Source organism: Strix uralensis, chromosome 11 (assembly GCF_047716275.1).
Source record: "Strix uralensis isolate ZFMK-TIS-50842 chromosome 11, bStrUra1, whole genome shotgun sequence".
Lineage (NCBI taxonomy): Eukaryota > Metazoa > Chordata > Aves > Strigiformes > Strigidae > Strix > Strix uralensis.
The window spans coordinates 19915904-20060082 of record NC_133982.1 but is presented as its reverse complement, the minus strand read 5'-3'; the positions used below and the strand labels follow the sequence as shown (position 1 = coordinate 20060082).

At 38.8% G+C, this 144179-nt stretch overlaps 3 protein-coding genes and 2 long non-coding RNA genes across 5 annotated transcripts; 4 read left to right on the top strand and 1 right to left on the bottom strand.

The window, feature by feature from the left end:
• The first annotated feature begins 70841 nt into the window (after positions 1 to 70841).
• Positions 70842 to 95786, top strand: TMC3 (transmembrane channel like 3). Its single transcript, XM_074880661.1, has 23 exons — positions 70842 to 71856; positions 73795 to 73944; positions 75166 to 75309; positions 76627 to 76702; positions 79658 to 79739; positions 80432 to 80538; positions 81369 to 81467; positions 81560 to 81702; positions 83173 to 83320; positions 84244 to 84287; positions 84459 to 84606; positions 85395 to 85504; positions 85660 to 85738; positions 86233 to 86478; positions 88074 to 88202; positions 88867 to 88934; positions 89173 to 89301; positions 90136 to 90246; positions 90781 to 90906; positions 92276 to 92354; positions 92552 to 92594; positions 93609 to 93906; positions 94633 to 95786. Exons 1-23 carry the CDS (start codon positions 71747 to 71749, stop codon positions 95471 to 95473), a joined length of 3510 nt encoding a protein of 1169 aa, XP_074736762.1. The 5' UTR covers positions 70842 to 71746; the 3' UTR covers positions 95474 to 95786.
• Positions 95787 to 96445: 659 nt separating this feature from the next.
• STARD5 (StAR related lipid transfer domain containing 5) lies at positions 96446 to 101755 on the top strand. Its single transcript, XM_074880108.1, has 6 exons — positions 96446 to 96765; positions 96841 to 96890; positions 97016 to 97148; positions 98510 to 98627; positions 99643 to 99736; positions 100279 to 101755. The coding sequence occupies exons 1-6, from the start codon at positions 96676 to 96678 to the stop codon at positions 100424 to 100426; spliced, it is 633 nt and encodes a 210-aa protein (XP_074736209.1). The 5' UTR covers positions 96446 to 96675; the 3' UTR covers positions 100427 to 101755.
• Positions 101756 to 104222: 2467 nt separating this feature from the next.
• IL16 (interleukin 16) lies at positions 104223 to 141287 on the bottom strand. Its single transcript, XM_074880107.1, has 21 exons — positions 141238 to 141287; positions 136302 to 136713; positions 126523 to 126659; positions 125721 to 125829; positions 123272 to 123365; positions 122676 to 122818; positions 120512 to 120622; positions 119146 to 119260; positions 118876 to 118949; positions 118569 to 118782; positions 117352 to 117469; positions 116017 to 116149; positions 115072 to 115159; positions 113853 to 114328; positions 111587 to 111725; positions 109316 to 110402; positions 108627 to 108810; positions 106930 to 107031; positions 105966 to 106218; positions 104947 to 105072; positions 104223 to 104690 (listed from the first exon to the last, which is right to left on the bottom strand). Exons 1-21 carry the CDS (start codon positions 141285 to 141287, stop codon positions 104497 to 104499), a joined length of 4359 nt encoding a protein of 1452 aa, XP_074736208.1. The 3' UTR covers positions 104223 to 104496.
• LOC141948086 (uncharacterized) lies at positions 104491 to 109473 on the top strand. The gene is made up of 6 exons (XR_012630359.1): positions 104491 to 104573; positions 105233 to 105351; positions 106686 to 106862; positions 106951 to 107096; positions 108587 to 108733; positions 109359 to 109473. It is a non-coding gene; the product is annotated as an uncharacterized LOC141948086 (long non-coding RNA).
• On the top strand, positions 121052 to 128616 carry LOC141948087 (uncharacterized). Its single transcript, XR_012630360.1, has 4 exons — positions 121052 to 121101; positions 122693 to 122889; positions 128138 to 128215; positions 128505 to 128616. It is a non-coding gene; the product is annotated as an uncharacterized LOC141948087 (long non-coding RNA).
• Positions 141288 to 144179: the final 2892 nt, after the last annotated feature.

Below are 144179 nucleotides of genomic sequence, written 5' to 3'. Positions count from 1 at the left end.
CTGGAAAGCATGAGTATCCTTGAGGAATCAAGGTAATAGTCCACCGTTCGGCATGAGTAAATTCTGTATTGAGGTGAAACTCCCATAGCACCCATCTTCCTGCTGTTTGGCCCAAAAGCTATAGAATCTGTAAGCATTAGTGCTATTTGCAGAATAAGGCAATCCCAGAGATTAAGGCCGTGGAAACCCAAGCTTTTGCAGAACTTGGAGATGTAGCCTGACAGGAAATCAGGCACCCTTCATTGTGTCTGCTTGTTGCTCAGTAGAGATTTCTTGAAATAGATATTTCTATGACATAGTCTTATTTCAACAAATTGGCATTTACCAACAAAAACATATCCTGTTAGAATTCCCTAACCAGCTCTAATTCAGACATGGAAGAGGGTTGAATAGATGTTTCTTTGTTCTGGGATTATTACCATTGCATTCCCTTGTCCCTTTCCCTCTATTTCCTTTTTAACTTATTTCCTCTGAAAGTAGATGCTGTGAACTGATGCTACAGGAGGGTACTGGTTCTGATGTCTTTTGTGTGCTTCTTTGATCTGTGTTGCTACAGAAGAAATTGTAGTGATTCAAGGCATTCAGTTTTTAAAAGGTAACTCAGATGATTACTAAGGCTAATTACTCTTGTTACATAGTTTCATGAGTGACTGCAGGAGCTGCCTGTACTTGGCTTTCTCTCTTACTGCTTTCATTCTGTTATTGTGGGGACAGTCACTTGTACAAGCCCATTTTGCAGGACCAAGGTTGTGATTTAAGTGTGAAAATTGGTATTTTCTGCATTTTTTTTTTTTTGTTTTGGGGTATGTGTTGCCCTCCCCCCATCACCTCTGGAAGTGTTGGAAGGGTCTTGCCTAGATATTATTTAATACCAACATTTAGCATTCCCTTTTGAAAATCTTGGAAGGCTGCCAAGCCAAAGCAAACACTTCTTGCACAATCTCTTCTGAACATGTAGGGAAACCTCACAGTCTTTAAAACTGCAAAATGTCAGAAAAATCAGGGACATTCGTAATATTTGTATAATGCTGCAAATATGGTGGTATGTGAAAAACTGAGATATGAAAAAAAACCCAACCCCCCTCTTCATTTACCCTGTTCTAGAGATAAGGCCTGTGAAAAACACAGAGAGCAACTGCTGCCCAGAGAACGGAAGTGGATTTCAGCTCAGAGAAGGCTATTTGCAGGGGACAGAGAACATGAGGTTTGATCAAATGCCAAATTAATTTGTTGCAAGTTAGCTTGTGTAGACATCATCTGAGACCACCTAGTGTGTCATTAAAAGGGTAATATCAGTCATGTCTTACAGATGGGAAAACTGAAGAACAGAAAGATTAAGTGACTTTCCTATGGTGTAAAAACAGGGCACTGACAGAGCTAAGAGAACTGAAGCTTCTGGAATCCCTTTTTTTTTCTTCTGTTGGACCATGTTCTCACAGGGGTGAGAATGCTAAGAAAACCAAGCCTGGGGTTCTTGACTCTGACCTCATTGCATGCTATTTCTCTAAGAGAACTACTTCAAGGATTACAGCAAAAGAATGTGCTTCTAAAAGCCATTTTGATGAAATCCCTAAACTAGCAACAGCAAGCAACCTTTTCTCACTTTCCAGCTTGATAACAAGCCTCACCAGTTGACAGTTTATTTTCTTTCCAACAATCAAGTCTTGACTGAAAGAGCACTTGATTCTTGAGTAGGCAATAACAAGCGTAGGCATGGAGTTGTTGCCACTTGTGCTTTCATTTCAACAGAAAAGTAGAAAACCAGATTTGCTGAAAATGAATTGAAATGTTTTACTTCGCCTTCTTCTCCATGTACATCTATTTTCTGTTTGGTTTTCTTAAATGGCATTCACAGAAGTTGACAAAGATTCCCACTTAGTTTTTACATCTCTTTCTTTTGGCTTTTCACTTTAGGCTTATATAACAAGGTAAAAGACTTATTTTTCTTTCCAGCTTTTATAATGAGGTAAAAGTCTTGACTTTCTGTCCAGCTATGGAGGTCGTGGACAGAGGAGATGAATCTGAAACAAAAGTGTTAAATCTAACAGTGAAGTTCACAAACCCTTACTATATGCAGTGCACTTAAATGAAGAGGGAGGTCAGTGAGCACCACATAAAACCATGCCCTTAGGAAGCCTGGTTAAATCAGGGAATGCATTGCCTTGCTGGTGTCTGTAGCATCTAGAGGACAAAAACCACATAAATTAAAGACTTGACTGAGGTATCTGCTCTGAAGGTAAAATAGGACTTCTGTGCAGCATTTGTCTATTCCTATTTCATGCAGTCCTTGCCCATTCCCAGAGCTAAACTGGAAACAAGACTAACATATACGTACACTTGCAAGTTTGGCATTCTGAGGGCAGGAATTGCCATTGTTCTGTACAGAGCCTGGGGCACTGAAGTATTGGCCTTGATTTGAATCCTGAGGGGGTATTTTACAGAAGTATTGTTTGCATAAAGGAGTAAGATTATGGAATTACTACTAAATGTTCCTAGGGAGTGTCGTGCCCGTGACACATCTGGTATATTCCCTTTCATTGGAGTAAAATACGGTTGTTAGCAGCTACCTCACAAAGCTTCCTTTCTTAAAACTACCTATCATGTTTCATAGGTTAATTATTTTCAAAATGTTTTGAGGAAACTTCATTCTAGGTTAGTTTAAATCACCATGGCTTCATAAATTTCTTAATAAGTTCATTTGCATCAGATGTTGCTACCATCCCAGATCCCAGAATTTCCATACTGTTTGAATAGAGAACCTTTAAATCCCATCCTTCATTAGAATAAAGCTCCTTTTTCCCTTGTTATCCTGTATAACAGGTGTTAATATGAAAAAGTGATCTGCCATCCCCACAAATTCTTTGAATTCTGCTTCTAAAACTCTTCTTTGAATAGAATAGAATGGTTTGGGTTGTAAGGGATGATCATATTTTCTAGCATCTCTCAGGGTTTTGTGCAAAAAATCATTCTCTTCAGCATTACGCAGACATTGACTGGGAAATCTCTTTATCAGTGGTTTGAATCAAAAGTAATTTTTTTTCCTAGAATCCATTTTAGTCTCCTGTACTGCTGGTTCTCAGTGTGAAAGAATCTATTTAACTGCCTGCTTTTTGGATGGCTTTTAATGTTGTTTTTAGATTTATACAAGGAGTATTTTGCCAATGAGCCTCTTCATCTTCACCACTAGAATGATTTTTAATGGACATCCAGTAGTTTAATACTAAGTAGTTTCTTTCAGCTTTATTCTCCCTAGGGAGGAATGCACTGAATGGCTGGAAATGTCAGCAGCTGCATTAGCCGAAGAGTTTAGCTGCTGCCACCTCCTAGATAAATCTTGCCCTTTTTCATTTCTGTGTTTCTTACTGTTTCCCTCAAAGTAAGAGAGCCAAAGAAACTTCCTGTCTGGCATAATACAGATTAGGAACTAAATTAGCAGCTATTATAGATGGGCATTTTTCTATTGATTTCAGGGTGAAATCCATTAAAACTGGCAGAAAAGTTGGCTCCATTTCCATAGAGTCAACAAAATCAAATAGAAATATGAAGCTGTGAAAAAGGAAGGGATGTGTGCAGCTGCGTGGAGTACAGTCCAGCTCAGCCTTTGGAAAGGGTAATGAGGACCCAGGCTGCCTGACAGGGAAGGTGTGTATGGTGTGGGCACTGCCACTCCTCTTGGCTATTACTTGAGAGGCAGGTGAAATTTAGCATGAAAGTAAATTAGCCAGGATACTCATCCTTTCCTCCAGAGCATCTGATCATGGGACTAGTTGGAGGTGGAAATTAATTAGGTGAACTTTGTATTATTCAGCCTGGTAGTTCCTGTCTTGCCCTCATAAGCTGATCGAGTTTGGCATTACAGGCATATATTTGGTCTGAAAATGCATAAGGCAAAGTCTTCTCCCAGGCATAAGCATTGCTGATGTTAAATCTTATACTTGTCTTCATTCATATGCATGTTGTGGTGATTAGAAATAACAACTAGATGGTTGGAGAAATTCTATATGTAGTGAAACGCACCTGCTAGCATGCTTTGCTAATTAGTTGACGTCTCAGGAAAAGTCCATGACCTTAAATATGCTTGCTTTTTTCATGTTATGTGATCAATAAATTCAGAATTCTGGTTGTATCATTCATCATATTACACAGAAGTATCACGGGTTGTTCCTTAGAATATAGCTCTGGATCTGTCCTTTGTCCAAGTTCCTCAAAGAAAGGATTGTGCTTTAGAGCGATAGAATTACATTAAACATACATAGTGACTTGATTAGAACTGAGATCTTGTGTTCGAAGTTCTTGATATTTAATACTAGAGTCAGCATATCCCACAGCTGTGCAGTTATTTCCAGTGCCAGAAATCAGGTTTTTAGGAAAGAGATTGTATGTCTTGAGTCATCAGCATGGATTATCCCCCAGAAATGTTATTTAGTGTAACAGATTATCAAACTTTATGGTTACTTTCAGAATGGGTGTTGTTACAGCTTCCTGATAAAACTCTAATTTAGAATTTTATTTTTCGAACTGCTAAAACACAATGACCACTTAATTGCCAGGGTGCATATGTTGTTAATGAGAATACTGTAAGGCTTTTCAAAAATACATTGTAACCATTTTTGAGTTAGTCAAGCATTCAGTCTCATAAATTCATTCCAGTTAGAAGGAGAATTCGATGTTGAAGACAAATGTCTTTCATGTAATCCTGTTTATTTAAAAATATGTGCCAAGTACCTTTTCCTTGAGCATAGGAGGATCAAACAACAGGAGATTGTTTTCAGCTGGTACTCAGACTAAAAAGCTCTGTCTAGGATTTTCTCAGTGCCGCATCCCACATTTGCCCAGCCTGCATCTGGATATTCTTTCTAAAATTCTGCCTGTCTGTGGCATTTCTGTTGTCCTTTTTGTCACACCCACACACCACTTAAACAAATAATCTTTTACATAATTCAAATTCCTGACTGTTCTTTTATATTCCTGTTTTGGCCTGTGACAAGCTGTGTATTAGGATCAAGGGTCTTTTTTTTTAATAAAATAAACATAGATATAAAGGAGTTTGACTCTTGTGTTTTAAAAGATAGATATTGGTTACAATGGCACCTCTACTAGTCTATTCTGTACTGTTATTCCTTTTCTTTAACAGTGATAAAAGTTTGATATTATGTGGACAAGCCATAAGAAAATAGATCTCTTGGGCAGAAAAGTTTTGTAAGCAGGACATTCCGCATGCCCATGGTTTTTGCGAGTGCAAGGAAAATTGCAATGGGAATTGTTTGTTTGGTAATCTTTGAGTTTAACATCTGTATTCATCATTGTCTGAGAGTGAGTGGGTGTTTCTTAGCTTTGAGAAAACACTCCACTATTAATCCCATCAGAGGGTGAAATAATAAACACAAAGGGGGAGGCAATGACTTTAGGTCAAGGTCCAGATATAGCCAGAGAAATATCTCTGACAAAAGTCTTCTCCTCCTTCAACCTTGCTCATGGGAGTAGTAATTGATTGCTGACGGGTACCAGCAAGTGTGTCTGGGCTGCAAGGAGAGACGGGGAGTTGAGGCTTGCCCACCTCCTCGTGCATCAGGGAGTTGCCAGGGGGTGTGGATGTTACTCCCAGGAAGGGTTCACTTGGCCACAGGTTGCATCTAAATCCAGGTCATTTACTGTCATTCCTCTATTTATTCAAATATAGCTTCTACATATCTTCTAAGTCAATTTGGCTTTTGTTAGTACTATTATTGTTAAATAGTATTCCTCTGGTTTGTACCACCTGTGAGCATGTCTTGTCAATCTCCTTCTTGGAGGATAAAGCAGCTCTGTGGACAAGAGAAAGCTGTATGCAGCATAAAGCAAAACTAAGGTGAGGGTTGTCTGCCAAGTCATTGTAGAGGACCAGGAATATATAATTTGTATAAATTGTCTTGAATACTCAATTCAGAGATAAATTTGTTATACTTTCTCTTTTACCACTCAAGTTACAAAATAATTGAGACAGAATTTTAAAAAGGGAGATGATGATGTAAATAATAATAATAATAAAAGGTTGTACTTAGAAACTAACTGGTTCAGGTTGTGCTTCACTATTTACAAATCCCAAGCATAATTTAACATAATTTGTCCAAGCAGCATAGTGCTCTTTTATCAAGTTCCTTCCCCAGACCATCTTTCCTTCTTATCTAAATGTCCCCAGATTCTTTCATCTCTCTGTGGGAAACTGTGAGATGGTTATGTAAATCCAGCAGGCAGGCCAAGTTTTCAGTGGCACTCATGACTCTGAAGGCAGGATCTTGCTTAGAGCAACCCTTGGGCAAACTAAAAGGCCACCCATTTGCAGCACCAGAATTGAAGTTTCAAATTGCTTTTCCTTGGCACTCGTAAGCAGAAATAGACAAACGTGGCACAGGGCTGAGTTTGCTACTTCTGTACGTAGTTATGGATAACTTACTTTGGGGATATCAGATTTGCAATAACCTAAAGCCATTAGGAATGGTTCATGAACATCCAGGCATGCATACATAATTCATGTTAACTGAATACGTTTATGTGCACACTCATAAAACGGAAACAGGTTGCAACTTATTAGTGGAATAAATGGAATTGCTTCTTTATAGCATGTGTTTTATGCTTCTCTCTAATTTAAAGCTAGATCATTAAAATATAAAATTGGCTGATAATTACAATAAATATTCCTAGAATGTTTCTACTTTCCAGGCTGTATGTAATTTTCCTTTGTTTTTCTTTAAAAACATTTATTGTATTTCAGATTGTTCAATATATACTGAGGATTTCAAATCTGTGTACATGTGGGTGGGTAACTTCTAAGTGAAGGCTTGAGGTAAAATGTCAAGTTTTACCTGAGTTAAATTATTTTTAGTGGAGATTCAATGAAAGGATTAAGTCCACTGTTGCTCTTAGCTAAATTCCTCCTATATTATTAGACAGCTTTACCAATGTTATGGGAGTCTAGAGGGAGAAAAAACAAAAACAAAACATCACACTCTGATGCTGTGTTGAATGAGAAAAAAAGAAGTGGAAACAGCGTTGTTTTTGCATAAAAATATCTATATTTTATAATCTAAATCCTGAAATGGAATAAATCCCAACCATACTTTTTGATCTACATGAAATGATGAAGGACCAGATCATGTGCAACACGTCATTAGACTCATAAGGCCATTTGGTGTTGGGAAATACAATACATGCCTCAGCATTGCTAAGGAACACATAAAGACTTTCTTAATATTGTTTTTTCACAGTGCTTAAAAATAAAAAATCCTTGCATAGTTACATTTCTGAGCTTCACCGGAGTCAAAAATAGTCTTCCCTATACTCAAGAATTAATATAGATCTCAGGGCTTGAATTTTTAGCAGACTAATAAGCAGGCATGTAAGTTTAAATCTTATTACAGTCCATGCAGGAAAAGGTGTACTGCGAAACTGAACATTCACAAAGGCCTTAGTATCTGAGACTCTTCTATGTCCACAATCTAAAATCTGATCAATTTTAAAATTTTGTTATTTAATTAAAAAAATAAAAGCCACAATAGCCATTTCAGATCTAATTTTGATTAGATGGATTCAGATTGTAATGATTTATATATTTGTAATTTTAAAAACCCCCAATTTGTTCATTGTTTATTCTTCATATCAGTTTAGTGCTACTTTATTTTTGTGTCTAAAGACCACATGGAGGAATGCAGTTTCAAAGCTACAGCTTTTGCACAGAGAGAGCTAACTAAAGTTAGAGCAATTGGAATGACTTCTATTGATACTATGATGTATTCTTTTATTGCTTTGCCTCAAAGTGAAACAATTTTAAATCTGTTAACATTGATATGGAATGTAATATTTTCTGTTCTTCTAATGTTCAAGTAATCATATTTACAGGATTTGATGCATGAGGTTTCTGATATCTCTGTCCTCCCTATTTTAAGCAAGTTGAAATACTAATGGAAAACAAGCAGAAGATAAAATTCTGTGGATTTTTTTAAGACCCACACAGTCAGATGGAGGCTTCCCTTTTCCTTATGTCAAATTACCTCTTCAGTATTTCCACCTTTCCTGGTTGTCCTTAGAATGAAAATTTTAACTAACAGTTTCTCCCTTACTCAGTCGAGCTTTATCAAAGCTGACACCCAAAGCTCCATATTACATAGCTTTCTTGTTTAGAAAAATGCTCTAAAACATCCTGTTGTGGTGATGTTATTTTGGGGTGTGTGTGTGTGTTCTTTTGTTCTTATTTTTTTGTCTGACAAATCTGTAAGTTTACGAATGCTTTCTCATGTTGTATTAATGAAGGCAGCGGAGACAGCTGCCTCGATGCTACCTGGATATGCTGGACAGAAGACAGAAACCTTTACAGAAATGTTGAACTTTGAAGGTTGGCTCTGGCATACGGTGTACGTAGTAATCACTGTAATAATCAGCCCAGTTTTTCTTTGTCAGGTGGTTAATAACAACCCGGGATTACATGACCATGAGTCTAATGTCTAGGTCAGACTACCCAGAATGGTTAGAACTTTAACTCCCTTGCATTAATCCTTTTGATGTATGTCATGAAAGTATAGCCTGTAGCTGTCAAATTACATATGCACTGTGAGTGTAGTCTGTTTAAGTTCAAGACTTAGCATCATGTATTCCGATTCAATTTATTTTTATATCTCATCTTTCACACAGAGGGTCTGAAAATGCTCAACAGTGAGAGACAGAATAATGAGATAATGCTTTACAGAACTGTGTAAAGTGACTTGCATATAGATAACAAGCAAGGCAGAGGTTGGACTTGAGAGAGAGAAGACAGCTGTAAATTAAGAGTAGTAGTATAAATAGTAATTCTGATAGAAGAGACTTGAAGGGTGTATGGAAAAGGTTTGTGTTAATGTTAACATCTAGTAAGAGTCAACAGTAGAAGAGTAAAGCTTCCTATATATACAGTGATGAAACTTTGTGCTAAATAGTATTTTGCGTTACAGGAATTTGTATTATCAGGATTGGACAGCATGCTTCTAAATTTGTTACTTATGGGAGTAATAATATAAGGATGGAAAGGAAAAAATCTTATGATAGCGTATGCCTGATGACAGAGTTCCTACTGAAGGGATAGCACGATTAAACTGTGTGAAGGAGGAAAAAAAAAATCAAGAAAGGGAGTTTTAAGGGTCATTTTAGATATAATTAATCCTGGTGTAAGCAAGTGTCATAGTGACAAATACGAAAATAGTGGCAAACCTTCTGGCATGGAAAGTGGGGTCAAGGGGAATAATAATATAGGACTCTGGTGATATGACTAGATATCTTGGATTGGGTGTTTACTCCCAGATTATTTTGCATGTCTTTCATCCAGTACATGAGACTTTGCCCATTTCTCCCAACCTGCAGTATCCAGCACTGCAAAAGGAAAGCAGAATTCCCCATCATGGGATTTTTATCCTGGTTTTTCTTTGTTAAAATGTGGTCTTTCCGGGTAAGGTCCGAGTCTTGTGATCTTTAGTGAAGAGGTAAACCTGAGTTCTTATTTGAAGAGAGTAGTAGCAGAAACAGGGAGAATATTCTACCTTTGAACTGCACTATAGTAAAAGACAATATACTCTAGCTTCACTTCCCCCCACATTCCTGAACTACTTTAGTTGCATGTACACAGCTTATAATGGAGACCAGATTTGAGTTGAAGACTACAAATACATTTACATTAATTGCATAGAATTGATGGGCCAGGCTGAAACAAGCATAAGAATTCAGGAGAAAAATGTAGTTGAAAGCACAGAGCCTTAAGCGATGAAGAATGGACAAGATATAAAGCCTGAAAGAAGTAGAAAAAAGCTTCAAATATAGAGTTTGCTCTTTGAGGACAGCATCAAAGGCTGATTGTTGGAAAGGTTTGGGAAGGACAGACTAAATAATCAGTGCTGCCATGAAGATGGTTTAGGAGAAGCTCAGTATCAAAAAATAATCATTAAAAAAAAATTAGAAGTGGCTCAAAGCTGTGGGGGAAGGATTTGGGAAAAGAATATAGCCTCCCTTGAATTTTCAGAGAAATAATCATTGAGAAATGAAATGGTGATTATCTAGTCAAGAAGTGCATATTGTGAGGAGAAAGAACAAGTAAAGGAAATGGAGAAAGAAATTAGTGATGGAGAAAACGGGATGAGCAGGATGGTGTAATAGAGATCTGCAATAGCAGATGGGATGGAAAAGAAATATGTTCAAAATTAATTTAATAGTATCTCCACTTCATGTTTTTTGGGCACGGTTGTGCTCATTCTAGATGAAAAAAAATAAAGTCTTCCCTCTCCAGTCAACAGTTTTTAGAAGTGGACCAAGACTTCTGACAAGAAACAATCCATCTGTTGTGAGCGATTCTAACAGTTCAATATTTAAGTGAGAATAATGTGCTATGTCTTCAAAAGTTGATAGTGAATTTTAGGATTCTGCCATTTTTTTGGATTTGCTGTACGCACCACCTTAAAAAATTGGTTCGGACGAGAGAAGTGCAAATATAGTATAACTACATTAAGGGAGTGAGCATTTTTGCTTTTATGGAAAAGTGGATTGTCTCATTTTTATTTCCTCTGTCTCTATCAGCTGAAAATATGAAGACTCATCACAGCATCAGTATTATTTTTTCTGGATCTGCACAAAGCTGCAAGCCAAAATTTGACAAGTCTTGCACCAATCCTGTCAAACCGTTGTGTGACATCAGGCATGCTCCTGGTGATGCTCTGTTGGTGGCCCTTCTGGTTTACTAACCTCTATTGACTACACACGTATGTTGCGGTCCGAGGTGTTTCTGTTGCTTGTGTTCCGTGAGACTGAGTCAATAACTGATTTTAGATAAAAAGCAGATGTCAAACAATGTATTATCATGTGGTTCATCATCAGAAGTACTTGGAAAAAAAGGCATGACAGAAAAGATGACATTATCACAGTGGGAGTATACATAATAAGGAAGGTATCAGAAAAGAGTAAATGGATCTCTTTGTTGAAGAGAGGAGTTGTGCTCCAAAAATTGCCAGCTGCTTGGTTGATCTTTACTGGCCTTCACTCAGCTTCTGAAAAGACTTGGTTTTAGAAGGTAACTTCATTCTGATTTACTGAGACATGGGCATCTGTGTACAGCTTTCTTCAAATTTTTGATATACACCTTAATATGCAATGTAGTATGCTATAAAATTGAATTACCACTGAAGTTGTTTTATTCCCAAAGTACCTTTTATATAAATGAGTTGGCTGGAAATCTCAGACAATTGTGGGTTTTTTTTTTCCAGTGATGAATTTGTCATAGGACTACAATATAACTAGTTATTAAATATCCCTAATATATTATCTACTAATAAAAAAGTCAAACTGTTTAACATCATTATGCTAAGAAACCACAATGACCCTTAACATAAGTCCTGACATAAATTATTATTGTTTACACAGACCTCCCAGCAGTCTACTAAGTGTAGTTTGCCACTCAAAATTTTATAGCTGTGTTGCCAGAGACAGACTATTTTTTTACATACAGTACTGGGCTCTAACACAGATTATCAGTGTAACAGTGCATAAATAAGTCCTGCTTTCTGCTTCTTTTCATGATGCCACATATGTTATGAAAGCAGACAATATATTTGAAATAGTATCCTCTCAGATTACCTGGGAAGTCTTGCATCTTCCCGCTAACCTCTTTATCAATAACTTTCCTGTAGTTGGTGTAAAACTGTAGCATGCTGAGAAAGGTTTTAGATCTGAAAGATTTCATCACCTTTAAATGACATTAAATGGTTGAGCTTAGCTGAACACATGCACTTTCTGCTCTATGGGGTAGTTAATAAAATATGAACTTAGCACACAGTCTAATATTGATTTCTCTGGGAAAGACTGAATTGATATTAGATAATTATGTTGCATATGGACAGCAAATGACTTAACAGACCTCCTCAGCTTTTTGATATTCACATTGCACTTTCAGCATGTTCTGCAAATATATCTGAACGTTTCCTATCTAACCAGAATTGACTGCACCTGATGCTTGTCAGAGAGTTGGTCAGCTTTATTTCAGTGAAAGGCTTTATGTCAGTGTTTGCAACTCAGGGGCTTGGTTAGAGAAAGTGGTGATATACCCTCTGATATTCAAACAAGGAAGCCCTCTAATGTACTCAAAATAACAGTCTTGACTTTGTTATCTTCCAGAAAGAAAGTTAAAGAATGCTCGGGCCATCATCTGGGGAAAGCTGAACCTTGACTTTCTGTTCCCATGTGTTGCTAGCCCAGAACCTGAGCTGTACCTCTACAAAAACATGAACATAGTCAGGAAAGTGTCAGGTAAGGCCAAAGCTTTGGTTAATGTTAGTGTTGGCAAAGGGAGGTCAGGAGAGCTATGTCACCTACCAGTGTGGTGGGTCAGTCCTTCAGTATCCATTGATACTGAACTTAAGTTCTTTTGTATATTAAACCACAGATCTAGTCAAAGGACCAACTATAAACAATTTATCTTTGTTAATACTATCTCTTTATTGAGACTTTAAGTATGCTATATGGAATGAAGGTCTATATAACTGAGAAGCGTATAGTTTCTCCTATTTTTGGAGCCTCGCAGTTTTGCAGCAAGACTCAGCCAGCATTAGGGTAAAGAGGACATATAAGAGAAATGATTTACTAGTGGATAACAAAAGCCTAGCAGTAGTAACAGGATGGAAATGGAAGCAAGAGGTTGGAAGTTTGCTCTGTGGCATGTAGGATATAGAGGGCTATAGTTAAGACTGGATAAACATTGGTGTCAGGGGTAGCAATAGAATTTGGTAAATAGCGGGCTGAATAACTTCCCTCAGAAAAGCCTGAGCATCCTTATGAAGAAGCTACCATAGCTCAGTCTAAAATTATGGGCCTGATCCAGAAATATTTGAAAGAGGATACTTGGCTTGTGCTATATAGCAGTTAGACTAGATGATAGGAATTGTCCCTTCTGGCTTCAAAAATATGACTATTCATTTCTCAAAGGATCTGCTTCATAAACTGAAGAACTCTGGCAATTTTTTTCTTTGTTTTATACATAGCAATGTTTGAAGTCTTCTCACATCAAATTCTTTAAAAACTGAAAAAGATTTGCAAAATGCCATATCAAAACACCTAAAAATGAAATAAAACAAAAATCTAGGCTTTTTATCATGGTTGGGAAGCCACTGTGAAAAAAAATAAGTAAATAAGGTACATTTCTCATCCAGAAAATTATTCTAGTGAAACCACAGTTTTTCTTTCTAATATTCTGGTAGTAACCTCATCTGACCTTTTTTTTCCACTGTAGTTGCATTGACTGTATATTTATCACAGATCAGCAGCACAAAGTAATCTGGAGTTTCCTGGTACAAACTTGGATGTAGTAGAGCCTTCAGACAATGTTTACATGTATTGGAGCTTTGCTGAACCTTACTTGCAAGAAGTAGGAGATACTTGCTTACCTTCAAGTTAGCTAGCACAAAGAAAACTTGATTATTTTTCCTCCAAATTTAATTAGGTACATATACTATATATTATTTTTTACTAACTTTTCCTTAAAGACTCAAGGCTTAGATGACTGTTCATTAAGTTTGTTGCTTTATACATGAAGACTGAGGTTTTCTGAATATAAGTCTATAGATCAAAAAGCTGCCATATTGAAATTGATTTAAAGATTGGCAGAAGCCTATGGGTGGTGACTTGGTCCATGGTGTATAACTTTTTGAATGCGTAAGACCACCTTGTACATTAGGATAAACAACGACATGCGTTTCCAATTGCATGCTTCTATCTTCTACCTCTACGTGTGACAGAAGTTTGAATATTTTCATATTTATTTCTGAAAAGTGAGTTATTTACTTACTACATCTTTAAAATAATCTGGACTGTCTTTTCAGAGGCTTTTTGTGTGGTGGGGTTTTTTTGAAAAGTATACATTGATTTTACTTTCTTTTCATAATTAAAAAATTATATAAGTCATGCCATAAGGGGTAAGTTAAAGAATCCACTCAGGGATGTATTGACTCATAAGGAATAGTTGCGACAAAGCTTTCTTTTCACTAAAGGTTTCATCTAGTAAGCCTTGAAGCTTTGGCCGTGGTTGCATACTCCAGGAGGCATGTGATAGTATTGTCCTGGTTTGAACAACCTGAACTGCAGGTGTCTCCTGCTCAGGAAACTGAACCCTTTTGTTATTTGCAGCATTGAGCTGCACAAACCACATGATTCCTTGCCCTACTGAAGCATCAAGAGGATGTCTGATGGGCTGCGACTACCAAAAGGGAAGCTTGAACAGGACGCTATGATTACCACCAATATTCTAGAAAAGATACTTCGGAATCTTTGACCTTGTGCGATTAAAGGTCTCCCTTTAGTATCTATTTCATCATATAATGTCCCTGGTGCTTAATATCATGCTGGTGCTTTGGTTCAGAACCAACTTCAAGGGAAGAGTGCCACCTACTGAACTACCGATTTTGTTTCTTGCAACACCTGTGTTCTCACCCAAAATAGTGACCAAATCCTGTCTTGGTGCTTGTAAAAAATGTATGAGGATCAAGGCCTTTACAAGACATGGGCGTATATAATGTTGCAAATCTGGATGAGATTACTGCAGCATGGCCCTTGCTAACAGATTTATCTTTTTTTTTTTTCATTGTGGGCATTGGAACTTGTATTTTAACACGCTACTTATAAGAGACTGCCATAAAAGTGAAGTTAACAACAGCCTACATAGCATTATTATTATCTGACCCTGATTTGAACTCTTCACTGCTATAAGTGCTAAAATATACTGCTAATTATTTCTTTGGAAATATGCTAATAATTGATGCAGTGTTTCAGTCTTAGTCTCATAAAAATTAGAAATTCTTTAAAAAGAATTAAACCAATAAGATTCCTCATGCTTCCCACTAGACACTCTCAAGTACATTTCATCAAAGTCTCTCATGCAAAAAATTCCGGTTATCCTTCCATAAATATGGATGAAATAAAGTATATATTTATCTCATAAACTCTTCTATTCATTCCAGCATGACTGAAATTGCAGATCTCTCTATGGTTTTTCCTTCTAAAATCTTTCTTTTGGCAAAGCAGAGGGAAAAAAATCTGTCTTTGGACATGTGCATGTTCATTTCAAAAGGAAAACAGGACAACTTCTGTTTTGTACAAAAACTGAATCTCACAAAATGAGTATTTTGGATGCCTTTCAGATAGGACTTCAAACTTTTGTTCAGAGTTGGTAATTTAGCTTCTTATGGATCATTTGGATTAGAGGATGACGATAGTAATTTCATGGAACTAACCCAAGTAACTCCAAAATATAAGGCTTTATGCCTACCTGCCTCTGTTAGAAAAAAGAGACACCGAAATAAAGATTAAAGCAGGAGCAATGGGGGTCTTTCTGATCAGAAAAAAAATACTTTGAGGATTCTTTAAAAGTATCTGCTTATATTTGCATCACAGTCCTTTTGTGACCTTGTATAAACAAACCTGCATCTGACAGCTTGAGGTCTTTCCTTTAGGCAGCTGCTGGACCATTTGTAAAATTAAGATTGTTCATAGTTCCTGTCACACTTCAGCAAAATCTTCTGCAGACACTCCCTCAAAATTTGGCAGAAAATAAGATAATGGTCATGAAAGGGGGTGAGGAAAGAACATGTAGAAAATATAATTGCGTAAGCAACAAATCTATATATATTTTTTTACATTGTCAGGATTTAACTGTCACTGTGCAAAGTAGGCAGTGCTGCTCTATGCATGCAGCCCAACAGAAAATTATCTCCAAGCAAAATCAGTAAGATCTTGTGTCACAATTTAGTTACCTCTGTGGTCTAGCAATACTGGGAACTCCTATACAGAAAATTTTCATTCCTTCAGTAGCTATAGGTTCCTTTTTATTGTGCAGTGTATTTTTTAAGAGCCATCACATTTTGTGATTGGTATACTTGAAAAGTAGAGTTAAAGTTATTCTAGGTAGCAGGTGGTTCTAGATATTCCACGTGTTGGATAAAGCAGGTTATGACACAACCATAACAGAATCTACCCATATTTCTTCATCTTATTTTTGCATTCATTTAAGGGAATTATCTCATGGATCCACTCTTGCTCTTCACAGGCGATCTGAGCCACTGCTCTAGGTCTGTACTTTGAGGAGAGTGCAGAGGAGACCATGGTGCAAATGAGCCAGAATACTCACCCTGAGTTTGGGGGTCCTGGGTATATAGGGATTTAGGTTCTAATCCAGCTGTTTCTAGCTTAACTACATCAGCACTGCTTCAGGCATCCTGAACCGGTTATTTTGCTTTGGGAAAAAAAGCAGCTGACATAACCATTTTTACTTTGAGAAGAAGCAGAAAATTCAGTAGAAACAAGCTGTTATAATGTGGTTTCTATGCCTTTTTCTTTGCCCTCCTCCATAGTTTCCATTCTTGGGTTCTCTTCAGGTGAGCTCTCCCACTCATGAAAGCTGACAGGTTTCAAAGGATGCTCAAATAGCTGGTTCTGATGAGACGCTTTTCCGGCAAGCATTAGCTTGAAATGCGCCAAATCTTAGTTATCTTCCATAGAGATCAAGGGCTCCATTCTAGAAAACATTAAGGCATCCAAACACTTGTGACTGCAGTGAGATTACTCATGGGCTTAATGTGCTTAGTACCTGGCTGACTCATGCTTTAATAGGAGGCTCTCTGTGCTGTAGAGGAAATTAATAAGAGGCTGGACTCTATCGCTGGTTAGGTGAAGTTCACTAGTAACGCTCTTATCTCCAAACAGCCAGTACTTAGGGAATTCTATTTATAGAAGAAATTCAGTGATTATGGGAGAAATTTTTGTCCACACTTTCTTTGTTTTATTTCCTTGTATTGCATATTTGGAGATTTTTCTTTTCTGATTATCATAAATATGTAGGTTGCTAGAAGTGCTTTTATATGTCATGCTTCGTACTCTGTGCAAGAACAAACTGATGCTTTATTCTTTTTGCAGCAAATTGTTGCTGAGTATAGATGGTGCAGAGCACAGAGTTTCATGTGTTTTCTTTGTTTCTTTGCAGAAAAATGAAGTGACAGGTGCTTAGCCTCATTTTTCATGCTAGCTTTGCCATGCCATTTTCACCAATAATGAAGGCAGCTGCCAGAGCTTGAGGAAATCAGGCGAAAAATTCAGCTGGCAGGTAGACACAGTCACTTTAAGAAATGTAATCTTATGTTAGCAGATGGTAATTAAAAGGCAGAAAAAATAAAATTTTGTCTCAGTTTTCTGCACTGTTACATCAATTAAATCTGCAACAGAAATGCAAGCAGAAAATATAATTTATTTTCATGTGGCTACACAGTATGATTGTATGCAAATCTAATGATTTGTTTTGCAAAGACAATTGCAATTTTTTAAACCTAAGTAGAATAACTGATCGTTTCCAGAGTATGTGTATGCAGTAAATCTTCTAATGCAACGAAAAACATCTCCTCCTTGTTTTCTATTCATTGTTAAGCCTCGAATTGGGTTCCACTGTCTATCCACTTCCAGCTTTCAGTAACACCAGTTTTAATCCTAACAGTTCAGTAAAACTTAGTGTGAAGAACTAATCTAGCTCAGGCCTCAACAGGGATGCATCCTGTTAAAAAAGAATGTCCAGAAGTGCAAGGTTGAACCTGGTAACAGTTGTTATGATCTTGCAGGAAAATTATGTTTTAACTCTGACAAGATTCCTAAAGTTCTTCTGTTGTTCCTCCTACTTGCAGACATCTAGCATTGAGGACAGAGCCTTATCATTCCTCATATGTTACTTCTTATGGCTGCTAGGATCATGAACAACATGTGCAAATCAGCTGAAGTGTGAACTAATTACATAATTAAAGCTCATTATGGTAGTGGCAAAACTGAAATGCTCGTGTAGCTATGTCACTGTTTCCATAGCTAGTTTTGATTTGCAGGGGTTTTGTGAGTCATGCATAAATATTCACCCAATTTTGTAAAAACTCACCCAATTTGGAATGTTACAGCATAGCCAAAATTGAATAATATTTTACTAAATGCAGTTAGTAATTTTTAAAAGACGTGGGGTTGTTTAGTTTAAAATTGGATGACTAGATGTTTGTTTTGTATTTCTGTAACTCCAAGCCAGGTTTGTCTGTGATGCTGAAACCACATCCTTTCTTACCTCTCTTGCACAAAGTCTGCATAGAAGACAATGAGAAATACCTAAGATATGTTGCTTAAAAATGCAGTTCCTAGTTCTTCTGTCCTGTTGACTGATTGCTGATGCCTCTAAGCATAATGGAAATTTTATCGCTGTAGCTCCCATTCTAGTGAGACTGGTATAACAAGCAACATTTTTAAAAATAGTTTTTCTTAAGTGTTCAGTTCAGCAGAAATGCAAACATACTCCTTAAAGCTACAGTGATCAAAAGCATCACTTCAACTAGTTATCTCTAGTTGTGTCTGGTGACATTCCTGCTCATGTAAATTTATAAAAATAGATGATCATATAAAGATGTGGGATTTTTTTTAAGTTCTTATGAGTAGTAATGAAAATTAGGTTTGAATCTGAGTTCACATTTATTTCACGTTTGCCCATGCAGTATCTCCAAACGTTTGCGTTTAAGAAAATATGTAGTATTTGAGTGAGGGATTTCACCAGTCATAAGTGGATGGGCACCAGACTCTTCATTAATGCAGCATAGCACAGAGAAACCTGCTGGAACAGGGATGGCGTAGAGAGCAAATGTGGGGTCACAGTTTCTGATCCAGATTAGACTGCTGGTGACTGGAAACACTTTTATCTCCTAGCGTGGTCTCTGAAGTTGAGTTTTGCTCTACTTTTTATTCCAGGTCACAAAATTTGCCTCATGGTCACTGGTGGTGAGCACTGCTGTCCACAGGTTCAGCCTGGAGGTAGTGGCAGAGGGGGAGAAGAGACTGCAGTTCCTGTTAACCCCCCAGGGGACTAAACAGGCAGGGTGAGACAGGAGTGAACTTCATCTTCTCTGGGGCCCAGGTATTGGCTTTTATAGCCACATCAGCTAACAAATCACTTGGTACATCACTGAAGGAGTTGCAGTTGTGGGCAAACAGAAAGCAGAGTGGTGGAGTTTGACTGTACTAGAAAAGTCTCCATTTGTGGTGTCTGGGCAGTAGCAGCTAGCTGAGCCTGTGGCTGGGGGTGTCCTCTACAACTCTCAACATGTTTTCTTTGCTGTTGCCACCATCCTGACCCATGATGCTCTTGATACTCCATTCCTTGAGCTCTTGTTCCCCCAAAACTATTGCCAGGTGGTGTGGTATTCTGAAACATGGGTTTGTATCCACAGAAAACACACATATGTTTTCCCTAGAGACCTAGGCCAGAACTGATTCTTGGACTTAGTTGAAAGGTTAAGGCATTTAACCCTTCCTCCCAAATATCAGCTTTTAACTTCCTAGTTTTTGTCATGTTTGTCTCACCACATTATTGAGTCTTAAACATTTTTGAGTACCAGAGATTAAAAAGGAACAAATAAATGAAAGATTTAGAAAGGTAAAAGTGTGAGAAACTTTCTCTGCCTGCTCTTTGTTAAAGGGGGTGCACATGATAATGTTGCTTAGTATTTCTCCTTTTTTCAACAGCCTTATCATTGTACTTTGGCATCGATTAAGGTACTCCACCACTGTTAAGCCTTTTGTTTTCTCTAGAGACTGACATTTAACCTCTAAGTTGTTTGGCCACAGGTTTTAGATCTAGAAGCTGTGTTTGTGCTTGGCTTTGCCACACACAGCAAGTCTGTAGCAGTCTATGAATTCCTGGGGTACTTGGGGATGTTCATTACTGTCTGAGAAGCCAATGCTTCTGCTTTTGAAATTTTATCTGTATCCTCTGAGAAAAGATCTTTTTATATACCCAAAAGGATAAAAACGTTTCAGCTAAGGCCTTCCAAAAATGAATGCTGTATTCCTCCTGCTGGGACTTTGTGTTGAAGAAGGAAACAGATGCTTCATTTGGTTTCTCCCTGCACACAGAAATCAATGAAGAAGGTAATATAAAGTCAAGATTTTGAAAATGTGCAAAGCAAACTCAATGCACTTACAGTAGGCATTCTTTAAAATACTTAAATGCCATTAGGAATTTTGTGGCCTTAAAGTGCACCATAATCTTAAAATGCTGAATGGCCTTTCTTGACAAACTAGGGTTTCTGGGTGTGTCATATCCTTCACAGAAATCACAGATAATAAATAAATAAAAATTAAATAGATATTGGCTTCAGTATTTATGCCCTGCCCCTTACGAATCTTCTAAGCAGTTTCCTCCTCTGTTTTCAGAGTTAAGACAGAAATGTTGGGAGTGGTGTGGAAAATGGTAGGGGTGTTGGGGCTAGGAAATGCTGTGGTCTGAAAATAAAGAGGGGTTAGGTAAACTCTTAAAGAGGGAGGTGAAGTGGGAGAATAAGAAAATATTTTGGAATCAGTTTGACATTTTCTTTTATAATACTTGCCCTCAGTCAGCTCGTGCAGCAATAGTAATTTCTCAGCACAATGTCAGGTACATAAAGAAATGTGACAGCCTTCCCTGCTAACCCAGGCTGCCTGCTAGAAATTATCATTCATTATCATTATTATTATAACTAACCAATTCCAAGTCTGATCCCACTTCAGTGGCACTGAAATGGCAAAAATCCCAGTCACATCAACAGTATAGGCTCAGGTCTGAAACTCTATTATTTAAAGAAATCTAGTGGTGATTAGTGACCGTAGTTCTGTTATTGTACCTGGGATTTATGTTCTGGTTTTTAATGGAGTGTGTTAAATGAGGAGCTGTGAAATTGTAGCTACTATGAGAAAAATAGTTTAATGTGATTTTAGAGTTTTGATGTGTTACCAGATGTAGCCACTCAATCAATAAAACAGCTTTTCTTGGACAGCATTCTGCTCCACTGGATAAACTTCCATAATTACTCTGCCACCACAATTAAAAAATCTCTAGACTCCTTCTTTCTAGTTTGTTCAAGCTGATGAGAAACTGGTAAGATGGAGTTTCAGTGCCTGTGACATGTTGTTATCACTTGGCAATGTTCAAATGCAGAATATTTCAAAATCAAATCTGTAAGTCTGCACATTACTTTGAGGAAATGTGTCAACAAAATGCTGTCAGCTCCTTGCCTCTTGACAAGCTGTACAGATTTCAGACTACTCTGAACCGTAGCTTGTCCATCAAATCAGCAGATGTCCTTTTTGGCACTACTGGTACTGCAGTTAGGTTGGTTGGTGGCTTTTTTAAAAGGCAGGAAAGAGATTTTGATTGTAACTGAGGCCTAAGATCTGGTCTTAATGGAGTGGAGATGAGCAAGTGAAGCTTCTTTCTGATGTATCTGGCAATGAGAAGAGGGAAGCCCTGAAGACTTTCACGCTTTGCTCATTTGATTTCAGATAGGGATGGGGTATCCTGAATGACAAGAATGGCTAATTGGAAGCTGCTTCCCTCAGCCCTAGAAAAGGAAACAAATGCTTAGAGCGCTTGTTCAGACTGCAAAGTGTCACGTCTTGATGATTCTTACTGCTGTCATTGTACTATGTAATTTTCTACTGTTTCAAGAGGGACAGCACAGAAATAGCACCCATTTTCCAGTCTGAGAAAATCCTCTGCTTGTGAGGTACTTCTGGTTGCTATTATCTCCACTTCTTGTGAATTGGCTTGGCTGAAGAGGTTCAGCTGTTTCTAGTTTTCATTGAAAGGGACTATAATACATAGATTCAGCAGGTTTAATGTTTTACATGCCAGCTTAATAGATTGATAGACTGAAGCATCTTGTCGTGACTTGAGAGAGGGCAGAATGCATTTCTCGGTTAACTCTGCAGATTTACATGTCTTGGGTGCATCCTCGTGCTGTACTTACCTAGTGGCTTTTTGGGCCCATAAGCTGCTTTTATTCCCTAAGGCATATTCCCTAAGTGCATATGCTTCTCAAGTAACACAAAACTAAAGGCTATTTGTAGCCTCCCAACTAAAGGTTTGTAGAAAAGAAAGTTGATATTTTCCATCACATGGATTCTTAAGTTTTGCAAAATTTAAACTGGTTGAAACGCCTTTGAACAGTCACACTTTCAAGTATACTTATTTAAAATGTATGCACTTTGACTCTATCTTTTGTTTGTAAATTAAATCTGATTTCCTTGCATTCTGTAATAGCTTGCAGTTTTATTTTTCCTGGCATAAAAGCTCTTTCCGTCTGTCCTTTAGTTAGTCAAAGGTAGAATTCTCTCCCTGAGAGAGAGATTAGGTTTTCTCACTGGAATTTCATACTGCAGGATGACAGTCTTCTCTGGCACACAGTAAGCTCACCACCATCCACAGTATACATGAAATCATAATCAAAGACAGATGCCTTTGACTGTTATAAATAATCAGTGCTGCTTGCATAGACCAGGAAAAATCCTTGTTTAGACTGGTCTTACTTTCTCTCTTGGACCTCTGTATTTCCCTTGGCCTTCCCTTTTTTCATCTTTTCTCTGTCTCTAATTCTAGATATTTGCCTAAGGAAATAAAAGGAATGGGGAAAGTAGATCTTGGCACTCTCTGAATTCTCAGTGGATTACCCTATGGAGTGAAATTAAATACACATGACATATAAAAGGGAATGGCCTTTTAATTTATAGCAAAAATCCCAGTTCACAATAAATCCGTTCTTTCCTGTTTGTTCGTGTGCATGATTAGAACATGTCATATGCTTCTGTGAAGCTGATATAAAAGCTCTTTGTTCTGTGTAGCATTAATTTTTTTGAATTGGTGTAAGCTTCTATGTAAATATCAAATAGCAATTGTGGATATGCTTTTAAATTGTTTATCAAATTTACTTGTTTTTCAGCAAAACCCAGTTGAGTACTGTCTATTTTAATAGCTTCTGCAAATTGTCCTCAAGTAGTGGTAAGATTCCGAGATGTTAGGACTCAGAGAGCCTTTTTTAGGGATAGTATTTTCAGATCTCTTTGTGGAAAAATTCTGCTCTAGAGGTAGGTGCTGTTATGAATTTTCAGCCCTGGGCAGTGCATAAAACCCTTCTTTGCTGAGTTTTAAATAAGGTTTTCAGCTGCAGTCACCACCCTACCAAAATGCCTATTTAAATTTTCTGCGCTGTTCCTCCCTAAACAGCGTGTGTGAATGTTTTGCTGTAGTGTTTTGTATTCTAGGCTCTCAAATTTTTGTGCTGTTTTCTTTTTTTTAGGAATGTATAGTGTGATGAGGCAGGGATTGCAAAAAGAGCATTGTATGACTAACAGGTTGCTGCTACACAACCTACATTGAAAGTTCTAATCCTTTAAAAATCTAAGCACTTCTGGGTTCAAGTTCTTGCCATGTCCTGCATTCTTAAAGGAGTTTGGCAAAGGCCTGACATTAAGAAATGAGAACATCATTTTGCTTTGCAAGGAGAGTCAAACAATGTGCTTGGGGGTATCAATTTTACTCCATTAGATTATTTTGCTGCAGAAATATGTCTGCAAATTGCAGTGGTCTGATCCCAATAAGACTGAATTTGGTAGCACAGTCATGATCATTCTTACACCATTCATCAGCAAGGCCATCTAATGTGGAAAGTAATTTTAAAAACTTCTGACTAAGAAGGGTCATTGTGATGGAACATCAGGATTTTGTTTTGAAAATCCCAATGGTTTACCATAAAAACCACCACTGTCAATGGTTTGATAAATTCTGGGCTGGTCCCCTTCTAAGAGAACCAGCATTTTCTCCCCAAAGGTCAGCTTTGCTCGTGATAAAGAGGGGGTTGAGAAGATTTATTTTTTTTTTTTTTCTCCCTTCTTGTTTTTTCATTCTTTTAAAGAATATGGGCCAATTCCAGTATTAACTGCTAAAAGTCTTATTTTACCATGGTAAAAAAGAAATTGCTACAGTTCCTTGCCCTTTAGTATTTATAGTTTTCTGCTTTACTGAATGTTTTCCTCCTTGGCACAAGACCATAAATACATTATGGGGCAAAGGAAAGTATGATCAGGTTGCCTTTGACACATAAACTCTCAAGCTTGTTGACATTAGTCACATTAATTAATCATTTTATAGACTACAGATTTTCTTAACAGAAGCATCATCCGATTCAAGCAATTAATCCACTCATCTGAAAAAAAACACCCACTCCTGACATTAAGGTGACTTATTGATATGTGTTGCCACAAAAAAACCATGTCAGATAGGTCAGATGCAGTTAAACTGGCTCTTAGATTTCTATGCATGGCAGTCAGGCTTTGCCTGTCATAATTTTGCCCTGTTTTCCAGTTCTCTTGGAATCATTTAAGAATATAATAATACAAATCTAATGAACTGAAATCCCTCAGCTTCAGCTGCCTTGGTAATATTTTTTTCTCTTCTGCAGTGAGAAGGGTCTGACTACATTCAGCCACTTATATTTTCCTCTCATTGAATATACAGATGGTTAGCCATGCAGGGCATGTGCAAGGAAAAGCACAAATCAGTCTATGTTCACAGACTAGCTCTATCTCTCATAGCATGTTCAACTCTGACACTGTTCTCTGATGATATGGTTCTAGAGAATGAAAACACTATGGAGAAAGCTACATGCTCAAACTATCACTGAAATTTCTGCTCTATCTGGAATGCCATAGAGTCTTTTTGAAACCTTTGCGTTAGAAAGCGGCATGTTTCCTGATAGCTGATACTCTGTGTTTTGGATAAAGTCATGACAGAAATGTCGCACTGAAGAATTGCCCAATGGATATTTACACCCATTTAATCATCCATTGGAGAAGTGAGGCACATATCACTGGTGATATGAACGCTGTGTGTTGACTTCCCAGCTCTACTGGATGTAGCTTAATCGTATGTATAGGGTAATAAAACCAAAACATAAACTGTGCTCCGTTCTTTGGAAGAGGTTTCCTTTCCCCCCCCTCCTTCCCCTTTTCTTTCTTTCCACCCTGTTGTTTGATTTCTCTGCCTCTGATAAAATGACAAATTAGAATGGAAGCCAGTTAAATCACTTTGTTAGGGAATGCTGAATCATACTGTCTTTGGGTCATGGTTGCAAACAGAAGCATCTTGTCCAGAAGCATGAATTGCACTAAAAATTTACATAAAATCCATTCAGTTAAACCGATGTAACCTGTTTAAATGCTTGTTCTTGTAGATGCAGCAAACCCAGCTGATAAATATTTTAGGCCAAGTCATACAGTTGGTAGGTTAAGGTAGATTGCTATAGGAAGTTTTACTATAGTTTATGCTTTTGTGATCAATCAGCACAAGCTACATCGCTGTAAGCCCTCTGTAAACACAATCTGCACCTCCAGCCTTTTTTGAAGCTCTCTTCCATCAAAACCAGGCAATATAACAGTATCCTTTGTGGTGCACTCTGTGCATAAGTAAGACTGTTGCCGCTGAAGCAGTCCATTAGACTGATTTTGTGAGCACACAAAAGGTATAAGCACTTACTTTCTAGCAAGTAATTGTATATTTGACCTAATGCACTATGTTTGCAATCCTTTCAATTAATGTCACTTGAAACTAAGTCTAATTCTTCCTTCCCCTCACCCAATGCTGGATAATTGTAAACCGAAACCCCTGCAACTGTGATTTCATCTTAATAAATGTTACACCACTGAGAAGCCTGGTTTAATGTTGCTAATGGGTAGCCAGCTTGTCTGCATAGAAACAGTAAGTGAAGAAAAATAATTCGCTGTTTGTGCACAGGAGTGCAACATTGAGGATTTCAGTAGGGATACTGTAAATAAAAAGCTCATTACAAAAAAAAAAAAAACATTTATGAGGTATCTAAGGACATTCCATTCTCAAGCATGAGTTGAGTTAGCCTCTAGTAATTAATCAAAGCTAGGATGTCTTGGACTATGTAAGCCTGATTTGGTTTCTGTGATGTGCACAAGTCCACATCACAAAGTCAATTTGAAGGAAGTGGGTTTGGGGACAAGCAAGAGTCAATAGATCAGAGCAAGGTGGGTGGTTGGCAGTGCAGAGGAGACCTTCAGCTCTATTTTCTGAGAGGTGTTTGTGTGTATACATATGAATGTATCTGTGCTTCAGGGGAAGGCGTGGCTAAATGGGAATGGCAAAAATCAGGGACAGCGACAATACCAGATTGGTGAGGAACAGAGATGGTAAGGCCACACAGGATGGATCAGAAGAAAAAAGACTCAGAGCTGGATCTGGACCAGCCTTCTTCTGTAGTTTACTGGGGGAATTAACTCTCTCCAGTACATTGTATTTTACATCATCTCTATCTTAGTTTTAGGAAGTCTGTCTCTGTCATCCACTTTAGGTATTAAAATAGCATTTCTTAGTTGTTTCTCATCTTGACAGTTTTCAGTGGGGCTTCCAGGAAAGCTAAAACTCTCTTCCTGAGTCTTTGAAAGCATAATCGGGGAGATAAGAGGCCAGGATTAGTCTTGCTAATAAATGCGTACAAGAGAACTTCTTTGGGGATTTCTGTTTTTCTAACTATTTGCTTTAAAGGATTATGAGTTTCTACCCTCCCCCAGTGAGACAGCTGGAGTTTGCCTCGTCCTCCAGTATGCTGTAGAGGGGAAGATAAATTACCCAACCAGTCTGCTCTTTGGCTTTCTGAAAAACCTTTTTTCACTGTTTTGGCAGTTACGATTTTTTGTTTTCCAAGGGCACTACTGAGACTCTCACCATCCTCTGAGAAACTGGTCAGTATTATCTGTTTTCTCCAGGGAATAGCAGCAGTGATGGTAGCTCTGTCACATTAATGTGGGTAAGGTCACCATCCATTGTGCTAGCTAGTGGACTTACCTTGGAGAAAGGCGTGACGTTCTCTAGGTAAACAAAAATCCCTGTGTGATAGTGAGCTGACATTCACACGTATTCAGAGTCCTTATTTTAAGTTTCTTTAGACTGTGTGGGAACACGTCTCGACGTATCTTTGTCTGATCTCAGCTAGTACACTGGAAAATGAGCAGATACTTGAGCAGGTCTGTAATTTCCACCAGGGGAGGGAGAAGCTGCACACCAGCCCATCACGCAGCACGTTAGCCTCTGTCAAAACCAGGCAAATGGATTCAGGCTGATCAATGACTTTGTGCTGGCTGCAGTCAGTGATTACTCTGAGACCTTTCATAAATTATGGTTTAAACAGTAACCTTTTTCAAGAGCTTGAAACAATTAGGCGCATAGATTAAAATAATGCACTGCCATGGTAGTTTTACATTGCATGTCTTGAGTATGTGATATTTAGTCTTTGCTGGTGGAAGCCTTCATCTGTGCAAACATTATAGCTGATACCATTCTGAAAGAAATTTGATGAGTGACAGAAGAGAAATAAGTTATTTAATTAATGATTTAGTTGCACATATGGACATGTAATCCCTGGCCAGATGCATTCAGACAGTTTTTTTATATAAGCAGCATGGTAGGTCTTTAGATACCCACTTACAGGCCTCCCCAATAAATTTAATATTGCCAAGGCTGACCCCATTTTGAAGGGAGTTTTTTGATGTTTTGGGTTTTTGTGTGTGTGTACAGCATCCCTCTTCTCCTCTTGTGTCTCCGTTCTTGTCTTTTCAGTTCAGAGACCCTTTGGATTGCTTTGATAAAAGCATTCAAAAAGATCAAAGAGAAAGTAAGACTCAGCTGGTGGCCTTTCCCTTTAAAGCAGTGACTTTTAGGCCATGTCTATGCTACAGATGTTTGCTGGTAGGGCTATGTCAAGCCAGGTTTGATAAGGACTTTGATCCCTGTCAGGCAGATTTGTGTAAAGAGAAGCCCTCAGAGCAGATGTAATTTTTCTGGCTATGCTATATGCGCTTGTTTGGCAGGAGCAAGCAATAAATGGACCTGAATATGCTCCGTGGTGCAAGTGCAGTTTTGTCAGTTTAAAAGGCATTTGCACATAGGAGACCTTGACTCTCCCACTGCAGTGGCATTGACCTGCCTGCAGTGCATTGCGAGCATGACCTAAGCCCATGCTTAAAAGTTTTCACCAATGTAGCTGTGCTGCACAGGAAGCAAAACAACTCAGCCTAAAACTGATACAGCTCTAGTGGCGAAGACACTGAGGGAGATGTGGTAAAACAACTTTCTGGTGTTGAACTATCTTCTGTTTTAGCAACTGGTTTAGCCTATACTGGCCCAAAAAATCTTGCTGAGGCAGGCTTTTTTTTTCAGCTGACATGGGTTTATCGTCTATGGTTTAATTCTGCCTTGTTTGCTAGAAATTGCTTTAAAGGAAAACCTTTAAAAGCACAACATCAGTTTCTCCCCCATAGTTGGGTTTTTAGTGAGTAGAAATCCTGCTGTGAAGATCAAGAGAGAGGAGATGGACCACCTCTAAAATGTGACTGCCTTCGGAGGCCTTTTCATTTTTGGTGGAAATGTAGCACTTCAGTGTTTGCGAGAATGGATCGTAATTCCCTTGTTATAAGTAACGTTTCCTCTCAGTAATGACTTGAGCACGTCAGTAATTTAGGCACTTAAGAAAGAAAAGAATTCCTTTCGTTTTCAGGAATTTGTGTTTGTAGTGCCAAGGAGATGCATTTTGGGGAACGCTGCCTCCCGCTTAAACCCTAAAACACTGAAATGGAATTATGGGCTGCTGAGACTGTATTTGACAGTGGTACTGGTCAGGATGCACATCTGTGGCTAGAACTGATACTCAGAACCGCACCTTCTGGAACAGAAAAAGAAATGTCTGTAATTTTGCAAGGAGAGCTGCTCTAGGCTTGCTTATTTTAAATGAAATGTAGGGCGTGACATTGTTCTCTTCTGCCACAATCTAGACTAAATTAGTTGTCATTTAAATTCATTTCTTACTGTGTTTGTTTTATCTTGTATAGGCACTAAAGATGGTCCAGAATGTTGATTACATGCTAACTTTAATGCATATTACTGAACCCCACAATTGTGAAATCAGGTAAGTGCTCTTTAAGCACAGGGGTTTTTTTTGTTTGTTTGTTTGGGATTTTTAATAAGAGAACTTATCTTTACTGAAAAAAAAGCATTTATGAATGCAGTTGCTTCATGCCTGCATCAGTTTGACTGAATCTGGAATCTACCCCTTTCCTGGACTTTTTTGATTTATTTTACCTAAGGTTTTAAGGTTTACAATGTTGCTAGGTTTACTGGGCTTCCAGTAAAGGATATTTTTTTAAATAATTATTTGAAGGTGTGGGTTTTTTTTTTTCTCATGTTATAGTTTTAGTTATTTTTTTAAAAGTATGATTTTCAAGCCTGCTTTTGCAACAACCTACTCAGTTGGGAGACTGATCCAAAGCTCTCTGAAATCAGTGGAAAACCTCCAGCAGGTTTCATGAGCTTTGGCTAAGACCTTTTTTGAGAGCATGAGAATTAAGGCTTTTTTGGTTTTCACTGTTGCATTCTTAAATCTGAATAAGTAGAAAATTGGATTTATTACTCATAGAAGTGGATCTACAATAACAAAGGACCTGTAGTTCTCTACTGTAAGGGATATAGTTTGGCAAGATGTACAGCAGGTAACTCTTACAATGTGAAAAATGTAGACAAGCGGAATTAACTGCAACCAAATGTACCCTGAAACCAAGGCTGTAATTTATAATACAATCAAGAATGCATTGCAGACTCCTTAATCGATAAGCTAATGAGAAAAAGGTCTGCAATTAATTACAAATCATCTGGGTCAATATCCTGTAAATGAAAGATATGAAATTACTAACATTTGGACGAAACTTCTTTGCCAAGTATATTTATAAACCTCATATAAAATATATTTATAAAAAGAATAAAAGCTGCTTTCACTGTTCAAAGGCAGCACTGTGAATGCTTGATTTCCTTTTGCTCTGAAAATTCAACTGAACTGACTTTATTTCAACAAGTTTTCTTCTGTGTATAAAAGAACTGAAGCAATCCTTTGCCTTTAATTTGAGTCCTGACAATGAAGCATAAGAGCTATAAATAGGACTCCCAGGGTGATGCTACCCATGACTTAATGGTCAAAACATCTAAAATGATGAAAGTTTGTGGCTAAGTGATTCTCCTAGTAGATGGCAGGACCCGAAGTGTTCTAATCGGTGATCTTGGCAGTCTAACATCTTGTCACATTTATAGAAATAGTCCCAAAAAGGGCAGCCAGGGAGTGAGGAGATGGGCTAATGCTGGCACTTGAAAGCAGCTATCGTCTGCGTGGGTCTCCAACTTCAAACAGCTCTGTGCCTTTATAACTTGCAAAACTGGGAGTGCTACTTACCATGAATCCTTTTCATCTGGCAGTGATGACTTTTTTCATATATATTTTATAAGATTTCTGGTTTTTATTAAAAAGGCAGAGGACAGTCATTTCCAAGGAGGAAATAATAGTATTAAACATGTGAATCTCTACTTTTTTTGTGAGATAAATTTGTTTTATTACCTTTCTCCATACTTTTTATTCTCCTTTTTGTGGGGGCTATGGAAATCAGAGGATTGTATTGTAATTATATGCAACATTAATGAGAATTTAACTGAAAAATAACCATTCTTGAACTGCAACACATTCATTGATACTGGAGAATTTTTTTCAAGCAGGTGGACAAAATGCCCTATAACACATTGACAATAAAGGAAAAGCTTAGGGCTTTATTACTTAGTTTCGCCCCTGTATCTTCACTATAGAAGGTCCTGGATCTAATTTTTATCATCATAGGATTTCACAGGGGTGTTATTAGGCTTCCCAGGTTGTCTGAGGTTCCTAGAATTGCTTGTTCACATTAAAAATATACCAGTCCTCTTTGTTGTTGCAGAGAAGAGCTTTTTTTTCAATATACAAACAAAAAAATCAAACTCTGCCCAATGTTCCTGGTTTCACCATGGAAGTCCAAACCACAGTAGCCATGGGAGTTGGTGAGACATGATGCATGAACAGGGTCCCATTGTTTTCTTCATCTTTCAGGGTAGACTGAGGTTGCACTTTTCAAGTTAGTGAAAGAAAATATGAAAATGTGGAAAGAGAAAGAGAATCTGGAAGAGCATGTGGAAGTCAGTGACCACTGAAGGAGGGCCTTTGCTCTACAAAGGACAAATGTCTGCAGCAACCCTTAGCAAAAAGTACAGGAATAAGTGTCTTTACTAACTTCTTAGACTTTCCAAATTGAGAAGTGCATTGATGCTCAATTTTTCTTTGACAGTGCTTTTTTACTTTTTTTTTTTTTTTTAGGAAAGCCTCTGGAGCACCTTTTTATTTAATGGTAAAATACTAATAAGTCTCAAGGTCTTTTCATTTATGTTAAAATGATAGTACTCATCATGTTAGACTATTGATGGCAGGTTTAAAACACCAGAATGTTTGATACAAATATATACTACGCCTTGAGTCTTTTCTTATATATTGGGAAGGATACGTAGTAAAAAACATAGCTAAGGTATGTAGTATTGCATGATTTAGAGAAAAATGTGTCTGTCTGAGAGCTTACATCATAAGAAATGACAGGGGTGATATTTGACTACTATCATTGTAGCTTCAATGCAACTCTACCTTAGTGCTTTCTCTGTCTTACTTCAATGCAGTTATCATCACACCTGAAGTCAAGAATTTTGTGCTAATGTTTGAGGAACATTGAGTTGCTGCTTTTCCACCTCATGAATCTTGATGTCTAGGATATCTTTCGTTTTTCCCCTCCTTCCCAGATTGTAATGGTTAAGCTGCAGTGTCCCCATCTACCCAAGCCTTCAAACCCACATGAGTAGTCCCACAAAGATGGTAGTGAAGGAAGCCTTCTTGGAGTTGGCTGCTGTGTGGGTTTCATGACACTTCCATGAAACCACTTCAATCTGGGCTCTGGTTGTCTTTTCCAGCAGCACATTGCTGAGCTAGACTAGCTCTGCCGAGGCTAGAAGTATTAAATCACCACCAACATTGGAAGTTTTTAGGTGAGAGAAGCATGGTCTGTCTCCATGTGAATGATGTCCTCGGCTCACAAAACACTTTTGTTACTTGGAGCAAGAGTAGGATCTTTTTCCAGTCCCCTTTGTTCTTTCTTGTGCCACATCTTTTCTCAGCCTCTTCCAACAAAATCTTGGGGTTTTTATAGTGTATAATAAAATGTAGCTATGTCAGTGTATTGTAATATGCCCATTAGTTTAAAGGTATAAAGTAAGAAAACCATAACGACTGTTCATTATTTCATCAAAGAAAACTCTTTTCGGAGTGGCAAATATATGTCATGATTATTGCTGTGTTATCACAGCAATGAGGATTTCCTATATCATTTAACTCTTTCAGTAGATTTTGTATACAGCCGAGAAGTTGTCCTGCCACACATTTTTCACCTCTAGACTTTTAGTACTTCTGTCTTGGTCATTTCATCTTTCTAGAGACTCAGTTCTGATTTGAGTTGCTATTTCTCACTTGCAGTGACAGTGAGAAATATTAGTCAGCCTCACTTGAAAGAGGAATTTATTATATAAGTGTCCAAGCATAGGCTGTTTTTAAAAAAATAAAAATACAGAAAATTAAAAGGAACAATCCTAAATGAACAATGAAGGAAATAAATGAATGATTCTATTTTAATAAAAGATAATATTAACACAACACTGACAAATATATTATTGTTTTAGCCAAAATATTAGTGGTGTCACTGGTAGTGATAGACACCTGCAAATTACCAGAGAAAATGCCTACATTCCACCTTTATGAAATTAGCACTGCAATGGGAGGACTGCTCCTATTTCAAACACATTCCACCTGCTCAGGAAGTTGCAGATAGATTAGAAATGTCTACAAGATGTGCTCAGAAAGAAAATCTGTTACAGTAACATTACTTGATTTCCATTCAACCTGGAGAAGCACATTTTTTTGTCTGCATTTTCTTCATTAGATATTCAAATGAAATTTAAACACATGAAATCTGCATTACTATGACTATATTTTGCATTAAGCTACAGAAACTAATTGGCACTGGTTAGATTTCACATATAATTCATGAAGTTGTCTTTTGAAAAACCAAAAACATGTAACACAAAAAACCCCAGTCAAACAAAACCTGCTAGCAGTTTTACATAGAGATATCTGCATTTTTAAGCAACTAAAGAATGCTGCCTCTGCAACTCCATTGCAGGCCACACTTCCTTTCTTTTGACTTTCTCTTTAGTTAAGCATTGGTTTTCCAAAGTACAAATGCATTATGACAATAATCAGGTTTTAATTTAAATGCATTCCTTAGTGTATCAAGTCAAGCAGTCTTTCTTCTTTCCTTCTGATGTGGCTTTTTTGGGGAAAGTGAGGGTAGCATCAGAGAATTTTCTTTTGTCTTTGTCATTGTTTATTCTATTAGGGACCAACTGTGAACATTTTACAGTCATAAGCATGATAAGTTTACTGGCATTGATTGGTCTCATGGTGTGAGTAAGTGGGAGAACAAAAGGGTCTCAGTATCACCTTTATAAAGAATTTGTAAATGATGCACTCACAGATGAGTGAGCTAGGATAGGGACACATCTTGAAATATGAAGCTAGAGGTAACTTCTTGTCTTATGTTATATTGCTATTGCAAGAGTTAACAGTGGTGAGTTATTTAAAAAAAAAAAAAAAGGAAAGAAAATACTTATCCTAGTATTACAGGCTTCTTGTACTTTTTTGTTTTGAGGACTAAAATTCTGAGATATACTAGAGTATGGCTATTTAATAGCTGAACAGATGATAAAACAGCAAAACAGTCAAAGCAGTCTTTTTGGTAGGGCTATCTCTCACCAGACAGGCATGCTCTTCCATCTGAATTTCAAAGGTAATGAAACATTTCCTTCTTTAAAAATATGGGGGATGGGGTGAGGGGGGAAGTCTATAGTATATATGGCCCCTCTTCTGTTGCATATTCATCATTTCCACCAAGGAAGCTGGATTTTATGTGGCAGTTGACATTAAGCAACAAGTACTGCTCTGGACAGCAATGAGCCTCTCTCTGGAAGAAACATCTGCTGCATGGGGGAGGCATGCAGTGGAGAGTGTGTCATATGTGTGTGGCTTATATCCGGTGGGCTTAGTTAAAATAAATAGCGAGATAAGATTTCTTGCTTTGATTTCCAAGTCTGCTGTTACTTTGTTCTATCACCTTGGCCAGTTCAGTTCAGTTTACCTAGCTGTAAAATGTGTTCCATAATATTTACTTGATTTACTGTGATTAAATCTTCTGTTATTAGTTTAGATCCCCTTTGTTCTAGTTATTGTATACATTTATAAGAAATCAAAGTCTCTGCTTCAAGGAAGGTATTACCTTCATAAATAATATAGGCAGAGGTAGCAAGAAATTCTAGGATGAATTAGGGGAAGTTGAGCAGCTGGGGACACAGCTAAATAACATGGCCATTTTTACAAAGAAACTTGGGAGGTGTTGGGTATTGAACCAATGTCTAGTAATTCATGAATAGGTATATTATCTGTTCTTTCTTCTAAAGGAGCTAAGTTAAATTTTTTTATAATTTGTTAAAGAATTTTCTGAAATCCTTGAAAGCTTCCAAAAATAATTATATAAACCATATATGTGTTTTATGTGAACTATACAAAGTAAGCCATATAAAACCAATATCTGGTAGGAGTGGGCTTTTTAAAACATATTTTATCGAATTTACAAATGGAGAACTTAATATTTTTAAAATTAAAACGACAGCCAATTTGTCACGATGCTTAATGTAAACTAACTTTTGCACTTTCCTCCTTGCATGTCCTCACATAAGTTCTGGAATTGGTTTTAGCAGCTAGGCTGGTTTACTTAAATGTTGTATCTGGAGTCAAATACTCTTTCTGATTTAGCTTTTAAGTTAAAAATACACATATTCATGACTCATACTCAAGTCAGCCTATAACAAAGCTCAGCTTTGTTGCTCAGTTCTTAGGAGACAGCAGTGTAACAATGTTAACACGGGTTGCTTGAAACTAAGTACAAAATGTATGCTAGAGCACTCTCTTTTAGTGTCCTGACACAGTGTCTCCTTTGTATAAACTGCTGCCAACAGTAAATACAAATTAAGTGTGTCCCTAGCCTGTTTCATGAAATTATGGCACAATATTTTGAAATTTTGCCAGTTTAAGATACAAGCAAAAGAGCCAGTGGCTCTGGCTTGCTACTGTAAATGTAAAACATTAAAATGGTGATTAATGAGAAATGGATGGAATTCAATCCTGCCCAGGAAATTCAAACACCTAACAGGGAAAGGAGTCAGAAATATGTATCGTGGCTCTGGAGCCTGATTCATTTTCTTGAAACTTTATTCTCCTCTGCCTGAAATCTGCTAGAAGTTAGGGAAGATCAATAGCATTTGATTGTGTGCCCTAGGAAGGAAGAGATTTCTCTAGGTGGTGCTAATGAGTGATAATTTGGGTTTGGCGCTGTTTTTCCTCCCCTCTCTTTTCCCATCTGTCAAATTAACTTTACGTGGGCACTGCTTGATCTGTGACCTTTTCATCCAACTTGCTTCTGGGGTTTCTTAGTTATTTTCCTTCATTACCCTCATCATCTAACCTGAGTGCTTGCCACTGATTACACATCCTTCTCCAAAGGTAGGGATCATCAACAAAATCCAGGAGAAAATGCCTGGCCAGCATTAAAAGCTGAATATCAGCTAGTGGGTTAAAAGTAAGTAGACTGAGGAGTTGGTCAACACCAGCTTTTTTTCCAGTTTTTGAACATGGTTAAGTGGCAGCTTGGAGAGCCCTCATGTCACAAGGAGATAGAAAAAAGAAGGACAAGAAGCCTGTTGAGAGTTACACTTTACTGTCTGAAAAACTGTGCTTACTCTTATTCTTTCTTCCAAATGTTCCTGTTGCTGCCCCTTACCTTCCTCAGCTGTAAAATAGCAATAGCATGTCAGCCTAGCTGCTGCTCTGGTGAGTGATTCATATTTTCAAATTCCATTCAACACATAAAGTATGAGGTATTATTACTTATCTGTTATTACTTGTCTATTATTATCCTAGCAAGATTCCACTCTAGGCATTCATTTTAATTGCTCAGTATATTTATTCTTCAGAAAGTCTCTCTCCTCTGTAGTTTGGAAATTGTGATGGATCTGAATGACATACAAGCAATATCTGACTTGGGATATACTGATATGGATAGAAGATACATTGATCTGTTCCTTTAATGCTATATTTATATGACAGGTGAAGTCAAGAGAAGAGAACAGTTATGTCACTTATGCAGAAGACCCTTCAAATAAGTCTTCACTGACACTGCTAGAAATACCCACAACTTAATTCTGGTCACATTTAGGTAACTTAATACTTCTGTAGCAGGTACTTTTTGTTTTGTGATTGTGTTATAGTTGTGCAACAAAATTGAAAAGAACTAAGTAACATATTTGGGGTGGATTTCACATCATTAAGTTGAAGTGTATCATTTTCTTAAAAAAGTTAACATGGCAAGAGATTTAAAATGTGTGTTAATTAATAGATACAAATTACTGTAATCACATAGAGATACAAATTACTGTAATCATGTCCGCTTAAATCTTTCCGTGATTGTAATGCCATCATTTCAGTGTCATGTTTCTAACGAGATATTAATTTCTTGTTGCGAGCAGTTTTTGAATTGGTATAACTGTGTATCTTAAAGCTCTTGGGGGAGACAAATATCACTTTCAGTGGCAAAAGAGATTTGTAAAGGCAAGAGAAGTTACTGTAGGTGGATGTGCAAACCGGGTAGCTGTGAGTCCATAGTGATGTAACTACTGGTGTGCCATGCCATCACTGCTCCTTTTTTGAAAACAGTTGTGGTGATTGCACAGAGGAACTAGAATCCAAGGAGGCATCCAATGCTAACATTGACTTCTCCCAACTTAAATGAAAAGGGGTGGGGAGAAGTGAAAAGTTTTCAAAAGAGGAGATCTGATGTGTATAATACATAGAGAGCCCTGAGGCAGTGTGATTACAAGGATTTTAAATCACCATTTTCTTCGCTGTTATATGAGAGTACCGGAATTTACCAGGGCACTGCACACATGCAACACAGAGGTCCTGTGCAGAGAAACATATGCCCACACTACCGTGGATATTTACAGTGACGAGAAAATTGTTACAACAGTGAAAAGTGCTGCTATTTTCTACAAATTTAAGTGTGAACTGCTATACTATTTAGCTCCTGCTTTCATCAAAATTAATGTGGACTTTTGTAAGCCAAAACAAGGGAGAGGAGTCTATTTTGTAACATTTTTCTGAGCATCACTTTTCCCAGTGTGGCTAAGGGAGAAGGAACTGTTTTGCACTGGAAGCTTCTGCGCTGTAGTCAAAGGAGGGCGTTCACAAGTTACAGATGTTTACTGTGTCAGGGATTTTTTTTTTTTCCTCTCTCTTTAGGGGCAATTTTTCAAAAAATAAGTGTTTAAATAAAAAAAACGTGTTTCCTAAGTATAAACTGTTTTCCAAACTTCTGATTTGCTTTTAGTCTACTCCTTGCTTGAGAGCATATTTGACCATCTATAATTTAAATAATGTACTTCTGAGAAATGTATTGTCCAGTGAAATATTTTCCTTATTTCCTCTTAATGACTGCCCCTGTTCATTGAGAAGAAATATGTAAATAATGTTATTACCAGGGAGGAGAGTTAATAGCTTTTAACGGCTTAAATTCTGTGAACAGTCATGCCCATGAGGAACTCCTTACATGAATAGCCCTGGTAAACTCAACAGAACTCTTCATGTGGTAAAATTACTCATACAAGTAAGGGAGAGCAAAATGTCAGTGTTCCTCTCCCACATTCCTCCTGTTTCTCCATGAAAGAAAGCCAGCACATGAACATAAAAAGGCATTTTTTGTCTAATATGTCTCAAATAAGGATTTAATCTAGACTAAACAACTGTTTTGAATATTTGCTCTAACTATTAATTATTAAAAATGTTTTGTATTTTTTTTCATTTCCTAGCTTTTAGTTCTTGATTTAAATCATCTGTAATGTTCCTACTTAGTGTGTTCACTTGGTATTTAACATTTATAATATTTGTTTATTACAATTTAACAACCTCTACAGTTAGCTGCATTTTACTTAAATTTATTACTCTAAAAAGGTTCTGGAATGAGTGACTTATCAAAGAAACAAAAATAGCTCAAACTTGTGTCCTACTAACAAGACAATGCATATTTGTGTGTCCTTGGTACAGCTGTTTCATGGATACATGTTTTAATTAATTGATAAACCAGCCATTTTTCTGACCCAGTTAGTGAAACTATCACAATAGACCTATGATTTTTTGGAAGCAAGTATGCAAAATTTCCCATAGTGTGTTTTGGTGGTTTAGTTTTCTTTGGTATACTGTATTATCCTTGATCATAATTGTAAAATAAAACTAACTGCATTTAATTTAGGCTGATTGTGAGTCAACTCTCTATCTGATCTACAGCTGCTGAGAAAGTTAACTGATTCATCCTATAATTAGGTCTCTGCAGCACCTTCCTCTTACATAAATGGGCAGATGGATTCCTGGTTGTTTTCCTGTGGCCACCAATGCAACTGAGGGACCCATCTGAGTGACAGGTACTTACATTCATTTGGAATTTTTAATCATAGCTTAACACTTGTCAGCTTCAAAGCATACACTGTTGGGAAATTAGTGTCACTTCATGTGATACAGTGGTTGTAAGTCTGCAAAGAAAACAGATTGTTTGATTATCTTTTTTTTCTTCCATAGCTAAGGTTAACTGTCTGGACAGCTGTGAGTCAAGCCTTCAAGACATGCTGCTTTGTCTCAGTCTTGATCTGGCACATGAAAGCAAATGTGAGGAAGTTTCAAGCAGAGATCATTTTGCAAGTCCAAAGATGAGGGTAAGGTCAAGTTCGCTTGCATTTTCACAGTATCTCATTACAAACATAACACAAAGTGCCATGCAGACAATATGAGGTTTAGTGTAGCATGGTTTTCACCTTCAGGAGATTTACATTGCTGGAGTATTTTTCATGTTCTGTTTACCAGTACCAAAGAAAAATACCACAGTAAACAGAGCAGTTATAGTTTTTTAAAGGTGACTCTTCCTTCTAGGGAACAAGCATATGGTGACTTTATCTAAGTTTTGATGTTTGACTTGCACAGGTGTTGCCAACATCTCGTGGGGCTGCGGGGTAGTGTTAGCATTTCGTTAAGGAGTAAGTTGTCATTATTCATGTTCCATTAATTTAGCCCATAGTGTTACTGTAACTGCTTTCCTCCTGTAGGAAACTCATGCATTCAGAACTGTGGAGGTTACTGCAGGAATCTATGGGGTGGGAAATTACAGCTTTTCTTTATTTTTTTAACAGTGTCCTTTATAGTTATTGTGAACTGTGTTTGAAACTTAAGAATTTTAGCCAGCAGGGTGGAAGAAGCTGTCCCTGCCCATGAGGCTCACCAAAAACATTTCCTGACCTACAGATGAGCATTGCCTTACAAAGCCAATCCTGCCTACTGCTTTTCTCTTTGGAAAAACTCTGTTCCAGTCTCAGGGCTGGCTCCTCAGTTTGTAAAAATTGTCTTAATTCCACCAAGGTCTCAGTGAGATTTCCGAATTACTCATTTTTCTGAGATTTTTTAAGTCTTAAATGTGTGTATTGTTATGCTGCAATGCTTTATGACTTTATGTAATCAGTTTTTCATACAGGAGAATTGTTGGTTAGCTGTACATTTTGGTAAAACCACAATTTAAAACTTTGTTAGCTGTTGTAACATGCAGCAAATTCTGTGGTTAAAGGAAGAAGCATATTGAGCAAGACTCTGCGCACTCTTCAGTTCAATAGCATAAAATGCTGTTTTGTGTACGCTGTGCATGAGGAACAGGTCTGGCACTTGGGACAGTTGCGGTGTAAATGTTATATTTCTCAATATCTACCACAGCGAAGCAGAAGTTGGGAGAGTTTTTCTCTCCAAAAATACAAATGCAGAAGAGATAAGAGCAGATGCTGTCATTGGTTACATCTGAGCAGCTCCCATGGGGTCACTGTGTATCAGCATTTTGCACTTTTCAGGTTCATCTGTGTATCCATGGAGGCCTTGTGCGTGGAGTCGTGGTAGATGCTTGATGTGATACACACCCAGAGAAAGCACTTTGTTTCCTTAAGCATTTTCACATTTCGGGCTTTTATGTACAGCTCCACTAAATGTTGGAATATAAATGATGCAGATGTATCATGAAGAATCTTTTTTGAGGTCTTCAGATGTCTGAATCAAAGATTTTAAAAAGTAACATCGTCGTCCCCCAAACTAAAAATCCATGCAATGAAATGTCACCCTTCTTTCATGAAGGTATTCATTATAAATTCCATGAAAATATAAGATTATAAATTTGCTATAGAGTATCTTAATAGCTGGCATGGAAATTATTCTACCTCTCTATAATCATGTAAATAAGCACAGTAAACACATTATGTAAATGGCTGCAATAATGGACACCTTTCTGAATCCTTTCGGGATCTCTATTCAGAGAGCTAATTACAGTGGTGCAAGCTATAATGTAATAGTGAAATTAAAGTGAAGTGAATGATGTGTTGGTAGACAAAACTTGAAACGATAGAGCACTGATCTGTTAGAAATTAGCTATGGTTTTATTTTATTGTAAGTTTGTAAATTCTCCAAGGTTTTAGTCTGCTTTGGATTTGGGGGTGGGTGGCTGGTGGTGGTTCTTTTGTCTTCAGAAAAGCATCTTTTATGATCAAAAGTGCACAGTCCTGAGATGCTCTGGTCACTTGGATGGTTATTAGGGAGAGCTGTGCACAAGCTGGAACTGAACTAAACCCTCAGTGCAAATCCCCACTGTGCTCTGAGAAGAGGATAATACAAAAAGGAGCATGACATGTCCTCATGTCTCCTTTGCTTGCCTTAATAAGAGCTAGGAGGATTTCACAGGGAATAATAATATGTGCATGTTCAGCTATCCTACAGCAATCAATACAGAAGTGCCCTCCCCTTAGATGGAAGGGTATGTCCGAAAGGCTCAATGGTAGCTGTTAGGGCAATTCCTGCATAACTTTCACCACATTCTTTAAAAGTCCCTTCGTTTACAAATTCTGAGTGTTTCAAAGTATTTCTCTGCTTTTCTGTGCTGTTTTCATCATTTTTTCATAATACCATGAAACCATGTTTAACTTCATGTAGCGCTTTCTTGAGGGAGAGCTGATCTCTATACAAATTTATCCTGATCAGTCTGTGTCCAATCTGTTACTGGCTTGATCAGATAGAAATGGATGGTATCAGTGAAGCTGGCACATTGCTCCTAACCCTTCCTCATGGTATATTCAATACTTGAAAATACCAAAGGTCTAAATTTAAAGGAAGATCTGTAAAATCATTGTCCCCTTTCCAAGAGAAAGGAGCAATTCCTATAATGTCTATCTCCTCTCTCTAAAAGTCTTTGTTTGAAATCACTTTTTGCTGCTGTTTGGTCTTTATTCCCATTTAACTTCTAGGGCATGCTATATTCCCCCAAAATACACCCCTAGCTTTCAACTTTTCCTCATTATTTTGCAGGTTTTTATAAATAAAAGTAATGAGCGTTTGCCTTTAAGTGGACCTGTTTTTCCCTTTTCAAGGCAGTGTCTTTCATTATTAACTTTCAAAGAGCAAATCAATCCCACTAAGCTGACACACTTTTCATCCTAATTATTTTTCCATTTGCTGTGAGTGTTTCTTATTGCACATCTGCATTAATATAATGTTGGTCTTCTCCCTTTTAAAAGTAATATTAATACTCATTTATGTCCCTTTACTTTCCAGCTTTATTGATGTTATTGGCATTATTGACTCTCACCTTTTGTTAATGTTTGCCCTCGAAGTTTTTAACATTTGTGATAAACATACGCTTTTGCTGCTATCATTAGCTGGCATTAGCCATAAATTAACTACTTCAGCTAAAATTCAGCTCCCAGTTCTCTAAGGTACCATCAAGAATCCTTCTGTCCTAGCCAGCCTTACACCAGAGGAGCAGGGAGACCAATTTCAACACTTTAAGAGCTGCACCTCACTATAATGTTTTTATAGTCAAGAATATCCCCTCCTTAAGTATTTTCTTACTCTTTCTTGGCTAATGGAAATCCTTCGGATATTTCTGATAGTGTATGCCCCTGCACTGTCTGTGCTAAAATATACAGACATTCCAAGACAATGGTGGCATGATCCTGAATCATAACCATAGCAAATTTTTGTGGGTGTCACTGCCTTTTTAGTTCTTTGTGGCATATCATATCTTTCATCCATGCAATCAGACTCTTCTCTGTTGTCATGTCTGTGATTGTGCATGAAAGAATAGCTGTCCAGTAACATAATACATTTCAGTATTTTTTGCTAATTTTGAGGTGTGATTACTGAGTACAAGAAGAATCTGGCAAGATACAGGTTCTTATTTCGGTCCTTGGATAAAAATGGCATGCGATGGACTATATGAAAGACAATATTGTTTGTGTTTGATAATCTGCATTTTTAGCTTATTCAGTCAACTGTTTGAGTTTGAAAAGACAAAACTATTGGAGGGAAGTGGTAGCCAATCTGTGATATTAGTCAAGAAAACTTCAGTGGTGTCATGAGTCAATTGTAAGGAGTTAAAAAACATTCTGACAAGGTCTTCCCTGTTAACAAAGTCTATATTTTAGGAATTTTGTACGCTCTGTTGTTGATTTGTATTTGATATTATACATGCATACACACACATGTTTTTACCAGATGAATGACATAGGTGGTTTAGGTCTCCTGGCAAAGCTCATTTGTATGGCGTGTACAACAGCTTTACTTCACTGTAATTTAACCTTTCCATTTCTTTTCTCCCAGGTTCAAATGGATTTCTTTTGTGCTGATAATCTGTGCTAATGATGTGTGTATCTTTTTCTAAGGTTTTAGAATACTGGTATTAGCACTTTTGCACTGGAACAGAGGGGATATCTGTCTTGGTAACCACAGACTGGAAAGATGATCTAAAAGCTGCAGAATAAGATTTAAAACTCTTGGTCCAAGGGAGAGGCTAGAGCACTATCAAGTCATCCCAGAAGTTCTGACTTCTGCTACAAAAAGACATGCTAGACTCAAATACATTGGAAAACTGCATATTAATAAGCTTTTATAGGGTCAGTCTGTGGGGAGGTGCTGTAATGTATAGGCTGGTAGAGTCTCTGAACATAGGCCACCTCAGAAACCCAATTGTTTTGTTCCCTGATTTATTTTTTTTTTCATTCTACACAATGTATTAATTCCTTTGTTGAAGTTATGCCCTAATTTACACATAAATGTGCCAGTCCCCTTCTGTTCCTGTCTATCTCAAAAGCAGTATGAGAAATTCAGTTTTTCCTCACTTACTTTTTAGTAGCATACAATAATAATTGCTTTTTAAGTACAAAATAAACTCATGCTAGGGATCATGTGTTTTGACAGGCAACATTTAAAAAACCAAAGACTGATGGCCTCCTATACCCGAAATTGCTTGTTATAAAATGCAATTTGAATTATTCTTAGTTGGTTTGGAACATCTTTTTTTCTAGGCATAAGCCTAGTTTGTTTGCCCTCTAACTTACAGAGGAACATACACTAGATAATATAATACTTGATGCATAATTTTTTGCTCACTGTGCAATGCCTCTGAAATATACACATTGTGTACATGTACACGTACTGCAAGCTAACAGTAAGAAATCCTATACTGGACAGTCATGTAGATAATTCAGGTATTTTAGCGTATAGAATCAAATAACTCTTTTACAATTAAAAATTGACAGAAAAAGTTCCTAGGATGCAACTTTCCTAGCAAATGCATCCTCCAGTTAATGCCACTAGAAAGGATACAACATGATCCTACACAGATCTTAGGATAGCTGATGCCTGTGGTGTGAAGACTGCTACACATACATATCTATCCTGCTGGTTTTACAAATAGTGTTCCCCAACATACGTGCTGTACTTGGCTTTTCCATTTTAATGAGATGTAAACGTATTTTTAAACAGTGACTGCATTTGAGGTGTTTCTTTCAAGGGTTTTTTTCTTCCCTTAAAGGGCTTTCTGGCCTCTAATTTCTGCAAGTCCTGCAAATTTAAAGCTAAATGCTTCCATTAGGCTGGTTTAGGTGAATGTGGACTTTCAGGAAGGACGTTCACATGTGTTTCATATTCAGCAGTAAGGAATGGAATTATAATGAGTAGAAAGGTGTTATAGACAAAATGTTTAGCTTATGCCTCTAAGCCAGTTGTGGCCAATAGGTACTTCTTTAGCAGCCTTGCATAGGATCAACTTCTATGTGGAGTAAGGAAGAATCTTGGGGCTGGTCTTTGCTTACAACATAAATGAATGTCAGGAATATGGATTCACTATGTTGTGTTCTAGGTCTTTGTTTCATCTCTGGAGGAAGATGGAGGAAATCCATGCAGGAAAAATCCACCAAGGGATATTTAACAATAAGACAATATCTGACTTGAAGTCCCTGAGCCAGAAATTGCTGGAAGCTGGGAGAGTACACCTGGGAAAGTGTCGCTTACTCTCCTATTACAGTCTTCTACATTTATCTTCTCATACAGGATAATTTGGCTTAATGTAGTACAGCTGTTCTTATGTCTTGCACTCAGATTTATATGGATTTATTGATACATAGTGGATATTCACATGTTCATTTTAACTAGTATGTTGTATAGTTCTTCCTAAACCCCCTGTAGAGCCAATGAGGAGCAAAATATTCCTGCAGAAGGTGTTTCAGAGAAAACAGGTAATCCTCTGTCCACTGATAGCAGAGAGAGGTAAAACAGTTGAGCTGGCTGATAAAAGCTGCATAGTGTTGGATGGTTTCTCCTGAGCTCAGCCCATCGATCACCACTGAATGTACCCCCTTAAGACAGAACATCCCCAATCTGTGACAAGTCCTGTGTAACAAAAATTTGTGTTGTGCTATATCAAAATACCACATCAGATTTAACAGAGAATAACAATCATAATGCAATTACTCTATTTCATAGCTACAAGGGGAACAAGACACAATGGTGCTTTTTGTTGGGTGCGTGTGGCCTTTTATCACTACTAAGTTGCAGTGTAAAATTCAGTGTATCTCTCGAGCCCCCAGGGGACATCTCTTGACCCTTTTGACTGCTTTGCAGCATGGTGAGTTGGTCAGCTCAGCATCTCTGTGAATAGCTGTCATTCTGGTGGTGTTCCCCTTTGCTGCCAGCGCAGTTACAAGCAGAGAGCCCAACAGAGAAAAAACGTGCAAAGATTTGCCCATAAAGGGTGGGACAGAGGGAGGATTGTGGTAGGTGGGTTGGGGCTACTGCAGTTTGGAGGCACTGGTGTAAATGTTGCTGACCAAAGATGCCCCTTGAGCTGTGCTGGGGCTGCCATGGCACCTGGTCCCCTGGGCCTCCAACCCTGCCTGTGTTTTCTCACTTTATATGAGAGAACCAGCAGGATAACAAAAGACTATTTCTAACACATTTCACTGGGTTTTTCCTCCCTCTTTGTCTGGGATTATTCTGAACATAGCTTAAACCCTAGTGCCCTCTTCTGATCTTGAAATAGGTGTCAGCTCTGTGCACACCTGTCCCTGCAGCTCTGGCTCAGCAGACAGTGGCAGCCAATTGTTTGAAGTTAGGCAAGCATTTGGGGACATAGATATTTCAATTTGTAATCAGCTTTAAAGCCTTCAAAATTTACTCTGATCAGAAACAGGGGCTTAGGCAGAAATCAGTCTTTCTTATTTATAAAAAACTTTTTTTTTTTTTCTCCCCTGGCAGGAGCTGTAGGCTTGATCTGAAGTCCACAGAAGTAAAGGGATAAACCCTTATCAGCTCTGGCCCAGCCCTTAACACAGCAAATTCCTTGGCCAGTAGAGTCTTTTAGACTGAAAGAGGCATACTATTACAAGATCTTCAAGGGACAAATACTCATTAAGGATAATCTTGTAGAAAACATTACTTTTTTGGACATATTTAACATGGGAAATACTGGTAAGTGATAATTCTACAATTCCTTACTTTTGGGAGGCTTTTCAATGCTACTAAACCAAATTTAGTTTATGCGTACATATATCTAGACAGATGTATGTAATGCATATTAGGTATATCTCTTACACTCAGATAGCTACAGACTGTATGAATAAGTTCATTCATCATTTATAGGCTGCCACCTCCGGGATGGAAGGCAGCAGCTGTCAAGGAGCACACAGCAGTCTCAAGGCATATTCAAAAACTCTGCATCCATTTCGCATTGTAGGGTGATTCCATGCAAGGGGAAGTAGAAACCTCTTCCTTATAAAAATGTGTTTGTTTTCTAAAATCATCTTAAAATCATATTTTTTACTGATCACCATTTTAAAAATCCTAATAAAATGTTTGCCCTTAAGGCACTTGATATGTCCAAAGTATGCAAAATGTTGCTAAATCTTCTAACAAGATATTTATTGCAAGAAGGTTACGAATTAATTTTCACAGTACTGGCTTTTCTAGACTGTGGCTGTTTGCTTATGTTTTAAGCAGCTAATATTCTGCAAACCAAGAGTTGTGCAACTGCAAATAAACATTCTCTACTGACAAAACTATTTGTTGATAATTTTAGATGGGAATTGTTGAGAGACTGATGGGCAGATTAACACTAGAGGCCTCTCTAGCAAGAGGTTTATCAACACATTAAGCAACAAAAGGGATATTTATAGTACTTTCCTGGAATATGCTTTTTCCAGCTCTCTATTGCCATCTTGAGTCTCTTGCTGCTTTCAACAGAAAATCCAATTTGGGGCGTAACACATATAGAGACAAAAGGAAAATAGATTTCCAGTCCTGATGACTAGAGCCCTCTCCAGTCATCAAGTGTAAGTTATCAAGTGTAAGAGCAACAACATTATTTAGTTCAACTGAGATTATACACATAGTGACAAACTATAGAAAGAGTTGAAGTGGAATGCCAGGGCAGTGTGATGTTAGTGGAAATTTGTTGTAAGGGGTGACAGAATAAGGTTCTTGGAAAGCAGCTGAGCTCCGGCCCAATGTGGAATTCTTGGATATGTGCATCACGCAGACAGAACTGGCAGTGGCTCTCAGAGGAGCCAGTAAGAGTTTAGAGTATATTTGCAGGGGGATAGAGAAATACTGAAAGCTCTATCCTGCCTTTTATGCAGATGTTTTGACACCATTCTCTTTGTCCTATAATTGCCCTTCATAAAGTTTTCACCTTCCTCTGAAAAATCAGTAAGATAGAACAGATCAGGTATTGTGGTTCCTATGATCCTAACTACATACTAAAGAAAATCTACAGATTCAAAGTCCCTTGGGATAGATGGCGTAAAAAGTAGAAGCCCAAGGCCTTCCTATATGGGCATTTCTCCAAGATCTCTGGCTTTCTACTTTGCAATGTTCAGACTTCTTTTTATAGGTTTATAACTTTTAGAAGTCTCTTTTCTTATTATTCCCTATTCTCTTCCATTGCCTTATTTCACACTTGGTGACAGTATTTTCAGTCAGTATTCAGAACTCAGTATTTTATGAGTAATCAGTGTCCCAGGAAGCAGGAATATGATTGTGAGATCATTGTTACTAATTGAATACTTGGTGGGGGATCTCTTCTCCTCTACAAAGTGATTGACATAGACTAAAAATAAGTTGCTAAAATTTGATTCTAATAAAATCTACCATCCATAGCTCATTTTAGAGTCTTGAGTGTATTTGGGCATAATATTAGCAATCCCAAATACTTTCCTCTTCCAAATAGAGGAAACTGTTTTATGGCACCATTTACGCTCCTTTCTAATAAATCTCATACTAGTAGCTGACACTAACACAGTTTAAACTGTGTTAGCACAGAGTTAAATTAAACCCTGATGAAAACAGCCTGAGCTGGATTTTCTACCCCACTTTCTGTTGCTGCTCAACTGCAGCCAATATTGGTCCTCTCTCTCAGCTTGTTGATGTGGGAGTTTCTGCAGTGTGTACCAAGCCAGTACAACCAGCTTCTAGACCCTCCTGACTGGTGCAGGGGATAAACGATGGTGAGATACAGAAGTGCCATTCATGTTGATGCCCAAACACAAGTAAAACTTTGAAGGTGTTAGGCCTCAATACCATTACTCTGTAGAATAACTGGCACAAAGGAAAAATGCATGTTTTGTGCCTGTCACAGCTGAACAAATAGGTGTCTCCCTAGTCTTCTGAAAACCTAAATTCACTATTTTTTTTTTGTGATTGTATACCCCTTTCAGCATTCGTGTTGCCTTCCTGGGATTTGGGTGGCTCTTCAGATATTGGTTATGTATCAACCTTAGCATTTCTTCAAGATACTGGCCTAATTCAAAAGACTGCCCTCTCTAATCTGACTGCTGGCGATGGTCTTCAAGAGAGGTACTTAGGCACACCCATTTTAGGCTCTCAGAATTCATAGAGCTGATTATTCCCAAGAATGTTATTAAAAATAATCTTTGGATAGTGTGTGTTTGCATCTGTATTGATGTTACCACACTGCTGTAGTGCTGACTTCAATGCTCCTTTGCATGTATTTCCTGCAAGCGCCACATTAAATGATCAGGGGATTCTTGGAAAAACAACAGGAAATTATATAATGGTGCCCACAAGTTCTGTGTATTGACTTTTCCACAGACTTGTTAGTCTCTGAGCCTAAAAATTGTTGGTAAAACAAAGATATTTGATCTTACTCTTTTTTTCTTGATTCTTGTTTGCATGTTAGAGGCCCTGACCTTTTACTGTTTTATTATGGGAAAAAAAGGAAAAAGAGAAAAAGAACTAATTAGAGAGATTATTGTGGTTTTGACTATAGGGACAGTTGTTTAATTTAGTTGCTTTACATTCCTAACTAACTAGTAGCAGGAATTCATATGGACACACTCTGTTATCTGCAAGTAAGTTACAGCTTGCATTGAGACGCAGCAGAAATGTCGGTATAATAGAATCATATCTCTGGTATAAAATTTGTAGGACATGGAATAAATAATTGCCTTTTAAGTCTACCTCAGTACATTCAAACCATAAAGGATAACCTATAAAAATGGAGGAAAGCTACAGGGAAAACTGTTGTCTGTGGCATTGTCCCTTGGTAGCCTTACAGGGGTCATGAGCTGTCGATGACAAGACAAAGATTTCAGTGGAAAATTATAGAAAATCACCCGAAGTCAATATCACAGAAACAGGAATAGCTGGAAGGTCTGGGCTTTTGGTCATGTCTAAGAGAATCTCAAAGTGCTTCTTAGTAGATTTTGAATATTTATAGCTGAGAATTCAAAATCCTTGTCTCTTTATTGGCCTGAAAATAGCTTTGCTTTTGAAGATATGATGACTCTTTCTGGTTTATTGTGATGAATTTACCAAATAACTTTCCCCTCTTATGGGTTTAGTTTCCATCTGAGGGATAGTTTGTCCCCTAGATGCTAGCAATAAACAAGACCTATTACACTGATTAGAGCCTTCCAGCCTCATTTGGATAATTCCTTCAGTAAATTCCCTCCTCATCCGGGATGATTCCTCAATAAATTCCCCAGGCCAAGTTGGGTTTTCACCACATTCCTTTAAAGGCTCATCGCTGGACGAGTCCCAGTAGATGTCTTAGTCTAGCAAAGTGTTGGGGTGGTAAAACTGTGCATCCTTGCCTGCCAGGCAAAGTGCTGTCTCTTCGCTTGTGCCGTGCTGTTGACAGTGGCTTGCTGGGAGCCTTTGGTGATGCTCCTATCTTGTGCATTCCCCGTATATGTTACTGTAGAAGGTATGAATACAGTTTTAAACGATAGTCACAAACCCAAGGAAATGAAAAGAGCCATATGCCTTCTCTGAAACCTGTCATGAAGTCCTTCACTGTGTTAAAATAACTCTGGTACCAGGAACAGTCTAATCTTACCAGGATGAGGTCAAAAAGTGCTATTTTACCCTAAAGCGGGATATTTAACTCAAGCAGTAGATGAAATTAATCTCTCCTGATCTCTCTGTTGCAACTGCTGGATGGCTTCCAAGACTCAAGCAGGCCTGTGTAGCATTAGCTCGAGTACTTCAGGATTCCTGTGGTCTGAAAAAAGACATATCCTGTAAATGCTGCTTTAGTTCTTCATTCAGGGCACTGGCAGCTCTGTAATGATGCAGAGGACAGAACGCAGTGGCAGACCTAGGCAATTGCATTTACTGAGCCTTTCAGAAGGACTAAAACCAAGTGCAGTTGCCCTGGTTATACCTTCTTGGTCCCAGACTTTACCCTCTCCAGAACAGAGATACTGACAGTTGTCCTAAATCATTAAGAACTTTCATGATGATTTAAAAAAAAAAACAAAACAAAACCAAAAAATCCAACAACAAAAAGTGGCCAAAAAACCCAGCTGGGGTGCAACTATTGTGTACATTTTAATTCTACAGGCGTGAGATTCTCAGACCCACTGGGATTCCCGAGTTTCCTACTTCACAATTAATTGAAATGGCATATAGATTTGTATTTTCTGAATGAGAACAGCCCCTCTTCAGCATTTATTTTGTTAAGATATACAACATGCAACATAAACTCTGAATAAAACTGATATCAGTTCAATGTAGTAATATACTGAACAGAAAAGTTTACTGAAAAATCTTTAATTTTTCCCCCTCCAGCACAAAACCACTGTATTACTGTGCTATGTAAGCTATTTGCTTTCTACTGCTTGGGAGTTTAGACTGTTTGGATAGTCTTCAAGTGAAAACAAAAAGTATTGGAAACTTCTACTGTATTTCTTGAAAAAATATCACTCTTATTTAGTTGTTCACTTAAATCTTTTCCCACAGCAGATTTTTGTAGCCGTGTTATACTGCTGTCAAAAAGGTTTGATTCAACTAAGAAGGGTAGATGAGACCAATGTGTTTTATCATGATTGAAGAAAAATGAAGCCTCTTTCCATTGTAAATACTTACATGTTGCGTAGTGCACAAATTTGCTTTATGATAAGTGTTTACAGCGGAAACACTCATTGTTCTATAAGCAGTCATAATGTTCTGAATGTTGTTGCTAAAACTTAGTTACTCTCTGTTCTTTGTTTTCTGACAGACTGTATGAAATGTCAGGTAACACACTTCAGAGCATGAGCCATCATTCCACTTCATTGTTTTAATCAGTGTGAAAGGAATGATTTCATTCACTATTGAATTACATTTCTGAGTATGCTAATTTTCCTAATTTATCTGCTAATCATTAGAAACACATTTGGCCTCAGTTTAAAGACTTGTGTCCTAAATTTCAAACTGGGATTAACACAGTGCTAAGAAATCCAAACCAAATCTATGTTATGGAATTAGAGTATTTTGCACACACTCAGGTGAGAACGAGTAGGGCTGATTGTTTCTACGCTTAGGGTTGTGTGTACTCACCTTCACCTGCACCCATAAAGGTCAGGATTTTCACTGGCTAACGCAACTTCCTTAGTAGGGTTTAATTACCAGAAATTAAAGTGCATGCAATGATAGAAAAGTCAGTTTATCATGTAATTAAATTGGTCTTGCACTGTTTTAGAGAGATGTTTTTGAGCTGGGTGAATAATTGTATGTACTTTCATTGTAGTGGCTGTACTGTAAATGGATTCATGTATCTTCCCTGCAATGACACATGGTTTTCTGAAAATTTACCACCTGGCAGAAGTCAGGAAAGATGAAATTAATTTCTAGCATTACCACAAATTTGTCCAGCACAACTCTGCAAGTTTTATCTATAAATCAGGGATTAGTTTTGTTAGGATCCTTTTCCCACACCAGATTAAATGCCTGAAAAACATCGCTTATTTTATCTAACAGAAAATAATCCTTATTATTTTTTATGGAATTATGGATATTATTGATTTCTACAAGATTATCTATATAACTAAATGTTTATTAGAAATAAGCCTGAGCAATAAAATTAAGGGGAATTTTAAAAGTCTTAGAGCATGCTGCTGAATAAGAACTTGTCTCACAAGTAATCTGCTTTAAAATATGATCAGGTGATGTCATAAAACCTTGAGTCTTAATTTCAGTACAAATGGCAGTGCTTGGACATAATATAATGTTCTTTTTCTTTTTGGGCTATTATTAGGCCGAGAAAACCCAGCTTCCCCAACCTCCCCGGAAATAGGCTTATTCCCAAAAAGAAAAACTGACAACAAGAATTATTAATGTCCCCAAAAACGAACTCCTACTCTGCAAGATAAATAGAAATAGTTCAACCATCTGCAATAGTGTCAGTAGAATTAGATAACTTATATAATATCTGGAGTCAAGAGAAAAGCTAAGGAAATAATTAAAAGTTGTCCTATAGGCAATATAATACTTTGTGACAGCTACAATATTTAGGAAAGTACATATAGACTAAACATAGTTTTGATATCACTCCAGGACACCTACGAGAGAAATTATATAATTTTAACACAACTCCTTTAACTGCAATGAAATGCCTGGTTTGATCCCCTCTTGGAGAACCATGTCTTCACATTCTAGGATGATGCACTTGTTGCTCTTAGCTTTTTATGTTTCTAGTTATGCAGTGAGAGTTGACTGACAAACAGCAAATGTCATATGCCTCCTCCTCACCCTGTAACCAGAAGTTTGGGATTAAAAGTGGGAGGGAAGAATAGGAGAGGAATAAATGAGAGCACAAGAAATTTGGCAACATCAGAAATCTGTATGTACAATGTAGTGCTGAATGACGCATTGAGCCGAACCACCTTAATTATAAATTACATGTGGTAAATTACAAGATAAAAGTATTTTAGAAACTAAACCCATCCCATATTGGTATGTTGCATTATCCTGAAGTGACCCTGGGCAGCCAAATGTTCTTGCAGTCTGTCCTTGGCTCCTTCTGCATTATACAGGTTCCTAAGCCAAATTTGCTAAGTTAAACATCTGAGCTGTAAATAAAGATTCCCAAAGCCTACTGTGCTCTCCTTGTTCTAAGACTCCCTTCACAGTATGGCCCCAATTCAACTAAGTACTTAATATGTACTTAAATCCCACTTAAATCAATGGGATTTAAACATTTGCTTAAATGCTCTGCTAAATCATGGCCTATTAAACTGTCTAAGTTGGAGATCAAATTGTAATTTATATTGCTGTGATTTTCTTTTTTCTGGTCTTATACATGAGACCCCAAACTACATTTCACTGTAGTCTTGCTTGAACTGAAGCTGGAACTGTTTAGAGGGAATGTGTGCGAGACATCACGTGCAAGATACAGGTTTTAATTAGTTTGGGCATCAGCTATTGTAAACTTGTGTTCCTGATAAAGTGAAGTTGTATAAGCTCAGTTAAGAGACAAATGTTTTTCAGGCACCATCATTCTGAATATTAATATGAAATTTTCCTTTTTGAGTAATAATTATAACCCCTGGCAAATGTGGGAACATACAATTTTTACAGAATGTGGATACATTAAAATATTGGAGGGGGAAGTGAGCAGTTTTTTCTTCTTTTGTTGATTTGTTGGCAATCTTGTCTTGGCTATTTTTTTCACAAAAGCAACTAGGATTGACAAGGAAACAGCCTTTCGTAGCAGAGGAGGAGGCAGCAAGAAAAGAAGTTGCCAAACGGGCTGTCAAGAATCCTCATGTAATTTGATGTGTAGGGAAAATATATCAAAAATATTGCGATTGTATATACTATAAATTTTTTAGAAGAGAGTCACATGTCATGCTATGCCTGGGATGCCCAAAGAGATTACTCTGGCCTTATCACTGTTTTTTTGGAAAAGAGTGAAGAAAAATGGTGGGAAAGTGAGGACTCTTCTTGACTTTTCCTATAATGCAAGCTCTCTGCTTGTACTGGAAATCAGCCAAAAGACAGCTCACATGCCAAGATAGCCCAAGTTAAGAGATAAGTGGAAAATATCAGTTGCTTAAATTTGTCTTAAATTCTCTCAAAGCTGATAATACTGGTTTTCTGCTTAATTAGCCAAATACGGGTTGGACTGTGCTTTTCTTTCATGTACAGATATTTCTTGGATCATATAAGAATGAATTAGTCTCCTCTAGGGCACTGCTGTCCATGTACAAGGAGGAGCTAGATCTTGGATTCTAAAGCAACATTAACAGGAGATAATTGCACATCCCATACTCCTCACCCACAACACAGATACCCTACCAGAATTGCCCCAAGATTGAGATTCCTGAGACAGCTCATTGTCTGGAAGTTAGTTTAGGTTTCTGCTCTGGGAAGAAGTTACTCTCAATGGTTACATTTTCCCAACTAGGCAAGATTTATTTCCGGTCAAAGTGTTGTGTCTTTTGTTCACGGCTCAGTTTTCTTTTAAGCAGCTAGGCTTTTCTCAAGAGATCTCAGTATTTTGTCTATAATCTCAAGGGTATGGATGGACAAATAGTCTATCTCTTTTGGACATGAAGTGACCTTTCTGTAAGGGGTGTTTTTCACAGGCATCTGTAAGCGTTCTTCAGCATTTTTGTGCCTCTTGAAAGGTGAGAATAAGTCAAACATGCATTAAGGTTGCTTGAAGGTGCAGAATCCTAAGGCCATACAGAAGGGCATTTGAAGTAAAGAAAAGGTGAGCCTCTTGACTGAGAAAAACTGTATGGTATTGATCAACTGTAGAATCAGCAGAGTAAAAAAGCAAACAAGTTCTGGAGAGGAGTAGGTGGGATCAACAAAACCATCAATATTAGATATCATGAAACCATTTAGAGTATATTTGTTCTTTGTATCACTTGTTTTGCCACATAATTACAAAGCCTGCAGCAGTTGATTAGTCTACCAAACATATCTGTTATGGCGTTTTCAGATAGAAGGTGTAAGTGATCTGAACACATATGGAAACACATTGTTTCCATAATTTTATAAGATATATATTCATCTGTATTCATCACTTATAGAAAGATGAAATACATGCAGGATAGGTTGTAATTTAAAAGAAATGAATATAAAGGTAATATTTATATTCAGAATATAGTTTAATAATAATTTAATACTAACATTTTTCCAAATCATGATGCATGAATTTTAATCCTACTTCACCATTGTAAAACATTTAAAAAATTAGAGTTCATCTCTGATTGACAGGGCTTGTTATGTATTAATTGACGTATTTTTTTAAAAGTGTTTCTTACCAGGATTTTTTAACATCTCCAGTAAGCCATTACAGAATGTCTATGAAAGGGGAAAACCAGTAATTTGTTGAGCAGGGAAAGTAACTCTCTTCTACTTCATCTGATGATACAATTCTTCATTTTTGTGTGTTCATTGAGGAATCTTTCTTTTGCAACTTTCTTTGTTCCCAAGCCTGGATAAAAATTATCATTTCTTTTAAAAATCTTAAAATATTGCAGTGCACTTGGTTTCACTTCAAAGGCTGATTTGTGAATTGTACATGAAAGTGTTCCATGTTTTCATGTTGTTTTTTGAAGATTTAAAGCTTCCCCAAATATTTACTCCTACCCACTCTTTTCTCACAGCTATGAAGTGTAGATATAAAAAAGATGCCCCCTCTTATTTACATATTCTTTATCACATATTGAATTAAATTAGAAGGGAAAATGGAAAGGAAATTAAATTGTAATTATGACTTTCTTAAAATGATCATAATTTGATTTAATTTCAAATAAAATATTAATAAAGTATTAATTTTTCTTGGTGGGAAAATCCATTAATGGAACAGTTTCCCAGGGAAACAGAAACAAAGTGATTAATTGTCCTTTCTGCTTTAGTAATGAGATATTTTTAAAATAAAGTTTTGCCTCGTTTAGCATCTGTCTCTTAAGTATTTATGCACAGGTCTAGGACATCAACCTATACATGGTATGTTCTGGACCTTGTTTTGGGGTGTCTTAACTCTCCCTCTCTCTCTTAATTCTCATCGTTTTTAGAAGATGTAAATTGCAAGCAGGCTACAAGAGAATCTCCTGCAGATTCTTGAGTAAGAAATAGGGAAAAAGTTATACACATATCTAATTTCAGTGACACAATGACTGAAAGTATTTAAAAAAAAAAAAAAAAAAAAAAGTGTCCAAATGGAAATTCTCATGAAAAGATTCAGAGTTTCAAAATTAGATAATTTTAACGTACTCTTATGGTTGTTTTTCAGTTAGAAAATTAAACTCCAGAAATGTCCCCCTAGCTAAAAGAGGTTTCTACAATGTTGAAATTAATCAATCAACTCTTCAATAAGAGCCAAGCCTCAAATCCACAAGCATGAAACAACAGCTCGTAATGGCTATATAAATTGATTTCAGAAGGTTAAATGTGCACATTCAGGGTTTAGAGAACAAAGTCTTTATGGCCTTATCCAAATGGATATCTGTGTGACTCACATTACTTTGCATACACTGTAATCATGAAAATTAAGGGACTGGGTTGATGAAACCATGAAGTTTGGTTGATGTTGGAAAGTTGGATCGGGGTTGTTGGGTTTTTTTCTGATGAACAAGGTCCGTGGAAGTCTGACACTGAATCATTTTGTTCGCTGCTGGGGCAGGAAGAGGGATATAAAAAAAAAAAGGCACTAACTACGTGGGTGAGGGTAGATTTTTTTTTTTTTGGCTGATGGTTGGGCACATTTAAAGTATAACAATAGGGTTTCTCATTAAACCTAGATGAAAATCAAAGTCGGCAACAGTAGCTGGTTTCTATGCTAAGGTTGTAGCTGAGGTTGGCATCAATACTTTGACTAAACTTTAGAAGATTCAGTCTGAAAAATGGGTGCATGGTAAGAAGTGGATGTAAATCTCTAAGTAATCATGCCTAAAGCCTGACTGGGTAGAAATAGGTAGGCTTTGGTTTACTGTTTAGCCAAAAGCTTTCTCCAATATAGGCATATCAAATGGATTTGAATAAGTGTAAGAATTCTGAATGGCAAAGAAACCTCCATAAGATAGATTTCAACCAAGAGAAAGATAGATATGCATTTTGGAGACGTCTTCTGTAGGTTTTGTCTGTGGGACTTTCCAAACTAAGGCTGAAATTAGATACAGGCTAAAAAAGGGATCCTGGGCTGTGTTGACATTTAATATCTGTTACAGAAGAGGTTCCCAGGCTAAAATCAATGTTATGTCCTTCAGACCTCAGAAAATTACAGTTAGGGTAAGGACATGTAGGTCTCCCTGAACTAAAGTTTTTGTGTTACCCATGCTAAAACTCTTTCAGGTAGGATGCGGTAGAATTTGGATTGCAGCTGTTCACAGTAAGGTAGGTGAGTAGGAGTCCTTGGCCTAGATTTCTGTTTAGGTGGTGTTGATCTTCCTTGTCAGGACAAGGGTTCCAGGGCTAGGTGACTGGCCAGGCTTTTCATACTCAAGCTTATGTTTGGATTTATGCATATGTTCCTTGGCTGAATTAGAGTTTAAGACCCACAGCCTGTCAAGCTAGCACATGGAATGGCCAATTTTCAAAAAATACAAAATGAAAAGGGATAGGTGGTATAGTGACTAGGCACCATGAACATTAATAAAGCCAGCTAAATGACAGCCAAACACGGGAAAGATGAAAGGTTTGACAATCAGTGTAATCAACACACAAAGCCTAATTGCAGAATGTAGTGGCTTCAAAAGATCTTCCAAAAACACTAATTTCAAAAAAAATCAGAAAGAAAAATAATCTGATGCTGACGGTTTGAATCACGTGCAGCATATAACCAAAAACTGAATGAGAACAACAAAATGAAAAACAGGGAGGAAAAAACCTACCTCAAAAAAAAAAAAAAAAAGAGGGAATTGTTTAATTTTTCTTTTTCATCTTTTTTTAATGAGGTTTTGACAAATCACACAAGGATTTGCATTTTTGAAAGAAGCAACTTTTTGGAATGTCCATATGCATCTGAAATACTTTAAACCCTTTGACTGAGACTCCGCACCTTCAGCTACGATGCCGCAGTCTCTGCAGCCATCTCGCGGGGAGTCTGTGCATGTTCACTGAAGCAGAGCCAGAGAAGGACACTCATGTAGTAAGCAACACGTAGCCTTGCTGCTAAATCTAAACTCGAAGCTTTACTTCCTTGTCACAATGAGTTTCTACTGGGTCAGAGTGAGCAGAGTCCTGTGGCGTAGGTCAGTGAGAAGTGACAGTATATTGTGGTAGACAATTTCTCCTTTACATTTAAATCCTGGTTCCGCCCCCCCCCCCCGCCGCCGCCCCGCAGTCACCATAGACTTACTATAAGATTAAGTATGCAGACTTTGGGGCAGTGGCTGCAGAGCAGCTGAATGTCCCTTTCATGATGAAGCTAAATCTATCTTGTTATGGCACAGCAATCTTCAGCGTTGCTGTTGATTTCCCTAAGGAGCCTCTGAAGGGTTAGCTGTGTTTCACAGCAGTACTGATAGGCTGAAAGGCTGAACAGTTCATTTCTGTTTCCTCCTTTCATGCACTTAGATGCCTTCTGTTTTTCCGTTCTCTCTGATTATACCCTTACTATTCCCATGCTGCCAACTCAACCAGCCAAATTTGACTTGGGGATGGTATTTCCTTTCTTTTCATAACTGCTTTACTGTCTCCCTCTCTGTCTTCTTGGCAGTTCTTTGCTCTGCGAATCAGTGAAACAAAGGATGCTCACTTCACTAGAAATAGTAATCATGTTCCTGAGGGTTTTGTGGATTCAGCTTATAGGAAGGTAGAGACCGAGGAAGCTTCCTTCAGAAAGGAAGTCCTGTCAAGATCAAGTGATGGAGGTACAGGCCATTCTGTTCACAAATTCTTTTCTAAGGACTCTTAATGCCTTTTGACGATGCTCATCCCTGTGTCCTGCTGCCGTACTGCTGCCAGTAGTCAGCCTTTCGCCACGACATGTGCTGTTACGTATTCCAGTCGAAGCTTCCCTTTCTGCTTCTAGTGCTTCATCAGCAGTTCAGGTCAGAAAGGTAGTCAGAGGTTGTTAACCCAGCCAGGTAGAAATATGTTCATAACACTGAATATAATTTTTCTTTTAATTCCTTAGGGGAATTTAATGAAGATGTCTAACAAGCTGGCCTACCAACACCATCCCCTCCTCATATGAGTTGGTCATGCTTAACCGTCCACTTGCCAATAGGAGGATTCCAGTCCTCCGGAGTGTCTCCTAGTGATCTTGTTTCCTTGTTATGGTGGGCGGTGTGGAAATGGCTTCTTAGTGATGGCTCGTGCCTTTGTTCTAAATATATACCTGTTTTATCATGGGTACATTTCTGAACTGGAAACTAAGATTATCTGTGTGCCATTTTGGGAGGCCATGGCAAAAGGCTGCCACAAGAAGCTCATGACCAAAACTTTGTGAAGAGCTGAGTAGTTTGAGAGGCTGTGACCTCTGCTTCCTCCAAAGGTTCCTCTGGCTTGGGTTCATCACTGCAAGTAGCTCTGTCAACTGTGCTCTAGAAATGCGTACACAGAAAAGGATTTTTTTTTAAAAAAAGAAATTTTCTTGCTGTTTAATCAAGGAATTTCAATTTATTGTAGCATCCATTTAAATGCTAGAGACTATTATCCCCAACAGATGATCTTGCAATGAAAAGGATTAAACAGCTGAACCACCTACATTTGGGTAAAAAAAGCAATATAAATTGATTAAGCAGTTGTCAACCGGATCTGAGATGTGGGATGAGACGTGAGAGCTAAATCGAACTGTAATTACCAAGAATCTAATAATTATTGACACAGCTATCTGGGTTTTGAAAGATGTTTGTTACTAAAAGAAAATCTTCAGGCATCTCACCATTTCCCCTCTAACTTCTGTTCCTAGGAATCTCTCGAGAATTTTTCCTAGCCTGATAATTCATCTTCATATGTTGCTGATATTATTTGCTGAAACATGGATGGTTTCTGAGCTGTCAGTGAAACTCACTGCCAATTGATCTTTTAGATATTCTGAGATCTGGACTTTGTGGCACATTTAAAGATGACAACATGCTGTCTATCATAGCAGTCTCAGAGCAATTCCTTTCAGATTGGTTTGTATATGGTACAAGTCATAGCATCCTGAATAACTGAGCTCTAGCATCAGGTCTGATGCAACCTGTTCACCTCCAATTCCTCCTGTTGTCTGGTAGCTGATGCATTGCTACATTTCCCACTTCTATAAAATTGTATCTTGTGGACACTTCCCCTAATTAGGAGGCAAATGATTTAGCCATTGCTTTTATGCCTGTTCTTTCCATTATGGAATTCCCTGCTAGGTTCTGCACTGGCCAGAGGAAGAGTATTCCCATCAGGAATGGGTACATGAGAATTTTCACCTTCTAAAATGGAGATCTGTGATCCAGTGATTTGAACCTTACCCTCTCAGGTATTCTTGGTTCCTAACTGATCTATAGCAAATCACATTAATGTTAAATGTTCCAGGAAATTACTGCATGTCATCTCAAATGATAGCATCTTGTTTAGCTACATTCATCTCAGATTCCAATTGTTTTGTCTCTCTGTGTATGTCTGTGGATTTATTCTGTAGGCTTTTTTTCCTCAGAGAAGTGCAGGTTCCTAATCTCATTGATCTGGCTTCTTCATATTAGGTCATGTTACAAATTCCAAATCAGATTACAAAAAAATCAGATTAGTTTCTTGTTCTTAAACAGAACACCTTAAATGTCTGGACCTGGTATTTAAAAATTTGTATTTTACAGAATTTGTCTAGTTTAGGTGTGCAGGAGGAGCAGAGCACTCAGTATTGGATGCATCACCCCCTTAATTTTATTTCAAGGAGACTTCTGTAGGAAGTAAACAGTGGATTACACTAATAGCCTGAGAAAGTAGTTTTCAGAATAGTGCTCTGGCAGTTGAAATGTCGCTGCTATTCCCACTGTAAGTTTCATTTACCACCTTCAAAAACTCCTAGGGACACTACATATCATGTGGTCTACACTTCAAGCTTGTTTTATGATCTAGCACTTACAGTATGTTGATTTTATTATTCATCATTCCAAAAAGAAACAATTTTGTTCTATGACAGACAATGGAGTCACATTTCTAGGAAAGACATGATTCATCTCAATCAGACGTCTCTCTTTTGTATCAAAAACATCTAATTACTTATGAGAGCTTCACCTTTCAGCAGATGATGTTATTTCTCTAAATGTATTAATTTGTTCTAGGTCAGAGGTTGTGGGACCAGACTTTGGAAAAAGCTGGATTGATTTCCCGCATTTTCCACTGCTCCATGATGTGCAATTAATTGAAGGTGGAGCCCTCATTCTATAGAAACAATATTTTCAAGGTCTTTATGGTTGGAATCCTCAGTCCCACTAGACCATTTTCAAGGCCCTTAGAAAGGTCAGGAAAAACTACTGAAAGCCTTCAGCAGGTTTTGAATCAGAGCCTAAATATCCCTTCATTTAGGTTTCTTTTGATAAATGTTAATAACAATAGTACTCATTTCTCTAGTCATCTGCAGATATTAAGCATTTAAGTAGCATTGAATATTTATGCTATACTGAAGTAGTGCTTAAAAAGTTCACTAAAATCTTAAGCAAAAAGGATAAAGTAAAAAACATTCTATTATTAATGTTTCTGATATTAAAAGTAAAGAAAAAAAACAACGCTAGGTGAAAAAGTGATGCAGTTCATATATCTCAAAGAAAGAAGGATAATAAAAACATCTTGCATGCTACATAGGTTCTCTTTTTTGTTCCTAATTAATTGCTCACTATTTCTTATTAATGAATCGAAAGAATGGTCTTTGAGTTTTAAACGCTGATCTGGATTTCAAATGGGGATTGAATTGTTTCTAGACTTTCACATCAATTTCCTGTGACTTTAGTGTTCTTGGGTTTATCTCAGCTTCCCAATGACATTTTACGCTGTGTGATTAAACTAGATACAGCTGTATCTGGAGTTGTTTTTCAGCTAGAAGTATCTTGGCACAAGTGTACCGCAAGTGAGTTAGTGGAAAGAACAAGAAGGGGGGAATAATTAAAAAAATAAATAATGGTATGAGTCAAGGTTATTGCCGGAATGGACTGTACATCTAAAGTCCCAAATCGTACCAACTGTTAGTTCAAGAGCGGTAGCTGTGGCAGACTTGCTAGTCGAATGGCCAAGGAAGACTTTCAAGTCTTCCAAATGAAACTGTGATAGTTGAAAAGAAGTATTGATGTGTGAATGTGTCCTAATAAACTAGCCACCTTTTTCCTTGTCTAGTTATAAACATCTTCCCTCCTTCCCACCCTCGGCTGCTCTCGCCGGAGCTGCCCCAGCTGCCGCTGCCGCCCCCTGCAGGGGCTCTGGGAGCCGGGCCCAGTGGCCAACAGGGCCCTCCCTTGCCATGGTTATTAATGCTTCTGTGTGTAGTGGTGTGGAGGGCTTCCCCACTCCCCCTCAGGTCTGGAAACTGCCTCTAATGGTGAAATCAATTACCAGTGCATTTAACTCAGACCAGCAAATTCCGGTTTAATTCCAGCTTCACGGTTTCACTCCCAGCCTACTGTCATATGCAGATGAAGGGGTCCTCAGTCTAGTCATCATCCCTAGATGGATCAAATTCATCATACATATACATTTATTTTACAAATAAAAGCAGTATGCTATCCTCACCCTGTTTCCTCACTGGACTTCTGCCTCCAAAAAGCTCATTATATGCTTTGCCTTCCTCCAGGCTTGTCTTGTATCGTATTTGACTTGGATCATATTGAAGGGAAAGGCTAAGGACCAGCAGCAGATGCAGAAACATTACTTAATAAATTGCTAATCCATCCTCATTAACAAAGAAGCCCTTCCAGAGTGGGTATTAAGACAAAGAGCTTTTGGCATTTGGGCAGACTGAAGGGAACATCTGTGTTTGTGATGGCAGAAGATTCATTGTGTGATAATAGAAATGAAGCCTCGAAGGAAAATCCTTTCACTGATAAATGTAAGACTTTTTATAAGAACTAACTTTCACTGGTGATCTTTTTTTTTCAGATTTTTCATCATTTCTTACCTATTGGTAGACTTGTTATCTCTTTAGAAATGAGTGCTCATTTTGAAAGAACCGATTAGATCATACATCAATACTTTCAGTGGTTCTGGTCTCTCACTTGCTTTTGTGTGCTTTGAATTAAAATACAAATTTAAAGGTCCAGCTATATGTGCAAATTGCACAGGCTGAGTTAAATAATGTCCTAACCTGGAATTGGTTCAGTTTAACTCCTTAGGCATTTAAACCAGTTACCCAATTAAACAAATCAGTACTAGTTACAGCAAAGATGATTTACAAGTACTCATTTAATTAAATCTACAAAAAGTCTATTTAATTTCATTGATAGAATTTCTGTGTTTAGGTTTCACCTTGGAAACATTTTTAAATTGTGAAAAGAACCGTGTATCTTACAACCTTGAGAAGAACATACGTTTTTAAAAAATGTGTGAAAATTTTGTGACTAGAAGAGAACTTCATGATTACATCATAAGCAGGAAAAGACAAGAAAGGGGAGCAAAACAAAGCTGATCAGACTAATTTTGTTGTGCAATGTTAATGAAAAACTAAATATTAATGATAGGTTGTGAACCACAATCCTATTATCAAGACTTAAACTGCTTTGTATGAGCTGAGCCTTAGAGGCTGTCCATATGCATCTTCATAGCACATCTCAAATCTCAGATGAGTTAATTTAGCTAAGCCCGTGCTTTCTATTGCAGGGCTTTCTCAAAACATTCCACCTACGAAACATATAATAATAACATGAGAGCAGTGAACACAATCGACTAATTTACAAAAAACAGCACATGTTTAATGTGTACTGGTAGGAAGGAGATCATTACCACAGCATCTGAGAAAGTCTCTACACTGGTGACAGAATTTGAGGTTTATCTTCTAACTTTTGGGGTCAAACACTTGACTTCCATAACCTTGATGATAACATTTAATTCAGCATCAGAATAAGGCTTACGTATTTGCATCATGAGGTCCTTGGAGGATAGGATTATTTGAAATATATGTTATGATTTTGTTAGTATTTACTTAATGTCTGTAAACTATATTTTGTATTTTCACATTCTTTTTATAATCCTTTTGCACTGAGGATAGCACACACAAAAGCCCCCCAAATCCAAACAAGCAAAACTTCCAAGATCCTTGCTCTGCAAAAACGGGTTAAGAAAGGATCTTTCACTGAAGATGTGAGTGTTCTGTGCTCCATTCTAAAAACCAGGCTATGGTTTAATGCAAAGGCTATGAGTCTGACTTACCACCCACCAAAGTCAGGCAAAAATGGGATTTTATTCATCATTGTAGTGTTCCTTCTGTTTAGCTGAATCACATCAATTCAGAATACTCAAAAACTCTATAGCTGTGTCTTTTCCTTTTGAGACTAAAAAGCTATTATGAGAAAATTTGTAATGTTGAAAAAGTGAGAGTGCTAATGGATTATTAAATGTCTGGGTTAACCTTACTAGAGATGTTTTCATTGGGATAACTCAATTTAATACAGTATAACAGAATTTTCTAGTATATGTTAAAGCCCAAATGGTGATGTGTAAAAGCAAAGAATGAAAGTCCCTTTGAGATATCTGCTTGAAAGCTGATTATTTGAAATTGCTGTAACCTTATAACTCCTTATTCCAGTGATGAGATAATGATATAATTTAGAAGCGGGTGGCTTAGTGATATATGTTTCATTTAGATTCTTTCTAATAGGTGACATTTATTGAAAGCTGACTCTTGAACTGTGTTCCATGTCTTGTACTATCTATCTGCCTTGGAGCTGTTGGACACTGTAATTACATTTTGCTTCATTTCCTGTATAATTTATGTGAAAATCCTTCCATGGTAGGAAAGTACGAAGTCCAGATAATGAGAACATGACAATGTATGAGATTTAAGATGGTTGTTTAGATTGCAGCTTGAACTGCCCATGACTCAGGCACTTTCAAGGTCATCCAATACGTAGTGAGCTCAGGCAGACATAGCACTTTTGAGACTGTACAAAATAAAAATTTTTTGCTACTTTTAATAAACATCCATCTTAGCATCATTATTCCTAGAAACAGAGGTGTGTCTCATGGGTAGAGTAAGAAAAAATGCCAAATCTTATCGTGCTGATTTACTGTGACATTTAGCCACTAGCACGCTGTTTTGTGTGAAGAATATTAAGAATAGTTTTATGCCAGGGCATAATGGTTTGAAGTTTTGTTATGTTACACTTTCAAACTTTCCCCCTTGGCAGTTTCTTGATGGAACTAGATGTATTTTTCACTAATGTGTTTCTTAATGCCAATTTTTATTTTTCCCTTTAGAAAACTCTTGTAGCTAAATCATTATGCTGCCAGTTCCTCTCCTCACCAGCCTGGTCTACATTACATCTAGAGATAATTGGCTGGATTTGTTTTCCAGGCTAAGGATATTTTATATTTTCATTACACACTGTTGGCTCTTAGGGTTTGTGGACTTTTTCTAGGTAGAATTTCCGAATCCTGTTTTAATACTGCAAACTCTGTATGTGCCTGGGTGCCTTTCATTGCATTCTTACCATATATTTCGTGTGCTAAGAAACAGAAATGGGCCACAAGACAAGAGCCAATGAGCATGTTGGCCCCTGAAAGTGACGTTTATTTGCTTTGCCTCCTTGGTCTAAAGAGAGAGAAAGTTTTCTCCAAATTCCCGGTGGGAAAACTACAGGGAGCAGCTTTCCCCAGAGAACAGAGAGATGGATTTTGGTGTATCCTTTAACGTCTGATCTTGGGAAGACTAAAGGAGTTTGGGGACTGAATAAGGAAACAAGGAGACAAGTTTAACAGAGGAAGCAGGTACGTTTCCAAGGAAGGGAGAAGGGGACCAGCCAGAGCTTGAAGAAAACATCCTGTAAAAGATACAGGCTGTGAATTAACTACTGCAGGGGGATCCTGTGGCCCTTAAGGACTTTCAGGCAGTTGTTACATGATGCCTTTGACATAAATCCATGCTACTGTTGAAGGGGATGAGCCCACCCAACTCCTTGTATCCCTCTGGTTCATTCCCACCACCTTTCTTGTGCTCACAGTAAGGATTATGCTGCTGAATCAAAGAGCTGATCTGCTGAAAACTAATCTGGGAAGTGAGAAGAGGCAGGGGATTGTCAGAAGTATAATGCAGAGGTGCTGATCATGTAACCACAGCCTGGTACACCTAGCTTTTCTAAGTACTTTCTAAGTGTTGATGCAATATCCTGGAAAGCAAGAGAAACAATTGCATCTCTTTGGAGACAATAACTTGAATAACTGTGTTTGGCGTTTTTCCTTTGACAAATTATGGTGGTTGTTTGCTAACGAATTAACTGTTGTGTATCTAAACAACCTCCTAGGTGATGCAGTAATAGAATTAATAACATTCCTTATGCAATGAATTAAGCTGATCTGGATTTCCTCTCCCTTTTTTTTTTTTTTGGTGAACATCTGGTTTGTGAAGAGATTAGACAATAAATGCAGGTGAACTAATCTTACTGTTTCAATGCCAAAGGCCCTTGGGGTGCAATTTTAGGCTGTAAAATTGAGTGGATGTTACCAAAAGCAAGGAAACTGTAACAGATTTTTATGGATGTCTGCTCCAGCCACACCCCACCTCTCCCAGGCTTTTGTCTTTTAAGACTTTCCCAAGTATCATCACTCCAGAAATTCTTAGCCAATCAGACCTGTGCCTTGTATTTTTGATACACTTTACGTTAAGAGGTAGTATCACTTGTTTCTTCTCACTATTTACCTTTAACTAGTTGATATAGCCTAAGCATTCTTCTGAAAGGGGAAAAGTATGATTTTCTAAATCCCTTTAGTTTAAGACACAATCAGAATTCAGGTCTTGTACTTCCTAAATGCATGTTTTCAATATTAGGACACTGGACAAATTTATCATAATCTTTTTCATTATTGTGGTTACTGTGTGTGGAGCTCAATCCATGTTGTTCCATGCTAAGCATATGGGATAAAACTCTGCAGGGACTTAGGCACGACATAAACATGTAGCACCTCAACTCTCACAGATAGTAGAAGATCTGGGGAAGAACAAGGACTGCCTGAAGAACTTGACCAAGGCAAAATCAAACTCTTGGGGAGCAGGAGGAAGTTTAGAGGCTTGACTATTGGTGCTCAGAAGCCCTTGCCTTGGCTGAAAAAAATGACTGCTCTTCTTCAGTTCTTCTTGGCTGAAGAACTTCATCACATGCATTTCAAAGTGACACTAAGCTCTGACTGAAGGTGTGGTTATGGTGAATATTATAAATGGTGCAAAACAACATTCCAGTATTTGGAGGCAACAAAAACCAACTTGAATTGAACCAGACCCAAACTTTCTGCATTTCAAATTTTGACAGTTCTTTGCTTCCTCACACTGGGACAAAATGAGACAATCTCAAAGAAAAATGCAACTCTTAAAAGCAGTTGTGCAAATTCAAGGTTTTCATCTCAGTCAAAAATGCAAAACCAGCCCAAGCCCTGACTATTCAGTTACTTTCTGCCTTTGTCAATTCCTTGAACTCTTCCTCTTTTCTTCTAAAATGTGAAATCTCTTTTTTTTTTTTTTTTTATGTTCTAAAATTTTCTTCAGTTTCACCGACTTGTAGGTCTGGCTTGTAACGACTCATGTAAGTCTGGAAAATAATTTGGTTACTGTACTTTCAAAAAGGTCTCTGGTAAAATAAATATGTCTGTAGGACACACATCATACTGCTGGATAGACAAATCTGCACAAAATATGTTTTCCCTCATGGCAGACACTTGAAAAATAAATTTTCTTATGGTGTTCAATTACTTTCTTGCTGCCTGAAAGTAGAGAGTGGCAAGTTAGAGGGGCAGTGTGTCATGTAAATCAGGGCAGTGCTGCAAGCCATGTGCAGCAGTTGAACTGGCTGCAAAAGCTGTTGGGACCTGCTCTGTCCCACCATCACTGCTTGGCTCGGCATGTGAGTGTTCTGTTTGTCCTTAGCCCACCTCTGCTCCCTTTTTGTTTGTCCTTAGCCACTGTCTTAGCATTAGGCTCTAAAACGCTCTTGACAATTTTCTGAATTCGATATATTCTGTTGTGGATTGTAATGTCACAGAAATTTACATTTTAATAGTCATGATACTCATCTATGAATAAAAAGTCATCTTATTATGGTGTAAGATCAGTTAACTGCACAGGAGGAGCTTTTTAAATGGAATATTTTTTATGTGGGATGTGAATTCACAAAGAAAATTGAACCACGATGGGAGTATTCCCATTGATCCAAGTCTGATAAACGTCAGCAAGAGTTATGAACATGCTGAAATTGAAAAGTGAAAGCTACTGTATGAAATTAAACTGTCCAAACAATCTTATGGGGAGACAATGGTTTAACAGAGTTCAGTAGATCAATTTTACTCTCAGTAAGTAAAGACGATGGCTTTGGCATTGTTACCCTGAAAATCCCATAACTGCTCTTATGTCCAGATACACGTCTATAATATCTCTGGGGACTAAACAGGTGAACTGAAATTGTAATTTGGGAATGGAATGTCCGTCTTTGAAGTCCAACTGGGTTGTCTTTTGATCTTAGTTCTTTCAGCTCTAAAAGTAAAGGTCCTCACCTAAGAGGAGTTTTAGTGTTTTCACACAAACTTGGATGCTGTACAGCATCATTACCTATCACTGGTTTCTGTGCGGTGGAATGTTTTTAGCACTACTGATAATTAGTTTGTTTAAAGATGCACAAGCCTCCTTTTTCAATGTTTCCAAATACTTTTTTCCCACCTGTTTTATGTACTTAAGGCTCTGGAGGGATAATATTCTTTTTTTAAGGAGATGACTGGAAAACTTGGTCCTTTCTGAATTTTTAGCTTGGAATTGGGATCAACAGTGTTGTGAACCTCCCAAGCAGGGAGATTTTGATAAGGTTCCAGAGTTTAATTGCAGTGCTGGAAAGATGGGTAAAATTTAAACTGAAACTCCATGGGAATGGACAAGCATGGAGAATATAGCCTACTGTTTGCTTGAGTTTTCAGTAAGCAGAGTTTGCCAACCCAGCTTTTTCTTGGGTGTTTGAAAATGCAAAATGATCCTATGGATCAAATGTGAGGCTTCCTATTACACACAGCGAGCTGTCACTATAAGTTTTGCAGTAAAAGGTTAATGTCCTGTTTTACATTCAGTTAATGGCAATTGAAATTAAATCTGTAGTATTTGTTCAGAGTAAAACAAACCCCAGTAGGTTTCTGGCTTCAATAGAGCATATTGAAACGGGCAGCTGGGTGTTCTGGCTGCTAAACTGCTTGCTGAGTTGAAAAGCAAAACCAAAACCCTCTTTGTGATCCAAGTGAACACTTGGGTTCTTTAAAGAGGTCGTTGCAGGGGTCATGGGTGACAGAGGATGCCACCAACTTCAGGGATAAGCTCTTGAAGCCTGCTTTCTATTTTCTTTTAAAAAGCACTCTGCATCCTTTGTCAGATGGACTCTGAATTCATGAGTCTCTTGCTGCTCGTTGTGCTTTTAGTGTTTGGTAGTAACTTCAGATTATGTAGTGATTCCAGCACTGGCAGTATTAGAGCTATATAAATGTCAGGCTTAAATTGTCCCTTTGTTTTTTAGATGTTAGGCTTTATTCTAACAAATGAAAAACAAAATTAATCTTTCTTGTTGACATGTTAAGATATACTAGCAAATTAAATCCATGTAAATCATTAATGTTAGCATTTTAATGGTTTTGGTAGTGCTATATCACCATCATATTCAAGGACACTGCTTTATCTGTGAAATCTACTAATTTCTGGGAATGACCAATGATGTTAAGTCTTAATCTCTCCCGTGTGGTTCCTTCAAATGAAAACTAGGGCATCCAAAAGCCCAGGGAGAAGTGGGAAGTAGGAACAGTAAAACTGAGGGAGAAATAGCTGAGTTTCTCTCCTGTAGTTTTAGAGGTCTAGCTTCTATTCTCTGAGGGATTCAGGATGTTACTTTGTCAAAACCTATTTTCTGGGTGTAGGATAATTTTCCTTAGTGAGATGTCTATCTGCAACATGAGTTTAATGTTTCTGCACATAACTGGACAAGCAGGCAGCTAATGGACTTTAGTAGATTGGCCTGACTAAAGAGCACTTATTCTCATGAGCTAAAGCAGAAGAATCTGGCCCCCAATGCCATGCCACTGGCCAAGATGTAAAGGAACAATTACAACGAAGGAAATATATTTGAACTGACTTATTGTTGCTTTTAAATTATAAAATGGAACGCATATCTTGCAGCAGGTCAAAAAAAGTGGTGATCTGGGCGTGTTTGCAGTACACTCTGAGCATCAAAGCTTTAAGGGGCGTTTCTGGCACTCAGAATACTTCCTCTGTTTGTTTTTCCAGCTGGAAAGAGGTGATAAGCCTTTTAGTGGAGACGTGTTTCTGGGCTGATACCCGTTCCTTCTGGCTGTTTACTTTCACTTGATGAATGGTCTGACACACAGAGAGGGTAGTAGGATGCTGCTTCTGCCTGTGATCTAGGAGCCAAACAGGAAAACCTTTCCAAGGCTGGTGGATTTAAATATGGTACAGATAGTTTGATATGTCAAAGCTCTAACAGCCGCTATTTTACAGACTTCACTATGAAAAAATAATAAAATGCAGCACAGAAAAAGTAGAATTGATATGGTCCATCCTTCTTGGGAAGCTGGAAATTGGAGCCCAAACACTTTAGTCTCTATTGTGGCTAACAGAGGTGTGTACAAGAGATGCTCAGAATGGAGGTGGGACTAGCAAGTTCAACTCACAGAAAAGCCCATGCAGTAAGTAGAACATGCCTAAGTGGAGTTTCCATGAATGGTTTTTACTACGTTTAAAAGTTATGCATATGTGACAAAAGGGGGAGTGAAAGGAGTAGTGAAGAATACAGCTGCCTAGTTTTACTGAACTCTGAATAGGGGCATTAGAGGCATTTTGCTGGCATTTTGCTACCATTTTGGTGCTTTTCTGCCTTTCCTAATGGAACTCCCAAGATTTCTGGGGAGGTTTCAAACAAGATACACCTGGAGATCTGGGCTTTACTACTGGCTCCATTTTGGAATTGCGGAGTCGTCTTCATCTGGTCCTTCCACGTCATCTAAAAAGTGTGGAGTGAATTACACCAAATGGACTTTTTGAAAACTGTAAAACCACGCAAGACTATAAATAATGAGGTTTGTGACTACTTAGCCCTGTAGTTATTTAATTAAGTGTAGTACAATGGACAGAACCCTGATCATGGAAAAGTAAAATTTCTCAGCAAGTGGCAGTATTTTAGATTAACTCAGGGCAGAGGGAAAAAGCAGCCTGTGCTATTCTCTACAGGAAATGTAGCAGAGAGAACTTAATGTTCTTTCTTGTCAGAGGCTGCAAATAAAAGTTAACTACAACAGACCATGATTTATGTAAATGAAACCCTTGCTGCATTGTGCACAGAGCTATTAAGGAGAGAAAATACCAAGTTAGGAACAGGTGAAAACTCTCTGTAAACTCTTCCTTTCTCTCCCACATTCTCAGCATCAAATTATGGCCATATAAACTATTCATATCAAGTTTTCTTGGTCTGTTTTGCTCTGTTTTAATAATGTGACTGTGGTGGGTTGGCCTTGGCTGGATGCCAGGTGCCCACCAAAGCCGCTTTATCACTCCCGTCTTCAACTAGACAGGGGAGAGAGAATATAATGAAAGGCTCATGGGTGGAGATAAGGACAGGGAGATCACTCACCAATTACCGTGACAGACAAAAGAGACTCAAGTTAGGAAAAGTAACTTAATTTCTTGCCAATCAGAGTAGGGTAATGAGAAATAAAACAAATCTTAAAATACCTTTCCTCCACCCCTCCCTTCTACCCAGGGTCAACTTTAATCCTGATTTCTTCACCTTCTCCCCCCGAGCGGGGGAATGGAGGTTGCTGTCAGTTCATCACACATTGTCTCTGCTGCTCCTTCCTCCTCAGGGGGAGGACTCGTCACACTCTTTCCCTGCTCCTGCATGAAGTCCCTCCCATGGGAGACAGTCCTCCATGAACTTCTCCTTCCCATGGGCTGCAGCTCTCCGTGAACTGCTCCAGCGTGGGTCCCCCGTGGGGTCACAAGTCCTGCCAGTGAACCTGCTCCAGCGTGGGCTCCTCTCTCCATGGGTCCACAGGTCCTGCCAGGAGCCTGCTCCAGTGCAGGCTCCCCATGGGGTCACAGCCTGTTTTGGGCATCCACCTGCTCCAGTGTGGGGTCCCCCACAGGCTGCAGGTGGGTCTCTGTTCCACCGTGGACCCCCATGGGTGCAGGGCACAGCTGCCTCACCATGGGCTGCACCATGGGTGCAGGGGAATCTCTGCTCCAGCACCTGGAGCATCTCCTCTCCCTCTGCTTTACTCACCTTGAGGTCTGCAGAGTTTCTCTCACATATTCTCACTCCTTTCTCTGACTGTAATTGCTCTCCCAAAGTTGTTTCCTCCCCCCCCCACACACACCTTCCTTCTTAAATATGTTATCCCAGAGACGCTACCACCATTGCTGATGGGCTCGGCCCTGGCCAGCAGTGGGCCCATGTTGCAGCCACCTGGCATTGGCTCTATCAGACATGGGGGAAGCTTCTGGCAGCTTCTCATAGGAGCCACCCTTGTAGCCCCTCCGCTAACAAAACCTTGCCATGCAAACCCAATACAGTGACCCAGAATAACCACAACTTCTACGATGGAAAAAGGCACAGGAAATTCCCTTGACCATGTGTCAAGTTCTTCAGCTGCCCTGGTCCCAAAAAAACTTGGAACAGTCTATTCTGTCCCGACAGCCCAACACCAGTATCACAGAGGTGCTGACAGAGAGGTGGTGGTGGAGCTGACTGTAGGAACTGTGTCAGGGGACTCTCTATTATGAAAATACAACTGCTGGCAAGTACAGTACGTCACTTGCCCAGAAGTTAATCTTGGATTAAATGGATGGATAACTTTTTGAGTAGATGTAAACTGAGTGAAAACTAACGCTACTGTATTTTGGTTGTGAGACATCCAAAACTGAAAACTGGTGGTTTACTATCAGTTTTATCATGTACATGAATACTTTGAATGAATTAGGAAGTTCATGCCCATATGATGATAGTTAATGACTGTATAATACGTAAGCATCATATAATAGGCACTGGGTGCATCATTCCAGTGAAATGCAAAGACACTATCCTTTTTTAAGGACGAGAAATGAGGCCTGAAAGTGCAAGATTTTGCCCCAGGACATTCAGAAAGTGTGAGAGAGAGAGAATAGTTATTTAATATAGGGTTCTTGAGCTCACAGCACCAGTACATTTGTTGTCTTTTAAAGTGATTTTCTGTGTTAAATAAGCTTTTAGTAGCTATTAAATTAATTTCGTAATAAAATCAGTTAAGTAGTAGAGCTGAAGAAATGGGAAATGAGCATCAGATGGCAATGTTTCCCAGTAATTTAGCTCTAGGGATAACCATTATTATAATCAATAATCTAGGCAATGATTATTGTAAATGTTAAAGATTGTACAGTAATTAATGGACTTGAGCATAATTAAGATATCACAAGTATCAAGAAAAAGTGAATTACTTTGTAATCTGTACTTGTCTAAATAGTAGGTATTTTGATAGTTCCAAAAGAAAAGCCATAAATTTAACGAATGGAGGTCATGTGGAGAGGTTGGAGCTGGGGCCCAGGAAAGCAGCAGCCCCACATTCTGTCAGGGCTGTCCTCTGGGAGAGGATCTGGAAGTCCTGTGGGAGAATGATGCTTTATTTTTCCCTGCTAGTAAAGGCCAAAATGCAAACTTTACCCAAGGAAGAACATTCTCTCAAGCACATGAAGCAAAGATGTCAACAGTACATCCAGTGCATTCATTGGAAACATCACCCAGAGCAGGATGGTGCTTTGACGGAATACCTCATCCATGACAAGGGAAACTTGGCTTTGAATTAAGGCGCTCAGCTGACCCACCCTTGGACTCTGCTCCCCTATCTTGGTCCTGGGCATCTCTCTTAGAAGCGCCCTGGCAGGGGCTGCTGTGCACTGCCGCTTTAAGGCATGCAGGCACTGCCAGGCGGAGGTCCTCTCCACGCTGGAGCAGCAATCCTCTGCTCTGCAGGGCTCGCAGTCGCTCGCTGCTCTCTACTTAATAACATTTGGCTGCTTGTGAGACATCTGACCAGCAAGCTAAAGGCTTCCTTCTAGTGCAGCAGAGTTTCACCTGGTGCGGGCGGCAGCTGCCACCATGGCAGCAGCAACGGGCTCTCCTGCAGTAAAAACTGCCAAGTCCTGCAAAAAGTATCGAACGGTGAAGCGGCACGCTGGCATTTACACCTACCAGGAGCCACCCCACAGGTAAGAGACCCTCCTCTCCCCTGAAGTGTACATCTGACTTACCTAGCACAGAAGTGGGATCTTGTCTTTTCACTTTCATTTAGACAGTGCGGTAACATGGGAAGGAGTGTGAGAAAAATCACTCTTCTCTCTAGATGTATTTCAGACCTCTTTGGTTTTTTATTTTCACAGAAGTCATGTTTCATACTGCAACATAAACGCTGTACATAAAACAGTGTAACTCCAATGAGTTCAGGGTAGAGCAGGGTAAGAAATCTCTCTACTTTCACTGTGTAATTATTCGTTTCCCTTGAATGTCCCCTGTGACCAAGGTGACAGGACTGTGGACTGATGGATCAGTGGTCTGATGAAGTATGTCCTTTGAATGTTCTTACAAGGCATGGTTTAGGTTATGATTTACTTCTAAGTGATTAAAAGGTGATGCTTTTTCAGCAAAAATTGCAGGGAACTTTCCTAAAAATACATATCCATACAATTAGAAAAATTCCTAGCTGGTGGTTGTTATAGTACTTCAGATCTCTTCATTCAGGGGGAAACAGTCACCACAGATTTTTAGACCTAAGCCTCTGCAAGAATGAATATTGCTGCTGTTTCATATGCAATACCCTGTTTCAAACAGGGAATTGCGAGAGCTGCAGCTTAGCAAATGTGGTGACAGCATCAGAAAAGATGATTTAATAATCATCCACGGAAATCTGCATCAAAGCATGTGAATCTCTTTACAGGGACAAGTAATTCTTGGTGTGCAGGGTCCCACACTCCCATCCCTCTCAGCAGGGAACAGTGACTGCGAACTAAGCATCTGTTCCCCCCGTTCTAATGAGAAAATATTTTATCAGTATTACAATCAAAATAAAAGGCCAACACCACCTGGTGAATAAATGAATGTTAAGTGCTCTTGCTGGAAATATTTAGACAGCATTTTGTTCCAGAAAAATACATAAAGCGTCTTGCTAGCATGATGTACAAGCTGTGTGGCTGGAAATGCTTGGAGAGGAGAGACTGGGGTTTGTGGTGGGGCGTGGGGATAATTTATGACTGAGAAGCAAGTGGTGGGAATTCATCAACTTTAAAACAATAAGGTCATGCAAGTTCCTTAGCTCACTGCTGTTATGTTGCTCTAATAGGTTGGATCCTGTGCAAATCAATAGTTTGCTTGGGATCCGAATGGGAATAATTTGTCTTGTTTTCCCTCTTGTGGGGTGCGTGCTGGGTTGCCAGCAACTCGGACGATGATATTGGTGAAGAAAAGGCTGAGAGCCATGACCCAGAGCAGATCTTTCAGAACATCCAGTACCAGAAGGAGATTATGTCCAACATCCGCTGCCGGCCGTGGCCGATGAGGCAGAAGCTGAGGGCACTCAGGTAAAGGTGTTTGCATGAAAGCTTTCAGGCTCACTGACTGTGACAGTGCTTCCAGCCTCAGAAGTTTTTCAGTGTAAGCTAGAAGGGATTATGCACAGAAATGATTAAGAACTGCTAGGAAAGCACACCATGAGGATGATCTGACAAGATCTGACAGCTGGCTGAAGGCAGCAGCCTTGGGGTGGAAAGTCTGCAGGTGAAGTTGTCTCCTATGCATGCCTGTCACTGTACAGAAGAGAGAGCAAGAAATCACGCTTTGGCTATTAACTATTAAACCAGTGTGTTAGCTATTCAGCGGCCTAAGGAAAGGCTGTTGGTAATGCTCAGTAATACACTTTTAAGATAAATTGTTTCACTGTCCCAAAAAGGAAAACTAGTCTGCCATTTTCAAGGTAATTGCATGTGATGATTGCATGGTATGAGAACAGAAGCTGGTAATATCTTCAGGTAATGTATTGTAAATGGCAGTAAATACTGGACACTTGTAGGTTTAAAAGGCGTTCAGTGCAATAATAACATGCTTCACATTTTAAGATTGCAATTATTATATTAATAATTCCAAATTTACAATGAAAGAGTGGGTGCCTAACTCTTTGAGTCACCTGTCTAAATTGTGTCAGGTCTTTCACAGCGTGATCTGTTTGGGGCTCACTTTATTTTTCCTTTTCATCTGGCATCTTTCTCTTAAAACTCTATGATGCTAGGATGGTATTTTAGTGATAAGGAATCCCTACCAACGGTAGAGCCCTTTTGTAATCTTGGAAGCAAAGAGAGATTTTTCTCTCTTAGGCAAAGTCTGTGACTTGCTGCCTTCCTCCTCCTGTTGATAAGATTTTGGTGGTCCCCATCCACCTTCTGCTGAGCTCAGAGACTGCATGTGACCAGATGAATGTGCACCTATTTGCAGCTTACATGAGTGCTACGCAATATTTGCAGAAGAGGTGTGAGTATCCACATGAGATTAGCCTGGCTGTAATGGGAATATTTTTATTTTACTCATTTGAGTTGTGCCATTTTAAAAGAAAGACTTTGAATCAAAAGGATAGAGAAAACAAATGAGAGGGATAGAAAACTCTCCCTGCAGTCAAAGTTTTGAATACTCAGTTTTCTCAGACAAAATTCTCAGTCGTTTTAAAGTGTCGGTAAAAATCTCAATAGGAAAAGAAAAAAAACTTTGCCTGGATAAGGATTTTATGGCGAGACAGTCCATGATGGTATTTCAAAGCATTCGACAATTTCATTAGTTACTGCTTGTGCAGAATAAGGGGGTCCAAGTAGCAGCATCAGTGTAGAATGAATTTCCACCTTCTTGTGCAGACAGGCAAAGGAGATCGTGCTGAAGTATGAAGGGAGGCTCACTAGAACAAGAGGTTACCAAGCCGCTGGTGCAGAGGTATAGCTGCTTTTTCTTAAATCACAGCTCCTTTCCATACCAATAGTCATCTGTAGTTTTCATTTACAGAGACATATGTTTGCTATGCTATCCTGATCTCCAACTCAGGAACTCTGTAGAGGGAGGAAAAAGCAGTTAAAATATTTTTTTTTCTATTGTGAATGTAGTAATTACATTTTTGCAGACTAATTTGATGTGTTGGGGGATGGATGTCCTATTAACGCAGTATAAGCTTCCTTCTCAAATAATCTACAAATATTGATGCCTGCTAGAGGGGGGTGATGGGAATGGGATACCAACAACACGATACCAGTTTTCTCTGAAGAGCTATTTCACCAGACTCTGGGGCCACAGTTCAATAGTTTAGTATGAAAAATGTGTCTAGCTTTTAGTTTGGAAGAAAATCCTACAAAAGCCTATTGTAAATACATTGTTAAAGAAGGTTTTTGCTTGCATGATACTCAAAGAATTTGAATCTAATCTTAGCAAATCGACTTACACCACTGAAAATAGATTCTGGCCCTAATTTCTGGAAATTAATAACATGTAGGAAATTGTCCCTAATATGCAGCCAAGAAAGAAGAGATCTTTAGTCATCTAAGCAGTCAAGAACATTTTTGTCATCCTAATGAGTAGACTTTTAATGAATAACTTATCTTAATTCAAAAAGGCAGGCTTGTAACAGTAAAATAGAACACCATGCGTTTTATTCATGTGAACAAGTGAAAGGCTGCATATGTATCTGTCATCCTGTTATGTTGGCCCACAGCAAAGGTTAAAAATACTACTTTTCAAGGTAGGAAAGAGTCTTTTCTCCCTTGTTCTGCCTTTGCGTGTGTGGAAGTAATGCAGTGGAAGTAACAAATCCTGTTAAAATAAATATTGTTTTTTGCCTTTGACTTGAGTGGAACTAGGATGATACCTAGAGAAGTGCTAAGGGTCTGCAATACATGTTAGTAAATCAGAGATTGGACTCATTACTTGTTCATATTCCCCTTCCCACAAAAAAAATAGAGGCTTTTATCTTAGAGTTCACAATGAATAAAAGTTTGTATCTAATCTAATGGCTTCCATTGTGTGTATTTGCTTGAAGATATTCAGCACAGGTATATAATTTAGCAATTAATTAACACCACTCATTATGTGTAGGGGAACTGTATTCTTTTTTCCTAGCACAAATTAGGGAATATAGCCTTTACATCAAGGCTAAATTCAGCAAATGCAACAGAATGAGCTGCATTTTTTTTTTTTTAATTGGAAGGGCTTCATTTTCATGTATTTTCTCAGAAAATAGCATGGTGACCAAGGAGACAAAAATTGTAGCACAGCAAAACAAGCACTATGTCATCAAAATTAAGAACTCAAGGGTTGAACATGTGCTAAAATCAAAATGCAGCTGTAAGTTTATACATTTTTAAATAAGGTTTTTAAATTGGCAAAATACACACTATGCATAATTGGGCAATCCATTCATGCTGCTGTTTATGAAAATTCAAGTTAAAATACCTCTTGCTGTTTTGACACTGAAAGCATTTTCCTTTTCAGTTCAATTATTTTATATTTGCATTGTATATTTTTATATTTGCAATTAATGCCAGATGTCCATACTCTGGATTCTAAGAGTATAAATTATCTGTTCAGGTATGCAGTAGGCAGGAAAAGAGGTGATAGCTATCTAATTATAATTTTAAGAAATACTACTCCCACATGGACACCTTTGTATACTTTGTAAACCTGCAGTGCAACTGGCACAAGCTGCTTGATTCGTTTCTTTGCCTTGTGAACCCTGTTTTCAAATGAAAATAGCAATCCTAGCAATTCCCATGCAATTCACAGCATCTATAATTGCTTTGTTCAATTAAAATACTTCCCATTCATGCAATAAAATACCATACCAACATAAAAATTAATTAACTTTGGCCAAAGACATTGATGATATATTCAGTAATTAAAATGTTATTTATTCCTCTTTGGTTTTAGGAGATTAGATTACATGATATACTATTGACATTGCTGCTGCCTAAAATATAGAGGTTTTTTTAATATCAAGCTGTATTAAAAATACTTTATAATGCATAATATACAAATATTATTTTCCTGTTGATACTGTAAAATTGTAGCTCTAATTCAACAAATCAAAAACCACACTCAATTTTGCACGTGCAGATTTTGTTTCTTCTCCCACATGCATATTCACACCCCGCTGTGTGCAGATGCTTTTCTCTGACCATGCAAAAAATGGAAGTTGAATAAAGACTCAACAAAATATAACCACAGGTTTTCTGCATGTGTCAGCTGTAAGACGTGGAGCTGAGAATACAATAGTTGAATTTTCTACTGTTTAATACAAAAGCTTATTTTTCCCCTAAGAAAGTTTCCTCTAAGGCATTATGCTTCTCTTAAATTTGAAGTTAGTTGTCCATTTGTTTGTCCAGGAAAGCAAATTTATTATGTGTGGCATGGCAGAATTCCCTCATAAATTACTCAGAGGCTAGGTGTCCCGGCAATACCCAGCTTGGATGACTTCTGCTGCCCGGAGCCACTGCCTGGCCCTTTTCTGCAGTTCCTCCTCTCCACAGCCCCCAGCCACGGAGAAGGTGACAGGGAGCTGCACCTGTTGGCTTCCTTCTGTTGGTTCCTCATGGTCTTTACATGTAAAAGGTGTAGAGTGGTAGCTCCTGACTGTACCCTCAGAGGTGTATAAAGGATGCCCTCTCTCATCTTTGTTGGCATTTGGCCAAGGACTCCTTGTGCCCCCCACATTTTATGTGATTCTAAAACCCACCATGGTTTGCTTTGCCCACCTTACCCAGAGACATTCTCGAAAATCTTAGTAGTTAGTGTTTGTAATATTTCTTGTGATACAAGATGAAAGAGACATGAGCAAAATACTCTGCTTTTTTTTTTTTACATGCAGAAATGTCATATTTCTCATTTCTCTGTTTTTTTTCTCAGCTTTGGAGGAAGTTTATTCGACTTGCATATAATTTTGTGGTAATCTTTATTCCTTGGGAAATGAGAATAAAGAAAATCGAGAGTAAGTATAAAGATTTAATGGCATTGAACAGTAAAGCACTTGATAAAATGCTGTCTCAGGGTTTATTTTTTAATTTACTGTATTAAATAATATTTGGGAGAGAGTTAAATGCAAACTTTCAGCAGTGACATTTTTGTTTCAAACTTTGCTTTTTCTTCTTTTCCTGGTGTCTTAGACACCACACAGTTCTCAGTTATGGTCTTAGTGGGGGGTAACTTTGAAAAAGTTAAATTTGTCCCATTGTGATTCTGAAAATGCAGCAAGATTTGGTTATAGTTTATATACAGTCCATGGGGCATCATCCTCAGGCCAGCATCTCCAGATCTGCCCAGGGTTAAGTGTGGTTGTAACCTGCGTCCCCAGCCTTTGAGTCTTTGAATTGAATTAAAGCAGCCCTTAACATTACATCAGCAGTCAGGTCATACCTCGGTGCTTCGGTGGGGAAGGAAAATGGATGCATGATGTCACCCAGTTTAGCAGCTTGCGTAAATGCTGCTGGTAATCATGAGACTTCCCCAACAGAGTTTGCGTTGGAATTGTATTTTCCTCAATGACATGTTAATATTTTCTCTACTTTGCTGTGAATAAGAAAGGTTTTTCTTTTGTTTTATTATTCAAAAAATATTTCATGAATAAATTATATCAGCTTTTATAGACTGTGTAGCTCAGATAACTATTTTCTGTGGTTTAAGGTCATTTTGGGTCTGGTGTTGCCTCTTACTTCATCTTCTTGAGATGGCTATTTGGAATCAATATTGTACTTACTATAATGACAGGAGCATTTGTAGTCTTACCAGAGGTAAGAACACGTTGTTCATATTTACAGAAAAATGCTTACTGTTGCACTTTTCTTTCTGAATTAAACAAATGCCACACTTAAAGGCATACATCAATTTGAAATGTACAATTTCAAATGAATTATTTAAAATAAATTCCCCTATTAAGAGGTTTTATTCTGCCAAAGGATGAGATATTTTTGCTATTAGTGTTAGAGATTATATTTTGTCAACAGCGGTACTAATGCTTTTACAGAATGTGTTTGTATCCGATTACTAAAATGGAGAACCAAATCCTAAAAGCTGTAGGTGGTGTTGAGTACACTCAAGTACTCTGTTACACCAAATGACTCTGTTAGTGTCATTTACAGACAGAAAAACATAACCTTCCTCTGCAGACTCTGGATTATTGTCCATTAGAAATAATTTTCTAGAAGTTCTGAACAGAAGTTATTCACTTTGATCTTTTACTTTTTTAAGGAAAAGTAGATTTAATCTTGAAATACCATTTTGAGATCAAACACTGTCATCTTTAATTTAAAAAAGCTTAAATTAAAGCAAACATAACTTTTAAAGCTATTTTGTTAGAGGTTTCAGTTAATCTCTCTTTTAATTTCTCAGCCAGTTTGAAGATGTCTGCAGAGCACCAAATTTCCTCATAAGTAGACCACAGATAGCAAAAAATGAATGCAGGATTTCTCATGGAGTTTCTGGTTTAGGACGAGGAATGACCCAATACTCGCCGTCCTAATTGTATCATCTGGGCAGGCGGGCGGCTGTTGGTGGGTTCTGCTGTGCAGCCCCAGGTCCGACGGGCTTGCACAGCTCCCGACACCACCTCTCTTTTTCCCAGCTACTGGCCGGAGCCCCGTTCGGCAGCACAGTCAGCAAGACCATTCCCAAGGAGCATATTGCATCTGCTCAAGATCTGGACACCATCTGGTCACTAGGGGCAAGACTAAAACCACTCTTTATTGTTTTGCTATTGCTGTTCTGTTATAATCATTAGTTACTGCTCTTACTTATGGGCTCTGGTCTTTGCAGGGCTACCTCCAGTACTCTGTTTTGTTTTACGGTTACTACGGTCATGACAGGAAGATTGGGAAAGCTGGGTATCGGCTGCCTCTTGCCTACTTCCTCGTTGGAATGGCAGTGTTTGCTTACAGCTTCATCATTCTCTTAAAAAAGTAAGACCTCCAATTTATTGCTCTTCATAAGCCTGTGTGTTCAGGCAATAGTTAATGGTGTATTTATCCTATTTCTTCTGTATTTATTCTGCATAGTTCTATTACTCTGTTCAAGTCTGCTAATATCAGGGATGCAGACTGAGGCTAATTCTAGCTTGCTTTTTATCTTGCTATCATTTATCTTTGCTCTCTCTTCAGTTTCACAGTCTATAAAAGGAGGGCAGCACAGATGATATATGTGCTTTGTGTTTGTGTACCGTAAGGTCTGACACTCATGGAAGTCCTTTCTGTTCTCCTTTTTTCTGGTATAAATATTGCTATAGCAGAAATTTATATTTTAAGAGTAATGGTTTCAGCATTATTATTCCCATCTACTGAAATACAAATATACAAATTCCATCCTAGATGTAATATAATTTACATTGTTTCAGATGGTATGTGGCATTATGTTCAAATGTAAGCTTAATTTCTTTGCTGTTGAAGGGCCAGGAGTAGGAGTTACTTAGCAGAAAGAGAAAGGCTGCTAGTCTGACCATAAATCTAGGAATGGGCAATGCTTGGAGAAGCGGCAAGGTCACTCTATCCTCTCCTGATTTGCTTTCTCTTCCCTTCTGGATACCTATTTATCCAGCGCAGTGCCATCCAGGGACATTTTTAGCACTGCCTGTAATAACTCTGTTTTGAAGCTGAACCTTCCCTTACCATTTATTTTTATTCTACCTGCTGGTTTGTGCCAAGGGTCACTGATGGGTTTGAAACCGATGTACAAATCTGCAGTTTCTGGATATGATTAGCTCTTCTCCTTCTGACTTAGCTCACTGACTCTTTGTTTAGCTGCTTACAGTTCCTCTTTTAACGTTGTCCTTTTGGATGCCCTTTTTTTCATAAGCTATTAACCTTCATTTCATTTCATTTCTTACACTTTGCGATATTCTGCCATTTTGCCTATCTGAGATGAGTAAGTGGGGGTTTGTTTCTTTTTCCCGAGGTCTGTAAAATGGCACTGGGTTTCTCTTTGACAATAACATATATTTTGAGGGTGAAAACAATACAGAAAACAAACAGATCTTGTGTATGATCCCTAGTTTTGCCAAACTAGCATGTAATCACAGTAATAGAGATCTTAGTGATGGTATCTTATAGCTGGATCCTACCTGGAGATTGTAGAACTGAAATATGTTTAAGTCCACAGCTCTAGTGAGATTTACTTCCTTTATTTGTCAGCTATAAAGAATGTAAATATTAAAATGGCCTTCCACAGTGAGTCACTTCTGCACTAGAACAAAAGTGAAGTTCATGCTCTGAACCTCACCCTGTTTTATTTTCTTCAGAAAGCTGCCAACAATGGCACTAATTGCTGCAAATTTTTCACAGTTCTAAAGGCACAGACATCTGAAAACTATGAACCAAACCAGTGATTTCCTTCATTAACTGCATTAACAACAGTCGAATATTTGTTATTTTTTACAGAATGGCAAAGAACTCAAGAATGAGTTTAGCAAGTGCCTCTGATGAAAATTACACTTTCTGTTGGAGACTGTTCTGTGCTTGGGACTACTTAATAGGAAACCCTGAGGCTGCAGAGAGCAAAGCTGCTGCCATAGTTAATAGCATTAGGGTGAGCAACTGACCTTCAAATTATTTAGAGCTGATTTGTTTGTTAATCTCTAAACTATATGTCTTTCCTCTCATTCCCTTGCATTTCCTGTTGGGTTTTGGTATTCATTTACAGATCTCTTTGCCTAGGGTAGGGTTAGTATCGCTTCTCTGTGTGGTATTGCAGGCACATCATACTTGCTGATGCTGTCATTCTGTCCCAGGAAGGCTATTGTGTTCTTCTTCCCAAGAGTTTTATTTCATGCCACTGTATATGTGACAAGTTAGATAACTGGAAACAAATTTGCTTGTGATGCAATTTCATCGAGTAATAGAATCAAATTCATGTTAACAACATGAAAATACTCATTTATTTAATCTCTCCATAACAAAATAGTCTAAGGACATCTTACAGCTCTCTCAATATTAGAAAATTGCTTTAAATACAGATGTTTTCCTTTTAGAATTTAAGAACAGATGTGGTTTTCATCAAAAGGAATTTATTTCTCAAAGTTGGTGTATTCTCATTAAGTCATTGAACAAAATCACTTCAAATTGTGTCAAGGATAAATTAATAAGCTATGATATTTAGCTATTACAAGGATAACATTTGACAGTTCTGTATTATATTACTGACACATGAATTCTATAGGCACATCCTGCAAAAAGATCTGGCAGTGTAAATCTCCGGTTGTACCCCATTGAACACGCGTGACTGAAAGTGCACAAGTATTTGACAACTGTGTATTTGTTTCTCAGAAATCTCCTTCGCTATTTAAGCTTACTTATCACTCCTAAAAAGCTATGCAGGGCAGAGAAGTATTTATCTACTTGCACTTCCATGATGTGAAGTTTTTTATTAGTATACTTGATAACTTCTGCGAAAGATATGTGCATTATTTTTGCTGAACGTTATTAAAATGGTAATGCTGTGTTTCTTTCCAGGAAGCTATATTGGAAGAGCAGGAAAAGAAGAAAAGCAAAAACTTGTATGTATATAAGATCAGAGATACTTTCCAAAGCACTGTTTCAATGCAGATAGCAGTGCTAATCTGCTTGTCTCGTACTTCTAAAAATCATGTTAGAAAAGACCCCTGGTTTCATAAGGCAACCTACTGTATTGGCTGTGTCCTTTTTTTTTTTTTTTTTTTCCCCCCCAGGGCGGTGACTATAAGCTTAAGAATTATTGCAAACATCCTTGTGCTTCTCTCGCTTGCTGGAAGTATTTACATCATATACTTTGTCGTGGATCGATCCCAAAGGTTAGAGCGCACCAAAAAGGAATTGACTCTTTGGGAAAAAAATGAGGTACACTGTCTTTATGCCACCTCTGTGTTAGAAGTAGGATTATTGTCTCAGGGCTCTGTGTAGCAACAGTGTGCACTGAGGTGTAAATTGAAAAAGATTATCCAGGAGAAATGAGGAACAAGAGGGCAGAGTGGTGATTACCCGGATCTGTCTTCGCACACTTGCTCCCTCTGCTCTGCAGCGAGGTGTTAGCAGAGGTGAAGTGGGCAGGGGGATGCTGCAGGTCCTCCTTTCACAGAGGCTGCAGTTCTAGCTGGCCCCTATTTTGTGAGGACAAAGCACAGACTCTCCTGTCACTTACAAATCTACTCTTGCACCTGTGACTGAGCTGAGCAAATACTGGGCCAACAGACCAGACAGGAATCAGCTTTGACAATAATTATTGATTTCAGCTGGGGGATACTGAATGTTCTGTGAATACTTCTGTTCAGAGGAATGAGTGGATACTGAGAGTAGGAAGTGAGTAGGTATGGAGAAGCTACTCATCCATTTCAGAGGAGGATGCTGGCTTCATATTTCCCATTTATTAAGTTTTTATTTTAATTAATAAAGTAGTAACTTTAAAGCTATAACATCTGAAGTAAAGACTCCTGAGTGGTATTCCAGATCTATAATTTTGGATCGTAACTACTGTTATTACTAATGTCAATAATAACTTTTTAAAGTATCTCCTCCAAGAAAAGCAATCCCCAAAGCATGTACATCAGCAGTATTTTAATCAGCACTCAAGGTACTACAGAAAATCTACATGAAAAGCTACCAAAATGCTGTGTCTTTCTGTTCTGTAGGTAAGCGTAGTTGTGTCACTGATTACAATGATTGCGCCCTCTGCTTTTGAACTTGTGGCAGCTCTGGAGATGTATCACCCAAGGACTACTCTTCGCTTCCAGCTTGCCAGGTATGGGCATTATACAGTGTAGAAAATATGTGGGAAGAAAGGGTGAAAGAGGAGAGATGTGGTGATATGTTTTAATCCAGCCAAACCAGAGGATGTATGAGAAGGCAATGGGATAATGATGCCAATAACCCATGTATTATTCTTGTTGTTTTCAGGGTTCTTGTTCTATACCTGGGAAACCTCTACAGTTTAATCATTGCTCTCCTGGATAAAGTGGACAGTATGAGTGTCACTGTAAGTTTAACTTGATGTTTTCTGATGTGTAACACTAGTAGACTTTATAGATAGAATTCCATTTACTGTGATATATATGAAGACAGATGAAAATTTGTTTGCGATTGATTAAAACATATTACAGTTTCATAGGATTGTAAAGTTAAGTTTAGTTTGTAATGTGCATTTAAAACAGCTTGTAGTTTTTTAGGATAACCAGATACATTTGATTGCTGATGTAACACAATAAATAGATTTCTGTGCATTACTTAACTATTAAAAAAAGAAAAAAAGCCATCACTTTAGGGCAAATATTTCCACCTACCTAAAATCAGCTTTCAGTACTGCCCGTACAAGTTTTATCTGACTCCATACGTTGACAGCCACTTAAGTCACCTAACTGCTGCTTGAAAATACACGAAGATATGCCTCTAAGTGTATATGTTGTAGAAGGTACAGACATCTGCATGTATGTACAGTTGAAAAAGTAGCTTTCAGGACATTTATCATTTCAGGACTCTGACATTAACAACAATGCAAGTAATTCTACCGCCTTCTTAGCAACCAAAACTCTTTCTAAAGACGACAATTTATCTACAACTATTCCTGATGTACAAATGAAGAGAAACGGCGTTGTCGCATTGGAAGAGAGTCGCACTCAAGGCATGACAGTCTCTGACTCACTGGTTAACAAAACAGTTTCCTTTAACTATAACACCCAGAACCCACAGGACCAGTGCTGGGAGACATATGTTGGTCAAGTACGTAATTGTTTTACTACGTCATCAACTTATTCCTAAACCATGTTTGACAAAAAAATAAAATCATGTTGTGCTGTGTTCAATTTTAGAGCTTTTCTTTGTATAAATTCCAGAATTTAGCTAATGATTGTGTAGAAAGAGTAAAGACTACGCAAAGTGATATGGCCCAGATACAAGCTTTGTTTTTTGTTCAGTATGTACAATGTGTTTAGTGTTGTACAAATGTTCTTTTGCCAGGCTTCGGTCTCTGTCTCCAGCTCTGCACAGGCAGATCTCTACAGATGGTGACACAGATCCTATTTAAAAGGATATATCCTTTTAAACTGATACAGAGAAACAAGACTATAAAAATGTATAAGCAGTAACATGCACCCTGTGCAGATTCAGATTGCTGCCTGGATAGATGGGGATGCAGACCCAAGCCAAGCATGAGATTTGCACTTGGTCATTTGTGCAATATCTCTGAAGTCTCTATTCGTTCTGCCTCAGTAAATTGCTAGAGAATCCAGTGTTCTTCACTACTTCGGAGAGAAAGAGGACAAGAACAAAAGGTTTCAAAATACTGTCAGTTTGTAGGAATGGATCCAGCTGGGTGGCAGCACCATCTGTGTATGTTCCCACAGTTAGGTTGCAAAAAATCTGCAGATTTAATGTAATACCTTTTGCTTCCCTCCATGTGAAGCGTACTTCATTTGTGGCATTTACTTTGAGTGACTAGCAGTGGCACTAAAACATACAGAGAAATTTTAACCACCCAAAATTCAAAAGACATTATTTGATCCCAACGTACTTTGGTCTCTGTCAGTGTTGCACTTATGTCCAGGCCATTAGATTAAGAATGATGCTAGAGTTCCTCTGACTTGCTGATGTCCTTGTTCCAGAGTGAGCAATATTAAAGGTCTTATTTGATTATCTGGAGCAAAAGACTCCTTCTAGGTTTATTAGCCTGACTTTTGTTCTTGTATGCCCCTCTCCCCATTGCACAGTCATTAGGAAATTTTTAGAATCGTTGTCCATGGGTTTTTCTGATTGATTGTTTTTTCCCCAGAATAGGCTAGAGATGTTTGGAATTCAATCCTTTCTATTTAATTGTATGGTTTTAAAACTCAATTAAATATAGAATAACCCCATTCATTTGTAAGCACTAAACAGCTCTCTTATGGGTTGATGATCCTACTGCCATTGGGTTTTGGTTTTGAATGAGTAACAAGCATTTCTCATTGCGAAGCACTTAGCAAGTATGTATTACAACAGTCAGTATAATAAAGAATTGGGTATAATAGAAAAACCAGTCCGTTTCAGTTTATCTAGATAAATTTTCAGAACAGTCATTAAAAAGAAAGCTTGAAGCCATCATGACCAGAGTTTTATTGCTGCAAATAGAAGGCACACTGGAAACTTCATTATATTTGTTTAAAACAAAGTAAGGGAAATGTTAAACAGGAAAAGCCTAAAAGGAAATTATTTATATATTCAAATCATATTTTATCAGGATACTAAGCTTGAGCTAAAATAAAAGTACAAATGCAAAAGAGCCATATGCAGTCCATTTGCTTCCACAATGACTCAATATGTGTGAACAATATGTATTTCAGGAGATGCTAAAGCTTTCAATTATCGACATGATTTTCACAGTTGCAAGCATCCTGCTAATTGATTTTTTCCGTGGATTGTGTGTCCGATATTTAAGTGATTGCTGGTGCTGGGATCTAGAAAGCAAGTTTGTAAGTACAGTCTTTATTTTATCAAACTAAGATACTGAAGATGGGTAGGCTCCTTCCCTTAGTATTGAACGTCCTTAAAGCTTTTCAACAGATAAATAATTTCTTGGTAGCACACATCTGTAACAGCACAGCTCACACTGAGTTTAAATTAGAGGGCCCAGGGCAAATACTGAGACTGGATGTTTTTCTCAAGCCTAGTCCCAGTGCCTTGGTGCCAAAAACTTTGTCTTTCCCAAAATGAGATTATGGAGCAGTCCCAGAGACAAAGGGCATGCAGTTTCTCCCTACATCCTCTTTCCTGTAGCTGTAGTATCTATCCATAATGTAGATAGTGGTCCAAGAAACAATAACCAAAAGCATATAGCCCTTTAAGACAATTACAGTGAGTAATATTTTGATAGCAAGAAGCTGTTGGCATGAAAGGCTGAGGACTGTCCTTTGTCCTTAACTAAAGAAGTGAAGTAAACTAGAGAGGAATTCGTTTATTTAATTCCCTGCTGTAGAGTAGGTTTTACTGTGTTCCCACCGCCTGCTGAAAGTTGGTATTTGATCTGGATGTTTCAGGCTATGTGCTGTCTGCAAACTGATTCAGTCAAATGCTTCTAATAAATGTTCTGAAAAAAGATTAAGACAAGATATTCATCCTACACTGTGTTTCTTGTAGCCAGAATACGGAGAATTTAAAATTGCAGAGAACGTACTACATTTAGTCTACAACCAAGGAATGATCTGGTATGTAGTCCAGAAGTGATTTTTCTTGTCCTTTGTTGGCTGATTACTAAGTCAATCTGATTATTTCCAATGAAACCTATTCAAGTAAGATATAGGTAATACAGTCTTTTATACTTTATTATAATGAGGGATCATCTGTTGATAGTGAGCTGTTGTTTACCTGTTTTTACCCCATGTTCTTTTGCTATTAAAATTGCTTCTGGCAACACTGAGCACTGACATGATACTATTTTTCCAGGATGGGAGCTTTCTTTTCACCGTGCTTACCAGCATTCAATGTTCTCAAGTTGATTGGACTCATGTACCTGAGGAGCTGGGCTGTGTTAACGTGTAATGTACCACATCAGCAGGTTTTCAGAGCATCTCGGTTAGTCAAAATAAGAACAAAAGATAAAGAACAAATCAAATGCAGACAATGGAAATGTCCTCTGTGCATAGGAACAAAATGGCAGGAGATTTTAGCTCTGAAAGTTGACAATCAAATTTGATAGTAATACTGATAGCAGAGGACTGTGAAAAAAACATAGTTACTGAGAAACTGGAGGGTTTGTAAAGCCAGGGTAGTTAAAAGATATTCAAGAACTGAAAAATATGTCAGGGAATATTCCTAGACCCATATATGTGGCCTAACATAAATGCTTTATTTCCACACAGGTCTGACCGAGCACACTAACCTGCATGTATGTGTTAACTGTTGCAGGTCCTATTTCTTGATGTTTCTTTCTTTGAAAGCTGTGAAGAATCTGCTTTTGTCTGCCACATCGCACAACAGATTTCCCCATTTTTCTTTTATCATGATGAATATCTTAATTGTTTACTCAAAAAGGAAATAATTTAGGGCATCTTTCATTCTTAAGAATCAGTTATTTCCAATATGTTTTGAAGATGAATCAACTTCTGCCACTGTTCTTTTTGTCCCCCAACACAAGTGGGTAGTAAGGTCAGTTTTTACAGAAGGGTGCTATAAACCGTTCTCTGGCTGCAGCAGTGGTATCTGGAAAGCAGTGCAAATAGGATTTTCATCATTAAGAGTCTGTTTAAACGGGCTCTGTTCAGACTTTCTAATCATAGCAGAATGATTTTGATCTTTCAGAAATTTAGATCTTGAACTTGTTAGGTAGATGCAGACTTGCACCTTTTATGTTGCCTCTGTTTTTCTCTCTGATTAGTATAATCTGAAACATGTTATGCCTTCTTGCAGATCAAATAATTTCTACTTGGCCATGCTGCTGTTCATGTTGTTCTTATGCATGTTACCAACAATTTTTGCTATTGCCCGATATAAGCCATCTTTAAGCTGTGGTCCCTTCAGGTAAGTTATAATGGACTACTGAAAATTGCAAAGATTTTATTTCACCCTCTCAAAATAAATTAATCATATTCAGTAATACCCAAATTACTGATTAAAAACAAAAAAGGAATTTATAGACAGGACAGTTTTTCTGCTGCCAATGTTTTCCAGTTCAAGATTTGATTAGATGAATATGTCAATGTTCTGAGTGAGGCTCAATGTTTTGCTTCATATACGTGGTTCAGTTATTTTATGTTTACATAATGTAATGTGCCGCCAACCATCTAGCACACATCACCATCTTGTGTCTCAATTCAAGCACTCTCCAAGACAATGCGTTTATGCTTTTGAAAAATTTGTTAAAAAGCAAATAATGAACAAGTTGCTTTTATCTTCTTTTTTTATCTTTGTTTTTTTTTTCTTTTTCCTTTCATTATACTGTTCCAAAGTAGTTTTGGCTGAAACTCCTTGTTTATTCAGTGTCAACACTGCTTAACAAATTGATGTACCTAGAATTTCTGACAACTTAATTTTACTTTTTTTTTCCTCTTGTAGTGGACAAGAAAAAATATATGATATTGTTTCTGAAACAATTCAAAATGATTTTCCCACATGGTTCAACACAGTGATTACTTACATCAGCAGTCCTGTGGTTGTTCTCCCTGCACTACTACTTTTATTGTAAGTACTTTGTTTTTCACAGGCAGGTTAAGTTGATTGTATTAATACTGGCCTTATCTCTGGAGAGTCAAATATTGATACTGAGGAACAAACACTGCATTATTGTAATTTTATTAAGCACATCTGAAAAAAAAAAAAAAGCCATCTTATTGAATATATGATATTTGGATCAGACAGGAACGACAGTACGTTAAAAAGACTGTCATCACATTTTCAAAAGGAATTTCTTGTTCTGGGATACCATGTTAAAGCAAGTTCACTATATTGTGTCAAGGCTTGCAGTGCTGTTTGTTCCAGAAGGTTTTAAGATACTTCTTCCCTCTCAAGAGCTCCTCGAAAATTAATTTTCCATTTCCTCATGGTCATTAGTTCAGTTCATGACTCTGAACAGGGCTCAGTCTGTCATTTAAAGAAGCTACCCAGTCATCTTGATTTCTGACAAGATAAATCAATTATGAAGGTCTGTTCTTACGTGTTAATGTAATATAACTTGCTGCAGACTTTCCAGAGGAAGTCCTTTCTTACTCTAGTTTCTAAATAATTGTTCACAGCTGGGAATTAATATCTACTTTGAGCTGTTTGAAATTCACTTTGCTCTATGAAGGATCATTTGTTTTGCATGTACCTTTGTATCATTTTTTTACCTGGAAACTACAGATGAATGCAGTTTGTCCCACCAGTGGGCTTTTCAGACAAATCAAAAAGACTGAAGCAATACTTCCTATTTGTAATCTTTTCCTCTAAGGTCCCAGCCACGTAAATTTGAACATATTTATGAATTTAAATAGATGTATTGACTGCTTCACACTGACGGCTAAGCACATATGTAAATGTTTGTGCTGTGAAGTCTAGCTATCAGACTTTACTTCATCTGAAAGCCACTGTAATCCATTATATCAGGCCACATCTGATCCTGGCTTGTGTAAACAAGGTGTTATTCCAGTCAACAAAATTGGATTGGTATGAATTTGCAAACTCAGCTGTAATTCTGGTGTCTCTGTTCTGTAACCTAGGACTAGGGAAAAAAAAAAAAGAAAAAAAAAAAAGACGAGAAAGCATTTATCAAAATTTCATTTTGAGCATGTCCAGAATTTAGCAAAAATAAGCCAAAAATGCACAGAGGGTTACATGCACAATGAGAAGAACTGCAAAAAAACACAGGCGCAATTAGAACGGCTGGTAAATCTGTTTTCAGTGTCACTTTCTTTCAGGTATGTTTGCTTGAAAGAAGGCTCTGATCCGTTATCACAAAGGAAATGCTACAAAGCAGCAACTGAACCTCTATATCATTTTGATGACCTATAAACCCTCAAAGAGAAAACTGTCAAGAATGTTTGATGTGACTCATAACCACCTTTTTCACTTCTAGCATGCTAATCTATTACCTGCAAAGTATTGCAAGATCATTAAAATTCACCAACAATCAACTGAGAATGAAGATTCAAACAGTGAGTACAGTTCAAAGCACTTTTACATGCGATTTGGTGGGTCTTCAGGAAAGTACTAGCCTAATTAAATCTCTAAAGTTACTTTCAGTGTTTCACGATGTAAAACCAATCCTGTATTTATCCTCCTTACGTAGCAGTGAGTTTACTCTCTAATCCATAATAATCTACCGCTTCTCATTCCTCTGAATGTATTCTAGGAAAGAAGTGAAGATAAGAAAAAGGTGGTTCAGATGGCAGTAGGTAAGTTGGTGAGCTTTAGAAATGCCACTATTAGTAAAGCATTTAGATGCAAAAATGTTTTGATTTCTCATACATATAGGAAAGTTCAATTTAATTTTTTAAAAATTGTATTTCTTGTAGAGTCCTCCTTTTAGATGGCTTTTGAGCTCAACTTGACTTAATCTTGGCAGTACTGAAAGACGTGTAGTTTATACCTAAACTCTGCTGGGATCTTTGGACTGGCTATTTTCCTGCTTTTACTACCAACAGGGCAGAACCTGGGAGGCATCTCTGATTCAAATCCTGTCAGACCTTGTGAAAATTCAGAGGCTAATAAGCAGAAGAGGGGGAAGGGAATATGCCCCCTGTTCTTTGATCTGAGTGAGTTCTCAGATTCTAGCAATGAGAAATCACAGAAAGGATGCCCTCCTTCTAGTACCTCCCAGTGAAAGGAACAATTAAAAATTTGCCAAGCCAAAGAGAAGACATGATTCAGTAGCCTTATAGATAGGTCGTAATGCTACTGTGACCCCCTTATAGCTCTCCAGCAGACACATAAACAGTGAAACACCTGATGTATAACAATATAGTGATCAGAAGTTAAAATTAGGGGCAATGAGGTATAGTTGGGTTTTCTTTCTTACAGAAACCAAATTCAGCTTTTGGCTGTGACCAGCACAGTCACTGGAACCTGTTTGCTGAATTTGGCCACTTTCATATTGGTAGTGGTGTACATGGTGAACTAAAATGGGGCTCTTGAAAACAGACATTGGCTTGTTGCCCATTTTGGAATCTTACGGTGCAATGTCCAGTGTTTCTCCTGTGTTCCCCAATAGTACACCTGCCGTGTACCATAGTATGCCGATCCACCCCTTCATCACCATCTCTCCCAGCGGGACACCAGTTTCCCTCTTCTGAACGCAGCGGGGTTCTGTTAGCATCGGATCCCCTGGGTGAATTTGAGGCACTGTATTTACACAGCAGCTTCTAAATTTAGAGGCCTGGACAGTTCCTGTAATAATTTCCGTTTTCTAGCCAGAATCCAAAATCTGGATGGGAATGACAAGAGACCAGAGCATGAAAGTGATATTATCAGCCAGGAGTCTTCTGTTCGCTCCTCAACTCCCCGAAAGAATGGCAGTGTCTTGAATTTTGAATCTCCCGTGAGCAAAGGCACCAGAATACAAACCATTTCCCAGTCTGTGCCCCAAACTGTGCCTTCAACTGATGTTGCAAGACCTACGAATGCAACTCCCACAACTTCAACCTCTTTAACGCCGGCTCCCTCAGTGTTAAGCGTACAGAAACCAAGAAACGATCATATCTCAAACAGGCAAGACTGCTTTGGTTTTGAAATGGCATTTATTCCAGCAGCTCCATGACATACCTGTGTTTATTTACAAAATAGCTGTGTATTCAGACTGTCTGGAGCAGTAAAGCAGCTGAGGAATTTTTTTAAGGCAGATTCATTCATGGGGTACTGTTCAGATTGCTGGTGACACCACCTCCTTAACTCTTCTGATGGAGATGGGATTATAAAACTTTTGAAATTATGTAGTTGATGGAGTTCACACACACCTCAAGCAAAGGTAAATACTCAGCTTTCCCTCAGGCATATAACTAAAATAGTTTGTGCAGGATACTATTTCCATGAACAAGACAAACACAGTAAGAGTGAAGGAACTCTGTTCAGAACACCTGTGCAGGTTTACTTGTAGGAGAACAAGTTTTGGACATCAGCAGACTGATGCTTTAAGCTACCTGTTGGTTTTTTTCCAAGTGGTCAGATAAAGAGCATTTTTAAACAGTTCTCAGAATAGTAAGAAAGCAGAATGGGAATGTAACTTGAGAGGTCAATTGTCTTCTGCCTTTTCCCAAGGAAAAACAAATACCTCTCCTAATTTCTAGGGTATGTTTCTCAAACTGGTCCTAAAAATTTGGAACAATGGAAATTGCAATCTCCACCCTTACAATCTAGTATTTGACTTCCAGAGCAATTAATTGTATTAATAGAAAAGTGTGTATCTCAATATTTCCTTCCTTTTTTTCCTTCCTAAAGGTACCCAAGTGTTGTGCATGGGAGTGCAAGTGAGCTTTGTAAAACAAAGCCCTACACACCAGTGACTTTCAAAAAGCACACTGAAGATGTTCATTCTGAGCCTCTCTTCAGAAAAGGCATTCGGCAGGTAAATCCGGATGCCCTTGGGGCCGGTGCTCCTGTTTTTGTGGGACGTAGACCATATGCTACCAGGTATTTTATTGTTAATGAAAATGAGACCCGCAAAAAATCTCTCCGTTCTACCTCCCGACTCCAAAGGCACTTGAGAAAGGATGAATCAGGAGACATTATTGAGTTGTATCCACACAATGTCAGAAGATACGTGATTCGAACACCACACCAGAGGTATTCCCCTCATCCCAGTGAAGATGAGGAGGATGAAGAGGAACTCAGGAGAGAATTCATGAACAGATCGCACCGCCCTCGCTCACTGTCTGATCTTCGCCCAGCACCGCGATTTTACATTGGGGAACGTGCTGATGGCCACATTCTTATGAGCAAGGATCTAGCCAGAGTGCATTACAAATCCTGGGATGATGGTTTTGAGCTAGACCTGGACAGGCCTCCATATGCTTACAAGAAAGTGCACCTGAACTACCCTGAGCCACGTGTGAAACCAAAATCAAAGCAAAAGCTGGAGCAATCTCTAACAGAATCTGATTCCATTTCCATTGAATCCAGCAGTGATCCACAGAACAGCAGCAATGACCAGTATATCCAGGTTATTCATAGCAAGGAAAAGTATCCAAAACCTGGGACAAAACTCATCAAAAAGAAATCAAAAAACAGCATTGATCTAAATATGTCTGAGCCTAATGAACTGGTATGCTCAAATGTCTGAACAAGTGCCCCAACCTTTTTGTGTTTTGAACAGGTGTACGTGCATGTGTTGTACTTGCTGTTTGAGGTCTATCGGAATAACTAAATCATAGTCGTTGCAACAATAGTGTATGCAGCCACTCGAGGTGGGAAAAGCATAGTTAGCCTTGTGTTTTACTGTTAACTGTACCTTGCTTTAATATGAGAACTGATACGTTGCAAAATTTGGAAGAGAAAATTATTCCAATTTATTGCTTTAATGTAAAAAAATCCCACATACTGGGAAATAAAAAGCTATGTACTGGGGGCACTTCAATTAAACCAGTGCAAATATATGGCAGATGAGGCTCTCTTTGACACAGTCACAGCTCGAGATGTTTCCAGTGAATAAATTAAGCAGGTAATCAGCTTCCTACAAATAAGAGTTGCTATTTACAGTATAATTTATGTCATCCTGATGTGCTTAGTTTGAATATGGCACAGCTCAAACAAATCAGTAGGTTAATTACAGAGAACAGGCAGTTTCTTTACAGCGTACTGCATGGGCAACAGTTACTGATCGTAGCAGTGCACGCCAGCCTTCTCGATGAAATCCTAGATTCTCTGGCAATTTTCTGGTGAGACTCCTCAGCCCTGCCTGATAAAACTTCTCTGTGGAAAACTTTCTATACAAAACCTTTTAAAAAAAAAAAACTTGGTTCCTTACTCCTCATTTAATTCCACCCTGGTTTTCACTCATCTCTTTAGATGCGCCGGGATAAAAGAGCCATTGCCCTTTAGCCAGAGCTGCGCTGCCCCTTCCAGCCGGTCCCGCCGGGCCGGGCCGCTAAGGGCCACCAAGGGCTGGGAGTGGGCCAGCGGGGTGGCCCCATCTTCAGGGAGGAGAACGGCGAAGGCTCCGCCCGCGCCCCGCCGGTTCTGCAGGCCGGCGGTGACCGGGTGACGTTTGCTCAGCGCTGCCTGTCGCCTGGCGGCTCTGCCGCAGTTACCCGCTGTCCGGGAGAGCCACGCCACGGCCACCCGCGGCTCCGGGCTGGCCCCGGCCCCGCCACCGCCCCCCCGGCAGGCGAGGCAAGCCCAGCCCCCTGCTCCGCCGCGGCCGGTGGGCGGGTGGGAGGCCGCGGCCCCCCAGGTGAGGGGCGGCGCCGCCATCGGCCCACGGGGGCGGGGCGGCGCGGAGCCCTCATAGGCGGCGGCCGAGCGGCGGCTCCGCCCTGCCCGGCCATGGACTACGCGGGGCTGGCCGAGGCGGCGGCCGAGAAGATGGGGCTCTACCGGCGGGACCCCGGCGGCTGGCGGGGCTGCCGGCGCACGGTGAGCGGGCGGGCGCGGGTGGGGGCTGGCCCGGCCCGGCCCGGCGGCTGAAAGCTTCCCCTCCCCGCCCCGCAGAGCGAGGTTTCGGTGTCTTGGAGACCCTCCGCGGAGTTCGCTGGCAACGTGTGAGTACGCCCGGCGCCCCGCGTCCGTTTCCCGAGGCGCCGGGGTGCGGGGTCGCCCCCGCGGTGCCGCCGCGGGGTGTTCGGGGCGGAGCAGCGGGGTTTGGTTTCGTTTCGTCCCGCCGCAGGTACCGGGGAGAGGGGATCCTGCCTGCCAGCCCCCGGGATGTCTGGCACTGCATAAAGCCGGTGGCCGGCGGGCCCAGGACCCAGTGGGACCAAAACGTGAAGGACTTCGAGGTCATCGAAGCCATCAGCGATGTAAGTTCCTTAAAAACTGTTCCAGCGTGATGAAATGCAGCGTTGTGTTCAGACGCGGGTGTAGTGCCTCGTGAGACAGCCCCTGGGACACGCAGGGAGGTAGGAGGATCTCAACAAGTTGTACAGTCTCTCTGTCGGGATCAGTCTGACAATACTGGGATTAGGAATAATTTTTTTTCCATAGATTGCATATATTCTCTTAACAATGGTTTATCTTTCTGAAGGGAACTACTAATACGTTCTTGATGAAATACTGCATACTTAAAATATGTATAGCATTAAAGATGCCTGCACTATGTTTATTAATACTGCAAATCAAGCTAAGCATGATTATTTTTAACAAGTTATTTGGGAGAACCAGAGGTTTAGAGAATACATAGGCTTAGCTAAGCAGTGAAGCGTTCGTGTCATCAGCTGTGAATTCAGGCCCCATCTTTCACCGTGGCAGCACACGATGCTCTGCGCTGTGTGTGTCACCATCTGCCATTAACTGACTGACTGACCTTGGGACCCAGCGCTTTGCCTCCATGTCTCTGTCATTAAAATAGAGATGCTGCACTCAGAGCGTTACAGATGAAAAGGGCTATGTGTGAGCAGTAATTTCCACCGCTGCAGTTATACAGTCTAACTTCCAATATATTTTTTTTAAGTGTGCCAGAACCTTACGAGGGCATTGGATTTAGACCCCCAAATCTGAAGTGGATGTAGGTGCTCAGAGGCAGCCAGGGTGAAAACACAGCCAGTCCTAGGAATGTTCATGAAAGTCCTGGGAGGATTATTTTTCTTGTGGGAACCTTACAGGCATTTAGTATTAATTATAAACTTCAACTTTAAGAATGCTGCAGCCTGCCACTTGAAATTCATAGACTTTGAGACTTGTCAGCGCTTAAGAGTGTGGTAGAAACATCTGTTTTGGGGAGCCTGTCACCACAGAGCCTCCACAGGAGGGGATGGTAGTGTTAAGGTTTCTGCAGTGTAACAAAACTGGTTATCAAGTTGTATCCCATGTGATATGATACAAAGAAGTTATATGTGTTAGCTTTCCTGGAAAGGAGAAGCATTTTAACTGTCCTGTGAGCATAGGTGAGCTAGATTGACTTTTCAGTATCCCTTGTGGTCTCTGTCCTTAAACAACCTGGAAGCATTGCAGTATCACTGTTTTTCTCCATTAAACTGTCCTTCATCCACACACCACGGTGCCTTTGGACTGTGCTGATTAGCATTTTGTTCGACAAAGGGTGTAATAGAACCCCTTGATACAGTTTAGAAAGTGTAACTGAAAGAATACCAGAAAGTACAGGGATTTTTCTGCTGTACTTCTGAAAGCATCAACTGACATAACTCTGTCTTGTGATTTCCAGACTGTCTCTGTGTGCAGAACCACAACCCCTTCAGCTTTCATGAGGATTATTTCACCAAGAGAATTCGTGGATGTGGTAGTAATGAAGCAATATGAAGATGGGACAATGCTATCTGCTGGTAAGACGTTTGTGTTCTCAACATGTTCACGTCATGTTAGGAGATAACTAGCAGCTACCAGAAATAAAATAAAATAAAAAATAAGTAACATGCTGTTCAGTAGTTGTTGATCTGATCTTGATCAGAAGATAAAATAATGCTCTCTCTACATTGTTGTTCTCAGAGTATATAAATCATCTTAACATTCAGATGATGATGATATTGTTGGCCTGTGGTTTCTTCCCTTGCTATACTTTTGAGATTGAATAAGTGTTTAATTTGCTATTAAGTTCTGGGGATTTTTGTGTGTGTGTTTTTGTTAGTTTTTTTTTTTTTTTAAGAATTCACAGAACTCTAAAAGGAGTCCCATTTAGGCTAAATCGTGTTTTAACATTTTCTGCACTGCCTCTAGATTTTGGTGAAGCCATTGAATAAATGTACCACTCCTGTATGTGGGAATAATTGTTCCTATGAAACCAAATAGTGCTGTTTCTTAAGGGGCTGCCACTGGGTGGAAGGATGTTTCTTTGTTTTTTTCACTTCCATCCTGTTGTTTAACTGTTACAGGTCAGTGCTTTTATTGCCCCAGTGTTCAGCTGTCCCATTTTCCCATCCTGTCCAGGAATGCCTTGCCAGGAATTTATATACTTGCTAGAGTGCAGCTTCTCAGCAGCCAAGTGGCATATGCCTCTGTGGCATGGATTTGTGGGAAGTAACTTGAATGACCTCTCAGGAAAAGCAATGCCCTCACACAACATGGATTCAGTGAAATTCCCTCAAAGTGTCTTGCTTGAAGTAACAGTTGCTTCTAAATTCAACAGTTCTTTGATTTCCCTATTCCATGGCCAGCATGGTTCCTTTTATTGGTCTTTTCTGACCGTTTGTATGGCGTGACCGCACACTGAAAAGGTTATACTGCTGTTCTTAAATATGTTCTCATATAGTGAGCTTGCTTCCCAGCTGGTGCTTTGAGCGCCAAGGACTCTTTCCCATCTTCTGTGAAAATGATACTTTTCTTGAATGCTTTTTCTTATAGCCACCCATGTGGAACACCCGCTGTGTCCTCCTCGACCAAATTTCGTGAGAGGTTTTAACTATCCCTGTGGCTGTTTCTGTATACCTCTTCCAGGGTAAGAAGTGATCTATTTGAACATTATGTATTCTAAAGCCCTTCTTGTTGTGTGGTGTGTTTCTGTGCACATGGCCACATGTGATCTGTAGCCTCTTGGCAATGGCATGTTTCTGTCTTCCTTTGACTCATAATCATTATGAGTGAGTGCCCTTTTTGGTGCAATGAATTAGTCTCTTTTCATTTCCTAGAGGGAAGTCTTTAATGATACAGGAACCATCATCATGGTAGGATTCTCGCTGACCTCTTAAGCAGAGATTCAGCAGAACATACAAGTATGGTCTTAATTTTTGGTAAATGAGTATCCCGTTGTTTATTACATTGCCATAATTCATAAACAGAGTTATGTACCTAATTAGGGCCTAGTTTAACTGTAATTTGACTTGTGGGGGTAGCCACATTCATTGAAATCTGGAATTAATGTCTGTTGTTTGTTTAAAAGTGCTTGGAAATATCTATCGTCAGACAATATATATGAGTCATTGTAAAGTTCTTAATGCTTTTAAACCACTGGCTATAAAGTCACTTGCGTTGTCTTTGCAGGGAGCCAGAGAGGACTCAACTCCTCAGTTTCTTTCAGACTGATCTTGGTGGCTATCTTCCCCAGACGGTGGTGGATTCGTTCTTTCCAGCGAGCATAGCTGGCTTTTACAGTAACCTGACCAAAGCTGTTAAGGCATTAAAAGCGTGACAAGACCAGTTGTTGTCAAGACCAGCTGAGGGTAGGAAGAAATGTGGCAGCTTGAGGGTAGACATAGGAAGTTGGCCTACCAGTAAAGATACTTAGGAACTGTGAAAGGGGAACAATTGAGTAAAGTAAATTTTTAAAACATCATTTTCTACCTGTCCCTATGCAAAGCATTTTTTTCTAATATGGTGGCCTTCATTTTCAAAATTAGAAAAATATCACACCAGAGGCTGGAAGAATCCTGGAGGCAGCACTGGTGGCTGGCTGTGGGGAGAAGATGCACGTACGGGATCTGTTCTTGGCCACGCTTTGTCAGCATCTGTGAGGAGAAGCGTTGCTAAAATTCACTTAGCACTACAGCATTAGCCAGGTGCAGGTCAGCACTGTTTTGTCGCTGAAGCTCCCTGTAGAATCCTGTGGAACAATATTCCTTCCCCAAAAGAATAGGTGGCTCTTTTGCTGCCAGCACTTGTAGAGCTGCTGAGATGCCCCAGTGGGTCCAACCCAGCAAATGGTAAAAGAACAAATTGGATCATGTGGAGGATCCCACTTGTTTGTTCCAGCAGACTTCAGTAGTAAGGGTAAATATGCCTTAAGTGCTTTTTTTTTTCTAAATCGAGGTCTAGCAGTGCAAATCAATTCCTAGATCTGTGGGTTGGCAAATAGATCCTCTTCCTTTTTCCCCTCTGTACCAAAACCAGCGACTTCCCCAATCTCATGAAACAAACTGCCACAGACATAGTGGCAATAAATAAAGAGGATTAAGCACTTGCCATTTTTTAAACTGCACTTGAAATGACCAATTTTAACTGCACTTGAACATTTTTTGGTCTCTTGTGATGAGAGGTTTTAATGGGTAAATAATGTTTTCTGTAGCTTTGTCCTGACTTGACAGGCCATAAGGATGCTGCTTTTTTTTTTAAGACTGGTTTGCCTCACAGCACTATCTTGTGAAATCAGCTCCTGATCTTGTGTGCAGTGATGTATCCAGCTTTAGAAAACATTTATGGTGCTGGTTACTGTAGGAATGTCAGACATCGCTGTGGATTACAGATCATTTCAAAAAGAAAACTAATTTCTGAGTTAAGAATTTAAATGCAGATGGTGATTTTAATGCTGTATCTTGATTATTTAACAAGGTTAACATGCTCTGCTTTCTGTCCCTGTATTTGTTTTATATTTAGTATAGGGCATGGACTTGCACAGTTTCCCACTGTAAATCTCACTATGTGGAACAGATTTTTTTTCACGGAGTTTTTAGTCTAGTCTCCTTTGTCTACAAAGATGTAAAAATTTGTATGAGTGTGATGAAATAAATATATTTCTGCTACACTTTGCTGGTTTTCCTGGATCATCCTTTAAAATGGTTCCTCATGCACCTGCTTTGCCATCAAGGAAACATAAGAGCCACTTAGACCTGAATTCAAGGTAACAAGAGAGAGGAAGAACCTTCACTCCTATTTACACTCCCTGCTGACTGCGGATAAAGGTGTTCTGGTGAGAACACTCACCCTCCCAGCTGCTTTGCCTTTGGTTGGTCCTTATTTCTAATTGCTGCTTTCTGTACTTACAAAAAGTAACAAATTCGCTGAGGAGAGATTTGGGCCCTGATACTACAGAGGGTCACATATTTTTATCTAAATGTACTAAAGTTGTTAGGCATGAAGTGCAATATCGTGGCAAGTCTTTGCAGGACTATGATTACTTTAATTAGCAAAAATTTCAGGGATCAGAAGTCAGGTCACCACTTGTTATTCCTGCAAGTAAACCTTTTGCAAACAATGGGGCTTTTTATAAGCTATTTAGTATATATTTAATATTTTTTTTTTATTGCTCTGAGCAATAAAGGTGGTAGGTGAGGCTCTTCCTTGGAGTAACCTAAGGATTCCTTTTCTGCGTCCTCAACGCCTTCTACCCAGAAGGAATGAAGAGCCCTTAACATTCAGCCTTCTGCCCTGCCAAATTGGAGATGGAAACATCTTGGCAAAGATCATCTTGTAAGATCTTGGAGGACTCCCCAGTGAGACATGCTGCCTGTCACACAGCATCTTTTGACTTCTTTTGATCTTGGCAGATGCCAGGAAATGCAGAGGCATGCAAAAACTGAAAAACTTTGGAAGTGAGTGAGAAGAGCACCTCTGGAAAATAACAAGACCAAACCTGTCTTGGTGGTTCTATGTCATTAAATTGATGAAATTAAATAGCTGGTTTGGGTGAGGACACCTCCAGCAGATGGCATTGAAGTATTTAGGGCATTCTGTGCCATGGCTGTAACAAGTCCAGTCTCTGCTGTTAAAGTTATGCAGCTGACCAAAAAGTGTGATCTGTCTTTTACAGGAAATAGCTTTAACAGTGCTAAAGAGTTCAGACCTGCCTTTCTGTGCAGAAATCATTCATGTTTTTCCTGTATTGGTGGTATGGGCAAGTGGTTGAAAAATCTTAGAATCTTTTATATGACCAGGCCTTTACTAAGACTTTGTTAAGCCTAAGCCAATAATGCATATTAAGTTAAATACAAGAAATGTTACCAAAAAAAAAAAAAATAATAGAGAGTTTAATGTAGATACCAGTTTTAAAATGTACAAAAAGATTCCTTCTCTAATTTTTCTCCTATTTTGGTTTCTACCTAATTTGTAGAAATTTTGTTTTGAGGATTGTTTGGTTGGTTTTTGGAAGAGATAACTTGATTGGGAAGGGGGTTGGATGTGTAGGGGCAGATGGCTTGTCGAGAATGTTTTTTCAATGATTAACATAGAGCTGACTTGTGAGGAAAGGCCAAAGAAAATTATACGCTTGGATTCAATACCTTCTGCTGTCTATCCTACTTCCCTTTCTCTCAGCTGCTGTTTTTGTGAAATTGTGTTAAGTGCACGGAAAATAGCTTCTGAACTCCTGCAGCTTATGGTTTGGTGAAATTAAGTAACCGAAGAAGAGTGCAACAAATTCCCAACTATGGGAAGGTGAACAGCCAAGGACAATAACCAGTGCAGCCACCGGGCTTTCAATTGGCAAGTCGCTACTTCCATCCTGATGTTGCATCTCTCCCTTTAGTGAAGTAGGTCAGAGAAGACCAAATGGGTGCAGGAGACTGTCTTGCCATAGATACACATGTTGCTGCTGGTAGAATTCCATACAGTGCTGAGAGAGCACTGCCAAAACACCGATAGCAGTCTTTGAAGTGTGGATTTGTCTCCAAGTTATTTAATGTTTCCAGAATAAACATTTGGATTCAGAACTTCTAATTCCCAAATACTCTCACTGGTACTTTCCCTTACAAAATTAACACAGAGACATTTCAAAAAATTTGTGTGGTTAGAAGGTAAGACTTAGTTCTAAATGGCCTTGTTACTCTCCGGCTGTAGTCCTCTGAGACCTCTGGCTGGAGGAAGGTTAGGAAAACCTCTGCTATATTACCCTCAGCTTCCTGCCTCACCCTTGCAATACTGTGAGACACTCCTTTCCCCTCCACCCAGTGTTTGCCTGCTGGAGTTGAGATGCCTCTGTCAACTGCTAGTAGAAAGTTACCTTGACAGGTTTTGGCTGGCTGTATGTTCTGTGGTTTCAATAGAAAAGCTGGAGTTTTCCAGGACACATTGTCATTTTGACACACTAAGTTGCATCTGCCTTTCTCTTTCCTTTACACATTCTCTAAGGCAGTGCTTAGTTATAGGCTTGTAGACACATTTCTTCCTCCTGGCAAGGTAAGGTGGGGAACAAGACTTGTGGAGTAGGACTGAAAACTTAGCCCAGAATGTGCTTCTGATATTTGTTAAGTTAATGGCTTAAAATAGGTGAGTACTACAGCTGTCACATATTTTATTACAACCAGTACATTATTAATAAAGTCACTGTTTTATAATTCTACACTTTTAACATATTTCTGAATGTTGAAATAAGAATCATGCACATTTTGTGCACATCTTATTTTATCCCAGCTTGCTCTGTAACTGGCAGTAAGATCATGTGTACTTTTCGTTATGTGCTTTCTGAGTATCTTGCTGTGCTAGCCAAATGGTTGCAAGTAATAAAATCCTTTTTTGTCTGTAATATTGGCAGTACTCTAATTCCTTCTCTTACAAAGTTTCAGATGACTTGGTGGTAACAGAGCTCGGATTCTTCCTCTTGATGATAGCTGTGATGGGCCCATCAGGTAATGCCTTGATTATATTCCATGCTTCAAAACGAGTGAGTCCTTGCATGACAGTTGTGTGCACTTGTAATAGCTCATCACCAGGCTGAACAGGGCTCCTTTGTTCTGATGTAGTCCCTTGAGAAAGAAAATTAATTTCCTTTAATTCTTTGGGTGGAGGAGGTGTTGATGTATCTTTTACTTTTTAAGAATCACCAGCATGTTTGGTATAAACCACCTTGTCTTAGCAGGCAACAAATTACTAGCACTGCACAGGATAATGCTGCATTTACAAAAAATGCCATTTTCGTGGGTATAAATCAGCAGTCAGTTATGAACTGCACAAGTTTGCATCAGCTAAGAACCTGCCCCGTAGTCATTTAAGCGTGTTTACCTTTAAATATCCTGTTGATGATGATGGGTTTATCTCCATGAATAGAGCCCTTCCCTCCTTCTAGACTGAATCCTAAACCAACAGGTGTTTTTTCTAGAGTTACAGTGCAGATTGTACCTTCAGTTGCTGGAAACAAATGGAAAGTTAGCAGATGGGCACCATGTAGTCTGAAAAGCTAAAACATCTGTTACAAAAAAATGAACCTCTGTTTTGTTTGCAAAGGCACCATCAACTACCAAATGAAAGAGGAAAATATAACTTTTAATTCCTCTTTTTGTCACTGTAGGGCCCTCTGGGAAGCTGGGGAGAGAAAGTTGTGTTTGAATTCATGGCAGAATGGAAATATAAAGATGAAAGCTGGTGACACTTACTAGAATTAGAAAAATCTGTTGAACAAAATTTAAGGTAAATGTATTTGACTTGATGTTAGTTATGAAATTGTTATTGACTACAAAGCTTTTAATGTTCATTCACAGTGTATAAAGCAAGCTACGGATCTCCAGTTCATGCTTTAGAAAAAACCCACAAAAATATCTTCAGAATATCTTAAGGTTCTGCAAAAATCTGACCTTGCTATGTTTCAGATGTAGGCACTTGCTATATCAAACAATAGCACATTGTTTATTCAAACTGAAATCCTCTTTCACAAAGTCTTGTAAACTAGAATCTAGTAATATTAGAATAAAGAGTCACTGTTCACTGAGTTGTCATTATACCTTCAATTAGATGTGTTACTACAATAATAATCTCTGTATGTCTACAGAAATTCATACAGAGGATCACATCTGGTTTATTTCAGAGGGTTCCTTTATTTTAGAAATCTATTAATTCTTTCCCTTTCCAAGAAAGTCATTCCAAATGTCTGTTTCAGGAATGTTTTATTAATCATGCTGTCTTTAATCATGGTTCTCAGATTTATACAGCCAACACTGAGCTGCTTTATTAACACACGGATTTCAGGTGATAAGTAAACACTTAGCAGGTGGGGGCTGCAAGGTAATGCCACTGAGCTTACTCACCAGACTCTTGGGAGGCATCACTTGCTACTGAAGATGTACTAGAGCTGATTGAAACATTAGGATTTTTTTCTCCATCTTTAGCTTTTCTAGTGACAACAACAGCTTGTCTGGGTTGTCGAGCCTGTCGCATGATTGCTGAGGCATCGCTGTGAGTTGCACCCTTAAGAGACTTTCCGTTAATGGATAGTACTTCATCTCCTTTCTGAATAGTTCCTTCCTGAGATGCTAGTCCGCTGGGAAACACTTTGTGAACCTAGTGAAGAGCCCAGTCACCACATACGCGCACACAGAAAGAGGAAAATAACAAATCATCACTAAATCACTCAGTTAATGCTTTTCACCATGTGCATTTTCCGTTCTTTGCCAGGAACAGGCTGCTTCTAGCACATTTCAGGACTGAGGGCTTAATAAACTTGTACAGAGGAATTCTGTGCACAGCCCTCCTCAAGCAGCTAGGCAATCTGTTTCACCCCGCTATCAGATGGCCAAAGCCTTGCTGCCCATGGTACGTTCCATGCCTATGCTGCTTCCTGACCCTCTCACTGCTCTGCTAGTGGGAGGAAGAAGGCATGAAGCTAGTCTCTTGCTTCCAGACCCCTTACATGTCTACGTGCTCACCTCATTCCTCCTGCCCACCCTGCATGGTCTTCTATAAGCATGTGAATAAGGTGTTGGTTACTTTCTCCTGAGGGCTGTGTGTTGTTCTGCCTTGGCTTTCAGAGCTGCGGGGGAGCATGGTGTCCAAGGAAACAAGCCACCACTGCCCATCACCTGGAGAGGGCAGCTCTGTACAGAAGAACCCTGTTTTCACCCATTAAGACCACGATTCTTACATCTCTATCAGTACAGCTGCCTACTCTGATTATGCTAAAAGCCAACCTCTGTAGCAGAAAGCCGGTAAGTTGTATATTTTTAGATAGACTAATTGTTTTTGGAGTATTTTTTTAAGAAAGACACTACTTACTGTTATCACTTTGTTTTCTAGATCAGTGCCCCCTGCCAGGCTGAATCCAAGCCCGGTATCTTCTTCTTTATGTAAAATTGTAACATGAATATCATCAAATTCCTAGGTAGAGAAAGAAATGAAGTCAAGAACTTCCCAACAGATATGTCAAGATGACTGGAAAATCAGCATGTTTTCTTTTTGTCCATTGTACATTTTATAATGAGACTTAGTGGTATTAGCACAATACTGAGACATGTTTAGTATTTGGTTTTGATCAAATTTACCTATCAATTACCTATTTTATAAAATGCTATTCTGTGTCTAAAATTGTTCTGGTTTGGTAAACAGGTTATCAGTTCGATCTGGACCATAAATTGAATTATATTAAAGAGTACAGATATCATGTACTGTAGAAACAGAAAATATTGCTGAAATGTTTTAGAGGACCTTTTCATTTAAAAAGTGATAAAAGAATTTGGCATACAACTCACATGAATGCAAGTGTCACAGCTTAAAAATTGCTTCTCATTCTTATTTTACTTTTTAACAACGATCTACTAACAGGTAGAGTAAGCTGTCTCTGACTGTGTTGTCCCAAAGATGAGTTTGTATAGGGTAACAGCTCCTGTTTATAACCTAGTTTCCTAAAGAAACATGGCTTTCTTGACCACAATTTGACAATCATGTTCAGTATGTGAATAATTGTAGTTATATCTTTTGATATTATGTGTTGTTTCATTCCACAATTGAATCTACTGGCCAGCTGCAACCAGGCAGAGGGTACGTGCTGCTCAAAGATTGTCCTGAAAATTCCATGAAAACAACTTGATATGAGGGACTCCAACGTTCCATTGAGGGCAACATTGCAACATAGCTTTTACTGCTAATCAAACAAAAAAAAAAATCAACATGGGACGTTGACAAGAAACACAAATTGATACAAAACTTGGCTTTCATAAATTCTGCTTGTCAAAGTGCTTTTTGATTGCAACATACTAGCAAAGTTTGTTGTAGTCAGTAACAATTTGTCTCTGACATAAGAGCTCGACCTGGTATTCTGAGAGGCAGACATGAGTTCACTACCCATGCTCCATGATAGAACACAAACCAGGACTAACATGGGAGAGACATGCCCTGCAGTTAGCTAAGAGGCAAAAACTATATTAATGCAGTTATGCTGCCTTTGCACAGCTTGGAGTATCTTAACACAGCAAGCACGTAGCTGCCAGCAGAAGCTGTGCTGTTTTCAATGCAGAGCTCTGGATGTTACCTACTTTTTCTTTGAGTGTGAGCAGTCTTTGAAAGTCTTTACAGTTCTGTAATGTACACTTTTCACCTTGATTTTTGAGTTACTCTGAGCTTTATTGCAATTCTAGATGAACCCAGTAAGACTAAAGGTTGCTCAGTATCCCAAAAATGAGGCATTGGGTGTCTCAGACTGGCAACCCAGATAAAAAGAAAGGCCTACAAAATACCATTGCCTGCTTCTGCATACACTGACCTTATCTGCTGAATAACTGCTATCCCATTAGTTAAAGGCTTAGTTATCTTCGAAGACTTATTCAAGATTTTTGATCAAAAGAGCTAAACATTGCTACTGATACATATTGAGATGACGGTTTTATTTGTTATAATATCAAGTTGCAAAGATTAACCAAGTGCATTAATTCCACAGCTTTCTGACAATCATGCATAAAAAGAAAAAGCAGATTTACCTTTAAGGTTGCTTCATCTAGCGATTTGACTTCCTCTATAAGCTTTGCTAACTCTTCAGGGGAAAGCAGAGAGATGACAGACTGCCCTGACACACTGGATGCTTGAGGTGAGCCATGTTCCTGTTTCTCTTCCTCTTTCTCATTGTCTGCTAGGCTCACAGTATATTCTCTCAACTCAGAGAGGCTGTCCCATTGTGACAAGAATAAAAAAGAAATGTTGAGTTATGAAAGAACATACCCACAAAAGCATAGTACAGACAATTTTGGAGCACTCATCTTTTGATCTTATTAGTATTTAATAGGGGTGGTAGCTCCTATCATAAGTATTATAAACACATACAAATATAAATTAATTGGTTTAGCCTAACAGAACATCACATAAAAGAATGGGAACAATCTCTTGGCCCCAGGCAAAAATAGACTTAAATCTCCTTTATCATGGAGATACTAGAAATATTACTCCTTAAGTATGAAGAAGTTTGAAATATACTTGCACTTATATAGTACAAATTAAAAGCAAGTGTAACAGTCATGTGAGTCATTCAACCTTTGTGCTCTAAAAAGTTTTTAACTTAGTCTGTGCTCTACTTTGATGTGTTACTACCTTAGAATGTTAATCTGTCAGCAGGTCAGCACAGATGCTCACCAGTGCTGATCTGTAAATCTGATTTTTAAATATGGTATCTTACTTTAGTGAAAACCCAGTGTCCAGGTGATGATTCTCACTTGCAGGTGAGAGAGAAGTCCCATCCTCCTCCACAGAGGACTGAGACAGTGTGTCCAGAGTTTCCCATGTGCTGTTTCCAGAAGAGGCTAGAGACTGAGGAAGGCAAAGCAAAGATTTCATTAAAGCAGATGACACCTGGCTACTGATGGAATAGATTTTGCTACACGTTTCATCATATGACTTCATCATCTCACAAGACTGGGTAGCAGTAAGTGGGAAGCTTCGTGATCTTAGACTGTGTGATTTTGCTACTGATACAAGATGGGAAGTTGCAATGGCTTCTGTAGTTAAGAGACCCGAGGAATTCTCAGTGCTGGCCTTGTGGCTTTTCTCTGAGCTCGCTGCAAGGACTTCCCTTGGAGAGGAACATCTATCTAGGCTCTTTGTACCCATGACCACAGGTGACTGTTGTTGGCTAGTTTCACAATGTTGAAGGAAGTCTTGGTTTAAATGGGCTGGAGCCGCTTCTGACCCTGTTGCACTGGGAGAGTGCTCTTTCTGGACTGATGGTTTCAGGCTAAGCCTTCGGTGTATTTTTTCAGGTGACTGTGGAGCACTCAAGGATTCAAATGAGCTTATTCTTTGTTTTATTGATGATCCCCTAGGAGACACACGGGATAAGCTGGATTGCAATTCTTTGGTGGAAATAGTCTCAAGGTCAGGAGGACTTTGATCTGCTGGTGTTTTTAGATCTGAATTTGCTTTCCTCAGTCCTTTCAGACTTTGGCGAAACCAGGCTGGCTTAGGTGCAACAGGAGGACCCTTTTTCACACTGTCATTTTCATCTGATTTTAGCACTTTTGAACTGACTATTTCCGCTTCAGATTTCTTCAGAACTGTCTCTGAGCTGCTTCGATTTTGATTCTCTTTGTCTGTGTTGATGCCAGGTTGCAAATCTAAGTGGACGTTGTCTTCACTCATGGTAGGATTAAATAAGCTTTTTATGCAGTCGGAAATTTTAACCCAAGGGTCTTCTGTTGTATCAAGACTATAGTCTACCCGTGCTTGTCTTTTAAGTATAGGCCTTTGTATTGATGAAAGTGGATTCCCTGTATTAGAGAAACATTGATTATAAACAAGCCTCCTTCTACTTCTCCATTCTTTATCTGTGCATTGTTATTAATTCATTAAATTTGAACTTCATTCAAGCCCCCAATGAATATCTTTTCAGTTTCTAAAGAAGTTTAAACTATTTTTTAAAATTCACAACTCTTGATCTACAAGTTCTGATTCCTGACACTGAAGTTAACTGAGAAAAAAGACTCTTACATGCTTATATACAAGAACCCTTTTCTAAAGGTCCTGCAACTTCTAAAGGTAGCCTGAAATTCTGGGGTGCTGAAGTCATGATATAAGCTATAACAGTTAAAATAGAAGGCTAAAATTGCAATGTTGTTTGCAGCCTAGTGAAAAAGGTGATGTTACAGTAAGTTCTTTTAAAAAATAATTTTTCTTTCCTACCTTTATAAGTATATCCCACTCTAAAAATACTCTTCCATGAAGATTAATATTTATGATTCCTTAAATTTTTGCAGGATTTTCCAGTTGTATTCTTCTAACAAGTAAAAATTTAATTCTAACGTAGGAATATTTTTTACATCAGAGACTGATTAAGCATTTTAATGTTAGACACGGTAGAGCTGAATGGCAGCAAACTTTTGGTTGTGCAGTTGCACGGTTACTGTTATCTGCTTCAGTGTAAATAAAAATATTTCCTTATATGGCATCATTTTTTTTTTTAATGATCTGAGCCAGAATTACATAACTGTTTAGGTTGTAATAGAACTCTTGAGATTCTCTAGTTCTCTTAACACTAAGTTTACTTTATTCTAACTAACACAACAAAATACTAACTTATTATCAGTGGTTTTATACCATTGCAACACTTGAGCCTTGAAACTATGCCTAAAAATGTCCTTTAGAAATGCTAAAACTAACCTTTCATAGCAAATTTTCAATATCAATAAGCAGTTTCATGTGAAGAAATACAATAGTGTACCTGTCCATTAACAATTTTTACAATAAATCATCTATTATGCTTATTTTTATATAGTTTTCTTTCTTTTCAAAGATTAATCAATAATTTTAAAATTCATCTGTTCACTCTAAACTTTACAGATACGGGTTGAAGTCTACTTTTAAAGAGAAAGGTGAAGTCAGCTTGATACCCATTTTGGAATTCAAACTAAATGCCAGGTTAGCTGCAAAAAAAAGTTCATGGACTTAAACATACCTAAGTTTGCTTTTCTTTCTTGATCTCTGCCCACTGGATCAGCAGTTCTGTGTTCAGTATCACATGCTGTAGGAGAAGTGGTAAAGACACTGTGCGTTACATCAGTTTGATGTCCCTCTAGCATTGGTTCTCCAACTTCCTGCTGAACAAACAGGAAATAGAAGTGTGTCAGAATGTAATTATACAAACCACACTATATATGAATCTGAACTCCCTCCCCCCTGCCCCCCCCCCCCCCCCCCAAAAAAAAACCCCAAACCAAAACCACCAACATATTTTCATTTGTTTTTAATCTGAAAAGAAATATTGAATAGAAATCAAGCTTTCACTTCTGGTTGGGATGTAATCCTCACAGGACTTAATTTATTCTATACTACAAGAATGCTGGCATGACACTTTATGGTTACAATTGTAAACAGGCTGTGAAAAAATGCAATTAACATCTCGAAATTTTAGTAATAAACATTATATGATAAACCAAAAGACTGCCTACTATAATTTTCAATTTTTGTAAAATCAGCCATTCTGTAGACTTTTGCAAACCAGTCAAGCAAAGTTCCTTTATCTTCATATTAAACTCTCTGTTGAAGCCTTTTGCCCTTAAGCCCAGGCTAGATAAGCTAAATTTTTACTGCAGTTTGAGCTCTCCCTTTCTTGGTTTTGGCTGGAAACATAGGGTGAGAGGATTAGTTCAAGGCTGCAGTAAATGCCGCTCTCAACATCATTAACACATGCTCGGGAGTTAGTTTATTTCTTTGTAACCCGGGATACCAAGTTACCATCTGCTCTGCTGTGACATTGGAAGTGCTCTCAGCTATGTAGTTAAACTTCGGGATTACTAATAGGAATCAAAACCAAACAGGACAGAGTGGAGGTCTAGTAACAAATGAGATTGTCCTGAAAAAAAACAGTAATTGGACAATTTCTTAGCTTTTCTGTAATGGGGGCATGTTTGTTGTGCAACTTTCTTATTCTAGGAAATCCTTTCTCCATCCCCCGCTTACTAGGGTCCTTCTCGAAAGTTTCACTTGTGTTCTGTTGCTGTTAGATGTGGACATCAGACGTTCAGTAAGTGAAGTAGCCAGTTTGGAAGCACTATGAACATACAGTTTGATCTTACTCTTTACTGATGCCAGTTATACCTGCCTTTTTACTGATGCAGTTTAAAGCACAATCAAAAATATCAGTTAAGCATTCTTGATTATGAAAAAGCAACCTCGCAGTCTACAGAACCCCCATATAAAACTGTGGTATGCAGGACTCACACTGCCTAATACAAAATGTTTAAACTTTTTTGGATATTAGCACTATACACGGACTTCAGTCTGAGATGTATCATTTTATCTTGATCTCTGCAGCTTGGGAACTGGTGTGGGGGTTTTTTGCATTGCATTGAGATCTGTTCGTTTTTACTGGTATCTTACTAAACCCAGGGGAAACAGGTTTCATTTTTAAACAAACCACAACTTTGTTTCAACATGCAGATCTCACAATCCCTCACACTCATGCAAATGTGAAACACTGTCTTTCTGTTCTACCTTAGACAAGAGAGGGAACTGAAATTTAATACTGTACAAATATATAATCAGTTTTTAAATACTGTAGCTCGTCAACAAATATGTATGTGCCTCACAGGTTAAATGAGTTTGTTTAGTACCTCCTGGGCTCAAGAAATGTATATGGGACCAAGACTACCTGCTGTACATAATGTTTAGTGCTTTCTTGCAATGAAAATCCACTACTGAAACAAAGAAATTGTTTCACGACTTCACTACTTCATAAATGATTTGACTCTGTGAGTGTCGAATCAACCACACCAAGCTGACATCAGAGGTTGTGCAAACTCCCCCAGTCCCGGCCCAGGGCATATTGCTGTTCTAGTTGCACTGGAACCAGAGAGTGCTCGATACCACCAGTGGTACGTGTTCATGAGGAGTGGCAGTGAGGGAATCAAATTTGTTCTCGCTGCTGCTCTCACTGGGATTTTAACTCAGATTCCTTGATACAGAAGAAATTTTCTTCAGACACTTCTCTGCTTTCTGACCTTAGTTTTAATGTCACATTTTGAACTAAACTGGCTTCATTAAGATACATGTTATTTTCAAAATAGAAGAGCCTCATCCCCTTCCCCCTCCCCCCATGTATATACAGTGTCTCTTTCTTCTCTGCCCTTCTTGCTGCCATCACACAAAGTCACTGTGCCTTCCTCCTTCCCCTGTCTCACAAACATGCAAGCAAAAGAAAAATTTTGCAAATTTTGCTTTACCTGAACACTTGCAGTAGGCGATACAGCCACTTCCGATGCAAGCTTTTCTTTTCTGTCTGTGTCACACTGGTCATTACATGTACAGTCCTGCTTAAAATATTTCCTTGGAGGAGGTTTGGGCTTTGATGATTTAGGTTTTCTAACAAGGATCTCTGATGATTTCTTAGTGTTTTGCAAGGGTCGACCTCCTTCACTACAAGTAGGAGGGGAATTTCTCTCTGAATTATTACCAGACAATGAGTACAGTAGGCTAGGTTGTCTGGTAACTGGTACATCAATGCTATGTACTCTTGCTTTCAAGTCAGCCAGTTGGTATGCAGCACTGTTACTACATGATGACCGAGGGTTGTAGCTGCTGTCACTGCTGGAGCGGGTCATCAGCTTCTGTGTCCTGTGGTTGCCATGAGCAGCATTCCTTTCAATATGTTTTTCACATGGGTGTCTTCCATGCCAGCTCATATCTAGTTTTTTAACACCTGTATGAGGAACATGTTCAAAATGTCTATTCCGATACACGCACAGTGCTCACTTCTAAGATTCAGCTGATTAAATTTGCAGCTAAATAGCTAAATACCATCATCGGTTGATGCAAAGGTATGATGTATGCATTAAAGGCTTGCAGATCAAAGAGTCAAAGAGTTACATTCTTGGACAGCAAAATAATGATACATTTTCCCTATAGAGATACATATATATCAGCAGTATAGTTTTACTGATGACGATTCTGTTACCCTTGGTCCTTTAGAAGAAATGAGGACACTAAAAGGAGTGTCATTGCAATATATTTCCGTCGGAGGATGTCATACCTGAACTGGGCAAATAGCTCTAACCATACACCTTTCCTCATAAGGGGGATTAACAAGCTGTTTGCCCCCAGGACATCACCTGCATTGTGCAGTTCCTTGCTATTATAGTCCTGTCACCTACTGACACTTGTTTGAAAAGCTTTAAGCAGAGGTTATGAATTGCAAAGAATGAGCAACGGTGAGAGGAAGTTTGCACAAAAATTTTTGCTGGAAATCAGACAGATGTGGTCTTATCACTCTGGTAATGTGCCTTAGGAGGCATGTTAGGAGCGCTGTCCTGTGAGGTTTCCTCCTCTTGTTTTCTGCTCTTGGTTACTTGAATGTTACCAAGGTTTCTAATCCAGCATGTACTCATCCTACATATCTTTTAAGTCAAAATTGCCATGTCTCAGTGAATATACTTATTCCCTTACCTTCAGTACTCCATTGGTGTCTCTCCTTTCCAAATCTGTTGTTTTCTACAGCTTGTGCAACAGCTTCTTTTAGCTGTTGCTCAGACACCTAGGAAATACCATGCCATTATACTCTCATGAGACTGCTGTGGGGTGTTGAGTAACATTTAAACATTTATTCCTTCCACAAAAATTTCCAAATCCTGCACATCCTCTAATGGAAACGAATAGAGCTAGTTATATTACACATCAGTTAATTTTAAAGCTAAGTGCACACCATTATATTTGTATATATTCCAGTATAAGTGAAGTATATTTATGGATGTGCTGTTGGTTGTTTAGAAAAAATAGGATCTTTCAAAAATAAATGTCCTTTCGCATATTTCACTTGAAGTGGAGTTCTGGATTTACCAGTATAAGATAATTTGATACCATGTTTTTATGATAATTTATGCAACTATTTAAACCTGATAATAATTTATACAGTATTTGGTGTTAGGAAGCATTTTGTAGAAAAATCTTGCAAGAACAAAATATTTTCCTTTAATTATAAATATTGGCTGGGCAAGACCTGAATTTTAGTTACTGAAAGACAGGTGTATAAACATTTCTTTCTTTTTGGGGGGTATGTTCCTTCTTTCAAATTATTTTCTTACTATTGAGAATGCTTTCTTGCATAAGAAATATATTTTGGTTTATTCCTTAAATGTTATTTCTGTGCTTTTCTTACTCACAGCACAGAAGCTCATGCAAGACTGTCTCGAGTGATCTTCAAATCCTACATGATTATATTTAAGATAGTGAATATGTCAGGTTTGTTTGTGCGCAGCAATGCTTATAGAGAGATCAACATCTTTGTTATCAACATTTTCCCACCTGTTTTAGATTAGCACCTGCTCCCTCACTTAGTCTTAGTTCTCAGTAAGTGCTTTACAGAATGTCAGAAAGAATAGAGTGTGCTGCTACCTGTGGCTCAGGGTGTCTGCTAATAATAATCTGCACTGCACCAGGATTGCAGTGGCTTAGCACAGCATAAACTTCATTAAGGGTCGTATTTTGTACTGAAGCTTCATTAATTTCAATAATTTCATCTCCGCACCTACAGAGATATTAAAAAAAAAAAAAAAAAAAAGTGAGGATGTAAACAAAACAGATTTTCTCCCAACCTTGTCTCATCCATGTGAAAGTATACAAAAAGCAAATCAATGTGGTTGACCTCTAATTTGTTCACAGATTAAATCACTATTTCTCTCTGTTCCTGTTACAGAAAATGGAATGGGAAATGAGCTGGACATCAAGGGGTTTTTTGGTCTAACTGCCTTGTTGCATGCAACCTTTGAGTTTTCTTCATGTTCAGCTGCGCACACTTTGTGTCTGTGATCTTTCTGCTGTATGCAGCTCAGCTGCTGCTTCCACATACATCTTCCTTCCTTCCTTTCAAGTTAACACTTCACTTTTCACGTTTTTATGGTCTGCTAGTGTTATTTAAGGCCAGAAAGGATATTGTGTTTCTGCTACATATGAATAATTTGTTAATAGAAAAATTCTAATGGTAAACTATTGTAGTCCTGCTGACTGCTAGACTGAATCTTTCTAGATGAAGTACAGATCTGGCCCACATGGAAACTGAGACTGCCTTTCTCTGCTCTACTGCAAATACCCACATACATTAAGAGAATGACTGAAGGTACTGAATCATATCATACAAACCTGTAAATAGTTTAAGACCACAGTTCTTTCAGCTAAAGGCATGTAGAGAGGAGGGTTAAAGAGCACGTAAAGTTAAATCAAAAAGCCTGCACTGAAAACGCTGTGTTCTGTTCAATTGTAAGTATGTTCAACACTAGTACTTGGTCATAAATCTTACAAAGTTAATTTCTACACTCCCACTGAAGCTCATTTCAGCAAATCTGTATTTCTGTTGGGCAAGAAGGGATAGAGCTTGAGGAGCTTGTATCAGGAAAAACTAGTGCTCAAACATACCAGATTATGCTATATGTTTGGGGTTTTCCAGATACTTTCTCATTTGGAAATCGCCAGGAAGAATGCTATATGCTTGTTTAAGGCCTTCAAGCTAGCCCAGCCTGGACAAGAGACAATAATTTCACTGGGTTGCTATATATCTGGAAATCCCACATATCCTAAATGTACATGCTCAAACCCTCAGAATAGTACATATGCCTTAAACCCAAAACTCCCAGAAAGCACTATGACTTCCTGCCCAAACAGGTCAAAAATAAACCCATAAAACAGAGCAATGAAAAACTTTTAGCATAAGGCAGACACTCATTCTCATCCTACCTGAGTCTCCCATCCATATGTGCCACTGAACCTGGTGAGAGTGTGTGAATAAAAATCCCTGAAATACACTGGAAGTAAGGGATGCTACATAACCCGATTCCAAGGCCGACACCTGGCTCTAAAAGAATTAATAATAAAAAAGATATAAGAAGCAGTCAAAACCATTGGAGAGACCTTTTTTAAAACTGTCTTCAATTTAATTATTTTTTTCTATACAAACCAGAACAAAAGTCTTGTGTTCAGGAATGTTTCACATTCATTATTAGCTGTTACTCCTACCCCTTTTTTCTTTTTTTTTTTCCTTTCTATTCTTTTTCCCTTCATTATTAAAGTGAGCGCACACCAATATTACTTGTGGTGTTTCAAGATCTGGTTTGAAATTCATTACTGGTGTGTCTCAGACACAGTGCAATGTAGGTTTATTTTGCAAAATATCTGTCATTATAGAAGAATTGAAATGACTTTACAAGGAGACAGAATAGGGGAAAAAAAAGAACAAAAATTAAGGAAAAAAGAAAACAAAAATTAAGGATGTATGGCTATTGTTTGCTATGTCATCTCAGTCCCCTTTCTGTTTTATATAATACATTTATACGTATTATATAAATAAGATTTTTGTGAATTTACCCTCTTTGTTCTGGACAATCACTCTGATGTCAGATCCCATGCTGTGTGTTTGGTAAGTCACACTGTTATCTTAGAGAGACTTTGCTTTGTTCATTGCTTTAGTGTTCCCATATTTAAAAGTTTATTTCATTCTGCCTGTGGTTGTTTATAAATAGTAGATGATGACAGTTGGAGAGGAGGTGAAAGAACTACAAGATATACTTGTGTATTTTATTTGGTTTTAGGCCTTTTCGAGAATGAAATTAACTGCTTGCATAATTATAGGTATGGGTTGCATAACCTGCTTAATAATTGGTAGTTGTTGCCAAGAGATTTACTTTTTCAGATGAAGGATATGAATGTGACTCTAATGCTTGAGTGAAAAAAAAAAAAATGAATGATTGGGTCTTGAGGACAGATGGTGTTCAAAATCCTGCTGTTGATAGATAGTTGTTAGCACTGACAGGCACCAAGATCTAATTTAGTGTATTAAAAAAACCCAGTTCAGGAAAAGAATCAGGTTAGTGAGGAAAGACTTTCAGAGAGCAAATGAACAGTGTTTTGTCAATCAGTGCCTTGTTTGACATTGCTCGGTTAATTTTAGCACTTACCTTTGTTTAGCGTAACTTCCATTATGACCCTGTCATTGGGCTTTGTAGCATTTAATGAGAATGGTGCACTTTCTGAACTGAAAGAGCTGTTTTCTTTGGTTATGCACGTACTAGAGCTCAGTGACTGACACAAGTGGGGTGACAGACAGCTGGAAGCAGAATGAGGAGTGCTGAAGCTTGTCCTGACTGTAAGTGTCAGAAGACCCTTTTTGGCCTGATAAAAAGAAAAAATAAATGATGAATGGCTTGAGTTTGCATTCATGTTGTGTGTAAAGACAGAAATTGTTCTGGAAGGAGAGTACATAACCTTGAATTTTTGTAAAGCATCATAATGTGTTAATCCATGCATGGATTCTCCATTCAGTTCCAGGATTTCATCACCTGTTTTTAAAGAGAAAAAATATACTGTTAATATTACATGATACGTACATGTACTCAAAAGGAGTCTTGCAAATGCAATAATGGATGCAGGTATAAAAGTCACTCATGGCTCATTTCAGCTTCACTTTAATCTGCCGTTAAGTATCATTCTTTGGGAATCTGGAGGGGGAAAAGGGAGAGAAGAGGGATTTCCCACCTTCCTGTAGCCTTCCATCAGCAGCAGCAGCTCCACCAGGAAAGATAGTTTTGACATAGATGCCTATTGGTCCATAAATGCTGTCTTTCCCTCCAACAATACTGAAGCCCAAACCCTGATTTATAGAAAAAAGACGGTGTGTGAGATCCCAGGTTCAGTTCTCACAATAGTTTATTTGCAGTTTCTTCTGCGTTACCTACATGGGCAGTACTAGTCAATGGAGTAGTATAATCCATGAAAAAATAGTCAACCACATGCTACTAGTAAAAGCAAATTAAAATGTCAATGGAATACCCTCATTATTTGCTTTTTGTTTGTTGCAATCAGTTAATTCGCTATTGTAAACACACAGGAAGGTGTCTAAATTCTATTTTTTATGTCCTTGAACCAATAAGCAGTCTTGAGAGATTAATTTATCTGTTCTTCGCCTTAGTTTCCTCTCCCGTAAATGAGATTGATGAAAAACACCATATAAGATCTTGATATTACTACTAACTTCAGACACACAGATGGAGATCTTGTGGAGGTATCTCTCTCTTACCCTCTCCCAAATGGAGTTAATGCATGTCATAAGTTTAAGCAACACCAATAGACCATTGTAGGTAGATACTTCTCATCTACTTGTTCTTTGCCCTTTCTCCCCTTATATAAAAGTTAAACACTACCTGCTATCCTTAGGAGGATGTCACAAGACTAATTAACACCTCTGAAGCTATTTAACATCCCTCAAATGAAAACTAAAAGTACTGTGCTGATGGAATCCTGATAGGATCCCAAAATACAGACAACAAATTATTATTTTGTAAATGATCATCATCATACTTTATGGAATGATTTCTGAGAGTCATCTCACAGCTTAAATAGTTATGATTAAAATATTAAATATTTTAACTGAATTAATATCATTAATATTAATGAACAGATTCAGAACCTTATTCAACAAGCTCAGAAGCTATGTGTTTAAGTTCATAGCTTCTGCATCCTCTTTTTTAAGCATTACTTTTGTAGATACAGCTGTGTTCTGTCTTTCTTCAGACTCTATTGTGGGTTTTGCAAATGTTTACTGGTTTTTATTGAGGTCCTGTGTATTCCTGGTAGCTCTTGTTTTCCTTCTCAACAGAATTGTCTTTATGGCTCAACTGTGATTTAAAGGAAGCTCTAAGGTTGCTGTGCTAGCGCAACATACGGATGACACAGCGTCTATGATTTCAAGCCTACCTCCAGTTGCCAAAAAGGGTAGCAGTGAATGTCAGCATTGGTGTTGCTAGCTTCAGCCTTAATACCTGAAGTCACTTCGCTGCACTTTGCAGTTTACATTTGTGAAATGAAGTAAAACTCTATGGTAAATCGATAGAGCCAGTCTTACCTTCCCTTGACCTTTCATCAATACGATGTTTGAGATTACTGAAGCCTGTAAGCCACAGGATGTGTGCACTAGCTGTGCTGTACTTAGTGATCTAGATGGCCTCGAAATTGCCTGAACATAAAATAAATAAATATCATTTTAATGCAGACCCAGAAATTCTTGGACATACATTAGGACAACTTGTTTATTTCAAATTTTCTTCCTTACAACTGATGGTACTAAAGACTTTTTTTAAAAAAATCAATTATCTCTAATTTTCAGAAGCCACTTGTTATTCAGACACTCACTGCTCACTGAAATTGTCCCGCAGTGACTAAACCAGAATGAAACTAGAATGTTGGTCCTTGAAGTGGTGTAATGCTGTAGAAAGATCTATTTGTGCTCTCAGTTGATTCTCCATGCTAAAATCCCATTTGCGGCCATTAGGGGTCCTAAACAAGTATTATCACATTTGCCTCAGAACTAAACTAAGAAACAAGAAATTCTAACTTCTTCTCTCATCTTGCAACTAAATAACTTTATCTTGGATATACAGGCTTCGTTCTGCTGCTGAAAGAGGTGAAGCACATCCTTTTTCCTTGATAACCAAGGTAAGCAATTTCTGAGTGCTTTTCCTCCCTCCATTCTACAGATAGTGGATTTCTTAACTCCAGCCCCTGAGATTTGTCCCATTTTAATGAACCTTTAATGAATTATTTAATGAAAACCTCCTGTTTGAAGGAATTGGGTATTACAAACCAATTTAAGCACTGACAAAAGTCATTACCTAAAACTAACTATGCATGAAGTTCAGCAGGGCCAGAGTTAATTGCACTCATTACAAGTCCAAGAGAGTTCAACACTTTGTTTTTAATGCAGCAAAGTGAAACAGGTGTTGAAGTGTGTGGACCATCAACCAAAATTTCAACTTCTGCATATGATTATTTATTCAGCATGGGACTGGGAACATGATTTAAAAGGAAATGTTTGCAATACCAAAAAACTACTCTCCAAAAAGTGTACCTCTTCCAGATCAGGGTGATTGCTTATTCTGTTGTGAGTCTTCTGAATCTGAAATCAGAAGTTTTCAAGTTGCTTTTGCTTCTGTGTGAGGGGGTATATTTTGTATTTCAGGCGTGAGTGGGGGGTGGGGGTGGTGACGATACCCAAAACAGGGATGTCTCCCCTCTGCCAAGGAGCAGCATCTGCCCATGCAGACCTTCGAGCAACAGGAAGCCCAGCAAATCCCTGGGGGTCCATCTGTCTGCACAGGTGTTTTCTGGTTGGGGTTTGTGCTCCAGTTTGTCACCTCCTCACCCCGTTAAAGTCCTAGGTCAGTCTGTGGTGCACCCAGGGTGAGGAATGGGCCAGGAAAAGACGGGGGAGCAGTGGCAAGTCTCCCAGCCAGGCCTCAGTCAGGGCAGGAGGTGACAGCAGAGTGTGAGGAGCTTCACCTCCATCTCCCCACTCCAGGCTTGAGCCTGGGGACCTTCAGCCATAAATATTCACATCTTCACTACCCTGCCCAGCCTCTGCTCTCCTAGCCTGTGGTGAATCACTTGGTATCCATCTGGAGAGCAAGAGACTGTCAGATTCTAAAGAGGGTTGTTTAAATATGTCTGATTCACTGTGGGTCAGAAAGGGGGATGCTTCACCCAGCCAGTGTGGCTGAGGGCAGCGATTACCAGCCATGAGGCAAGTCCATACCTGCTTGTGGCCATGGCTGGGTCAACAGAGGTGACTCGGGAGACTCGTGGCAGTGGGGCCCAAAGCTCAGGCCAGGGTTTTATCAGCCACATGCCCAGAGCATCTCCACGGCCAGCGGCAGGGAGACACCTGGGAAGGGCCTCTTCAGCAGTGAGCTCTGATGTGGCTCCAGGTGGCTATCAAGGTGGTGCGAACCACACAGGGGCATTTACACACACTGTAAAACCTGATGGGGCAACAGGAGAGAGAAGCTGCTGAAGAAATGGTGTTTTGCTGGCACAGAGCCTTTCCTGCTCTCCTACTTCTCACAGAGGAGGAATGGGGTTAAAAAGTGGAGGAAGCAGGTATGAGCCATTTTCACTGACAGAGCCTGCAGGGAAGGTAGGTTTTGACAAGAAACATGACTGCCAAGGTCTTTGAGAGATTCTTATTGGAAGCAGTTTTGTCTGTTTTTTGGGTGATTTCCTGTAGCACTTACTGATGTTCTCCCTCCAGAGCAGTCCAGCTGTTGCGAAAGAGATTTGCGGCCGGTGTGGAGAGCATGGGGCTGCCGGTCTCTGAAGGGCACGGCTTTCCGGGGCGTTGTGCAGTCCATCTCCTCTATCCAGTACGGGTTTACACCTGTCAGACGTGGGGAGAGAGGCTGGGTTATTTCTCAAGCGTTGGACTTTTCTGCATGTTCATTTTATCAGGTAAATGTTACTTAGAAATGTTTTTCCTATTGTAAATCTCTCTGTGAAGGGAGTCATCTTTTCAGTCCTCACGGGGGGATAGCCATTAATGTTAAATATAGTAAAAAGCAAACATTCCCTACCAAAAGAGTGTTGGCCTATTTAGAATACACCTTAAAAAAACATAAAATGGAATGCTTATGCACAAAACTCCTGACTTTAGAATATTGTGAATATAAGAGCGGATGCTTTTATGCATCAGTAACTCTTAGCTGAGGATCCCAGGCTAAATTTGGACAGAGCTGCGGTTTCTTTTAACACTGCAGTACCATCGCACAATGAAGTGCTGTGCTGTGCGCTCCCCAAATATTACAAGAGAAAAGATTACTTCTTTGCAACTTACTGGTTGAGTTACTGCGAGTCCGTTGACATGCAGCTTTACCGTGCAGAAAACCGTTTTGTATTTCCAAAGGCTTTTCCTTACAGGTTGGCGTTTCCTAAACAAACAAAAAAACCCCACATAAAAAAAATCTATTGCTATGCAAGAAATTCTCAAAAGTGATCTAAACTTAAAAATAAAATTTCTCCTAATTTGGCTTGCACAAATTTCAGCCTGAATCAAAATACATGGAGCAAAATTAATTATTTAAAATAAATAGGATGATAAAGGAAAATACAGCTCAAAACTTTGCTGTAAGCATGATTATAACTTGCCAGAGTAATAACATCGAAATAGATTCTGGTCTTTAGTCAAAATGGACATAAAATTAATTGGACACCCCCAGTTGGTTCAGACAGACTAATATTTTGACGTATGGGTAAACTGTAGCCATGCTTGTCTAATTTCTGGAGATAACTGGTGCTTTTTGGTACTCAATTTCCATCACCTTAGAAGGGCGTTATTTCAAAAGGAGAATTCTTAGGCCCAGCTTTGCAGTGGTGGATAGGTGTCTAACTTCTGTTGGTTTTGGAGGGATGGTTTTTAGTCAAAATACAATCCAGGTGTTTAAAAATCTTTGAGGACTAGACTTTAGTGTTTTCCAAAAATTCAACCCTTTCTACTTGGAAACTTTTAGTTGCTTTTGAAAATACAGCCACTAATTCTAGCATTTAAAAACTTGTCGATAAAACATTCAGGTTTCTAAATGCAGGTTTTTAGGAACAGCTTGAAAATAAATAAATGATCACATCTGAATAGCAGCTGATGCTAGGAATAATTCTGAATGTATATGGTTCCTGAAAGTCCTGCTTCTGATGTGACGTGGAGAATAGCACTGATCCTGAGGGAATCATAGTTAAAGGAAGAACATTAATAAATACAGACAGCATATGGAAACTGATTGAAATATAGTAAAACTCCAGATATAAAAGGCTTTTGCTCAGTGATCTTCTGCAGGGGCTAAGAAGGCCACAAGGGCAGCATCAGAGCAGGATCTATATGTTCTAATCTGTCTAGAGCCAGCTAAGACAAACACTTTCTTCCAGAAGCCTGATTTTAGTAGTGCTGTTTGGAGATACCTCAAGAACTAATGAATGATAATTTTCCTCTTCAACAGCAGGTGGAGGCATTGCCAAGTAGCAAAATCCTACTAGGGCTTTCCAGTCCCATTCTGCTAGGGAACTCTTCAGAATAAGAAATGCAGAGAAGATTCTTAAAGAGGCATTTTGAAAATGAATTTGCACTGTTTCTCTTACCAAGCCAGCTAGCTTGAAAAGCCTTTGCTATTAACCCTTAATTAATTTGGTGCAGGCTTGTTCAACAAATTAATAAATAAATGAATTTGAATAAAGGCACAGTTCACCTGGCTGCCTCTTGGGTGGTACTATGCTACAAAAGTTTAATATAGTTCATCTCTGGACACTTAAGCATTTAAAGGAGAGAAAATAAACAAAAGTCTTGGCAGAATCCAGCAGACATCTGAGTGAGACAGTTCACTGCTGTCCTAGAAAGAGGCACACTCTACTCAGACCTGATAGCACCTCCAGTCAGGAGTGTTTTCTCAGTCTAGGATTATATTAGAGCTTTCTGTGTGACCCTATTGCAGATAACAAACAGAAAGAACCTTTTTCCTTGAATATCAAGATCTGAAGCCTGCAACATGTCTGGGTGAGAGAGATCTCAGTTTTCTTCAGAGTGGTAAATGTGTGGTAAGGGACTAACTCGGGACTAACTCTGTCCATTCATCATACTCATGTTTCCTCGAGAATTTGCAAGTGAAAGGTCTTTGGTGCCATCTAGTTTGGAGTGGGGATGAGAGGACAAGAAGCCTGAAATGAAATGTGTCTAATCCAGTGAAATGGACTCTGTGAAAGAAAGTTCAGAAGGGGTTTCCACTGAAAGATTTGGTGATAATCTGGGGTTGCTGACCTGTTAATGCTGCCTCCTGTTCCCCTCCCTCTGTAGCCAACTCCAGTAACACTCCCCATGAGAATTTCCTAGCTATAGATCCTAGATCCACAAAACTACTTCAGTACAGGGCCTGCTCTCTGGCTTCTTGATTCATGGATCTTCCCTTAAATCCATCTTTGCCTTTGCTCAGCTTCCAAAAGGAAAATTAATATTGGCAAGCTATGTGTTTCTAAAAGGAGGGGTTGTACAGCCCTTGCTAGATTTTCCCAGGGCCTCAGCCTCCCCGTAGCCTCTGTTTATCTGGGAAAAAGCTATGCTGAAAGTCACCAGAGTCTGACCACAAGAGGTCTGGGGTTTTGTCAGGAAGAACAAAACCATGTTCTTCAAATGTCTGATGCATAAATTCCCCTTTTCTCTCAAGCAAATGTTGTCAAATCACCCCATCGTTGTGGGAGGGGACCACAACTTTCATGCTTACTTTGCTAAACATCATGATGTTCACGAGCCGTGTTGTTGGGTGAATGAGGGATTCGGGCTCCTTGCTGGACAGATCTTTAAGTGATTGTCCATTTAGTGTTAACAGTTCATCCCTTGGGCTCAGACGACCATCCCTTAAAAAAAAAAAAAAAAAAGGAAAAAAAAAAAAAAGAGGAACATGCTTGCATGTTTTTTTACAAAGAACAATATGGCACTATTGTGCTACATGTCTCGCTAACTGAGGAATCGGCTGCAATCCTCCCTGACCTGCCATGAGATGTCTCAACGTGTGATGCACCCCATCCCCTACAGGATTTTTTCCTGTTGCTGCTCTCTTCTGCTCAGTCCTGGTGATTAGCAGCTGCCTTTCCACATATAGCTTACATCCAGGCAAAATATTCCTCCTCTCTCACCATCTTGCATTGGCAAGTTGATCAGAGACTATACACTTTGCTCCCTCTCAGGAACTTTGGCTTACATTGTTTTCCAGTGGCCTTGCTAGGCTGGTGACATCCCACATTGTCCTTTGATAGGGCAACTAGGAAAACACCATTTGAAAACTTGTTGTTATGTATGATCTTTCATTCTTCCAGGTTTTATTTCTTAGTGTAATTGAGGAGCATGAGATCCCTGAATGGTCACAGTTTTATTTTTCTAGAATCTTGACCCGTCTTTCCAACCGGAAGCATTGTAAGAAATGATTCCCAAACATCACTGCTGTTCTCTGAAAGAGCTTCAAGGCATAGCTTGTCACAGAAGCTCATCATGCAAAATCCATGCAGACAAATGTTTCCCTAATAATCTTGCTGACTCCACATGTACTGTACCTGTTTGCTGCACCTCCAGCAGGTATGTGGCTGCCCGTGAACCCTTTCCAGAGAGATGCACATTTCGGACTCCTAGAGAGCTTGATTCCTGAGCTACTGTTCCCTGTGGTTGTACACAGCCTGCAGACGCAGCTGTCCTGATTCAGAAGATGAAAGGTTGCATGAAAGAAAATGTACCAAGGATGTTAAAAGTTACTTACAGTTATCTTGAGCCTTTTTAAAGAAATACAGAGAATGTTCTTGTTCTTAGAACCGGATTGCCTCCAAGTAGAACAGGAACAGGCCTTTAACACTGTGCAGTTGTGAAAGAATAATTGTATTATAGAGTCAGTGTTTAAAAAATGGTGTTTTCCTTAGGACTTCAGTGGCTTCTGGCTACAAGAAGGAAGTATTAGGATAGAGTGCCCCTTAGCATAGAGGGGAAGAGAACAGATAATAGACTTTTATAGTAACTGGATAAATTTTCCCTATGCTAACTGTTATAAGAAAAGACAGGGAGGAAAATAAACATATGTCAGAAAAGGAAATACTCTGGAAAACAGAAGAGGTCTGAATGGAAAATAACTGTATACAAAACACTAGAAGCTCCACCTCTGCTGCTGACTTGTTAAGTGGGGGCAGGGGAGCAGAGAGGACTGCAACAGTGGAAGATTCTTTGTCCACTCCAGACTGGTTGAGGTTGCTGTAGTCTGTGTGTTGCATCTGGAGGACTAATTGTAAGCACATTTTTAGCAGAGTTATGAATCATTAGCATATGAACATACAGAAAGATAAATAGAGTCTTAAGTCATATGAGTAAGTAAAGCAAAGAATGGATTGACCAAGCACATGAAGAACACATTTGTCTAGGAAATATACTCCTGTAGCACAAATGCATGAACACTTAAAAATTCTAAAGAGACAAGGAAAGCTGGGAAGTTAGTACACAATTTCTTTTCCATTTGCTTAATAAATCTCCTAATTCAAGTATTCACTCGTTCTGCTCCCAGCTGAACCCACCTCCTCTGCCCTCGCCAGCCTCTCCATACTCCACAAAGTGAAGAGGGCTCTCAGTGTATCCCGGATCCAGGCTTGTTCCCAAGAGATTTGTATGACTGAGGTATAGATTTCTGAAGGGGAGGCAAATTTCATATGTTAGGACAGGCCACAAAATATAGCAGTGGTCAACTGTCTGTATTGCTCCTGGGTCCCCTGGTCAGAGTGGCATGAACTATTTCCAGTAATCTGTAGTCTGACAGCACAAGGAAACCTGTGTAACCACCTTTTTCACCACCAGTAGGTCTTCATTTCTGCCCTAAGCAGAGTTCATCCAGCCCCGAGGGTTAGAATCGTTGTGCCCTTTCACCACAAATCAACAGGGATCACATCATATCTGAGTGATAGCAAACAGAAATTTTAAATTTACAGTAATGTCAATAAAGGTCATTATCTTCCAGGCTGACTGTTGAAACCTGATTCCCATTCTGAAACCTGCCAGGGTAAATCTAAGTCTGAATGAATGAAGTATTTAACTTGGAGCCCTAGGCTGACTGCAGGCTGAACTCAGTAGGTAATGGATAAGGGCTATGCTTGAATTGACTGACTTGTTAACTCTGTGGGTTTGTTTGCATTCCAGATTGTCTGCCATTAATGAGGAGCGTCTGAATTTTACGAAGCCTCTTTTGTTCATGAAGAGTGCTTCTGATAAGTAGTGGTAAGTGTATAAGCATGGACAGAATTCTACTTTAAACTAGTTTCTTTGAATTCTAATACTAGTTTGGGAGCTTCTATATTTACTTTTCACCCAAGGTAAATATTTTGGGAAATACATACTTGAAATCAGGACTACATTATGTTCTTTTTTATTTTATGACAGTGCTTTGAAGTCTTTGGTGTGGTAACAAAATAAAGATTAAAATTCTGATGTCTTAAAATTTCAGATCTTAAGTAGCAGAAAATGTAAGCTACCTTTTCTCTTTGTTTGCATTGGTCCTTTGGTTTAGGTATCAGTAAGAAATTACAGGCCAGATTCTGCATACATGGAGCATCCATTAAACTCGCAGGATTTTCAATGGGGTAGTGTGCTTCTAAAACATGAGAAATGTGAGACAGCCATTAAAGGTAGGAAATTATTCTGCTGGTTGGCTAAGTAATTTGAGATGTCAGCTGATCATGGATTGGGGCTGTTGTGAAAGAATAATTGTGTTATAGAGTCAGTGTTTAAAAAAAATTGTTTCCCTTTTTTTCTGTAGTCAGAATTCAAGTTTGGACTTGCCAACTTCTCTCCTTAGGAATCCTTACTCTTGTGTACTGCTCCCTTGAAATACCCATATATCCTCTCACAGATACTGGTCAGGCACACACACAGAACTTTGCAGAGCTGCTCACCACGGTTCATGTTGTTCTTGATTTTAATGTAATGGTTGGGTCTATTCAGACTGTCCCCAACTCATCTCTGTGAAGAGCACAGTCATGCTTATGTCCTTCCTATAACTTATTCACAGTGTACAGCTGCTGCGTTCATGGTGTTTATAAAAACCCTTATAATTAATTGTCCAAAAGTTATTTGGCTCTCATCAGTTTCACAGGACATCACAGAGTGCAGTGGGTTTGGCTCTGAGGTTTTTCATTGCAGCGCCATGTAAGTCCTTTGGGGAAGACATTGTGTTTTGTACAATGGTACGCATGCCAGACTGGAAATTCACGGTTGCATTGGTGTATATATATGTGAAATGACACCAAATAAAAACTGATACAAATATTCTTTCCAAGAGCAATATGTTGCATACACTTAGTCCGAAGGAAAGTAGAGGTTAAATCCATCGTACACTGCAGAAAAATCTTGGGAATGATTTTTGTTCAAATCTGTAGTCATCTTACCAAGTTGGGCTACATTTCAAATAAGCTCTGTGTGGCAATCATTTCTGCAATTCATTTATGTGAATTACTTTTTAAAAAAAAAAAAAAAGTTTTTATTGGGCTGTAGGGACATGTGGCAAATATCTGTATGTTGTCAGCATCTGCACTTTTTTGGGTCCTGGATATAGATCACTATATTCACATCCAAGTTATTGCAACATGACAGAAAATTAATAAAAGCTGTTCTTTAGAAAAATAAACATTTGGCCAATTCCTGTGCCAGCAGTCAATTTGCTTTGGGTTTTGTTCTTTAATATCTTTTATTTCCTGTCTCCTTATTTTATGCATAGAAATACTGCTGATGGTTCCAAGCATAAAGACAGTATTTATTTTGTATCATCCTCCTTTTAAAGTGGCCTGCTCATTTTGAAAGGTGATTTATAGCTCTGAATGTAGTGAATGCTGGAAGATTGCTAAAATAAGGCTGGCAGGTTTGGTGTGTGAGCAGGTGGATTCTAGGTCAACCTTGCCTACTCATTATTAGAACATATGTTTAAACACATATTCACTGTCAGTGTATAAAATCTCTCTGTAAGGGACTTTGCCACTGAGCACTTCAAGATTCTGGGGAAGCTTGTATCTGCATGATAATATCCACTCATCACTGTGAAAACAAAATGAACAAAGTCTGTGGGAGTGCGTTATACGCAAAATTTGTCTTTAAACTGAATCTGCTTGGCTGCAAGATAGAAATCAAAGGTGGAGTTCAAGAGCCTTCTTGAACGCATTTTTGTCACTGGTGAGAGTAAATTAGTTTTTCATGTGTTTAGTTCTGGAAAAGTAATTTGCACGTCCAGGCCAATTGTCTCCTCCTGCTCCCCACTTTTTGTCATGCAAAGTGCAAAGTTTCTGAGGATGTTTTTCTATCTGCCATTTAAAAGATTTCTTTTTCCTTCATGCTCTCATTAGACATTTCTAGTCCAGAGTCCCATCTCAAAACATCTAGTTCCAGATGTTGTTTAGAAATAAGGGTAACCATGGCATCTGTGGAAAACTGAAAAACTTTTGTGCACTCAACGTAAGACACAGTAGTTAGATTGTCTGAAAAGAAGTGTTATACAAGGCTAGTTCAAGTAAGGTCTTTGACTCAGTTAACCAAGTGTATGACAATGAGCTGATTGACTGCTGTTTTAAAAAAAGCAAAAAAAAAAAAGCAAAAAAAATCTAACAGTACAATAATGAATTTAAATATTTAGCTTTTCTGGCCTCCTGACTGTGAAATGGCTGGGATTTCCAAGTGGAAGATTAAGAGAATACAGTCTTTGGGGATTTTCTTCAACAAGCATTTTTTTCTGCATCAGTTCTAACAGAGAAAGGGCCAGAGTCTCTCTGGCATAAACTGATGTGACTCCACCGATTCTGACGTACCCTAGCCGATGCCTTGGTCTTTTCAAAATATTTACAGTAAATGTAATTCATTTTCCCAGCAGTATATTCCCTTTGCAACTAATAAAATGGCAGAAGCTAGAAAGCCTTTGAATGATGCAAGAAGCAGGGCATGGTATTAAGGTTCTGCCCTAGATAAACGATTCAGCACACCAGATGTTACAGACAGACCTTTCCATCCATCATCTGGCCTTTGGTATGTTTTTCTGGGAGCCTTTGCCCTGGCCCACATTTTGCAGCACACACTGTAGTATAACAGCCGATTTCCCAACTTGCTCTGGGGATAACATGACCCTGATGTCACAAAAGCAAGAAGGCCAGGAAGACATAGGAAGAAAGAACAAGTAGGAAAAGGGAGGACAACACATAGATGTCTAAATAAATGCAGTCTTCTCTCCTAGCTTTGTTTTTCCATCCTGCCCATAGGCTCATGTTTGAGACAGTCTGTTGCTGTAACACTTGTCCTGGTACCAAAGAGCCAACTAACTGGTGTTTGCGTAAAGGCGAGTTAATAAAAATATATTCTGGTGATGACCAAGGGAGAAGAATGACCTTTTGCTTTTTTTTTTCCCTTCAAGCAGAGGGTCAGGGACCAAAGGAAGCATGAATAGAGAAGTTTCTAGAACTGAGTGGAGCCATGCAGTCAGATCAGCTTGGATCCAGTGTTTCCATAAAGAGTCAGCCCTTCCCTTTTATAGTTTATTCTAGATGCTGTTTCAGCCGTGCTACCAGCCCATCTGGCTGGTAACTCTTGGTGCTTCCCAGGGTGTTGGTGTTGCAGGGAAGAGGTAATGGAATGCTTCTTCAAGCAGCTCTCAAACCCAGCAAGGACTGCTCTTCTCTGAAGAATAGGAGTTGGTGTTATCTAGTCCTGTCCATTCTCCCTACGACTAGCATAGTTTCAGACTTTGTAACGACAAGAGCAGGCAGGCCATCTTCCACAGTGTCTGTTGTGTCAGTGCACAAGGTATCAGACACTGCTTATAATTTTTTTTGTTTTCTTTTCCTTTCAGGCCACCCAAAAATTGCTGATTTTGTGAGAAGCAGACTATAAAGGAGATCCTGCTTGTTTATATGCTGACAAGCTGGCTTTCCAGCTCTGTTCATACCAGACTAAGTGCACCTCATCTTAGAAGCTAAGTGGCCCAGCAGCTGGCTGGACAGATGTCACCCAGGTAATCCTGGGTGCTCTAGACACAGTGAGCAACAGTCAATATGAGTGAATATTGGAACACAGAAACCAAATGCATTAAAAGACTGTTCATCTGCTCTCATCACTGCTGACAGTACATTAGAGAGGGAGAAAAAAATCTTTGCTATTTAGAATATATAATGAAAGGTGATACTTTGAAGAGGATGTAGAGATTAATGGATCAGACTAAGACATTCTTTCCTAGGTGCTATCTCGCAATGCATAAGTTATGTGCTATAAGATTTTGATACAGATTTTCTTTGCCTGGGTGTGCATGGTGATGTATTATTTGCTTCTACTGCTTTCCTGTACAATCAGCCAGGCAGAAGGAGAGAGATGGTTGGGAAGTCTATGAAATGATAGTCCTTAGCGGGAATGTCTCTACCTGCCTTTCTGCTGAGCAATATGTAGATGAATGAAGCTGCTGTTGCAACACACAAAATGTGACTAAGGACACAGAGAAGAAAAAGAGGAAGAATGCAGCATTTGATAGGAAGTGGGGAGTAGCTGGGTGATGTACTTTGCTGCAGATGTGATTCCTTCATTGCTCTTGACTGTTGCTTTCTCCTCCCCTCACTCTACTTGCTTTAAAGTATTCCATGGTCTTCTCTTTCCTCTTTTCCTGTCTTTGTAATTCCACACTCTTTCTTCCCTCTCCATTTCCCTTTTCCCAGATTATCTCCTGTCTATTTCCATTCTCTGTATGTCATGGCAGCAGCTTTTCTGTGAGAAAAAAATGACTGGGAATAGGACTCCAGCAGCAAAGTGAGGTATCTGTGGCAGTAGGGTAGGCTGAGATCAAAGGAGGACATGGCTGCTAAGGACTGTTACACGGGGCCCTATGTGACATATAGCGGCCATGTCTTGGCAGGATGCGAATGACCATCTGGTCATCCAACTGTCTGAGGTAACTGCATAGTTCTGATGGATGTAGCACTGACTGAGATTTTTGTCCTGAATGTAATGAACCACTGAATAGCTGTTGATGGGTTCCTATTTAAGTCTTGTCTCAACCTTATTGCCTTCCACCTGTTACAACTTCTATACAGATGAAAGGCCAGTCCCTGCAGCTTTACATGTTGAATGTGCAACCATGCCACATACTGTTGGAAAGAAGTTGCCTAGAAGATGCAGTCATGAACTGAAACTCCTATCATCTGGTGCTGACCACATATCATCATAGTAAAAGTGTTAGGCAGCATCACAGTCAAAGAACGTCCATCCTCTGCCCTTTTGGTGCACTAGTGGTGTAAAAACAGACTATGGATGCTTTGGTTAAAACCAAAAATACCTACACAGGTACAAGGCAGTTTCTTGCAACTGGGCTCAACCTTTGCAATACTCCTCAGAAGAGCTAAATATACCCAAGATACAAGGTTGTGGTCCCTTCGCACACACATGCTACCACTGTGCTGTCAGTCAGATGACAGAGGAGCAGTGACATTGACTTGCAGTCCCGCCTCAGTCAGTGTAGTACTATTGGCACCAAAACCTGTGCATACTTTGTTGAAAAGAATAATAAACAAAACCTGGTATCATCAGAATTTCAGCCTTCTGAAATTCTCTAGTGTATTATGAGATCTGAGTTCCAGCTCAAAGTCTTTTCTACAGGTAGTGCAATAAGAACAATGTGGTTCTGTGGGGATTTGCCATAGTCTAATGTAGGTTGTGCTCATGCTTCCCTCAATGGCTACAGCAACATTTTCTATTGAAGACTGAAGTAAAAGGAATTGATGTCATGATGCCCTCTCTTCAAAAATCCTTCTCTTGCCTCTCATTTCCTTATTTGAAGTAGCACCTAGTTTCTCAGACTGTTAGTAACGGGACATAGGACTATTCTTTGAGATCCTAAAGATTTTGGAATCAGGAAAACATGACTAATACATATGCAGAAGTCCCAACATACTGTTTGATTTGCTCATGGTTTATTGCTTGTGGTGAATCCCATGCAATCAGTGGAGTATGGCTCAGAGAGATACTTAAGTTTTTGAATAGAAGAGAGAAACTAGTATTTGGAATACCGATGTTCCAGGTTCCCCCTTAGCACTGGAGAAGAAATGCATAGGGAGCATTAAATCATGCAGCACTTTTAAACTCTTCTCTCCTTCCAATATGACAGCAAAAATTAAGTAGTTCAGTTCTGTGAGAGTTAGCACCTTCAGAGTCATGCTTAGGGCTGCAGGCGGTGGGAAGCAGAAGAATAGTGGAATATCCTCAGCAACACCACAGAAAAAATGGAATCAATTTTCTTGGACAAAGACAAGGATCCTTCAGCTCTGAGTCACACATCATGAATTTCTGAAGTGTCATATGGGGATGAAGAGAGTGAGTGTTATGCTGGGACTTGAAAAATGCTTGTTGACTCCTTTCTTAAAGAGAGAGGTTTTAAGCTTAAGCTCTCTAAGACACATGGTACAGGAAGGTTGTTCTGACAGGCTTGTGCCATATGGAAGATAGAGATCACTAATTTCATAATATAGGGCATAGCCTCAGCAACAGTAGTACAGGATAAGGTCAGTGTAGCTGTTAACAAAGTTCATCCTATTTAGCATGCTGAGATAAGGCTTTTTAGAATCACCCACTGATCCATGACTCTGAAAGGTACGGAAGATTAGCAAGTAGCATCTGAAGAGATTTGCATTGCTATTAGAGCTCTGGAGGGGGAATTTAATGTACCCCTTGTCCACAATGTCAGTAAGCAACCCAAATGCTGCTGTAAGGGACTGGGTTGCTGACTAACTTATGTCACCATCAATCCAGGCTCCTGACACGTCCTGTTCAGTGACACTAACACTCCAGACTAAGAGTGGATTTATACCCTTAGCAGTTATATTTTATCTATGCAGTGGCATTAGTTATGAGACTTACTCTGTTCCTCAGATCCCTATTTGAGCTGCTTGCCAGCTACAAAAGCAAATGATCTAAACTCACAGTCTGCAGTAAGATACTGAGTAGTTTCATATGGGTATAAGTCACAACAGTTACCAGAGTGTTGCATGTTTTGGAGGTATGCAAGCAAGTGGACTGTGGCAGCTGACACACACCTAAGAAAGTGCTTCAGCTTTGTTAAAAGAGAAGAGGGGGGAGTCCACAGAGGCCAGCTCCTTCTTCATTCTCAGAAGGAAATCAGCAGAGTGCATATGGACTGTTTCCAAAAGGGAGGAGGTGGTATGGTTTTGCAGATGACTGAGTGTATTTTGGGACTTGGGTCACTGTCACTTATTTATGTTTTCTGGCAGGATGTAATAGAAAGTTGGCTTCGTTTTGTCTTCATTCTGGGACTTTGCCAGGGACTGAAACACCTCACATCCAGGACTCTGTCCCGCTGCAGTCTTTGCAATATTGGGCTGCATTCTCTGATCATTAGCAAGAAACTCAAGGAGTAAGGGGAGATTCTGATTTTCAGTACCACCGTGCCACTGTGTGTTTAGATATAGACGTCTAGTTTTAGCCAATTTCTGTTGAAGGTATGTAAAATAAAATAGAACATATAAGAAAGAAATATTTTAGGTGAAAGAATCTGTTCTTTCATATAAGCCACTATTTGCACAGGTAAAAGGCGTATAATAAGGGAGGTGCCAGAAGGACACAAACTGTGTTGAAAGACACGTCATACTTGTAGCAAGGTCCCTTTTACACATCACACCAACAGGTAGAGATAAAGTGGAAAAATTGGGATATGTCACTGAAAAGGAACTTCCTAAAGGCATCTAAAATATATTGCTCAGACTGAAAAATTCAGTTCAGATCATTAGGGTTAACAGAGTGACTTCTTCATTAAAGAATAATGCTGTAACATGAGGCTGTTAAGGCTTTTTACATCTCTAGGAAAAAGTGACATTTCTGGTGGTTTTAGAGCCATCACTACCTCCTTCCTGAATCAGAGAGAGAGAGAACATCTGTCTGCTGAATCTCCTGTGTCTTTCATAGTATTAATATAATTCATACTTGCATAGCTTGTGAGATCTCATAGTATCACTCTTTACAAATACACCTTACTATAGTGACAGTTTATATTTTGCACTGAATACTCTATTGCAGGTAGAAAGCACCAGGTGTGCTAGTCTGAATACGCGAGTGGCCTAGCAGTCACTGATTTCAGCAGAGCATCAACCAGCAGAGTGCAACAGCACAGCAGGGAAGCTAATACATTTTCATGCTGTTTATACAGAGTAGGAACACTGCAGGGTCATGGGCTCTGAAAAAGCCGAGTAGAATCCTGTGCTTCTGGGAAATACGAATCAATCTGTTTAGGAACTACTGCAATGGGGAACATTACAATATACTGCACCGAGTTGCCTACCTTGGTGAGTAACTTTCTTCTCATGTTGTTGCAGTTCTCATTTGCTGCAGCTTTGGACTGGACCATGCTGGTGATCACACGTGGAGGATCAGGTGAGCTGTCTTCTGTCTCTGATGTGCATGGCTGTTGCGTTCTAGGACAGCAGTCAAAATCCTCTTGACCCCAACTGGTAGAGATCTCAAAGGGATCCGGGCATTTCTCATCAGGACTTGAGCCATCGTCACTGTTTTTGGCATTGCAAAGTATAAGTGATCTTGAAATGGAGCGAAACTTTCTTGACTTCCTGTTCCCAGCACTGCTCTTTCGATCCATCTTCAGAGAGGTGGTGGTGCTGCTCTTTTTCCTATCATTCTCCCATTTATGCGGCATGATACTTTCTATAACTTTCTTCGCTTCTCTGGTGCTAAATATCCTCCAGGAAAGGAAATATAAAAAGTAAGTTGTAATATACCCCACTTTCTCCCACTTAATAACCTACACTACTGAAAAGCCCTAATGAATAAATCGAATCAACAGAGCCTTTCAGTCTGCTAACAGCCACGTGATATCTCATGACTTGCTAATTCTGTTTCTGTGCAGTGCTCTACTAAATTCTCCCTCACCTTTTCATTCTCTTCCCGTGCTCCCCAAGCACAACAGAGTGTTTTTAATAAATGTTTTTGATGCTTCCATTGTGCTGCTTCCTTTGGGCTTCTGCTGAATTTGCATGTTGAAATCCCAAATTGAAAAGGAAGATACTTTAAAAGCATTATTCTATCCTCCTAACATTATTTGGAAAGAGGAAGCTCCTTCTGAAGTTTAATTCATGAAACCACTATAATTTGAAGAAGATTAATCGAATTGTTGAAGTTAAGTTCTCCACCTGGCACATCTGATTTGTAAGTGATTTAGCGAAAGTAGATCTTAGCCATGAGAGAGTAAGGAATGTCAGGCTACTATAAAACCCCTGCCTTTGCAGACCAGAACTCACTTAAGACTGTGCATTTAACAGTAACAGAGAGATCCAGTGAAGCACTTAAGATGTGAATATCTGATTAGGGATTGAACTCTATAAAGGAATACAGCTCCAATACATCAATCGAAAAGTGTCCCATTACAGAAATGGTTTCAGCATATGAGTCAGCGTAAAAAATTAAGAGAAAATGAAAGAAATGCTATGCAATCAAAATGTGGCAAAAGCTGGAGCTTTTGTAAGATGAGTAATGAGCATGTTAAGATAACAAAGGAGAGCTTTGTTAAACTATTTCCTTTTTCTCTCAGAAAAAGTTTTCTAGCAATAATTTGGTAGGTATGTGTCAGTGCTGAAAATTCAACAAGAAGTCGTCTAATTACTTCTTACTTTCTCAATTTTTATTATCATATTTATTACACAAACTTTTCTATTGTCTTCATAGTACCTAACTGACAATGTATGCTGCTATTCTAGAGAAAATACCTATTGAAAGTAAAGGATTTTCATAGATCAAAGATGCTGTAGGTGTTATACATAAAATTGAAAATCAATGTAATTTGAAAAGCACTTCTGTAGTACACTATTGAGGGAAAAAGTTTGTACATTGTGGCCTAGACTGGGTTGTTGTGTTCTGGGGGTATTTTTCCCTGCTTCTATGCACAATTAGGTAAGTACATATGCACTTTGTGTCTGAAATGCCACTGGTGAAACAGAAATAGGAGGAGGCAAATTTTCTAAAGGCTCCTTACAGCCACAACAATAAACACAGACCTCAAGGTCTGACCAAGACAGATTCATATAATAAATCTAAGCCAGCCTTATAGTAAATCTCCAGGATTATTTTTCCTTTTTTTTCCCCCTCTCATACAAATAAGCAGGAAAAATAAAAACAGATGATAAAACACTATGCCATTGAGTATCTGTCTAAAGGAGCTATATGGCATTGCTGGAGAAATACACAATCCAGTGTGAATCTGAATTTGTTTGGATTTGTAGAAGAAAAAAAATTTGCACATAGCTTTTCCAGGAGCAGCAAAGAGGTCCCTTCATCTCCCAGGGAGCAGGATGTTTATTTGTGCTGTCCTTTCTGGCATTTTTGATAGGTAATGTTCCTACAGCCTTCCATCGTAACTTATTTTCCATCATGCCATGCTCTGCTCCCTGATGTGTCTCTTCCAAAACAAAATCTCTAACACTTCAGAAACTTGTGCCCTGAGTATTGGAACTCATCAGATTTCCTAGCGGGACACTATTCCAGGGCAAAATTTAAGTTTGAAAGTATCCAGAGAACATGTCAAATTCCACAAAGCTGGTGTATTTTCTGCCCCTCTCCTGTGTGTCTTTGGGATCCTCTCTGCTCCTGTGGGAGAGTCTGACCTCACTGGATAGGAACATTGGAACCAAAGCCACTGGGCTCCCAGCCTCCCCCACGCTGGCATGAGGGAGGCTTTCGGGGTCAAACTGAACTAGCTTATTCTCCATTCCCTTCAATACACAGAATGTTCTCCTTTTTTCTTTTTTCAGACTAGCTTCTCTTCTTATGAATAACAAGATTTGCAACCATGGCTGAATGAAGCCACGGTAGGGATGGAGGATTGCCCAACAGCCCAGCCATGCTCCCTTCCTGAATAAAAGGACATCTAAGCCTATGTGTAAGGACGCAGAGGCCAGAGGGGATGGGCAAAGGTATGACATAGATGAAGCTCCACTTTAACACATGGACTTTATGATTGACATGGGGTCTTATTTCTCTAGGCTTAACCTTCCCTCGTGCGCTGTTGAGAGAACCTACTTTTCAGAGCCTCTATGCAGTAATGTGTTTTGAAGTACAGAGATGAAAAGTGCTATCAATTATATTCAAACAATAATTTTGAGAATTGAAATAAGTAGTTGGTGGTGGTGTAATTCAGCATCAAAAGTTTGCAATTTTTTGTAAGCTTTTTTGTTGACTACTTTAGTTAAAATCTGACTGGCACATCCTTACTAGTATATAAAGACGTCCAAGGTGTGGATATTTGTTTGTTTGTTTCTTTTAAAAAATACACTTTTTAGCATTTTGGTGAGCCTAAAGCTTTAGTCTACCATAATATGTATATATCTAATTGCAATTTTTGAGTTGGGAAACCCCTGTTAGTGTCCCCAGTATATTAGGAAATTAATCTTGTAAAGCTTCATGTTGCTTTTCATGTATGTCTGAAGGTAGGTAAAAATGTAATCTGGTGCATTAGACCAGAATATTGAGTTGAAAAAGCAATAGGATGGCTAGGGTGAGGGGAACTTCTGTAAGTACCTCCCTTCAGCACCTGGGTAGGAAGCAACAGAGCTGCTTGCTGAAGGTGTGCAGAATGCACATCCCTTGAAAGTCTGCAACAGGGAATGGTACTCCTTCTGTGACTCTGGCATTTGCTATTAGACACTAGCAATCGGAATGTCAACAATGAGCCCAAGTTGCACTTTCAGACCTGAACAATCTTGCCTATGGGGTAAAATTAGAAGAAATAGCACTTTTCATTCAAGGATTTCAATGTTGTACAAACATTAACTGCAGTCCTACTTCCCCAAAGAGAAAGAATTTAAAAAGAGCTATTAAGCACATAGGTAAGCAGAAGACTTGATAGCTTAATGGTCAAAATACAGCTCTCTGGAGACTGGCATGCTAGAATGAAGGATGGAGAGATGCAGGCGCACTTTCTTGCTCTGCCTGAAGCTGCTGAGCTTGAGAAGGGAGCACTACCGTCGGTACTAAATGCTCCAAGAAGTGCCTCTCAGACTATGCTAAGCATCTGGGATGCAGGGAACACACAGAAGCACCTGTTGAAACAGTGAAGGAAACATTGTTCTAAGTGCATTCTGCCATCCCACACCCCTGCAATGCCCCTGAGGAATTTTACCTTATGCACAGGGAACACCTCTTTTGCCCTGCTGCATCAGCTATTTCCTCCTCCCTCACCCCCACCAGAGCTCCGTTCTCTCAAAGACCAATTTTAACCCTGAATGACTTACCTAATATCCCAAAGCAAGCCAGTGGCTGAGGTGAAAATAAACCCAGTAGACCTGAAGACTTCCAGTTAAATATTTGCTCTTGCTCTACTAGATCACAGCCCAAGTCTTAACTAAGGCAATATCCTTTCCAGAGCTGCTGCTTCAGGGTTGCATAAGTGACAGAAATATAGGAGGTACCAAAAACATAGTCTATAAGTTTTCCAATAAAAATATCCAGAAATGTTATTTTACACAGAAAACAATATCACAAATGCCCGAGAAGCTTTATGTTTCTTTGGTATCTTCCATCAAAATTAATTCAAGGTATTGGTGGCATGAAAAATCACTTCAAAGTCAGTCCTCCAAACCATTCATCTTTTCCTCCAGTGCACTCACTGCTTGTCATTTTCTCTTGCCATTCTTATACCTCCAGCATGCCTGATGGAAGTTGTCTGTGGTTTGTAATACAAACCAAATGTTCCTTCTCTGTTTCTTTTTTCTTTTCCCCAAGCTTTATTTTTCCAGCTTTAAGTCTAAAAAGCCCTAACTCAGTCTGTCTTCTGCAAACAAAATACATGATTTGAGCTGTGCCCATTTGGTTCAAATTTTTGGTTGGATATTAAACCGAGCATTTACAAGATGCAAATAATTTGGTGTAGCTCCCAGATTGAAGGCGAATGCTCTGCTGTTAACCAGACAGTAGGAAAGATAGAACTTTTCTTTACTAGCAAGAACAAGATGAGTTTTCCATTACCAAGTGCTAACAGCATGATATCTTGCATCCCGTTTTAATCAAGATCTTGTGATCTTTGTCAGATTCATTACTGAGCAGTACTATTAGTACTGAACTGTAGCAGATGTCTAGGATTTCCAGGCAGTAGGAAGAGCTAGAGATTTGGAAGTTTTCTAATAAAGAGTAAGAAACTCTTGGAGAGTTGAATTTACTGTTAAAAAATTAAAAATACCTAATTGTAAAATAAAAATTCGAAAGGAGGAACTTACAACAGCGAGGCAGACAAACCTGACTCCTGCAGAAAGCTGTTCCTCTTCATAGGCCTGGCAAAAAAAGACAGAGTGAATAATTGAAAACACACTCTCATGATGTCACGTGACTCGGTTTCAGTAATTCTGCTCAGTACATTGGAACGGAGCTATTGTTTCCTAATTGAAGAAAATGTCAGCAAGGATAGATAAACAAAAGCAATGGGATGCAGTATTGGGGAAACTGTTTCCAGCAGGCTCCCAGCTACCCAGAGAAGGCAAGACCATTTAAGGAGTTTGTCATTTGTTTTTACCCATCGCTCTCTGGTCCTAGGATTGATGGGGTTCAGGCGTGTTGAACATACTTGGGGGGCAAGTGTGGGGGGCAGCCAGAATCCGTGCTAATCAAATGCAGGATTTCCTGCTGGAGGCTGAGATGGCAAGCATGTTTCTTGGAATTTTTAGTAGATATTTTAAACATTAAGCTAGTAAGAATTTCATAGGCCACTTCTGCTCCAGAAGCAAAACATAATAGGAGCCACTTTTCAATGCCAAGCCCTTGTGCTCTTCACTGTGAAGTGGCATGGTCCCTTTAACCTAACAATTCTTAAATACTCTCCCTTCTATGCACTAGACTGCGACTTTGTGGTCCAACTTGATCAAGGACTCAGAAAACTGTTGCTTTTTCCATAGAGCATCCGGGAAATTAGAACCATGCCATGGATTCCCCATTGCCTCAATAACACCTTTCATTTGCTGCAAAGTAAATGGTTCACAGTCTATTCTACTATTGTGGTGACTCCCCCCACGAAACACTGCTTGAGTTGCATCCACCATCAATTGTGGGAGCAGGCAGCCACCTTGCTGCCACATCTCTAGGCACACTTATTCTCTTTCATTCACCACACATATCAATGTGTCAGTCCCCAGCTGTCGATCCTCAGTTCTGCTCACACTGACAAATAACAGTCTTGCTGCAGAAACCTACTTTCTCTCAATGAATTTGTGTGATGAGACACATAGGGAGTTTGTAGATTTTAAAAAATGTTCCATAAAAGAAAGAATTGTCTCTGAAACAGTTAATGTTAGTTTATTGTAATAATGAGGCTTCTTTGGAATGTTGTCACAAATTATAAATCCTATACTTTTCAGGAAAATGTAAACGGAAACCTGAATTTTACACCTGGTTCTGTCTGGTCACGGAAATGGTCAACAAGACAGTGCTTGGACACCTGCTGCCCTCTGTCTTCTGTGGCTTGAAGGTCCTAGCTTTACTGGTCTGTCACTAAACTCGCAAAAGAGAGAGAGAAATTATAAACTGTGAAGACAAGCATCTGCCCCATGAGAATGATGCATGTACTGGGAGAAAAAGCGAAGATGAAATCTCTGCTCTGTACAGTGTCTACAGGAGACCCAAAACACTCTGTCCCTTATGATACAATTGTGGCTAATTTATATTTTAAATGTTTACAAAAAGAAGAGAGTTTGATATTGTTTTCCCAACAATTAAGTTTTCAGGATATTAGTTCCCCAAAGGAAATCAGTTGTAAAGGACACAGTTTTAACCTGGATCAGTGGATAACAATAAACATGGAACATTACCCAACTCTTTTAAATTCTAATCTTGCAGAAGAACCAGGATTTGACACTTGAGTAGTGAACAAGAGTTATCAAGTAGCTTTCCTGGAAAGGAGGAGAAATGGGGAGCTGACTAGTGTTTTGGGAAAGAGTTCCTCACTGTATTTGAATAGAGAAGAACCATGACCTTGTACATAACGTGGTTTTATAGTGCTAGCACTGTAAAAATGAAATATCAATGAGGAAGCAAAGCTACATACTGTTTACCACTTAACTGTCTTACACTGTAACACACACATGTTTTTGTTTAGCAACAGAGAACTCATTCACACAAAATCTCAACAGCCCCTGAGTTTTGATCCAAACTGATTGAGCTGGAAGCTCAAAAGCATTGGAAAGCTTTTTTTATTTCTTCCCATTGTCACATGCTATTGCATTTCCTGACTATGGGCTGAATACCGTAGTCCCTAAGCCACTGGGAGTTTTGTTCATTCAGAATCTGGACTTCTGCCAGGGCCAGCAGCAGAAACATAAATATCACAAGGAGGGGCTGTTTTTTCATGTTGTTTCACTCTAACCTTTTGCAGTTTTTTTCCATCTTCTCTGTACAGTAATTGTTCAGTGCCCAGTGGTGAACAGAAAAGCAGGTTTTTAGAAGCCATAAGGAAAAGGAGAGAGAGAGACCCTCTGCTGTGCCTGCCATGTTGCTCTAATGGTATGCTTTGATATTGGATACTGTGGTCAATCTTCATTACTTAGCTCAAAGGTATTGTACCAGGAAAAGGGCAATGAACACTGATCAGAGGCTGGAATTTTATATTAAAAGATTGAAATTATGTGGACTCTGCTTTGCAGAAAGGAGCTGCATTGATAAAGGTTTATGAGATAATAGGTACTATAAGGAAAATCAGCTGGGTTTCTTTACTGCCTTCTCATGTGAGGGCCAGGAAAAGAGGAATGCAGTAAAATGAAGAGAGTTCAAACAAATAAAAGGAAATACTTGAAACCTAAAGCATAATTAATGTGTGGAACAAGAAGATAGCAGAAATCATGAGCACTTTGAAGTTAGCTGTTTTGCCTTTGGTTTCAGTGGGACAGAGATTTCACCCCAAGAAGTAAGTTCATGAAAATAGCATCTGCAGTTAAAGGGAATAGCATACAGAACGGGCAGCAAGTCTTGCTTCAGAATAAAAGTCAAATTGTACCATTCACAGGTAGAGTGATACTTCTGCTGTGGGACAGGGTCCTAGTTACCATAAAATGGAGTAACTTTTCTGATGTTTGGAGTCAGTGTCTATTGGAGGTGGGAAAAAGAAATAGAGGAGCCACTGAATTTCTTTTTTCTGACAGGTTTTCACTTTTGCCTGACTAAAATCAGGATGTGT

What these genes read in the sequence shown, in the direction of transcription:
- STARD5 (XM_074880108.1), top strand. Translation starts at nt 96,676, where the DNA reads ATGGACTACGCGGGGCTGGCCGAGGCGGCGGCCGAGAAGATGGGGCTC. An exon ending in GGCGGGGCTGCCGGCGCACG is followed by an intron (nt 96,766 to 96,840) that starts GTGAGCGGGCGG and finishes CCCGCCCCGCAG; the next exon opens with AGCGAGGTTTCGGTGTCTTG. An exon ending in GCGGAGTTCGCTGGCAACGT is followed by an intron (nt 96,891 to 97,015) that starts GTGAGTACGCCC and finishes GTCCCGCCGCAG; the next exon opens with GTACCGGGGAGAGGGGATCC.
- IL16 (XM_074880107.1), bottom strand. Translation starts at nt 141,287, where the DNA reads ATGAAGAGGAACAGCTTTCTGCAGGAGTCAGGTTTGTCTGCCTCGCTG. An exon ending in GGTTTGTCTGCCTCGCTGTT is followed by an intron (nt 136,714 to 141,237) that starts GTAAGTTCCTCC and finishes CCTTTCCTGGAG; the next exon opens with GATATTTAGCACCAGAGAAG. An exon ending in TAGATGAAGCAACCTTAAAG is followed by an intron (nt 107,032 to 108,626) that starts GTAAATCTGCTT and finishes TTCTCTACCTAG; the next exon opens with GAATTTGATGATATTCATGT.
- TMC3 (XM_074880661.1), top strand. Translation starts at nt 71,747, where the DNA reads ATGGGTCCACAGGTCCTGCCAGGAGCCTGCTCCAGTGCAGGCTCCCCA. An exon ending in TACCAGGAGCCACCCCACAG is followed by an intron (nt 73,945 to 75,165) that starts GTAAGAGACCCT and finishes CTGGGTTGCCAG; the next exon opens with CAACTCGGACGATGATATTG. An exon ending in TGAGAATGAAGATTCAAACA is followed by an intron (nt 92,355 to 92,551) that starts GTGAGTACAGTT and finishes AATGTATTCTAG; the next exon opens with GAAAGAAGTGAAGATAAGAA.